General features: G+C 44.1%; 2 protein-coding genes, 1 non-coding gene and 1 pseudogene across 13 annotated transcripts; 2 read left to right on the top strand and 2 right to left on the bottom strand.

The window, feature by feature from the left end:
* Window positions 1-7,091: 7,091 nt before the first annotated feature.
* On the top strand, window positions 7,092-7,213 carry LOC127676574 (uncharacterized; annotated as a pseudogene).
* Window positions 7,214-27,841: 20,628 nt separating this feature from the next.
* Sfr1 (SWI5 dependent homologous recombination repair protein 1) lies at window positions 27,842-31,783 on the top strand. Of its 11 annotated transcripts, none has more exons than XM_052184090.1 (5): window positions 27,842-27,957; window positions 28,778-28,947; window positions 29,460-29,699; window positions 29,832-30,161; window positions 31,065-31,783. In XM_052184090.1, exons 1-5 carry the CDS (start codon window positions 27,945-27,947, stop codon window positions 31,257-31,259), a joined length of 948 nt encoding a protein of 315 aa, XP_052040050.1. In that variant the 5' UTR covers window positions 27,842-27,944; the 3' UTR covers window positions 31,260-31,783. The 11 variants fall into 11 exon arrangements, with proteins under 11 accessions (XP_052040050.1, XP_052040040.1, XP_052040012.1 ...); XM_052184080.1 differs by having other exon boundaries at window positions 29,814-30,161; XM_052184052.1 differs by having other exon boundaries at window positions 29,796-30,161.
* Window positions 31,784-33,751: 1,968 nt separating this feature from the next.
* Window positions 33,752-122,776, bottom strand: Cfap43 (cilia and flagella associated protein 43). The gene is made up of 38 exons (XM_052183964.1): window positions 122,550-122,776; window positions 121,084-121,337; window positions 117,430-117,526; window positions 113,211-113,378; window positions 110,459-110,609; window positions 105,660-105,819; window positions 102,633-102,700; window positions 100,605-100,736; window positions 97,974-98,090; window positions 92,402-92,482; window positions 90,748-90,896; window positions 86,754-86,857; window positions 84,006-84,146; window positions 82,746-82,921; window positions 80,647-80,796; window positions 77,365-77,495; window positions 75,439-75,589; window positions 72,659-72,742; window positions 71,065-71,142; window positions 67,268-67,393; window positions 65,414-65,518; window positions 64,340-64,456; window positions 60,187-60,417; window positions 57,414-57,620; window positions 55,675-55,764; window positions 55,367-55,447; window positions 54,470-54,595; window positions 51,341-51,460; window positions 48,742-48,849; window positions 47,586-47,672; window positions 46,828-46,916; window positions 44,016-44,229; window positions 42,694-42,806; window positions 41,436-41,595; window positions 36,249-36,413; window positions 34,757-34,837; window positions 34,158-34,311; window positions 33,752-34,009 (listed from the first exon to the last, which is right to left on the bottom strand). Exons 1-38 carry the CDS (start codon window positions 122,672-122,674, stop codon window positions 33,843-33,845), a joined length of 5,058 nt encoding a protein of 1,685 aa, XP_052039924.1. The 5' UTR covers window positions 122,675-122,776; the 3' UTR covers window positions 33,752-33,842.
* LOC127676617 (U6 spliceosomal RNA) lies at window positions 50,793-50,896 on the bottom strand. Its single transcript, XR_007976072.1, has one exon. It is a non-coding gene; the product is annotated as a U6 spliceosomal RNA (small nuclear RNA).
* Window positions 122,777-133,493: the final 10,717 nt, after the last annotated feature.

Here is a 133,493-nt window from a genome sequence, read left to right as displayed (position 1 = left end):
ACATGCTTGTGGGGGCATTTTCTTGATTAGTGATTGGTGTGGGAGGGCCCAGCCCACTGTAAGTGGTGACACCCCTGGGTGGTTTAAAAAATCAGGCTGAGCAAGCCACGGAGAAGAAAACCAGTAAAGCTCCTCTGTGGCCTCTGCTTCAGTTCCCTGCCTTCCTTGACTTCTCTCAGTGATCTGGGCATGTAAGCCAATTAACCCTTTCCTTTCCGCGTCTCTTATGATCACAGTGTTTATCACAGCAACAGAAAGAAACAGAGGTCAGATTACGTACAAACAAGCACCACCACCACACAGCTTTACCCCCCCCCCCCAAATCCATGCAGCTCACTAGATAAGGACTGGAGCAGCCAAACTATGCTTAGGAACTTGGGGGGGGGGGGGGCGCTGGGCACCATTCATTGCTTTGAAAGCTGTTGAGAGGGTTAGTTTTGTGCTGAGAGCTTTCTTTAGGACTTTATTGTAAACACTCTATGATTTTTTTTTCCTTTTCTTTCGTCTGTAAATGAGCAAAATCACCTTGGATGGCAGTAGATAGACCTTTTATCCCTGGCAGACCTGAGCAGGAAACTGTCAGCCGTATATCCTCTTTACTGCTAACTGGACTCACGGTTTACCCTCATTGTTGCCTGGCTAATTTGGACACTTTAGAGTCACTCTGTGAACACTCCTGATAGCTGTGGCTGAAGACATGATTCAGTCCCGACTACTCCAGACAGTCTACACTGGCTTTAGAAAGCAGTGTTCCAAGCTTGACAAGCTTTGACAGACTCTAGGTCACGGTGCCCATTTTCCCCTAAGCCAAACCGGGAGCACTTCGAGTAGTGGGCCACAAATGGCACACTATATCATTTGCATGAAAGACTGCTGGGATTGGTAGCAGCCCCACCCACTTCTGACTTTGTGACCAGGGCTGTTCTGTTTATTTTTCCAGTCAGCTGGGAGACCCTTTCTTCCTGCCCCATCATCTAGTGGTGCAGCATTCAGTCCACAAAAGCCTTCAAAAACGGGTTTTCTTGTCTATTTTTGATTTTTATCATAAGTAGAGAGGGCTGAGATGATAGAACGGTAGGAAACAGCTGAACAGTAGACATATAATGGCGGCAGCTCTGGTGGCAAGAGGGCAATTCCAGACAATGGCTGGAGCAAAGACGGCAGAGGGAGAGAAACTATGAGGGACAAAGGAGGCTGTGAGAGCTAAAGATTGGACTCATGAGACCAAGGTGCATGAGCTGAAACACTAGGACCAAGCACCCGACACGCAAGGCTCAGAGCTGTAATTAGCTGTGATGAGCTGTGGATTCCAGTGTCCGAAACTTGGAACTAGGGCACTAGCAGGGGGTGGGGCAGCCCCAGCGGGTGGGATCTTCTTGTCAGTTCTTTTTGAGGCAGCAGAGGGGGAAGAGCATTGGAGGAGGGTAAAACTTGGTCTTAGAAGATATTTAGGGTTGCTGTATAATAATAAGACATTTACTTATCTAAGTCTTAAGTTACTTACAATGCTATTGTAGCTGACCTGCCTTCTGTGTTCCTCTGAGGCCAGAGACTGCAGTCTCAGGCACTTAGCACCTCATCCTAAAACAGCAGGAGATTAAGCAAAGGATTAATTGCTAGAGCCTTTTCCCTTTTGTCCAGATGCCTCTTGCTTGTCAGGCTAGGGGTAAGTTTGGAGAAGTAAACTTCTATTGAACCAAGAGAAACGAATAACACTTGCAGAAAGAAAAACTTTTACTTAATCAAATATGCATAATCTCACATAAATTCATATATAGATTCATGCATGCTCATTTATACAATTCCATTCAAACCAGTTGGGCCCAGCTTGCATGCATTCTCACAATTACATACTTACACACACACATGCATTCTCACAATTACATACTTACACACACACACATGCATGCATTCTCACAATTACATACTTGCACACACATCCATACTTACATAAGCATATGGAGCAAAAGACCAAGCATAGGTTCAGAAAGAACTCACTCATTCTGGATTAAAAAGGGGGGGGGGAAGCTCCAATCTTTATTGCATAGAGAAAGAAAAAGCTTCTACCCTTTTAATGCTAAATGAAACCCACGTTTGTAAGAAAAAAGCTCTGTTCCTTTTAATAAGACTAAGCCTGCCTCGTCCTTACCGTGGGACCTGCTCTGTCCCATGGTGAGGAGAAGCCTGCCTGCTCCTCTGCTCTCTGCAGTGTCTTCTTTTTGCCTCTTTCCCTCTGCAGTCTGCACATTGCTCTCTTAGTTTTGATTTTTTTTTTTTTGGTATTACCTATAATTTCTAAGTTATTCCACTCTGCTTTCTCCTCTTAATCTTGTTCTCTCCTCCTGCTCTGAAGTCACTCTCAATGCCCTTTCTCCAAAAGCCATGCCTATTCTTCTAAGTTCTTCTTGAATTCAGTCCTGTGTAAAAGGTGTTCTGTCTAAAAACTCAGCTCAGTTCCCTCTCACAGTTTAGCTCTCCTCAGCTCAGTTCTGACTCTTTGCTCTGTCTTCAGTACTTAAACATCTTTCAGAATACATGATCACATGTTTAAAAGTTCATCAAAAGTTCACATGCAAAATCAAATTATAAATTAAAACAGACGTTCACAACAGAGAATGTTTACATGCATATCCATTAGGAGTAATTAGCTAAACATCCACAACCTATTTCAGCTCTACAGGTTCACTGAAGGTTTAAAACCATAACTAAGTTATTAGTTAAGTTTTGTATAGATAAACCTAGTCAATATTTTATCTTCTGTCTTAGCACCTATAATAAATTGTTAGTTCCCTTTTTATGACCTTTGGTTAATTGTTTTACAACCTCTTGGAGTGTGCTCTGAGTAGGAGAAAGTCTGGTTATTATCTAAAAGCAATTAATTGGTGACATTTGGGAGACTGATGGAGTCTTATTGAAGTTTTGACTATCAGAAAAGAACCTAGTAGCAGTCCCATTATAAAAGAGCTTAATCATCAAGGAAATAATTTTAGGAATTCTTATAGGATCATCATTAAGACTTAAGAAGTCATCTCTTTGTCTATATAGCATCACTTCAATACAGTACATCTTCATGGGTCTGCAGAGATCTGCTCCAAAGAGGTGTGTTATTACTCAGTGATTGTTACATATGTTTAATAATAACAGGAAAAGCATACCAATAGCAGGAATCTTTCCTAAAATGAATCCCTTACAGCCTTGCTTAATAAGGGTAAACCTGTCACAGATTATATAATAATCTGAACCAGGCCATTTTAGGATGATCACCTGCTAGTTCTTAGCTTGTCCTCTACATAGAGTAGATCTGACCACTTTCCTTTGTATATCCTCAAGACCTTCCCATACTCTTACATCCTGGCTTCTAACACTTTCCTTAAAGCCCCAGGGAAAATGATTTTAGTTTTATCTTTCCCTTTATTTTTGGTTATAGACATTACACATACTCTATCCAATACAAATTTCTCTCCTAAGGATGTCTGATTAGCATTTCCAACTTGTCCTGCCCACCTCCATGGAGCTCTTAATGACAGTCAGTCTCAACATGCTGAAGATGGGACCCGTGGCTTCTCTCCACTCCCATGAATGGTGCTCCTGCTATTCCTGCAGGACAGCTGCATTGAGCTTACTGCAAGAACTCTTGCTAGTGGAAGTAAGGGTAGGAGAAATGAAAGAGTATGAAGAGATATAGTAACATTAGGAAGGGTATGAAGAGATATAGTAACATTAGGAAGAGTATGAAGTGTTACAGTCACATTAGCCAGAATGGTGGTGGAGCACATCTTTAATCCCCAGTGCTAGGGAAGCAGGTGTTTGAGGCCAGCCTGGTCTACAGAGAGAGTTCCAGCACAGCCAGGGTCACATAAAGGCCACAAAATCAAGCTGGGGTGGAGCTGGGGAAGGTGGGAGTGAGGGGAGGGGAGTGACTAGGAGGGAACAAAGGGCATTTTAGGTTGGAATTCCCCAAACTGGAAGGGGCTGGGTAAATTCAAGAACCTTCCCAAAGGAGACCTAGGATACAGGTTCATCTTTTTTACTCCTTTCTGGTATTTTTCTTCAACTTCATCCAGTAGGTTAGGCTTCAGTAGGTATGATGGGACAAAGGACTTGAGGGCATGGTTCCTGCAGACAGGCATTAGGAGCTGAGTTAATGTCCGCTATGGAGTGTGAGTTTGTGTAATAGTTGTTACGAGAAGAAAGTGTGACCAGGTCCTTGTTTCTAACCTGTCAAGTTCTTTCCTTGGCTCTAGGGGTGGAACCCAGGGCCTCCTACAAATCAGGCAGATGCTGTACCACTGAGCTACACCTTGCCTCAGCCTCCTGCTTCAGATCATGATCAGAAGTAAAGACCTGGCTTTCCCACGGAGACCATCCCTCGTTTTGCCGCAGGAAGGTAAAGAAACAAGCTCCTGCTTGCTTTTTGGGTCCTGGAGGTTTTACAACTGTGTAACCGATTGTTATGTTTTCTTTAGGTGCTTGGTTGCCAACTCATTTAAAGTTTGATGCGCTAATCTCTTTGAATGATGACAGGTCAGAACTATAACCTCGAGACATTTTCAGGTAAAGGCAAGACATGGGCACTCCTTGATTTCGTTTGTGGGAAGTCTGTTCTAGCCCACAGGGAAACAGGTCCATCACTGTAAGGGAACTGGAAAAGCCATACTGACATCTGGTAGCTTTGAGGGGTGCTTAGAACTATGAACAGAACCTTTTTTTTTTTGAGACGTAATTTTAAGTACTTGTTTGTAAGTGGGGGTTAGAGAATGGCTCTGGTTTGTAAGCCAGCATAAGCAAGCACTGTGCCTAAAGCAGCTGTACTCGTTTGCCATGTATTGATTTACTCGCTAGCTTTCTGGGACGGCTGGATTTCTTTCTCTTTTTACAACTGGAGGTGGTTGATAAAACCCAACAGAAGAGGATGTTTCCAACTGGAATGTGTAGTCCTGAGGAACGGAGGTGCCCCTCTTCCTCCTCTGTCTCCTCCTTTTCCCATTTTTCCATATAAAACCGTAGAGTATTTGTAGAAATAATGTATTTACACAGTAGAAAACTCATTATGAGTTTTCTATAGATTTTAAATGTGATGAATATTGAAAACACAACTCTGTTGTCTACAGGCACAATGCTAGGAAATTGTACAATAATATAGGTTAGGGCTCAGTCTAACTCAGAGAGTTCTAGAAAGAAAACCCCTGAAGTTCATGGTCAAGCATCATTTTCATGTAAGAACAATCTATTTATCGTTTCCCCTTACTGATTCATTCATTCTAGGTATTTCATTCAATAGAAACCATTTCTTTCTAGGTATCCCAGGCTGGCTTTGAACTCACAAGCCCTCTTGCTCCTGCCTTCTAAGGGCTGGGATTACATGCATGTGCTACCACACTTGGCACTATATCCATTCTGAATAAAACAAATTGGAAACAGCATTCAGTAAATGGAATGAACACATGGTTTATTTTAATTCTAATTATTATTACTTTATTTAGGATTTTTTTTTTAGACCTCAGATCTCATTATATAGGCCAGGCTATACTCAAAATCACAGAGATCTGCCTGCTTCTGCCTCCTGACTGCTGGGATAAAAGGTATTCACTACTATGTCTAGTAGGGCTTCTTTTTAGATAGGGTCCCAATAGCATAAAAATTCTATAAATCCACAGATTTTGTTCCCATCATTTATTCATGTAGCTCTCATGACTTAAATGTATCAGACCAGGAACCTTTCAGAAAGAGAACAGATTTGACTTGGTCAGAGTGGGAGGTTTCCTCTTCTCTTAAGCCTGCAGGTAATGGCAAACTGTTGGGTAACTATATTTTCCAGAAAGAAGGGTCATTCTATATATTTTCTCTGATAAAATAAAACTTGTCATCTGATGGATGGAATCTTTAATAAGAACATAGATGGATGATACAGGAAAGAGAGAGAGAGAGAGAGAGAGAGAGAGAGAGAGAGAGAGAGAGAGAGAGAGAGACTCCCATGAGCTTCAGGAGGAAGAGTTGGAGAAAACAGAGTTAACATGTGTGAAGCATCCACTTCTGTATCCTGGAAGAACCATTGGAGAAAGTCCTTATCATTGTGATTACAGGTATAAAAACAGACACTGGACTGTTCAATGATTCTATTTTCTTAGTGTTCTAGATAATTTCCCCACAATTTTATTGCTTCAATAATTTTTGATAATGAGACTTCACCAAGCCTACTTGAACCTAATCTTTCTCAATGCTTTGATGTAATATAAAGTCAACAACCTTATCAAAAGCAGCTCAAAGCTGTTGTGATGGGTTTCCAATACACTGTGAACTGCACAACCACCAGGAGGCTATGTAGCTTCCATATGTTCAGTTTAAAATATTGACAAATTCATCTCATAACATCTTTGGACTTCTCTTTTCCACTTGTAGTAAGGATAGGGCCCAAAGTTGCTATGTTCAATAACTAGAAAATAAGCTGGTTACTCTCTTGTCAGTGCTTAGACTGAACATGTTGAACAAAGTTCACTCTTAAGGGCCAAAATGCAGTCTTAGAATTTCCCCTGTAGTCTGGCGCGTTTACCAGAAGGCATCCCGACTTGCTCTCTTTGGGCAGGAAAGAACAGCTGTGTACCTTTCCCGTCAGTATGTGACTCATCTCTGAGATGTCGTCCTCAGGAATGTGGTGGAAGGAGCCGTAGATCAACCCTCTATGCTGAGGTTCTATACTCAGGGCTCACGTAGGAAAGTGTGTTGAGCCTCGTGAGATGGTTGAGCCAGGAGCAGGAGCTGGCACGTCCTTGTCCTGAGCATGTGTTGATTCAGAACAAACACATGATTCACACAAGCCTGAAGGCCGGAGATGGGTCAGAATGGCCCGTGGCCAGTGTTCCCTCCAACATTCCCAAGGACATTAACACATCTTTCCAACTAGCAGAGACAAGTGGATGGTAGGCTAGCTCTGAAGTTTTAGGCCTGGAAACTAACATCTTAACTACTTGACCCTAAGTTTTTATATACCTGCTATTTCCTTTATACCATTAACTGATGGTATAAGCAGTTCACAGCATCCCCAGGAAACGCATAGTGATGGTAAAAAGATGATAAAGCCAATCAGTAATGCTCCTGCCCCTAGAAGGGTTGCAGGTGGCTACAGTGTCACACCTGCTTCAGTAGGTGGAGAAAGGCTATGTCTACACTCACTGTTCCTACCTATGAACATCTGAATGATTAACAGCCTAACATCCCCTGAAAACAGTGAGTCTGAGATGATCAGTAGTTCAGTACCAGGCAGGACAGGGTGGGCTGTCCGGATGGATAGCAAGCCAGAGACTAGAAGAACCCCACCTCAGACCTTTAGGCCCCAGGCAGGAGTGAACCTAAGATAGGTAGGAGTGAGCCTGAGACAGACAGCCGCCCTTGCATGATCATTCCTGAGATGGGCCCTGCCCAGAGTCATAACGCATGGGTGGGACACAGCACTCCCAAGACCACTCCTGAGATGACTCCAGACACTCAGGACTTTGGGCTCCACTAAGAGGAACAAGTAAGTGGTGGAGAAACGGAAGAGAAGGAGAAATGGAAGGCTGTGAGCACAATGAGACAGGCAGAACTGGAGACTGGAGGGCAGTGAGGAGCAGCCTGATGTGAGGAGCTGCTGATGCCGCCTGGAACCACATCTGGCTGCCTGGTCCTGCAGCAATGTGGGAGACCTGCCCCTACTTCTTGTCCCCCATGTGGTGGCTTGGATGAGGGTGCCCTCCTCCCCTTCCCCCTCCCCACCTTCAGACCTGGGATCATGACAGCAGGAGAGCTGTCCCCACCCCTCACCAGCTGCAGCACTCAGGAGAGCCTGCCCTGTACCTTGCCTGGGCAGCATAGTGGAGCTGACCCTGGTGGCAGAGGTTTAGATGAGCTGGCCCCAGGGGTGTGAGCAGGGGACAGCTGGCCCTGCCACTTGTCTGTCATGCGATGACATGGGCTAGGGAGAGATGTCTGCCCCTCTAACCCCTTGCCATCTATGGCAGGCAAGAGAGCTGGCCCAGGGTCATGGGAGTGGGAGAATTGGCCACTCACCAGCTGCAGCACTTGGGAGAGCGGGCCCTGCACCTCGCCTGGTTGCAGGAGTTGTTGGCGATCCAGCCCTGAGGGCATGAGATTGAGAGAGTCAGTGGACTGACCAGCTCAGATATCTCTCAGGTCCAGATCCCACCCCAACATCTACCCCATCATAAAATGCTGAATTCATGAAGGGCCAGTCCTATAGATCCCAAACTCCAGGATCTCCATGAGTCAGAGCAACAACAGGATTTCTGAGAGGATTCCCCGGGGGTGGGGCTGGGGTCCAGTATTGATAGAGTAGCAGAAGCCAGAGGCCTCATACTAGGCCAAGGAGTCATTACCATGAACATCTGCAAGCAAAGAAGTGTGAACAAAAGGGTGTAGTGTGGGTCACACTGTGACACACTACAGCTCCCACAATGAGATTTTTTTCTCTGTTCAGGGGTTGGGGGATATTGTAAGGGTGGTGGGAGATGAGTGGGATTGGGGTACACAATGTAAAATTCATATAGAACCAATTAAAAACAAAACAACCCCCGCATCAGTAACGGACGTGAATAACCACTATAGATGCTGCTGGATGGAGCTGAGGAATCAAGATGAACTTAGAGCCACCTGGCTGACTCTAGTGATGGCTGATGGATACCTATCATTATACACCTGCTAAAAGCCATAGACTGTGACAAGACTGGGTCCCATGGTAGTGGTTCCAACTTACATTCTCACCAGCAGGATAAGAGTGGCGGTCTGTTCTATATTCGCCATGCTAATACTGGTACGGCCGATCTTTCCCATTTTTGAGCCACAAAATGAGTGCACCCATATAAGAACTACTTATAGGAAGCACCAAACACTGCCTACATGCCAGAAACCACACTTCATAGGAACTTCTAACACCATACAATAGTTTTGTCTGTTTTAAAATTAATAAAAGAGAAATATTATCTGTTTTGTTTTGGGGGTGGGGAGGGTCTGGCTCCTTTTGTTGAACAGTGTACTAATGAAAGCCATCTGTGGGGCTTGTGTAACATATTTCCATTCCTTTGCACTTTCCCATTGTATAAATATATTAAAATTTATTTATTCTGTGTGGATAGCATCTGAGTTGTTTCAGATTGTGACAGTTATGAAAAATACAACTGTAAACATTCTTGTGCCTTTTTTTGAACATGTGCATAAAATTCCCACTGGCCGTGTGCCTAAAGCAACATTTTCTGGATAAGAGGGTACATGTGCACTTACTTTTAGAAAATAGTTCCAGATTTTACGTGATAAGTGTACTGATTTTCCTTCCCTTACCACCAATGGCTAATCTACATCCACACTAGCCCTGTGTGGGCTGTCTTTTGGTCTTTCTCACTTCTGCCCTTTAGCTGAGCATGTAGGCTTTTCCTCATTGTGGTTTTAATCAGAATTTCCCTGATTACTGATTATTCTATTTTTAATATTTATAGACCATTTACATATCTTTGTAGTGAAATATTTACTCAAAATTTTTGAGCATTTGAATTGGGATCATTTTTTCCTTATTTTATCAGTTACACACACACACACACACATACACACACACACATACATACATTAAATTTCATCTCTTACAATGTGGCATCCACTTTGACTTTATTAAATGCCTTTGATAAACACAATTTTTAATATAGCTGACCCACTCAATCTTTTATTAATCAATTTGTGTCTTATTTATTTCCATTTCTTAAGGTAATGAATATGTTTTCTTTTCTAAATTATCATTTAAAATAATACCAACCTTTTCTCATTTGCTTCTAAATCCTCATAGAATGCTCTCTCTCTCTCTCTCTCTCTCTCTCTCTCTCTCTCTCTCTCTCTGTGTGTGTGTGTGTGTGTGTGTGTGTATGTGTATGTGTATGTGTATTGGCTGTAGCAAGAGATCCACCATACAAGGCCTTGGGTTCAATCTCCAGCACAGAAACGAACTAACAGGTAAGTCTTTCTCCCATGTCTGTGGGCTACCCTCTCGTGACAGATGTCTTTCTCTGTGTGTGGATACTTCCAGGCTCTGATTCCCACAGGCCCATGCATTGTGCTTGTTCCAATTCTGCACTGCCCCCGGGGCCAAGTTATCTAGTGGGGTAGATCGACCTTTCTCTTCTTTTCCAAGACATCTTGGCTGCTACTTTATATTTTCAGTTAAACTTCAGAACCAGCCTCTTAATTATAATGATACACAAATGAGTAAACATGCTAGAACCTGCTGTAATTTTTTTTTTACACTGAAATTGCACAAAACCCACAGGTTAGCTAGAAGGAATTGACATCTTTAACATATAGAGTCTTCTAGTTCATGAGATATTTTTATTCTTGGAATAAAATATGGAATGTTTTATGATTGTATGTCATCTGTGTGCACAGGGGCTCTGCTAATCTCTGAATCTGTTCAGTTTTAGGATACCTGCTGCTGAGCACTTGTGAGCACTTTTTAATCCTCCATTTACTAAGGCCCAGGGTTTGGAATAGTGTTTCATGGTTTTATATATGTTATAGTTTATATGTTTTATAGTTTCACATGTCTTCATGTTTATGGATTATACGTTTGTCTGCTTTACAATGACTGTTTACACGGCCTACAGTTTACTTTGTCTGTATGTCGCCCTGGAGAAGGAACTCCAGTCTGGCCTCAAGCACTTGCCTCCGACACCTGAGCAGCTGGGGCTGTAGACATTGCATCCGGGTGATGTTTAACATGTTTGGCACTATTTGAAATAATATCCATTGAAACCTCATTTTCTGTTAGAAGTTTATGGGACTTCTTTTTACCATAGTGACTTAATATGTAATAAACGTTCTGTGTGTATGTTGAAAAATTTGTTTGGAGGTTCTTTTTGATATTTTATAATCTCATATCTTCTGTGAATGTCTTATCTTTCCTTTGGATCCTTATATATTATATTTATTTTTCCTCCCTCATTGCATCCCCTTGGGCCCTCAGTAGAATCCCAAACAGAAGGAACTGTAGTGAGCATACTTATTATTCTGAATTTTAATGATTTTTTGTGGCCCTGGGGATTGTTCTCAATGTTAAAGGAAAAAATTCAGTATCTCACCGCCATATTTATCATAAGTCTTAAAATTAAATCCTTTATTAGATAAAGGAGCTTCTTTAATCACTGATTTTCTTTCTAACATTATATATTATATCTTCTATTTTGTGTGAATGCCCTGTTACTGAGCTACACTCCGCTCCAGTGATTTTGTGTTTTGTGTGAGAAAGTATCTCAAATTTATCTGGTCTCCAGGTCACCATCTTCTTGTCTCAGCTTCCAGCATTCTAGAATTAAAGCTCTCTCTCTCTCTCTCTCTCTCTCTCTGTGTGTGTGTGTGTGTGTGTGTGTGTGTGTGTGTGTGTGTGATGCACACGTGCCAGGGCACAGGTGTAGAGGTCAGAGGCCAATAGCAGAGTCATTTCTCTCCTTCCACTTTTGAGTTCCAGAGGTCACACTCAGGGCATCAGCTTACATTCTCACGTAGCACCTGAGTGCCTTTACCCACTGAGATATACACTGGCCCTGGACCCTGCTTTTTATGTAGATGCTGGGGATATGAATATGGGTTTGCACAGCAAGCATGTGGAGCCAGTGCTTGTCACAACCATCTGTTTAGATGGTCATGTAAGTTTTAAATGTTTTATTTTGCTACTGTAATGCTCATTATATAAGAATTAACTAGGGGACTGGAGTGATGGTTCAATGGTTAAGAGCACTGGCTGCTCTTCCAACTTGGGATTAATTCCCAGCACCCACATGAGGGTTCACAACGGTCTTCCAGGGGATTGAATAGTATCATATGGACATACACGCAGGCAGAATACAATGCATATTTTTAAAAAACTACTTCTTTACTCCCAAAATAAACTCAGTTTGTTCAATTTTTATGCCTTTTTTTATCTTCTTTCTTTCTTTCTTTCTTTCTTTCTTTCTTTCTTTCTTTTTTCTTTCTTTCTTTAGTTTACTTAATAGGGAAAAAGGAATCTATTTAAGTCCTAGGTAGAGAAGCGCACAGGGAAAGGTTCTGTAGACTTAAGGCTTGGTTTCTGATGTGCTTACAATACTAAGAGTCAGTAGCTACAATAAGAAATAAGACCTTTCCAAGAAAAACTTCCAAAATAATTCTGAATTCTCCTTGCTTTTGAAAGTAAAACTAGGGGCTGGAGACATGGCTCAGCTGTTAATACTGCAGAGGACCCAGGTTTGATTCCCAGCAGCATATTGGGCAGCTCACAACTGTATGTAACTCCAGTTCCATGGGACCGAAGCCCTCTTCTGGACTCCATGGATATTGCACACACATGGTGCACATACAGGGAAGCAGGCACATGCACATGAACAAAAATAAACCAGAAATGGTAAAGTTAATTATCAAGCATTCTAAAAATAAATCCAACTATAATCAGAAGGTAGAGTTGCTATTCCAAATTTTTGTTAGCATATCAGTTTCACTTCCCAGTAATAACACCAGCAATTAAGACAAAAATAAGCAAAAAATGCAAACTAAATATATAATTATGATAGCTCCTTAAATGCAAAGCATTATTTACAAAACCTATGCTCAGCTCAAACCGATGTTTTTATCCAGGTGCTCAGTAGGATGAGATCATCCAGAAAAGCTGGACATGGGTCCCTAAAATAATGCTCTATTCTTCAAGACTTTCTATGTATCTGAATAATGAAATCCCTTAGTCCTTTTTCACACCTCTGAATAAGCAAGAAAAACACAAAGGTTGACACCAAAAAAGTAGCACCAAACTGTTATTTGATGAAGGTTGCCCAAGGCTGATCCACAGATGGGTGTGTGTGTTCCAGACTTGCCTGCTGATAGACAAGTAACTCTTAGAATTTCTTCGGAGAATTTCTGAGTTCAATAATTAATCAAGAATTAATGATTGTGGTTTCCAGAGCTTGAGCAGCTCCCTGCTCAGTTGCAAGAAGGTCATTGCTTGTTCCTGCTTCTCAGTGGCTGGCAGAGCACATAGCTACAGAAGACATCCTTCCTCTGAAGTTCCCATTTCTCCCTGTGCCTATTTTTTGGGGTACTTACATATAGGGTGAGGCCAGGTATCCTCTTAAACTTCATTTGTAAGTAAACTCCAAACAGTAGAACTACAGGCAACCGACATTTTGTTGTTTTAAAACTGTGCTTATGAGGAAGTACTTTTAAGGGACGAAAGCTTAGGAAAGGAACAACCTGGACTATCTGTGGACATTTAAACAGTCTTCTTTGGCGCTCCAAATTGGCAGACAATGGGTCCTGGCAACAGCAGGCCACACAGTTCCATAGTTGGTCAAGGTGCTGTGGATTTGAATTTTCCCTGCTCTAAAGATCTGGATTGAAGGTGTGTAGAAGAACATGAACTAAAGTCGTACCTCATTTTGCTTTACTGCAGCAGATGTGGGGTTTCTCTGTTCTAGTCTTCTCGGGTGTGAATTCAGTAAAGGGGCAGAGTTTCAGTAACAGTTTATCCAGAAAAGCAGCAGTTTAGTTGGAGAAGCTGAGTCACACACTCTCAAGAAATGGGGGTCCCAAGGCAGAGCTTCATGTCGGGGTCTACACTGTGTTTTACAGAAGTTTTAAGGACTACTTATGACATGGGTGACATGCTCATTAGGTAAGATGTCTCTTTTTCTGTCACAAATCATGGTGGACCAGATCTTCCTCTTATAGTATTTTCTGCTATGGTCTACACAAAAGGAGAGGGGGTATAAAAGCCACAATGTAGGCAATATTTATAGTGACTTCGGGAGTCCCAGAGTGAGGACGGAGACCCTTGGTGTATTAGTCAGGGTTCTCTAGAGTAACAACTTATACATAGAAAGATTTACTGGAATGTCTTACAGGCTCTGTTCCCACTAATTTAACAAAGGCAGGCTGTGAGTGGAGAGTCCACTAGGCTGGATATTTCAGCTGGTCTTCAGAATACTCTGAAATCTTGAAGAAGGCTCTAATGTAGTAGATCTCAACCTTCTTCATGCCGTGACCCTTCAATAAAGTTCCTCATGTTGTGGTGACCCCTGACCATAAAATTATTATCCTACCTCAAAGATCTAGATTAGATGTGGTCTCATTGACAACCAAGGATGGATAGCATGCTTTGTTAAGGAATGTGTGAGCAAATGCCCACGTGCCCTACTTTCTGATATAGTGGGAACAACCCAACTGCAATGTCAAGAATATTTAACCTCAAAAAGGTGTCTGCTAGGAGACACAGCTCCCACATGCAATGGTTAGTTTCCTTTCTTATCCCCATATATAGCTCCTTGTCCGTGGGCGGTCCATGGCAGTCCCTTCCTGGAATAGATGTTAAGAACCTTGCTTACCCATAATTTAGTCGCCTTGTTAGAGGAAGTAGGACGATCCATTAAAGGGAAATAGTGCCTGCACATGTTCTTCAGGGAGGCAGTGGGTGCCAGGCAGAGGCTGCCATGGGCAAGACTGTCTTTGTTCCTTTTCTCCTGTCCTTTGTATCACCTGGTCAGCTTAGCTTTTTCATCCCAGACCTCTCAATTCTCCTCTCTAGCATTCCTGACCTTGTCGTTCCAAGCATAATGGTGCCTTAATCCTAACATCACACTAGCAAGCCAAGCACAGCAGGTATTCAGAAAGTGTTTGTCGGGCCTGGCCATGTTTACATTGTTCTTCTCTATAGCCAAGGCTAGCTTTGAACTCTGGTTCTCCTGCTTCATCCTCCTGGGTTGCTGGGAATGAGGGGCAAGACAAATTCAGACAAATAAAATGGATAAACAGGATGAACAAACAAGGGAAGTTTTCAGAGAAGTTAAATGTGTACCTTATGTCATTCCTGAGAAGACTCTTGTCTCTTATCTTTTTTTAGATAGTGTTCTATTGGCATGGTATTTAGCAAAACTTGTATATTTTTCTAAGTTGATATTTAATTAACAAATAATATTTGTTAATTAAATATATTTAATTGACAAATTAATATTTGTCAATATCTAATTGACAAAATGGAGTGCAACAGGCCAGTAGGTACTTGTATACAACCTTGAATTTAAAATCGGTATTTTCTGTGTTCCACGAGACATAGACTTACACATGCCATACTGTCTGACTTGCTTACCTATGGCTGGAGTAACCGGTTGAGTTCTACCAACCTTACTTCATTCTATCTTTTGGCTACATGGACAACATATACTACCTCATAAGAGGAGTGGGCAAGAGGTGTGTGTATATTACTGTAATGGGGCCTCATCCCTTAGCAGTCCCCAACGCCTTAGCACAACTGACTCCATGATGAAAACAGTACCATTCAGGTTAGATCATAAAATTCAATATGCAGACAGTAACACTTGTCCAAATGAAAACAAAGACCTAATCTATCAAAGTACATAGTTCTGGGAAAGTCTCTAAATGCACTAACCTTGCTTTCTGGCTTCTGTACTTCTGCTTATGGCTAACTGTTCTTGTTAACTGAAGTTTTTTTTTATTAGATATATTCTTTATTTACATTTAAAGTGAGTTTCCCTTTCCTGGATCCCCCCCTCCCCGAAAGTCCCATAAGCCCTCTTCCCTCCCCCTGTTCCCCAATCTGCCCCTTCCCACTTCCCTGTCCTGGTATTCCCCTACACCGCTGCACTGAGCTTTTCCAGGACCGGGGGCCACTTCCTCCTTCTTCTAGGGCATCATTTGATATGTGCATTGTGTCTTGGGTATTCCAAGCTTATAGGATAATATCCATTTATCAGTGAGTGCATACCATGAGTGTTCTTTTGAGACTGGGTTACCTCACTTAGTTAGGATGATGTTCTCCAGTTCCATCCATTTGTCTAAGAATTTCATGAATTCATTGTTTCTAATGGCTGAATAGTACTCCGTTGTGTATATATACCACATTTTCTGTATCCATTCCTCCGTTGAGGGACATCTGGGTTCTTTCCAGCTTCTGGCTATTATAAATAGGGCTGCTATGAACATAGTGGAGCATGTATCCTTATTACATGCTGGGGAATCCTCTGGGTATATGGCCAGGAGTGGTATAGCGGGGTCTTCTGGAAGTATCATTCCCAGTTTTCTGAGGAACCACCAGACTGACTTCCAGAGTGGTAGTACCAGCTTGCAACCCCACCAGCAGTGGAGAAGTGTTCCTCTTTCTCCACATCCTCGCTAGCACCTGCTTTCTCCTGACTTTTTGATCTTAGACATTCTGACTGGTGTTAGGTGAAATCTAGGGTTGTTTTGATTTGCATTTCCCTGCTGACTAAGGATGTTGGACATTTCTTTAGGTGCTTCTCAGCCATTTGATATTCCTCAGGTGAAAATTCTTTGTTTAGCTCTGTACCCCATTTTTAAGGGGTATATTTGGCTCTTTGGAGTCTACCTTCTTGAGTTCTTTGTATATCTTGGATATAAGCCCTTTGTCGGATGTAGTGCTGGTAAAGATCTTTTCCCAGTTTGTTGGTTGCTGTTTTGTCCTTCTGACAATGTCCTTTGCCTTACAGAAACTTTTTAGTTTAATGAGGTCCCATTTGTCAATTCTTGATCTTAGAGCATAAGCTATTGGTGTTCTGTTGAGGAAATTTTCCCCTGTGCCCATGTCCTCAAGGGTCTTCCCCAGTTTCTTTTCTATTAGTTTCAGTGTGTCTGGTTTTATGTGGAGGTTCTTGATCCACTTGGACTTGAGCTTAGTACAAGGAGATAAAAATGGATCAGTTTGTATTCTTTTGCATGCTGATCTCCAGTTGAACCAGTGCCATTTGTTGAAGAGGCTATCTGTTTTCCACTAGATGGTTGTAGCTCTTTTATCAAAGATCAAGTGACCATATTCTGTGTGTTCATTACCGGATCTTCAATTCTATTCCATTGATCTACTTGCCTGCCACTGTACCAATACCATGCAGTTTTTAGCACAACTGCTCTGTAGTACTGCTTGAGGTTGGGGATACTGATTCCCCCAAAAGTTCTTTTACTGTTGAGAATAGTTTTAGCTATCCTGGGTTTTTTGTTATTCCAGTTGAACTTGATAATTGCTCTTTCTAAGTCTATGAAGAATTGAGTTGGGATTTTGATGGAGATTGCATTGAATCTGTAGATTGCTTTTGGCAAGATGGCCAGTTTTACTATATTAATCCTGCCAATCCAAGAGCAGGGAAGATTTTTTCCATCTTCTGAGGTCTTCTTCGATTTCTTCTTCAAAGACTTGAAGTTCCTGTTATACAGATCTTCCACTTGTTTGGTTAGAGTCACACCAAGATACTTTATATTGTTTGTGGCTATTGTGAAGGGTGTCATTTACCTAATTTCTTTCTCAGCCTGTTTATCCTTTGAGTATAGGAAGACTATTGATTTGCTTTAGTTAATTTTATAACCAGCCACCTTGCTGAAGTTGTTTATCAGCTGTAGGAGTTCTCTGGTAAGTTTTTTGGGTCACTTAAGTATACTATCATATCATCTGCAAATAGTGATAGTTTGACTTCTTCCTTTCCAACTTGTATCCCTTTGACCTCCTTGTGTTTTCTAACTGCTCTAGCTAGAACTTCAAGTACTATATTGAATAAATATGAAGAGAGAGGGAAGCCTTGTCTAGTCCCTGATTTTAGTGGGATTGCTTCAAGTTTCTCTCCATTTAGTTTGATGTTGGCTACTGGTTTGATGTATATTGCTTTTATTATGTTTAGGTATGGGCCTTGAATTCCTGTTCTTTCCAAGACCTTTAACATGAAAGGATGATGAATTTTGTCAAATGATTTTTTCAGCATCTAATGAAATGACCATGTTGTTTTTTTTCTTTCAGTTTGTTTATAGAGTGGATTACATTGATGGATTTCTGTATATTGAACCATCCCTCCATCCCTGGGATGAAGCCTACTTGATTGTGTGAATGATTGTTTTGATGTGTTCTTGGATTCAGTTGGCAAGAATTTTATTGAGTATTTTTGCATCGATATTCATAAGGGAAACTGGTCTAAGGTTCTCTTTTTTTTGTTGAATCTTTCTGTGGTTTTGGTATCAGCGAAATTGTGGCTTCATAGATTGAGTTGGATAATGTTCCTTCTGCTTCTATTTTGTGGAATAGTTTGAAGAGTATTGGCATTAGGTCTCCTTTGAATGTCTGATAGAATTCTGCACTAAAGCCATCTGGTCCCGTGCTATTTTTGGATGGGAGACTGTCAATGCCCACTTCTATTTCTTTAGGGGTTATAGGTCCGTTTAGATGGTCTATCTGATCCTGATTAAATTTTGGCAATTGGTATCTGCCTAGGAAATTGTCCATTTCCTCCAGATTTTCCAGTTTTGTTGAGTATAGGCTTTTGTAGTAGGATATGATAATTTTTTGGATTTCCTCAGTTTCTGTTGTTATATTACCCTTTTCATTTCTGATTTTGTTAATTTGGGTACTGTCTCTGTGCTCTCTGGTTAGTCTGGCTAAAGCTTTATCTATCTTGCTTATTTTCTCGAAGAACCAGCTCTTTAAAGGTTAGAAAATTTAATGGTGTAGGCAGGTCCCAGTTTATGGGGGTAGCTCAAAGTTCAACTGATTGGGACAAGGCCTTCTGTATAAACTGAAAGCCACTGTCACCCTCTCTGATAATGAGACATGATTAACCTTCAGATACCCAGCAAAAATTTGATGTCTTACCCTTGGCCAGAAGAATATGGGGCCAAATGGGTGACAAAGAGTAGAATTATTGCTGTCCTTCAGATCCCAACTCCAAAGACTGAGAGACAACTTGCAAGAGTTCCTAGGAGTGAGAGGACTTTGCTGCCTCTGAATACCAGTTTGTAGAAACAGAAAGTCTTCTATACACCATCTCAAAGAGGGGCACTAAGCCCTTAATTTGGACTGAGACTAAAAGGAGACATTTGAAGCGTTAAAGACCCAGCTCTGACTTCAGCTCCTGCCCTAGTATTTCCTGATGTACTAAACCTGTTTGTCCATAAAACAAAAGACAAAAGGGGTTTTAACCCAAACTTTGGGGCCATGCAATTTCCTGGTGATATACCTACCCAAAAGGCTGGACCCTGTAGCCACAGGATGACTCACCCATCTAGGAGCTGTGGCAGCTACTGTTGGTCTAACACAAAACAATAAACAAGGTTAACTCTGGGTCAAGATGATATACCCACAGCATCCCATGCCCTTGAGGCCCTCCTCTGAGAAACACCAAGACGCTGGCTGTCTACTGCCTGGGTGAGCCAGTACCAGGCCCTACTAATGGACCACCCTTGATGCTAGTTTGAGAAACCCACCACCATCAGCCACCAAGCCTGCCTGATGATGACCTCTTGCCTGATGCCAACCTGCAGGTGCTTATCCATGATGCCACAGATGAAAGATGAAACCAGGTGCATGGGAGCAGTCTTCTCTGGTGGATATCCCACCACATGATGATTGGAATATTGTCTCCCCACAGGTTCACTTGTTGAGTGCTTGCTTTCTAGGTGGTAGTTCTATTTTGGAGGCTCTGGAAAATTGGAGGTAGGATCCAGTTAGAGGATGGCCTCTGGGGCCATGCCTTTGATGGACATACTTGGACCCCTGCCCCTCACTTGCTCTCTGCTTCCTGTTTGACACAAAGCAAAGAATCCCTTTTGTCATACACTCTGCCAATCATGATAGCACAAGGATAAAGCAACCCTGGACTGAGCCCTTAGAAACTCTGAGCAAACAAAAACAAAAACAAATGGCTGCAAACCCCAGATCTTTTCTTTCTTAAGATTTCCATTTTTAGACATTAGGAGTGTGGCCAGAATGACAAGAGCTGACTGATGAGACTTAGTCTGAAGCTCCGGGCATGGAAGGATGATCTATGAAGAATGGTCTTCAATCTACCTGAAATCTTAGCACTCTGGGGGGTGTGGCAGGAAGATTAAGAGTTCCACAGCACTGGCAAGATGGTGCAGTGGTTAAGAGTGTGTATTGCTTTTGCAAAGGCCCCAGAATTCATGTGGGATGGTTCACACCTGCCTGCAACTCCAGCTCCAAGAGATTGGATGCCTTTTTTTGGCTTCCACAGGTTTTTGCAAACACATGGCACACATACAAATACATATACAAGCAAAAAAAATACATATTTTTAAAAGAAGAGATAATGACCAGCCTAGACTAGATAATGAAACCTTGTCTCAATGAAGACATAAGGAAAGGAGGGCATGAGAGAAAATGATTTCTACGCCAACACTCTCCAGGGTTGCTCTGACTGAATCTATGTGATACATACTGGTGTCTAATTTGTGAAATCCTTAACATATGTTTACTTCCCCCACCACTGGAGCCACTAGCATATCTTATGTGACATTACATGTCCTTGTTGGGACATTTTACCCATAACTATTTCTACGGAGGACACTAATGATGTATGCAATAGCAAATGAATCCAAACTGGAGCCATGGCAGCACAGATCTGGAGGGAGATGGGTTTCTGTTCAACATCTGTAAAAGAGAAGTAAGGGCAAGGATCTGCATTGTGTTTGCCAATGTGAACAACCATAGTTGGCCGGAGCTCAGACCCTCTTCCATGCTGAAGCCATCTTACCACTGGAAGGAAGCAAGAGCGGGCGATGCTGCAGACACAGAAAGCGTCATTTCTATTCACCAAAGTTTACACTCAACCCAAAACCTCCAAAGACTTCCTCTCAGGTCTCAAACTCACATCCCGTGATTATATCTATTTAGAAAAGATTTGGGCAACCTCCCCTCTCCCACTTGTGACCACAACCCATCCCATCCCCAGCTTACTGTATGCAGTGATGAAAATCAAAGCAGACAGAAGCTCAAAGGAGCGAGCGAGTGGCTTGACCACCGAACCCATCCAACATTCCCCTACTGTAAAGTGCGGCTTATCAAACTTACAAGGTGTAATCAGGCCGAAGCTGGTTATTATGGCATCCCACCACTCCAAAAAAAAAAAAAAAGCACACATATCTGTAGCGCCTGCTTGCCTGCTTATATCAGAATATTGATGTCCTATACTCCTTTATGTCCACTGATATAAAAAGGCCTTAAGGACAAGACTTCTCCAGAATTCTGTCATTGTACTCAAAATTAATAGGGTTTTGTCTGTTGTTTATATCTCAAAATCTAGTTTGAATCTGTAGAATAATTAATTTTATGGAATAAACAAGCCAGTAATCTCTTATGAAAAATAAGTATTCTGGAACCAGAGTTGTTTTTGTTTCATAACAAGAAACAGTTCCAACCCCCCCTCTCTTTCTCTCTCTCTCTCTCTCTCTCTCTCTCTCTCTCTCTCTCTCTCTCTCTCTCTCCCTGTCCCCCTCCCATGCAGTTCTTGGCAAAAGAATGTTTGAGCGTTCAAGAGGCCTTACTTCTTTTGGGAGCACGTGGTCCAGGGATGCTTGCCATATCAGCTTGAGCAATCGCTGATTGAAAGAGGCTGCATTTGTGAGGCCTGCTTTGGGAGCTGGCTCCCAACATGCCAACACTCAATCCCAGCTTCCTAACTACTCTCCTTAACTCACACAGTTCTTACCTGGGGTCTTTCAAACATGGAACATGCTGGGGTGTTCACTCATCAAAATCAGGCTATGAGGTACCAATTCGCTCTACCTCCTGTTTGATATCCTTGAACTTATTTTTCTGGAATAACTGTTCTTTATCTGTTCTGGGAAGCTTAATTGTATCATGAGAAAGGAAAAGAATATAAGATGGAGTCTTTTACATTATAAAAATAAGAAGTATTCACTGCAGACAGGGTGGTGTTGATTTTAAAATGAGTTGATTGATCCATTCTGAAAATTAGTTGATTGATCCATTCTGAAAATTAGTGCTTAAAAATAATGCCTGAAAAGAAACCGTTCCTATAGGGAGTTATTGGAATGACACAGGGTCAGCTTAATGTCTCTTCAAAACCTGTGGCAAATGGCTCTGAGGAAAATATGAACCAATGATGCTACTTTCCCCCTCTGCTTCCTCTCCCTTCCCCTCCTCCCCTTTCCTCCCTCTTCTTCTTTAAGAGAAGAGAGCATCTTGCCAAAGATTCAAATTCATTCCTTTCGGTGTAGTTTAATTACATAAACCTTATGCTAATTATTGTTGTACTGCAGATTTGGCAGCTTTACAAAAATCTCAAACGTGTGCACACAGGTTTGAAAACTCTGTTCCAATGGACCAGAGTTGGGCTAAGAAGGCATTTCAGAGGATGCCAATCCACAGGGAGGCTGGCTTTTTTTTTTTTTTAAACTCATGTGTAGCTTGTAATTTGTAGTTTCATAGGAATTTGTTTAACTAATGTGTGTATGTGATTAGCTGCCTGCTAATCTAAAGCCCAAATCTATATTCCTTAATATCTGGGGATGGGGACTGCTAAATGACAGATCAGAGGCTGAGAAATCCAAACTTCTAAAGTGCATGGTGTTGTTCCTGCACACTTGCCCTGTAGTCTCCTCACCTCTGGCCTTCAGCAGCCTGGATGCTGCATTTCCAACATCCAGCACTCATAGAACGGTGTAGATTGGCAAGTCCCAACAGAGCCAGGTGGAGATGTAGAGATGTCCATCTCTGAGTTTGTGTGGCTGGGCGTTGGGGAAGAGTTCTTTCAGTGGCCCGTTCCTTGATTTTTAAGAAGGGGCTGGAAGTGCCTGTAAGGAAAGGACACTTGACTTAGAGGAAGTGAGACCCTGGGGTTGCTTGAGAGACAATGTAACAGTAGCTAGAAGGGAAGCCATGAGCAAGAAGCAGAATTAGAAACTGAGTTTGAGGTTCGCATTGTTGAAGGCAAAGAATCATCTTTCTTAATCTTGTGCTAACAGAATCCCAATAGCTGGGCAAAGCTTGGAGGACCAGGTAGTGGTTCTACCTTATGCTTCTTTTCCATAAAGCTGTTAACTGAATTTTAGGAGCAGGGGGTGGGGGGAGCTACGACTACATTAGACATTCAACAGCGAAGATTGACTGGTTAGAATTGGAACATGGAATTTGGGGCAACCTGAATCCATGTTCCCAGGAAACTGTCACTCGCATTTGGGTCCAAAATAAGTATTTCTTATTCCCTGGGAGATGAGAACTATGTTTTGTGTCAACGATATTAATCTATGGCAAAGATGTATATTTTTACTATCAAAAAAATTAGGGGCTGGAGAGATGGCTCAGCGGGTAAGAGCACTGACTGCTCTTCCAAAGGTCATGAGTTCAAATCCCAGCATCCACATGGTGGCTCACAACCATCCATAAAGAGATCTGTGTACTTACATATAATAAATAAATAAATATTAAAAAAATTAATGGAGTCATACCAATTCTGGGCCATCATTAAGCGTGTGCGTTATTTACTGATAGCACCAGAACTGTAATGGGGCCAGAAAGGGAGTTAACAACATTGCTGACAAGTTGTAGGACGTGTTCACAGAGCAGGAAATAAGAACCAGGAGTAGACTCTAGGAAGCAGGAAGATGAATGAAGAGGTGAGTCTGCCCGAGCCCCGGCTGCAAATCCTTGAGCAAGAGGACTTGTCTTATAATCATCTTTAACCACACTGAAGTTTGAGAGAGCAGCTCCTGAGATAATTTCACAGTCTTGAAATTTGTTTGATGTGCTGGCAAACATGTCAGTTCAGTATGCTCCCCCTGCTTCTCATTACTGTTTCAGTCCTGAGGGTAGACATGTATTGGGGACTTTCTTAGTGGGCAGGGGAACCAGGAACTGGGAGGTAAGTGACCACTCTACCATGTTTCAGATCTTACTGCTGCTTGGCTCCCACTCTATCACACCTTGGCAAGTTTTGATGATATAGAGTACATATAGAGATCAAATATGTGAATTTAGGTTAACCAGATTTTTTTCCCCTCAGATGAATTCAGGGATGACATTTCTGAGTTAATAAAGGATCTGAGAAAGAAGTGGCCCTGAACAATACCTTTATTCTCTCCTCTCAAAGCCTCAGGCTCCTGCCACCACCCCCTTCTCATTCCACACAGTGCCCCCTCCTCCATCACCATATTACTCAACCCGAATCACTCCATTCCTTTCTGAGGGGGCAGCACGCAGGGCAACAGCAGTGAATCCCAGATACTTTTGCATCTCTAGTCTGTAATGGACTTGACAAACCGCCAGATCTAGTAGGAACTTCATGTGAAGGGATCTCATTAAGTTTTTGTTCCTTAATCTGCACCTTAGTTAGCAGAAGCTTTCCCAGGTGCCTTGTTTTGGAAAGGTTTCATCACAGTAATAATATTGAACCTTTTCATCATAATATCTCCTCACTCCAGGCACCCATCCTATTTAGTGAGGCAAATAACCAACACACACACACACACACACTGCACAGAGGTCACCCTATAGTATTTGATAATCTCTAAAAGTAGATTAATCACAGGGTTGGAGAGATGGCTAGGTGGTTAGGAACACTGAATGCTCTTCCAGAGGTTCTGAGTTCAATTCCAAGCAACCATGTGGTGGCTCACAACCATCTGTAATGGGATCTGATGCCCTCTTCTGGTGTGTCTGAAGACAGCTACAGTGTGCTCATAAACATAAAATAAATAAATCTTTTTAAAAAAGTAGATTAATCACACATTCTTGAATTTCCCCATGAGATCCTTAGGCAACAGAAAAAGAACCAGAAAGAACACAGAGTCAATTATTCTCAAAAGGAAACTTAAGAACTGACAAAGCAATAGAATGCCTCTATACCATGGAGAGGTCTGTGAGATGCCACCAGCAAGAGAAATCTAGCCAGAAGTTTTTTAAGGTATTTTTCCATTTACATACAGTAAGAAAATGTCATAGTAAATAGTTAAGAAAGCCTACTGAATTTTTTTTGTGCTGTACATCAACTTTATCATCTAGGTTTTATATAATTCTTCACCTAAATGGTTTATAATCATAGGTTTTCAAGTATTTATATCTTAAGGAAAAAAATCCTTTGGATACTAGCTATGTCTTCCTAGATAAAATTTTTGTCAATATAGAAAAGTCTATGAAATAAATTATCCTGAGTTCATGCTTAGATTTTAAAAAATGCTAATGCTGCAAGAAATCTACTGAACATTTCAATTGTGCTTAAAAATACCTTTATTGTTGCATGGGGAAAAAGAGAGAGGCAGGGAGGGGGGAAGAGAAAGACTATATAGTATTGTTTTCTTACACTTAAAAATGAATAATAAAACCAAAACCTCATAAAGATTTCTAGGCCCACATCATCATCCATCAACAGTAATCACAGTTCGAACAGAAGACACATTTTACCACTCCCTGGTGAATAATGATGGAGTCAAAGAAACTCAAAAACACAGAGAAAGTCTGACTTCGGATGGAATGAATTACTATTATCCCTGAATCCTAGGACAATCCTCCCATTGTTCTCTGTGGTAGGGGAAGGAGTCTTTGTTCTCTGGCCCATAAGGAAACACTTTATACTACTTGAAAATTTCATATGAAAGTAAAAATGTCCTATGTGACAAATACCAAACTCTTTGTAGGCAAATAGATTTCACTAAAGACATGAAAATATTTGTCTAAAGACACATGGAAACTGTAATGGTTACTTTTAGTCCCTGTCCCCAACCCCAGGGCTAAGGCTTGAACACGGGGTCTCATGAACGGCAGGTAAGCGTACTATCACAGAGCTGTGTCTCCATTTGCGTAGGGGCGATTTATACATATTCCAGATCTTTTGTACCAAACTGAGTATGGTAAAGTAAAATACAAACACATGAGAAGACCTTTGACACAGCACACAGAAGAGAGAACGGCCAACAGACACACATTTCTGAACTAACAGGTTTTCCTGAGAGCTAGTTCACATAAAAGCAAGTCAGAACATTTGCACAGCAAGGTGTTGCTTTCATTTATGGAGTCAGGAAAAGCACAGCTCTAAGATGAGGCCGTAATAACAAAAGAATTTGGGAGCAGCTGATTTTAGACTTATAAAAAACAACTCACCCTTCTGCCTCAAGGCATTCTGAATATGCAGTGCACCTTGTGCTTCAAGTGTCCCGGCAAGGAAGGCCGTCTTTTTTGTAATGAGATGAACTCATACAAAGGAAAAAAATGAGAAGAAATTATTGTACAGAGTATCTATGGACTGGTGAGTAACACTTGTACTAAAAAGTCATGCATTCTACTGCCCTCCCTTTAATCTCAGCACTCAGGAGACAGAGGCAGGAGAGGATCTCTGTGAACTCCAGACCAGTCTGGTCTACAAAGCAAGGTCCAGAACAATCAGGAAAGTTACAGAGGAATCTTGTCTTGAAAAACCATCAAAAGAAACAAAACAACCCCTCCCCCCAATGAATTCTGTTGTTGCTGTTCTAAAGTCTGTAAGGTTAATATATATATGTGTGTGTGTGTGTGTATATATATATATACATATATATACATATATATAAACATTTTGGAGTGGAACATTAGTTTATTAATGGTCATGTATTAAGGCTCAAAGTTTTCTGATATTTATGGCTTGTGGGGAATTTTAGATATCATAGAACTATTTTTAAAAATCCGTGCTTTCGGGAAAGGTATAGGATTGTGATAAATTGCTTTAAGTCAGGGTATGACAAATACTCTTGACTAAAGCTGTTAAATGTTTCTTTGGTATTTTGCATTATTCTAGCTGCCCCTCATAAATTATCATTTAATTTCCCTGTCTCTAGGAGGTAGATGTTGTTCTCATTTACCAAACCATCAAACTGAGGTACACGGCCACACTAAATACACTCCATAGCAAAAACAAAGACAAATAAAAAACCACGGTGCCAGGACTTGAGTAGAGGCAATTGCAACATTTGCAGATCTAATCACCTCACTAAGTTTTGTTCGGTTCTGTCTTTGTAAGTGACTGCTTTCTTTCAGGTTACTTTAGAGCCACCATTAGCACAAATTCAGAAAGAGAGTTGTCCCCTATTACAAACATCCCAGTGACTCACAAGTTACTCAGCTGACTTCTCTACACCCAGTGTTCCACCCAAGCTAGCTCACTTTGCTGTTGCATAGCAACAGAACATCCTGAACACCAGTAGGCGGTGCAGCCTCCCAGCGTCTAGCAAGGGGCCTCTCGGGGGCTCCACCCCCCAGTCTAGCAAGGGGCCTCTCGGGGGCTACCCCCAGTCTAGCAAGGGGCCTCCCGGGGGCCCCCAGGGTCTAGCAAGGGGCCTTCCAGGAGTCGAGCCAGGGTGTGGCAAGGGGCCTCCCAGGGCCCCCGCCCCCGGATCAAGCAAGGGGTTTAGTTCTCAAACATCCGATTTCCGATTTCTGGACCGACCCAGTCGGATGCCACTTCCTGTTCTGCGCCATAATACAGTTCCTTAGGTTATGTTTTCTCAGATTTAACCAAAACTTGTGAAGCCAAGCAGGGGTGGGCATAGACCGAAATAAAGGGGTGAGACAGCAAGGCAAGCTGGGGAATGCTCTCTACTGCACGTGCAGAGACTCTGGGAGCCGACCGGGCCCCTCAGCTTCCGGCCCTGCCACGTCTGAGGAAAAGCCTTTGCGGTGGGGAAAGCGGAGCCGGTCAGGGGGCGGGCGCGGGGGCGGCTCTCGGCGCTGTCGGGCGCGCTACCCAGATGATAGTCCCCACCCCCAGGGAAGCAGCTCGGGAAAGCGGCCGGCACAGCACCTCCCAAAGGAAGTAGCGAGCGGAAGCGCGCCCCCCTCAGGCCCGTCCAGAGGCCTAACTTTGTTTTTCCACGGACGCCACCCCAAGGCTGGCGGCCGCGCGCGCGCGCGTAACCGAGCCCTGGAGCGTGCCGGCTAGTCCTGCCAATCACGAGCCGCGCCCGCCTCCCGCCCCGCCCCGTGACTGAGGCGCGCGGCGCTCCGCGCACGCGCAGTGGGAGCTGTACCAAGCACATCCGCCCGCTACGGTCAGGCTAGCCAATCGCGCGTCTCTCCTCCGGTGGAGCTCCGCCCCCGGGGCGAGGTCAGCGTGCCGCGGGCGCTAAGCTGGTTGTGTGTACGCTGTTTCTGTGCTGTGAGCATGGCTGAGGAAGGTACTGAGCTTTCTCCCTGGGGCTGGCCTGAGCGTCAGGCCGGCGGGTGTCTGAATAGCTGATAGAGAAGCTCTTCCCGGCGTCGCGGGAGCTCGGCCTCCTGCTCTGTGGGGTAGTGGGCTTTCCGCGGAAGAGAGGAGGAGGAGGGAGACGGGGGTTGGGAAAGAGAAGAGCGCGGAAGGGAGCTGGGGAGCGCGCTTTCTGTGGAGAGGGAACGAGGGAGGGAGTGGAGGAGGGGGACGGGGTGGGCAAAGGGGAGCTGAGGGAGGCGCAGGGTGGGGGAGGGCTTTCTGTGATGGGGGGAGGGAGAAAGGGGGCAGGGAGTGGGCGGGACGGGGAAGGGGTGGGGCTTGGTGGAGAAGATAGGGAGGGGAGGAGAGGAGGGCGCAATCTTTGGCCCTAGTAAACCTAAAGGGGCAGATGCTTTTTTCTGATACCTCGGGACTCATTCTTGGTCCTAGGCACAAAGCTTTTAAGATTCAAGATTCGGACTGTATCGCTTTTGTTTCTGAAATTATAGCAAAAATTAAAATTCTTGACTAGGTATAGTGGGTTCTCCTCCCCGAAATGCAAATTTTTGGAGATGTTTTGAAGGAGAAAAATGAGTCAGTGAAATACTAGCCGGTTTATTTGTCGTGAAACAAAACTTGGTTACTCCCCATGTGGAGAAGTAAATAGATATGAGAAGAATTAGAATAAATTACAGCTACATAAAATTGGAAGAAATTGCTGGCTTTTTTTTGTTCAGTTCACTGAAGAAAATTTTATTGAGAAAAATTGAGATCTGTTTTGATTATCAGTTGTGTCTTTCCCTTTTTAGAAGGAAATCAGGAGGTCACTTCCAAGATGAAAAACTCGTCAGATTCATTGTCAACTTCACCTGGCGCTCCTCAGACCAGTGAGAATCCACCATCATCCCAGACTTCACCTGACACTCCTCAGACCAGTGAGACTCCACCATCACCCCATTCGAATAGTTCAGGAAAACAAGTATGAAAATCTTGTTGTCCTCTACCACTCCCCAGTCTGTTCTCTGTTTCAAAGTATTCAGATAGTGGCAGTTTTAAGGATACTGGAGTGTGAATCAATGTATAGCCCATTTCTTCTGCCAAGATTTTCTTCTTGAATCAGTTCAATTTATAAGGTTATTGAGGTGCTCCAAACCAAGGAAACTTGAATCTGTACAGTATTTCTTAAGGGGGGAGTCTTTAGTAGCAGGTCTTCTCCTTAGTTTATAGTTCTGAAGCATTTCTAGTATTGTCAGGCAAATACTAGCTGCCTATGATGGGTGAAGTGTGTCAGTCCTATTTTAATTAATCTTGCTAAAGTAGGACTAAAGGTAGCGTCTGGAAGTTAGAGACATTGGTGATGTTTGCTTGAGATTTGTGGAGACAGAAAGCCATCCATTGTACCTATATGTACAGAAGCATATAGCCTTTATTTCTAATAGGTTGATTTACTTCAAGAATGTAGTCTTAACATTTTTGATGTGTCTTTTTCAGCTTCTGAGTGGAACACCTAAAGAAAGACTAAAGAAAGCAAGATCTTCCTCTCTTTCTTTTTGTAGTGTGGTAAAACGTATTAAGATAGAGAATGAAGAAAATGATAAGACCCTTTCAGAACCAGGAGACTCTTCAAAAGAAAATTGTTCAAAGGTTCAAGAAAGCTTGAAAAACAAAGACGTTGAGCCTGAAAAAGACATTGAACCTGAGAAAGACATTGAGGTTGAAAAAGACATTGAGGTTGAAAAAGACATTGAAGTTGAAAAAGACATTGATGTTGAAAAAGACATTGAGGTTGAAAAAGACATTGAGGTTGAAAAAGACATAGACATTGAGGTTGAAAAAGACATTGAGGTTGAAAAAGACATTGAGGTTGAAAAAGACATCGAGGTTGAAAAAGACATCGAGCCTGAAAAAGACATCGAACCTGAAAAAAACATCAAGCTTGAAAAAGACATTGAGCCTGAAAAAGACAATGAGTCTGAAAAAGACAATGAGCCTGAAAAAGAGAGCTCAGAGAATAAAAATACATGTGAATCTAAGTCATCTGATACTGGATCACCTAGTGCCCCCCAAAAAGATTCTGAGACTAAGACGGCCAGACAAATTTTAAAGGAAGAAAAAACAAAATTGATTAGGCAGGTTCAAGAGAAGGAAGACCTTCTTCGGAGGTTAAAGTTAGTCAAGATGTATAGAATAAAGGTGAGAAGAATTTCGGAACCTTTGAATCATTTTTACATAAATTGTAATTTCAAATATTGGAAACAAATTTTAGTCTGATAAACAAGAAGCCAACTAACCAGAAACCTGAGTTACAAGAGCTTTGAAATAGAAGTAACTGGTTCAAATAAGGCAGATAAACCTCTTCAACACAAGGTAAAAAAGGCTTCGGCTTTTATTTAATACACAGGTGAAGCGTTTTTTGGCGCTAATTTCTAGCCAGTAGCAAGGTAAGTGTGAAGTGTTAGAAGATGATGCATTGGGAACAGAACTGGGATGACATTAGAACTGAAAAGAGACCACAGAATGCAGGGTGCTATACTTTAAGTGAAGATTATGTATCTGATAAAATGTTAGGCATTTTATTTGAGAAAACAGATTTTAGGTTTCAGCTCACACACGTTGAGTGAAATAGAACATGGATATCTGGAAGGAGGAGACATTATTTGTGTAGTTTTTACCCACGTAACACTTCGTTCAATCCTAAAACAAGTAAATGACAGAATATCTTATATGTGGTTTTGAATTTTTAGGACTTTTGAAAATGTAACTGATTCTAAATGTTGAAAATATTTTCAACTTTAAACCTGAATAATTTTACCTTTAAGAACAGTTTGTGGTTCACAGAAAAATTAGGAAATTACAACACAGTATCATATCTTTAAAAAAAATATAGTTATAATACAAAAAGTGTGTTGAGAATCTGTTTGTTCTTATATTTAATATGTAAATTTAATATTCCCTATGGTTAAGGTTTGTCCAGAGCTTGTACTGCCCTTTTTTGTCCTGTGTTACTGAACGATAGGTTGGACAGAAACTAATTAGCCACTTTGATGGTGTAAGTTAAAATACACTGCATCTGATTATTGACTTTTTCTGTTTCAGAATGACGTGAAGGAGTTAGAGGATTTAATAAAGAAGTGGAGGAAATGTGGCCAGCGGCTGCTGTGTGAGCTGCAGTCGATCATGTCCGAGGATGAGGACGAGAAACTGACCCTCACCGAGTTGATTGACTACTATGGGATAGATGAGAAAGTGTTGCACTATAATAGACAAGAAGAAGAATTTACAGGGGTTTGATACTTTTTTTCCAGGCTTTCCTCCCCTCCCCTTCTCTTCTTGGGGTGATGGGATTATACCCAGAGCCTCAAAAAATGTGCTCTGTTCCTGAGCTGTACACTTGGCCCCTTTACAGAATCTCTTTGAGAATGGCATTGAAAAGAAAAAAGTTTTAAAGGGAAAAAAAAATCTAAACTGTTATGGCTTAGTGGGAGAAATGTTGAACAGTTCGGAATATTCTGACACAAAATTATAAGACAAAGCTTAGTATTTTGGATATGTTCGCTTAAGAAAATATTTAAGTATAAAAAGTTAAAATTGTGTTAAAAAGGATGTTTGGATAGTTCTAGAAACCAGGCTTAATACATTGATTTTTGGGGGCAAAAGGTTTTATATTCAGTATTAAAAAGTAATCTGTTGGACATCTAAACCTCAGGGGGCAGACATGTAACCTGCCCTCCTGAGTTTATGGCCCTGTCCTCATCTGTTCAACATGTCTGCCTGCTAATCTAGCAACTAATTAAACTTACTTGTCTACAATTGTCTCCAGTTTGTTTTTATTTTCTTCATTTACTAAAATGAGCGTCTGTTTCCTGGGATGCTTCATACCCTTATTTCCTACATGAAGGTGTTCTTGGCCTGAAAGGTTCTTCACAGTTGCCTTTGTAGTTTTATTTGTGATGTAAATTGGAAGGGTCTGTTGAGTTCATAGCCTTCAGCCAGAACCCTATCTAAATAACTAGGATACCTGTCAGCTATATGTGAAGATGTGGCCTAGTTGCTGAGAATTTAGAAAGACCCCATGGGGAAAGCGTTTTGCTGTTGCTGTAGCTATTGTATGACCTTGGAAGACACAGGGCTGGCATTCTTGAGAATAGCAAATCCGAATAGACAGGCAGATAGAAAGCCTTGTTCTATCTGCTGATCATTCCTTAAGCTGTCAAGATTCCTGCTTTGGGAACTAGAAAAATTATTAGTTTCTAAATGGCCAGTATTCTAGAATCTCTCCGAAGAACTTTGTTTTTAGTTGAGTACACTCCTTCCCTTCTGATCTAAAAACTCTTGCTGTTGGATACAATAGGAGATTTAAACCTGTACAGACTCAACTACTGTATATGTGTATAAATTCCCTCTTGCTATCTGCATTTGAAAATCTGTTCTTCCTCTGCATAAGGCCATATTATGCTTGACCTAATTGTATCACTAGTTGGTAAACTGTAAAAAAAAAAAATTATGAATATAATTGCTGTTCAGCAGAAGCTGAGAGGAGTTGGTACCTTTGAAGGATGGTCCTGAGTGCAGGGCACAAGGGCCCTTCCAAAGCGCCTGTCAGACCACTAAACTGGAAGGGATATTTGGAAAGTCATTCTCCAAGTCTAGCTTATCCTTGCTTCAAAGCTGAGGAAGGAGCATCACCTAGAGTTTATACCATGCTAAGTCAAAAGTACCCGTATGTACCTCTTACCTTACTCACCCTCTTGATCCCATCTCTGCATTTCTCAAAAAGGCCTCGGACCATACAGGAAGTGTTATATGGCTTCTCTGCTGAATAGGCTAAACTGAGAATCATTCTAGTCGTGAGGAAGGAAGGGTTGGCTAAGAGATGTTGTTCCTGCTGTTTACACACAAGTTCTGAGCAATCATGAGAAAATTGGGTAACAGACCTTGAGAGTTTGTTCTAAATGGAATTTTTCCCTACTTTTTTCACATCTGTGATAGTTGGTAGTATTTTTTTTCCTTTTATTAGAAAAAGGTTTGTTTTTGTTTCCCCCTTACATTCTGATAATAGTTTTCCTTCCCTCTACTCCCAGTTCCTCTTTCCCCTCCCATTACGGATCCACCCTCTTTCTCATTAGAAAACTAAAACAGGCTTTTAGGGATAATAGTAAAATAAGATAAGAACTAACATTCTAGAATAGGGCAAAACAAATTATGTGTAGAGTTTTATTTTTTGAGGTAGGCTAGTGTAACCCAGACGGGCAGCCAAGTCTAATGATTGTGAAATTACAGGAATATGCTCCTAAACAAAAGATTTGATTACTCTCTTTTACCCATTCATGTATATGTTAGACATGTTAATGGTACAGTAAACTTTAGATTATAAATTGCAGAAAATTGGGACATTGACATCACATGGAGAAAGATGAGTGATCCTAAAGATGTCACTTGGAATGCAGACCACAGCTATGGGAGGGTGAATGAGGCTTCGTTTGCCAGCGAATTGTCTTACAGAATTAGCACATTTTACACGAGTAGAATGAACTATTTCAAGGGAATGAGCATTTGTTTGCTGAACCCTCTTAAGGTAAAAAAAATTGAGTTTTGTTACCATAGGGAAGGAAGAAAGACTGTTTCCAAAATAGAGTTTACAATCTTTGGTGTGTTCCTTGGCTGAAAACCACTGTTCTTTAATAAATACAAATGACACTATGATATTTCACTCATTTAATCATGTAGGACAGGTAACTATACTGAATAACCACCTAAACTTGTATTATTAAAAATGTGCAGCTAAGAGGTGATCTACTTAAGTTTTCTAATACGAGAGAAGTTTCTAAGTGATGTTAGTTTGGCATTGGTCTGCCTTCTGCTCCTGCTGGTGTTCTACATTGGGACAAGAGCAGGGAATGTTTTCATCCTCAGTCTCTCAACTTCAGCCTGCAGTATTGAAATCTGCTCAGCTTGCTGCTTGGAGATGTTCGTCAGCTTCTGCTGCTTCATCAGGTTGTCATAGCGTTCTTTGGCAATCTTCTCACAGGTCAGCTTAGACCCTAATCCAGAAATGGAGAACGGAAGTAGTTATGACCACCTCTTTCCATACAGAAGCAACACTTAAGTCCTGTACAAGGGGATGCTGGTAGCTATGACTACCAGGGAAACTGGTTAGAATCCCTTAATTGATTGAGAAAAAGAGCTCACCTATTACATTGCAAATGTCTTGTCTCTCTGAGACAGCCACCAGTTCTTCCCGTAGATTACAGCTTAGGGTGTAATTTGCTACATCTTTCTGATTGCTGTATTTTCCCAATTTCTTTAGTAGTTTTTTGCAGTTTTCTACATTCTTCTTATGATTCTGAAATTTTTGTTCCCACAAAACCCCAAAACAATGTTGAAAATAAATTTATAAAAACATTTGTACTTTTAAAATACTTTATTACCACTAAGATAAAACTACACACACACACACATGTCCCTTGTGTCTGTTGGATGGTCTGTCCATAGTAGATAGAATGTAAATCCAAAATGCCAGGAAAACAGTACTTGTGTGGGTCAGATTTACTGTGAAAACAAAGTCACATCAGCCCCCCAGAGATTATTCCCAATATCCAGAGAAACTCTGCAGTCTTATCACTGGCTACGGTTACAAAGTCACCATTTGGGGAACCTCTGGTTTTCATGAATATCAGTAAATTGTCAAGTTTTTGTTAGTTTCTGTCTGAGTTCATGACTGAAACATTACTTTGTCTACATGATTCACAACTGTTAGCTTTATAGCAATTGATATGTTTGAGACTGACCTTATCTATAACACCAATCGTTTGCTCCATTATGCCAATCTGAATGGCGACCACATTCTCATAGTTTGGTTCATTTAGGTACTGTAAAAAAAAAGGGGTGTGGGGGGGGAAGGCATCACAATACATGTAAGGATAAGTTTTTTTTTCTAATTTAGGTAACTAAACAGTTTTTGAAAATTAGTTTTTCATAGCAAATACCTATATGTTAAGATTAATTTGGCTTTTGTGCTATAATATTTACTTGTATTTACCTATCAATACTCTCATCTATCTATGTGCTAATCATTACAAATACTTAATTTTTTTCATTTGTTCAACTCACCAAACATAGTGTCTATGTGACCTAGCCTACAAGAAAAAGAGGACCAGCAGAAACCACTAGTTACCAAATGATACATTACGTGTTAGCAAAGGCAGTTTGTGAAGGGTTAGGGTTTCTCCAAACTAGAGAAATCAAGGAAGACTTCTTCATGGAGAAACTGGCATAAGTTAAATGTTGACAGACCAGGTAGATAGGATGGAGGAGGGCAGGGGACAAGGAACAGGAAGGGAAGAGATAGCAGGACTGGGAGGTTTTCCAGGTCGAAGAGCCCGGTGGACAAAAGCTAATCCATTTGAGCCCTTGGAGCTGATTCAGTTGAAACAGTGCTTGCCACATAAGCATGGGGTCTGAGCTCAGATTCCCAGGATTTCCACGCAAAGACTCGAACCCCGGCACTAGGTTTAGAGTGGGCTCACTAATCAGCCAGTCCAGCTGAAATATGAGGAAAAAACCTGAGAAAGATACCGGATGCAGGTCTTCCTGCGCGTGCGCGCACGCACACGCGCGCACACACACACACACACACACACACACACACAAACACCCTCTCCATCCCTCCCTCCATTTCATTTGAGAATACTAATAAATAAGAATTATAGCAGCATTTGGTTGTCTTACTTGCCCTACAGGTGAGTTGGAAGACACTGTCCACCCAGGGACTTTGTAGTTTCTTTGGTAGCTAAAAGTGCCATTTAAAATATTTGAGTATATGTTACTAGAATCAAGTAGGAATTCAGTGTGAGAGCAGTATACAAAACAATTAACTAAGTGGATTTTGAGAGGGAAAGGAGGGGAGAGTGGGCAGGGATCAGAATGAGAATGAATGAGGATATGAGAGACCCCAGGCCAAGAGGCTAATTGTAAGACAGTGTATCTTACTCTAAACCAGTGAAAATGGAGGACCGGCCAGACATCGGCAGAAACAGGAGACAAAGATGATAAATAGCTAAACTGGGAAAGACAGGTACAGGAAAGACACCAAAGCAGACTCAAAGTTTTAAGCCTGAGTGAGTGTCTAGAGAGATAGGAATAAGTAAGAAAAGAGTCATTGAATTAGCAAATTAAACTTCTGTAAGAAAAAGAACTTAGATGTGTTCACAGATCTGGCTTGGCACATAAACAGATGCACGCGCGCGCGCGCACACACATGCTGGGGCAGGGAAGACTTGCCTTCTGCCGATCTCGTGAGAAGAATAGCATCTGGATGTCCCAGGCCTTCTGGTTTAGGTCCTCCATCTCCATCTCCATTTTCTTGTGCTCCCACTCAATCTGATATATTCCTTTGTGGACCTCTTTACTTTCTATCATGCTAGCAACTTTCTTTTGACCCTGAGTCTAAAAAGGTAAATGAGTAGTCACACTCTGATTCGGCATACGAGACTGCAGAACATCTGACGCTGCTCTCTAAGACTCAGTCTGATAACCTGTATGCGTTTGGAAGCCTTCATGTCTTTGCAGCTGATCCTCTTGCATAAAGCATGTGTCTAACATGGCTGGGCATACCAGCATCTATCTTGTAGCTAATAGCGAAGAAAAATGTCAGCTATGACACTTAAACACCCTGCTGTTTTGTACTTCACTTGGAATAATGGTTATTCAATATTAGGTTATGCATTCATATCTTCAATATATTTATATACATTACATAATAACCTATATGAAATACAGAAATAAAGATAAATAACATTTAAATTAATTAAATATTAAACACATCAACTTTAATTATCAAATAAGATATTACTTATTCAGTTCACTTAAATAATTAATAGTACATGATCTCAATAAAATTAAGGAATGTTAATGCAGATAATATTTTATTTAAATAAAAATGGTCCTAAGATCAGTAATAGGAATTTACTGTGTCTCTAAAATGAATTTATAGCTCTGTTTGGCAGCCCCTGCCTGTGATTCTAGTTCTTCAGAGGATATGATAGCAAAGATTGCTTCAAGTGTGAGGCCAGCTTTGACCACGTAATGATCTCTGAGCCAGCCTGGGCTGTTCTGTCAGTCAATCAGTCAATCAATTTATGTAAGAATACTACCCATTGCCATTTTACATTCTTTCTTTTCTTTTTTCTCCTCTTTTCAAAATGTAGCTTTTTGAAGCTCATGCAACTAAGTAATGCCCCACTACGTTCTGCTTCTTTACTATTTTCATCCTTTTCTCAGAGCTTGGTCCCTCAACTCCTTGCATTTCTTCCATTTACCCATCCATGCTCACACATTTCAGCTGGCCACAATACTCTCTAAGGTATTATAGAGAGGTCACTACAATACTCTCTAAGTTTAAACTTCTCTCTGCTGGGGAGAGCATGTGACCCAGTCGAGTGAGGGTCAGATGCTTCGGTTTGCTGGGGGTTGGCACAGCCTGAGGGGTTGCTGCTGGCGTGTCGTGAGTGGAGGTCAGGGCTGCCGCTAAGCAGCCTACACAGGGCAGTCCCCACTGAAGACAATCAGACGTCAGTGTGCTAAGGTGGAGACCTGCTGTTTTAGAGCTATGTCTCCTTTTCCACCTTCCCCTCAGGCAGTGTTAGAGGATGTAATTATAGTCAGTGTCTTTACATCCCCGTGTCCTGTTATTTCACACTCGTGAGTGGTACCTCTTCCTTAACCCTCTACTTAGACCACTCCTAGCAGACAGTTGACACTGTGCACAAGTCCACGTGGAATCTCGTCTCTCGGGGTATCTAGGAGCCAGTGCACGAGTTTTCTCTCCTACTTTACCAGAAGCCCCTCCACCTCTTTCCCTGTTTCCTTCTGTGCTGGACCTTTCAGAGTTGGATTGGAGGTGCAAACCCAAACACCCCATTTTTGGTCTATCTAACTTCCTAGGTTGTCTCAACCAAACTCATGGGTTAAAATTACCCATAAGTAGATATCTATGTAATAATCTATATGCAGTTATTTGCATGTGATCTATAGAGAGGACTCAACTCTGAACTCTGTCAAGTTGGACATTCCATTGAAATGTTTTAAATACATCTTAAAGGTCAAACTCTTAACTCTCTAACTCCAGTCAAAGCTACAGTTTCTCAGTCTTTCCACCAACAGTTATTGATAATATAATCTGTTCATCTACTCATTATACAATTTTAACAATTTTAAGATTTTTCTGAGACAAGCTTTCGGTATGTAATCTAGGTTGGCACTGAACTTGTATTTTTCTGCCCTGGCCTCTGAGTTCCGGGGTTACAGGTATCATCAAACCTGAGTAAGCATGGTGTTTTCTGTGAAGCTCCACTACCTGCTTACCAAGAACACTCGAAGGTAGAAAGTTGGGGAGCCTACCTTGGTTGGCTAGTTTGGGAGCAAGGTTGGAACCAGCATTTAGGAAAAGCTAGCCTTTTCTTTTCTAGAGCTAAGGCCTTCATCTTTGAGAGAACAGCAAACCCTGGCTCAGAAGAAAGTTTTGGTAGGGAAAGGGGGGGAGAAACCAGAAGAGAAAAGCAGAGCAAAGCAAGCCATGCACTCCTAGAGAAAAGGTGAGGAGGAAAACACTGAAGTAAAAAAGAAAAGACCCCCTGCCTTGCAAGTCCTGTCAACCAAGAATTTAAGAACCTTATAGTTACAAAGGCCATGGTTCAGGACTAAGGCTAAGCTGGGAGGGTCCTGAGTCTGAGGCCAGCCAGGCAACACAGCGAGGCCTTTGCCAAAAACCTAAATGTAGAGTGGACTATTTTTAGATGAAGGACAAACTTTGAGGGGAACTGAGTGGATGGAGGAAGAGTAGTGGTAGTGGACCGGCTCCAAAGTCCTTTAAATCAAGGTAAGAGATAGCAGAAGAGACCCTAAGAAAAAGGAAGGGATAAAAATACCTTCGAGGACTCTGAATACATATGTAAATATCAAACCCAGGACTCTGAATACATATGTAAATATCAAACCCCTTCCCTGGTTCATAATTACTCCTTTTAAGAGAAAAAGACACAGAACCTTCTCCACGCATGAGTGTTAATGAGTACATACTATGGAAAGACAGAGCCGCACTTTAGAGGGGCAGAGCTTCCAATACTCCTGACGCTAAGTAGCCATTAATTCAAATATTCTTGCTATACAGTTAAGAAAAGAGAGGTTCGCAGCAATAATTTAACTTTATGTGCCAGGAAAAACAGCTAAAGTCAAAGCCAGCAGAAAGATAAAGTAAAACGTGTGTGTGTGTGTGTGTGTGTGTGAGAGAGAGAGAGAGAGAGAGAGAGAGAGAGAGAATAGAAAATAGGAAAACAAAGAAAATTCATGAAATAAAAAGTTGTTTATTTTCAAAGAAATCAGTAAGATTATCAAACTTTAGCTAGATTAAAGCCCTGGTGAGGTGGGGTGGGGGCAAGGACTATCATATCCAAAACCAGAATTGTAATTAGAGATACAACAAAACTATATAAATCTAGGAGATTATATACTAAGGGTTGAATAAACTAAGTGGTTTGAATATGTTTGGCCCAGGGAGTGGCATTATTTGAAGGTGTGGCCTTGAAATAGGTGTGTCACTGTGGGTGTGAGCTTTAAGACCCTCATCCTAGCTGCCTGGAAGTCAGTCTTCTTCTCCTAACAACCTTCAGATGAAGATGTAGAACTCTCAGCTCCTGCACCGTGCCTACGTAGCTGCTGCCACACTCCTGCCTTGATGATAATGGACTGAACCTCTGAACCTGTAAACTAGTCCTGATTAAATGTTGTCCTTATAAGAGTTGCCTTGGTCATGGTGACTGCTCACAGCAGTAAAATCCTAACTAAGACAGGAGTTGGTACCAGGGACGGGTTTGCTGTGATAGGCCTGACCATGCTTTTGTTTGGAAGAATGTGGATTTGGAGACTCTGGCAAGCTTTAAATGGGGTTTAGTGGGCCATCCTGGTAGGAATAAAGAAGACTTTGTTGCTGAGGGTGATTTGAAGTGTGCAAACCTAGTCCTAAGAGGTTTCAGTGGAGAAGAACTTCAGTATGTGGCCTAGAGACTGTTTTTGTAGTATTTTGGTGAAGAAAAAGACCCCCTCCCCCCCAGAGTCTGCCTGAGGCTAAGGTGAAGAGATGCAGATTAATTGCATTGGCAAAGGAAGTCTCAGAAACACCCATCATAGACTTTGTCCTCTAGTTAGGACTCATGAAGAGCATTTTAACAAGTGTAGCAAGCTGAGAAAGCAAAAATATAAACCATGTGGTTTGAGTATTAAAAGGGCACAAGGATGTGAAATGGAGCTGAATCCGGTGTTCAAGGATATTAAATTGAATTAAGGGAGTAGTGACCTTGGGGCAAGATCCTACCCAGCTAAATTTAGGTCGATGCTAGGTGGACCACACATTTAATCCCAGTGTTTAGGAGACAGGCATGCAGGTCTCTAAGTTCAAAGTCAGTCTACAGAGCAAGTTCCAGGATAGCCCAAACTTAGGCAGTCGAAGAAGTTGGAAAACAGAAAGGTGGTGATAATGTAATAGAACAAGGGGACCATGTTCCAGCCCCAGAAAGCAGCAGAAGGATTAAATGTTGTCCTTACAAGGGTTGCCTTGGCCATGGTGTCTGTTCACAGCAGTGAACCCTAATGAAGACAGTATATTAGACCTAATTTTTTTTTCGGTTTTTTGGATTTGGTTTTTTTCGAGACAGGGTTTCTCTGTATAGCCCTTGCTGTCCTGGAACTCACTCTGTAGACCAGGCTGGCCTCGAACTGAGACATCCGCCTGCCTCTGCCTCCTAGAGTGCTGGGATTACAGGAGTGAGCCACCACCGCCCGGCTAGACCTGATATTTAACCTTACAGTCCTGAACTTAGAATCATGTAGAGAGATTTTAAAAAACACATCTTGGGGTGAGTTATGGGCACATTTACTAAGTTCTATAGGTAATTTTAATGGCCTCTACTGAAAGAAAGCACTGATCAAGTACAGTCTTAGTCAAGGTTACGGTTGCAGTGATGAAACACCATGCCCAAAACAACCTGGGGAGAAAAGGGTTTATTTGGCCTACACTTCCACATTAGTGTTTATCATCAAAGGAAGTCAGAAAAGGAACTCAGACGGGGCAGGAACCTGCAGCAGAAGCTGGTCAGGGGCCATGGGGGCTGGGGGAGCTGATTACTAGTTGCTCCTCATGGCTTAATCAGACTGCTTTCTTATAGAACCCAAGAAGGGTTAGTCCCACCCACAATGGGTAGGGGCCTCCTCCATCAGTTGCTAATTAAGAAAATGCCCCACAGGTTTACTGAAAGCCTAGGCTTTATGAAGACATTTTTTCAATTGAGGTTCCCTCTCTCCTGTGACTCCAGCTTGTGTTAAATTGACATAAAATAACCAGTACACTTACCATAGAAACAGAGACAGGATAAAGCATTTTCTACAACAGGCAATATGTTCAAGAACTATAATTACCCGAATTACGGAATTCAAGTCTTCAATTATATTCTTATTGATGAGAATTGCATCAGAATATTCCAGAATCAACTGGAAATTCTCCAGTTCTACTTGTCCTTGTTTAAGAAGAATTTGCACTGTCAAATTCACCTGGAATCTCACTTTTTCTTCCTGTAATCTAAATGGAAAGAGACTTCAAAGGAGTGTCTGGGATATGTTTAGGTTCCCAACTTCACCTACTAGCTGAGAAATAAAATTCTGTTTGAAGGAAAGCACCCTGAGTGCCATGAAGAGTTGCCCCAAAGATGAAGCTTTTCTAGAAGACCCTCTCAGTGCCTGCCCCCCCTTCACTTGAGCTGCAATTTTACTTGAATTGTTGAAGCAACTGTATGGACAACATTACAGGCATAAACTCTTACTGTAAGTTAAAAAAAACATATGGTTTGTAGTGTAATGAGAAGAATTTTAAAATGAACTAGAAATACTTTAAATGGAAAATTCGACCTTACTGATTTTTGACAATATAACAATATCATATATATTTGCTACTTTTCAAATCTAGTGAATAATTCATATTCTCCCAACATCCTACATATGAAACTGATATCTGATGATGAATTTAGGAAGCTCACAGAAGTTTTTATCCATGTGGTTGTACATATAGCCTTTTGTTTTTGGGTTTTTGTTGTTGTTGTTGTTTTGAGACAGGGTTTCTCTGGGTAGCCCTGGCTGTCCTGGAACTCACTCTGTAGACCAGGCTGGCCTCCAACTCAGAAATCTGCCTGCCTCTGCCTCCCAGAGTGCTGGGATTACAGACGTGTGCCACCACCTCCCAGCTATATATAGCCTTTTGAAGCAAAGACTTTATACAAAGCACCTAGGCTGCATGATGAAAAACATACACCTGGTGGGTGTTTATGGAGAAATTATTTGGAAATCTGCTTCATCTTCGACTCAGTCTTGAGCTCAGCCGTCTCTATTGACAGAGACAGGTTCTTTGTATTATTATGTGGTAGGAGCATGTTTACACAAAACTAGATCCCCTGCCCCCAAAGTTTGCTTTTGTGTTAAGACAACACATGCCAAATTCTTTTGTGAAACAAGTCTTGTGTAACAAAGCACACAATATAAAAATAGAACATTTCAACACAGGGCCAGGACTGCAAAAGTCAGAGCCAGCAGTGGACCAGGAAGCTGGCTCCGCAAAGATGGCCGTACTTAGCTGAGCCCCGCGCATACTGAGACTGTGAATAGACAACCCTGAGACGCGAGTTACCGGACAAGCTCATGGAACACCCTCTCGATCTCATGTTGCACGGCGTCGTCATCTTCCATTCGCTTCCGGAGAAAAGTCGTCATTTCCAGGAGGCAGGCTGCCTTCTGCTTCACCTGGTAATCGCAACCGCGGCATGTCAGGGCATGTGGAGACTCGAAGCAGGCATTTGCTTTTTTGACCTTTTCTTGTACAAAATCTTAGCAAGCTTACTTTCCTCAAGACTAATAGAGCTTTAAATCTTTTCCTAACCCTGTTGAGTTATGTAAAACATGGTTGTCATAGTCCATGGATAATTTAAAGAGTGTCAAGTTGGCCTCTTGCTGAAAATCAAGTATGCAGTTGTCTGTCGTGTGTGTGTGTGTTTGTGTGATGTGCATGTATATATACCACTTTGAAATCTGTTCCTATCGATTTAGATGAAATTCTACACTCAAACACTCAATCAACATTTGCCAATCTAATGCCATATGCACCGACTTTAGGGAACTGGGAAGGGGGAGACAGAGGTGGTAGGGAGGCAGCAGGCCTCTCAACAGCTAAACAGGCTCTCAGACTTTTACCTTTGCCCCCTCCCTACCACCTCTTCCAGCAAAGGATGAAGCTCCTTCTGGCCAGCTAAGTATATAACCCTATGCGAAACAAGATCGCTTCTAACAGTGCTGTCCAGGAGGAAAGCGACGAGAGCCGCGTGGGCAGTTTAAATCTTGTTACCGTCACTTTATCAGAAGCGAGTGAAGCAGGTGGACTTAATTTTACTAATACTTTTTATTGAACACAGTGTCTCCAAGATATTATCCTGCTCAAGAGCAACATAAAAATTATTAACGAGGGGGGAAATCATTTGAAGTGTAAATAAAAAATATATCGAATAAAAAAAATTATTAACGAGACAGTTTTCACTTGTTTCATGGTAGGTCTTCCAAATCTGTGTGTGTGCTCCACTCTGAGGACATCCCAGTCCTGGTCACATCTATTTCCAGTGCACTAGTGGCCATCATTTTGAACCTTGAGAATTTATATCATCGCAAATAATATTACGTGACTTTTGTTATGTTAATATTGATATTACTGCTGGGCAGTGGTGGCACATGCCTTTGATCCCATCACCTGGGAGGTAAAGGCAGGCAGAGGCCAGCCTGGTCTACAGAGTGAGTTCCAGGACAGCCAAGGCTATCCAGAGAAATCCTGTCTCAAAAAAGAAAAAAACAAATATTGATATTACTGTTATCAAGTAAGAGAACCCTAGTCTTCCTGGATATACTGACGGGTGTGTTATTTCCTATTAGTACACTTAAAATACAATTTAAAACCAAGTTCTATACTTTGTATTCGTTTTCCACTTTTGCTCGTCTAGCTGTGCAGAAATGTTCCCAGACTGAAGGGTCCAAGCCTTCTGGCATGTTATTGATATTGTCCAACTCGTCCATGGATTTCATTAGCTGGGCAAAGTTTTCCCTATTTAACTTGGCAGATCCTGGTCGATCTCCATAAGGAACAAGACTGGTCACATCTGTCTGCGTTTTCTGTTTGTGAACCCTGGTATTAGCAAGAGAAGAGCATCAACCTTTAATATTCTCACAAATACCAAAAACCAAACCAACCAACCAACCAAAAAACCACTGTTACATAACAGACCATTAGCATAAGCCTGACACTGTATGGTAATTTCCTTCATCACCTGGTAAGTGGGTTACTCCAGGGACAAGCGTCCACTTTGTCTGTTCATACCCTAGGTCCCTAGACATGCCCCGGAATTATAGACATCTGTAGTTATTGTTGGCCCTGGCAGCTTTTCCTATGCTAGAAAACCATTTTTTTTCCTTGTGTATTGTAAGAAGGCAAGCAGACATCCAAGAGTAGTGTGAGTGTACCCTGGGTCTGTCTGGCATAGCTACTTCTGGTATCTTTTCTTCAGTGGGGCATGCCTGGACATATGTGGAATTGGAGAAGGGCCCTTTTTGTCTTCATTAATAAATTAGTTTAGTCTTCTGGGGCTGCAGCTGGGAAGTAGGCTACAAAGCTGTGCTGGGCACTCCCTGTGGAGATACTTGACAACGTAAAGCCAGTGACGGTTCCACCCATATCTCTAGACAAGATAGTCGGGTTCTGAGAGAAGCTACTGCCCAAGGCCAGCTCTGGGCTTGAGACACAGTGGAATTAGATTTCAAAGCAAATTCTGTTTGACCATAAGTGCTTCACCTTGGTTTATTATATAGCACACTCCTAGTCAGACCTAGGAGCCCATCATACTGCAACCCGCACACTGAAGAGTCTGAAGCAAGAAAATAACTGATTTCACTCTGATTTCACCTCTTATTGAGCTTCAGGCTAGCCCGTGCTACATAGTTAAGGCCCTGTCTCAAAAGATAGGACGTCAAATGAAAAGGTGCTCTTTTGAAAATAGGGAAACTGAGTTAGGGAGATGTCAGTACTGAACAGGATAAACACCGGTGCTCAGTCCTTAGCACCCATATGATAAAGCCTACTGTTGTGGGATAGGTTTGAGGCCCATCCCCTCACTGGATGTGCAAAGATGGGCAGATCCTGGGGCCTCTGGCTAGTCAGCCTAGGAAAATTGACAAGATCCAGGCTAGGGTGAGAATCTGTCTCAAAAACTAAAGGTGGAAAGGAACTGGGGAGTCACGTTGATGTCTGGCACACATACTCACACAGACACAGATACACACACACACATACACACACTCACTCACACATACATGCATTCACACACGTATACAGATATACACACCTATACATACATTCACACACTTACATACACACGCACTTACACATACACACACATACACATAAACACACTCACACATACCCTCACACATACACACACATACATATACACTCACTCACACATATACAAACACACATACATTCACACACTCACACCCATATACATACACACATATACATACACCCACTCATACACACACACATATATATATATACACACACTCATACACACATACACCCACTCATACACACACATATATATACACACTCATACACACATACACATACTCACACACACATACACAGGCTCACACTGACATATACATACACCCAATCACACAGAGTGGGGGGGTAAGGGCTGTGGAGAGAGAAACTAAGACATGAGACAAGTCCTGGGCTAACTTCCCAGCGTTTGTGGTAACCTGCCACAGGTGCGAGCATGGGTTTGTATCCCTCACACAAATCATTTCACTCCTGTGTGACAAACAGCATGATTCTGTATTGCATTTGTTTGAAAATGTGAATTTATTGTGTTAGAAATCATCAAATTATTCCAGTACTTCTCCCAGCTTAGAGATGTATTTCAGAACTCTAGATAATCACTATCCTTCTTTTGCATTGTTTATTTTAAATTTTATTGGAAAAATCACTCAAATAAAAACTTTGGTCTTGAGGATAGTCACATGAGAATTTTCTGAGGAAAAGCAATTTGTGGTCAAATACACAGAGGAAATGTTGTTTTGCTATTCCTGGAAATCCAAAAGCCACTAGAAAGTTTTTAGAGGCTGTGCAACAAAGATGCCACTTAGCTGTAGAAACCAGTATTTCCTCAGATGTGTTTAGTCTTGGAAGCCTGTCTCAAGGAGCTCCAATTTACACCACAAAGACAGAATTACGTTTGTTGGATTATGTCTTTGGAAAACATTTATGCTAGCTCTGATGTAAGACTTTTCATGCGTGAAATGAGAACACAGACACTTCACTCTTTGTAAAGAGCAGAAGACATCATTACATGCCATCCTTTATCCTAAGATACCAGTGAGATCTAGGAAAACACTAAATTATAATGCAGGTGGACACCTTCACCTCGGGCTGCCTGACTGATCATTTTTATCTGATGGAGAAAAGGTAAAAAATTATAACTATTTTACTTTTTGACATTTACTTGCTAATTGCTTTATTTTTATGTGTGTGCACACATGTCTGCATGCTGTGGCGCACAGTGAAGTTCAGAGGGCAGCTTGTGGGGGTTGGTTTTCTCCTTCCTCATGTGGTTCTGAGGGTACCACTCAGGCCACCAGGCTCTGCCCTGCTGAGCCATCTCTCTGGCCCTTTAAAAAGACCCTGCCCTCCCCACCCCTCAAATCTGATAGTATAAGGGAAACAGACCTTGGCCGGCGTTTAAAAAGTTTGTAGAGGACGTCCACATAGTGACCAGAAATGTCAGAAAATTCCTTTTTGAAGCTTCGATCCAGAATCTAAGAATAAACACATCACCTCCAGGATTGCAGAAACACATAGATATTTCTCAACTGGTTAACGTAATGTCTAAACTACAGATGGTACCACTGGGACTTTAAGGCATGGTTTTTGCAGTTATTGGAGAACAAAGTTATTGGAGATGCAAAGACTTCCCCTAAGATGTGTTCTTACAGAGCACACCAGTGTGTTAGAAGTGCTATTTTATATAATACAAGTTTTAAAAAGTCATCTAGAAGTGTCCCCCATAACATTTACTCAGGAAACATGCAGTTTTCGTTCCGTCCACCTTACCCTGTTCCTTCCCACCTCATTTTATCCCATTGTCTTTGTGTTATTCAGGCTATTGCTTCTGTTACAAAGTGCTGGCTTACTGTTAAGTTGATTTTATGGGCAACTCATGGGCTCTACAAGCCCAAATTTGAGAACCCTAAACATGATGACCTCTCTTAACTGATTTTTTTCCCCGTCAAGGAAAAGCTTAACCTAGGAAAAATTTAAAAATTCTTTCTAACCCAGAATGAAATTCATTCTTATGAATGTCTCCTATGGAAGGGGACAGAGGGAGAGCAACCCACGAGGACACTAACTTATGTCCTGGTCAGCCTCCCACACCGATCCCAAGCGCAATGACGGTGCATTGCCGAGCGGATGTGCCTGTGACTCACTTTGTCTTCCGCCACCAAGTTGTCATGGTGCTCCTTGAACACGTCCAGATCTTCTCTTGCTTTCTGGATGGCTTCGGAAGTCTTGGTCTACAGCAATGGCAGATAGTTAATCAGAACCGGAGAGTTCTCAAGTCAAACAAAGCGACAGGTGACTCTAAGAATAAGAAGAAACCTCACAGAATTCATCCAGTGACTCAGAAATGGCCTCCTCCTCCTCTGCTAAAGATGTCTAGTAGCCTACGGGATTGTTATATTTCAGATACATATTCAGATTGTTATATTTTAGATGTAGCTCAGGCTGGCCTTTAACTTGTGGTCCTCTTATAGCCCTGGATTATAAGCACGTCCTACATTGCCTGGTAAAAGCTCTTGGCATATGTTATAAACAGACTTTTTCTTCTTCTATTTTTTTTAAACAGGATCTCTCTATGTAGTCCTGGCTGTCCTGGAATTCACTATGTAGCTCAGGCTGGCCTCAGAGATCTACCTGACTGCCTTCTGAGGGCTGGGATTAAAGGTATGCACCACTACCCAGGCCATCTCAACAGACTCTTAAAGAGAGTACTTTTGTCGTTTATGATGCAGTAAATGTGTTGGTAATGTGCTTAATTAACACTGTTGACATAGGTTGACACCCACGGAAACATGTATTGATAATTAGCATTGATCGCCATTATCTCTTTAATAAATCTCATCTATGGCGTTGATACTGATTGTGAATATGAACATTTTTTATTCTAAGTTTACCATTTCCATGTTCAGCAACACTTGGGAATACCACATGGCCCAAAGAGGGTGATTTTCCCTGGAGAATGCCCAGCAAACAGCTTCAAAGATTGCATGACTTGATCAAAGTCTACGCCTGGTCCATGATTAATTGCTGTATTTTGAGGGGAGGAGGGGGTGTTTCCCTTTGTAGCCCTGGCTGTCCTGGAACTCACTCTGTAGACCAGGCCTTGAGAATGGCTGAACAGAAAACCTATGAGGTGACTTAGCCACATATTATTGTAATGGTCCCTACCCGCCTTTTCTCTAAAGCACTCCTCTTGTCTCCTGAGATTACTTGATTAGAGTGGAGTTGAAGACTCTCATCAGCTGCCCGAGTGGGACCTGTGTCTAAACATGGGGCACAGACGCCGGAGAGCCCTGCACTTACTTTCTCCTCCTGCTTCTTTGAAAGGTAGTTGTTCAGGAACTGTTCCCTGGAGCTGAGTTCTTCATCCAGCAGCAAAGAAAACACAATGTTGTTTATTTTCAGTTCCTCCTGTGGGGACAGGAGGAGGAGGAGCATTGAAGTTCTGCATCCCTAGCCAGGAGAGAAGAACTTCCTGTGGACGGGTATAAGATTTGACACTCATCAAGTGAGCTTAAGAGACAAGGATGCCTTAGATGAATGTCTTAAAGAAAAGCCCAATGGGGACTTCTACAACAGCATTTGGTTGTTTTTACCTCATTTCTCCTTTCACTGTGAGTGAAATACACACACGGGGGAATACTTAAAACAAGTGGATTATTTAATTTAATAATTTAATAATTAGCCCAGTGTACCTGTCATTACCACTCAGTTAAAAACAATCAATTTTGCCAGCGCAGAATCCAGGCATTATCAGATGCTCAGCCCCAGTAGTGGCCAGGGTTTTGGCTTCAACAATGCCCAGCTGCTGTGTTTCTGTCATTTTCTCTTAGCGGGAACCACTGGCAGAGTGGCATTGCTTGTCATTAACAATACTTGGTCACATCCTCATGTTCTCTTACGTCCCTTCTCTCCGTCACAATTCACCGGCAGCAATCGGCAGTCTGTAGACCGGCTCTGTGTCTCCCTAGCTGCTCACTCGTACTGCAGTTTGTAAGGGTCCCAAGTCCCTTTTGGTCCTTGAAAATTGGCCTCTGAATCCAGAGGCCTAGTCAGACCTTGGTTTGACCTTTTGACAAAACTGTGGGTGCCCCCGTTCCCTCTGGTTAGGGCACACATGATATTGGATTGTCTTTGGGGGAATATTTGTAGCTCTGGATGCTCAAAGCACAAGCCCAGTAAATCTACTGAGAGTTGCAAAATGGTCATTGTCTGTTCTCACTTTTTAAACAATTTACTAATTGAAACATCTTATAAAGGAATGTGCCTGCTTATAATTTTGCTGTCAGGGGTATAGCTTGTACAGGAAAAGTCATATTTGATACTAGATAGTTTATCAGTTTGGGGGCAATGCTCCTGCTGTCAGAATCTGAAGATGACAGGTGGTTGATGTTGACTGTTAAATTCAAAGACTATGGGATCACAGGAAGAGGGGCCTCTTATGGTTTGTATATGCCCGGCCCAGAGAGTGGCACTGTTAGAAGGTGTGGACTTATGGAGTAGATGTGTCACTGTGGTTGTGGGCTTTAAGACCCCCCTCCTAGCTGCCTGGAAGCCAGTATTCTGCTAGCAGCCTTCAGATGAAGATGTAGAACTCTCAGCTCCTCCTGCACCATGCCTGCCTGGATGCTGCCATGTTCCTGCCTTGATGATAATGGACTGAACCTCTGAACCTGCAAACCAGCCCCGATTAAATGTTGTCCTTATAAGAGTTGCCTTGGTCGTGGTGTCTGCTCACAGCAGTAAAACCCTAATGAAGACAGGACCTCTGGGCATGGCGTGGAGAATTTGTCTGGATTAATCTATCGGGGAAGACCCATCTTGATCGTGGTCAAGATCACTTACTGGGCAGGGGATCACAGACCATATAAAAGCATGGGCAGCACACACAGACATCCTTTGCCCTTCTGACTGCACAGCACGAGACCCGTGCTGAGGCCTGAAGTTCCCGGTACGATGGTCTAAAACTTAAAACTCTGAGCTACAATACGTTCCTTCTCCCAGGAGTTGCTTTTGTCAGAATATTTTACTGCAGCAACAGAAAGGGGAAGCAAGACCATGAGCTACTGGCATTTTCTTCTTAAAATGTCATCAACCTATGAATTTGGAAGAACTTGATGAGTCTCAACAGATTGCAATAATAATTATTAATATTGTTATTATGATCGTTGGTGCTGGAGCTGTTCACATGCAAAACAAGTGTTCTGCCCCAATCCTTTATTTTTGAATCTTAAATGTTGTCCCTTAGAGGAGAAGTAACAGTAGCTGCCGAGTCCCGTGGACATTGCCTAGTAGTCTGATCCTCTGTCCCATTATCTGTACGCCCAGATAGTCTAAGCATGCCTTTTTTTTTTTTTAATGTGGACCGCTTCACGAATTTGCATGTCATCCTTGCGCAGGGGCCATGCTAATCTTCTTATCGTTCCAATTTTAGTATGCGTGCTGCCGAAGCAAGCACTCTAATCATGTCTTTTTAAAAAAAAGCATAGCCCTTTATCGAAGCATTTTCTACATACCACATTTTCTGCCACGTCCAGTGTATAAGTTCATGCTCTGACGCATGCGCACAGCTAGGTAGCCGCTACCCCAGTCAAGTTTGGCGCATTCTGCCATTCCCAGGGAAAACCTTTCCACAGGTATTTCATATCCACGTCTCCCAGAAGCTCCCCTTTCCCTAAAGCAGCTACTTACCAGGGTGCTGGAGAAGTCAGTAGGAGAGAGCTAGCAGCACCAGGCTGGGAGGAACCAGGATGGTCCCACCGAGACCCTAGACCCATTGGGAATGCAGAGCCCCACACGGAAACAGCACCTGCAGCAGGAGTGCTGCTCAGCTTCCTGAGACGGACTGGTGTCCCACAGGCTACTTAAAGGGACAAGATACAGAAGCGAAACCTTCCTTTACCTGGTTGATGACCATCTCTGCCTTCACCCTCCTTTCAAAGAGTCTCTTCAGATGCTCATCAAAGTTCTGTGTGCTCTCTTGAATAGAATTTTGTAGTTTCTTCAGTTCTGCTTCTAAAGACTGAATGAGAGGTGATAATTAAATGCTTGTCACAATTAGCATTTGTGGTTTGCAGCACAGAAAAAGCGGGGTGAGGCAGGAAGGTACTACCTAGTCTCTCTCTCTCTCTCTCTCTCTCTCTCTCTCTCTCTCTCTCTCTCTCTCTCTCTCTGCTTTATTTTCTTGAGACCACTAAACCTGAAACTCTCCCCCTGGACTAGTCTGGCTGGCCAATCAGCTTTTGGGATCTTCCTGTTCCTTCCCCCCCTCCCCCTGCCCCAGCCCTGGGGTTACTGGCATGCACAACCATGCCTGGTTTTCTCCAAGTGAGATCTAAGGATTTGAACTCTGATCCTTTATACTGCTACAACAAGCACTCTGTAGTACACTGAGCAGCCTCCCTGGATGTTTGCTTTTAGAATTACATCCAAGGAAGATCGGTAGATCGCTAATCAGGCCGGTCTAATAAACAGGGCTGCAGAGAATCTTCCCAGAAAATTCTGACTACAGATAGTAATTAACAGAAAAACAATTTGGCCCTGAAAAAAATGTTGCTTCCCCTCCCTCCCATTTTTTTTAATATCTTGGAATTTTCTAATATCTATTATTTAAAAATATTTATGTGTGTGTGTATGTATGTATGAGTATACATGTATGGGCAGGTGTGCATGGAGGCCGGTGGATCCCTTGGATCTGGTTACAAGCGTTGTGCTTAGCCTGATACGGATGCTGGGATCTGAACTCCCACCCTCAGGATTGATCAGCAAGCACTCTTAACTGTGGAGCCTTCTCTCCAGCCCGCTGAACTTGATTTTACATTTCTGAAAAAGTAGACCAGTGTCCGACTTTAGGGAAGAAGATGATATGAAACGAAACAAGATTATCTGGGAGTAGATTCATTGTGAGAGCACCAGGTTGAGCAAACCCAGAAACCAACACGGAAAAGCTTAAAAACAAACAAACAAACACATCCAACTGAGGTTAAAGTTAGCCACCAAGGGTAAAACTACTGCATTTGGTGGGTTTTTTTTTTTGGTTGTTTTATTTTTTTGTTTGTTTGTTGTGTTTTGTTTTTGGGTTTTTTGGGTTTTTTTTTTGTTTTTTTGTTTTTGTTTTTGTTTTTGCTTTGTTTGCTTTATTCACCGCAGGAGAGCAGGTGCTGAGCGGGCAGAACCCCTGCTGGTTAACTTTCTGTCAACTAGAGTCTTCTGGGAAATGGGGATGAGCGGAGAAGTTGGCGCCATCACACTGACTAGCCTGTGGGGCGGTTCCTTGATTACTGACTGACATGGAGGACCCCCGCTGGCTGCGCATGGCGCCACCCTGGGGGAGTAGTCCTGGCTTATGTAGAAAGCAAGCAGAGAGCGCCAAGGAAAGCAAGTCGGAACGCGGTGTCCTTTCATGGCCTCTGTGTCAGCTTCTGCTTCCGGGCTCCTTCCCTTCATGAGGGACTACAAGCTGTAAGGTGAAACACTTCCTTTCCTCCCCGGGTTGCTGACAGTCGCGGCATTTCACCACAGCAAACAAAACCAAACCCCAGGACAAATGCTGAACTGAATCAAGGCTGGGGTTTCACTGGCGGATACGGTGGACAGCCATTAGGAAAGTGAGGCTGAAAGTAGGAAACCTATTATTTTTCTCTCTAAACATGGAGCGAACACAGCTTCTTGGCCACCACTTGTCCTGGTTTGATGTCTAGTGCGGTGGTAGACACCAGGATCAAAAGGGCCTTGGGGAAGAATGTAGTTTACAGGTCCTGATCACCGTCTGTCCCTGAGGGAAATCAGGTAGGATCTGAAACCGTAACAAGACGGGACCAAGGAGGGAGCTGCTCGCCTTCAGGCTCAGGGTCAGTTACCTCAGGGTCCATGGCCGAGGGTGGTACTAACCTCAGTGGGCTGAACCCTCCCACACTAATCAACAGTCAAGAAAATGTCCTCAGAAGCAGGCGGGTTTCTGAGTTCGAGGCCAGCCTGGTCTACAGAGTGAGTTCTAGGACAGCCAGGGCTACACAGAGAAACCCTATCTCGAAAAACTAAAAAACAACAAAACAACAACAACAGAAAACCCCATGGTGACCGGCCAATCTGATGGGAACATATCCTTTCCCACTTGACTCTGGTTTGTGCCAAGTTGACAAACGCTTCCTGGACCCCGCCCCTTCACTCCTCTGCCACCTCGACCCTACCTCTCCAAACCGTGACTTCTTCCAAGATTTGTTATTTGGGTTCTTTAGCCTTTTGGCTTTTTAAACTTAGTTAAAAACGCAAAGGAGAACACCAGTGAATAAAAGTACAAGCAAGTTAGCAACGGATTCAAGGAAGCTTCTGGAACGATAATGCCGTGATAAACCTGTAAGTTGCACCGTCTTGCCCTGCGTGGTAGTGTGATTTCATTTCCACCACAAAGAAATAAACATAATTCACCCTGTTATGTTTCATGAACTGTTTCTGGAGGGTCTTACTACACAGCTCAGACTTCCCAGATGCTCGCTGGAATTCCTGCTTCTGCCTTTCAGGAGTTGGGATCACGGGTATGCGCTACCATGCCTAATCACCACCAACGTCTACGTCTCACGTACAAGTGTAAGATATTTTAATGTGGGCATGCCGCTTCTTTGAGCTGGAAGAACATAAAACAGAACTATATCACAAAAACCTCAAGTACGAACTGAACTGTGTGTCACGTTGACTACATGTTTCTTCCCTCAAATCCTGAGATCGCAAACCCCGGTGATGTCTTGCATGTGCTGCAATAGGTTTTCCTTAAACGTGTGAAGAAGGAACAAATTATCAAATGAACTGTAACAACATGGAAAGTGTTGACATTAGTAAGAACTTAGAAAAAAAAACTGCTGTGTATTTCTTTTAAAAAACAAAATGTCCCCAGTCTTCAATTTTATCTCTGCTGACCTCTCTAAGTTCTCAAGAGAATTTAAGTCAACTCACCACTGCTAAGCTACGCGAGGGCATTGGGAAGAGGCCGGCCTAGAGCGTCTGGAGGAGCTGCATTAGCTTTCTGCCCTCCTACCTTTCTATACTTGTCTCTCTCTTCGTTTAGCTCCTTGACCTTTTTCTCGTACTCCTTGAATTGCTTCCTTTCATCTTCACTCCACAGAGCATCAGCTTTGGCCATGAACGCCGGCTGAGGGATCACCTGGAGATACAAGGAAACAACATGCTCTAGCACATAGCACCGATGTCACGGCCCAGTTAACACCAGCATGGAACAACCTGGACGCTCTGGCGGAATGCCGTGGGAAAGCCTTACTGCTAGGTTCCCATGACTCTGAGAAGGTGATGGCTTTAGGGTTGCCTGGACTCTGAAGTGACAGAATTGGATGTGTGTTGGTATCTTCTCAGCTAGAACGTCAGGAAGACCTGGAATGTCACATGCGCACAATTGAAGGTGAAGCGGATCACTTTCATTATGCTTGCTTGTTTGTGCCAATTTCCTCTTTTGTCATCTTCTTCTTGTTCTTCTCCTCATTCTTTTCGTCCTCTCCCTCCTTCTGTTCCTCCTTCTCTTCCTCTTCCTCCTCCTCTCCCTCCTCCTCTCCCTCCTCTTCCTTCTCCTCCCTCCTCCTCTTCTTTCTCCTCTCCCTCCTCTTCTTCCTCCTCTTCCTCCTCCTCTTCCTCCTCTTCCTCCTCCTCTCCCTCCTCTCCCTCTCCCTCTTCCTCCTCTTCCTTCTCCTCTTCTCCCTCCTCCTCTTCCTCCTCCCCTCCTCCTCTTCCTCCTCCCCTCCTCCTGGTGATAGTGAGTGCATGTGATAACGGAAGGCATCACTAGCCCACTGATGTATCTTTCTAGGTTACTGAATATCAGGGCTGTCGAATTTCTAAAACTGAGTTCCACAGGGAACAAAAAGGATTCAAGGAGCTCTTTCTGCCCCATTCCCTCTCCCACAAAGATGGCGAAACCACTCACCATCCTTAAGATGTCTTCCTTCTTGACTTCCAGAACGCCTCCCATCATGTCCATCAGGCCTCTCTGTCTTGCATCAGAGATCTGGAAGAGAACCGGGATCAGAGAAGGCGTTTGAGACAGAGCGCTCTGTCGTGTCAGGCCGCTGCCTGCTCTTAGAATGATTACATTTGGGGCTCGGGAAAGTGATGGGCGTATGGGGAGAGAACAGGACAGCAGCTGAGATCCAAGTGATCTCTGGACTGAGGCAGATGCATGGTATGTCTCCTCGAGTGAAAGGCTTTAGGCATTATTTGAGCAAAATCACATACCCGTGCTTGCTGCAATCGCTCCAAATCATAGGGTGTGACAAATTCTGATTTGGATTTTTGCCATGGAGCAATGTATTTTTTAAATGAAATCTGAAAGAGAGAGTAGAGTTTCCTGCTGAGTTTCTTTAAAAAAGAAAAATCAAGCCAAATTTTCCTTCCATATTCTGGGGGAAAGTTAAGTGGCATTGAAGGGGTTAAAGGGAACATTCCAGATTTCCAACTAGTTACTTAATGTGGGATGAAGATAAGGTCTACAGCGAGAGTGCTGGCAGAGTGGACCCTCGCTTATCTATTAACTCTCGAGTACTGTCTCCTCTAAAGGGGAAATTTTATTTAGATTAAGACAGAATGGTATGAAGCTCAAAGAAGTATCTCCTAACTCATACCTAAAAAACTAATTAAAAAAAAAAAAGGTCTTAGAGTTAAGACCCTGGGGTGCTCAAGGAACCATGAACCAGAATGTGTGGTTGCAACAGGGAAACCACTAGACGAGGAGGTGAGAGTAACAGTCCAGAAAGGCCTGTGGGCTTTATTCCCAGTGGTGGTGTGAATAGCCTATGCAGGCAGGGGCCAGGAAGAGCAGGGGCCTCATAGATTTCACAAAACAACCACTATCTGGAGTGTGGGATGGTTTTGAGCCAAGGTCAAGCAGAGCTGGGGTGTCATTAACATTACAAAAGTGTCTGCCATGACAGGGACCCCAGAGAGTGAGGCCTCATTGTCACTTTATTCCAGGACTCAGGACTCACAGCAATAGGTAAGAAAAAATGTCTTGGTTAACTGCAGAGTGCCCAGGGGAAGTGACTGCCCTCTGAAGCATGACAACGGACAGTGCTCAGGTCCTAACTCATGACAACGGACAGTGCTCAGGTCCTAACTCTTGTTCATAAGCTGAGAAACTGTGCACAAGATGTGCAGCCTCTCTGCACTTCACCCTCTCTAGTTGTGAAATGAGGACCAAACTTGGATGATCACAGATGCCTTCTGGTCCTTCTGGGACACTCAGAATGGTGCCTGGCATCTAACACAGATTACAATTGTTAGTTCATTACATTGTTGTTCATCTTTCGCCTCCTCCCCAAGTCAGTTGATTTCACACGACCAGGGTTTTTCCTTTGTGTATTTTCTCTGTGTTTTTAACTTTAAAAACATGGTATATAGTTCCTTCTAAGCACCTCAGCTTTATATCTTCTACTGCTTCTGTGGGACACCCTGAAGGCCATAGAGCCATCCTCTTTCCCTGGGTCCTATTGTGTGACAAATGCCCTAGAGAATTCCTAAATCTCCATCAATTTCATTAGCCTGTTGGTGTTCTACTTTTAGTACCCATTTGGGCCAAGAGGCTTCTTCTTGGGCAGACCTAGCGTTGAAACTAAGAGAGTCTCACTCAGGTGAGCGTTTCTCTTTAGCAGAAGAAAAATGCAAACTGAAAATTTCCACAGGAGGTTAAACTGCACAGACACACAAACTAATGCTGCAGACAGTCTCCTGGGCACCCCGAGACGGCCCAGCCTTGGGCTCCTGTTTGCTCTAGGTTTGGTGTTTACATCTCTGGATCTATGGGATTCATAAAAGAAACCTCCCTCTGGTTGAGGCTGTGTCACCTGTGTTTGTTACCTGAAACTTAGTGCTGCCTGATGCAGCTGCTTCCAATAGTACAGACAAGAGGATGGGCAAACTGGAGCTGGTAAGATCTCCTGAGGGATAAGATGGGAAGGGCTAAGACGGCTAGCCTGTACCTCATCATCTTCCACAACAAGGGCTCTTTCTGGTTTCTCATTGTCTTCAAACACTGGTTGCCAGACTGTTTCTTCCAATTCCAGGTCTGAAATAATTTCTGCAATTCTAACATTCTTTTCTTTTACACGTGCAATTTCAATCTCTTTTTGCTTATAGGCAGCTTCAAATTCACTATTGAAAGTCTTTTTTATATTGTAAATGATATCCTGAAATATTAATAGGTTATTGAAAACACATCGTCTCTTATGTCTTTATTTTTTTTATAAAAGTAACATAATCCCATATACACCTCTAAGATCATTCCAGAAATTATCATTTAGGAAGGTCAAACTCATCTTTCCAAACTGATGTTTACAGTGAGTCATTTCTATGTTTAAAAATCTACAGTGGTTTATAGTCAGGTTTGAATTAAGGCAGAAGCAAGATTTACACCTTAATGGTTTCCTTCCTAAAATGTGAGCTAAAATTCAATATGTAGGTCTGCTTGAAAGCTCATTGGATAATTCTCTTTACTTTTTTTTTTTTTGCATGTCTTTAAAAATCTACCCTAAACTATTTGTAAAGCAATGTACAAGATTTAGTATATCTTTCTTGGGAACCTGATGGAGGAGATATGGAGATAGGAAGCAATGGTGTTTAGAGAGCCTTACAGAGAGGGACCACTGGGCCCATCTGCTTCTTTATAGAGTTATGACATTCTCAATTAGAAGAAGAAACTGGAGTTAACTGACTAGGTCAGCCAATAGCTATGGTGGCAGAAGGATCAAGTGGATCACCCCAACTCAACTCAAGAGAGGCTACTGTGACTCAAACCCTTGTTTATGTTACAACCATGGTTCAGTCTATCAGTTTCTCCCATTAAAGAAGAAACCATGCCGGGCGGTGGTGGCGCACACCTGTAATCCCAGCACTCTGGGAGGCAGAGGCAGGCGGATTTCTGAGTTTGAGGCCAGCCTGGTCTACAGAGTGAGTTCCAGGATAGCCAGGGCTATACAGAGAAACCCTGTCTCGAAAAAACTAAATCCAAAAAAACAAAAACAAAAACAAAAAAAAAAATAAAGAAGAAACCATTAAAGTAGTCTGGAAATGATTTAACACCTAGCAGCAGAAGGTATTTTGGGCTCAGTTGGCTTCCTTATAGAAACAAGGCAAAAGAAGAGGGCCAGGGGTTGATCAAAGGTGACTGACAAAACAGTTCTGTGTGTAAATAAATAGCAGTCCCAAGGGGTTGGAGGAGGGGTCAGAGGAGAAAGAAGAGGAGAAAGCAGAGGAGGAGGAGGAAGAGGAGGAGGAGGAGGGGGGAGCAGGGCAAGGAGGAGGAAAGGATTGGAAGCTTAAGCAGAAATTTCTGGTTTCTTTGGAGACTCAGTTGTGTCATGTGATGTTTTCATGGAAGCTGTCTTATGAGAGGATGTTTTGCTGAGAACAGACAGGTGGTATTTTTCTGAAAGCTGCCTAGAAAAAGGTTATATGTTGTTTTGCTGGAGCAGACGCTTGAGAGGATATGTGATCTTTGGAAAGGGTATTAATATATCCATCAGACAGTGGACACTGCTGTGGCATTGGTTTGCCTTGCCACTCTTTGCTGGTGTTTGCTGAGGATGCTGCGGCATTGGTTCACCTTGCATTCTTCACTGACCACTGTTTGTGATCTGACTTCATAAAGAGAAATGCACCAATGAACTGCCCATGATATTCTGGAAGCTTCTGGCCGCTTCAGTAGACTCAGGCTGATGGGCAGAGCCTCGTCGTTTCTTCTGGATCGACCTGCCGTTGCTGATTCATTAGCAGTGTTTACGAGTGGATCAATCTACTGCTGCTGATTCGTGTGAACTAAACTGCTGATATCCTAACAACAAAAATTAGAAGTGCCCCAAAGAGTTATTTCAAAACAGGTCTACATCCCCCTCTGCCCTATTGACCTTTCCTTTCCACTACCTCTGGTGGGTGGTGGGCTAGAAGGGAGGTTAAAGCTTTTAAAAACCCTTATTAAAGTAAATTTTGAAAAATCTAACCCTACAGGAAACAAGTGCTGAGCAACATGGAAAGGTGAGCAGTAACTGAAGACAAGGCAGAAGGACCTGTGAGGACAGGGATAGCTAGTGGAATTTCAAACGACCTACTATCTTAGTTGTTGATTTAAAAAATATTCAAGAGCCTTCTCCATTTCAAGTGTTTTCTGAGACTGACTTGTTTGGCAGAAATCAAGGAGTGGCGGTTTATGGCCAAGGGGACCTCACACCTTATTTTGAGGCTATTCTACTTCTCTGAGTTAGGCAGACGGATGAGCAAGCACTTTCTGACTTTACAGATCCTGTGTGATATGCAGTGAACAGATCTTTAGTTAAAGCATTTCTTGGAGCTAACTAACGTTCTTTCCCGAATGTCGACTGTGTCAGTCAGGGAAAGCATTCACTAGAAAACTTGTTATCGGCAATCCCAGTTTGAATGGGTTGGAGTGATTTTTGCACACAAGCTCTATCTATCCTAGCTATCTATGTATTTCTCAAGGCACACAGAGATACAACTTGGTTATTGCTAGGGTGTTTGTTTGTTTCTTGGTTGGTTGGTTTCTTTTCAAGACAGGGTTTCACTATGTAACAGAGCCCTGGCTGTTGTCAAACTTGTTCTGCAGACCAGATTGGCCTGGGATTAAAGGTGTGTGCCACCATACCTGGCAGTTATTGCTAGGTTTTAATGTGAGCCTTTGGGAGTACCTTGTGGGGAATATCATAGACCTTTATTTTTTAATAAAAAAGGAAATTCACTCACTTTTAGCAATACAATTTGGTTGATTTTCTCCTCTCTGGAATGAAGTTCCAATTGGCTTGTCAACAAAGATGTGTCTGCCCCAAAATCAGTGCTCAAGCTACCAAGCAGGTAATTGGGCAGACTGGTACTTTTTACTACCTTTTCCTCATCCTCTTCTTCCTCATCCTCCTCTTCATGATGCTTTTTAACCAAAGTGGCTGCAGACTGGGCCTCAACAATTTCCTTCCGGAGCTTAAATATAGGGAAAGAGACGAAACAGAGGTTATGCAATTAGAATTCCACAAGGGACAATTTTCAGGTGATTTAATGGTTTCAACCATCATTTTAAGAGGTCAAATTGCCTTGCCAGCAGTTCAGCTCAGTGTGGTGGATGCTGAAGTGGCTGCTGAAGAGAAGAGATTAAAGTTTAGAAACTGATTCGCTGTAAATCAGGAGAATAAAAGCGACCCTTGCTAGTACACAGTATTTATGTTTTGGTGCCAGAATGATACCTGCTTGTAAATATTCTGAATCTCTCATGGTACTTAAACATGAAAAAAAATCTTCTCCTCACATTTTATCAAGGAACTTCTTCACATGGGATGAGAGAATATAATTTAAGTGTGCCTTTCGTCAGAAAAAGAGGGGTTCAAAGCTCCGGCCAAAACTAAGTTATGACAAAGAAACACTTTTTTTTTTTTTACTGCTTTTACAGAGACTGTTTTTTAAAAAGTCTGGATTGCTTTAAGAAGACCATAAATTCCATCAACATAGAATTAGTTTGATTTTGGGTCAATGACCATAAAGCATGGTCCCTAATGTGAGAGAAGACAAAGAAAAGCCTATGTAGATCATACAGCCTCTGAGCAGAATGTCAACAGCACCCTGGCTCCTTTTTAAAAATCATATTCTCATACTATATAGGATACAGGCTCCATTTTTTATTATTTGGATATAATATATATTTATGATGTGTCTGAGTTAGGCTTTTACTGCTGTGAACAAACCCCACGACCAAGGCAACTCTTAAAAAAATAAAAACATTTAATTGGGGCTAGCTTACAGGTTCAGAAATTCAGTCCATTATCATCAAGGCAGGAACATAGCATTTGTCTAGGCTGACATGGTACAGGAGGAGCTGAGAGTTCTACATCTTCATCTGATGGCTGCTAGGAGAAGACTGCTTCAAGGAAGCTAGGATGAGTCTTAAAGCCCACATCCACAGTGATACACCTACTCCAATAAGTCCACACCTACTCCAACAAGTCACACCTCCTAATGGTGCCACACTCTGGGCTAAGCATATACAAACCATTGCATTCCACTCCCTGACCCCCATAGACTTGTTCAAACACAAGAGCAAGCCAGGAAACCAGCTGGGCAAACTCCACACTCTGCATCTCCACGTCTGATGTTAAAGAGATCTTCAGATCTCCAACTCCTTTTTCATCTTTGTTGATTGCAACAAACTTCTTTCTCCTGGGCTGGTTCCACTCCCTGTTAGCAGTTTTCCTCAGCAGATATTCCACCATTATGGCATCTCCAACATCTTGGGGCCTCCAAGGCAACTTCAATATTAACAGTTTCAATGTCTGGGATCCACACATGATCTTCTGGGCTCCTCCAAAGGACTAGTGTCACTTCTCCAGCTCTGCCTCTGTAGCACTCTAAGCTCAGGTTGATACACTCCACTATTGCTGCTGTTCTTGGTGTTCATCCCATGGTACTGGCATTTCCAATACACTGGGGTCTTCTGCAGCAACTAGGCTTCACCAGTAACCTCTCATAGGCTCTCTTCATGATACCAAGCCTCAATTTCTTTTCTGACTCTTTCATTCCTGGGCCATCAATGGCAGTTCAGGCTGCACCTTCACCAATGACCTTCCCTGGCCTCTCACAATGAAAAGCCTCAGCTGCCCTCCATGAATCATTTATACCTTCAAAACCGGTACCACCTGGGTGATTCTTACACATTACCAAGTCCAGCTACAGCATGAAGTACAACCTTGGCTATCTCTGGAACACAGCTTCTTTGTGCTCTCAGAAAACACTTCCCAGAAGGTTTTACCTTAGTGATGCTGGTCTCTTCTTAATCACTACTAGTTTCTTAGCTCCAGCTAACCAGCATCAATTGTCCCAGTAGTTCCTTCTACTCTTTACTCAAAAGCCAGAGCCACATGGCCTCGGCTGCTGAGTTCTGCTGTTTGCTGAGGCTGGAACTTGGTCCTCCTTGTTCTGTTACATGATCACCAGCTTTCTGGTTTCCAACTCCTTCACTGCCTAAACTTGTCTGTCCTGGAACTTGCTTTGTAGATTAACCTTGAACTCAGAAATCTGCATAACTCTGTCTCCTGAATGCTGGGATTAAAGGTAAGTACCACCATGTCTGGACTTAAGTTTTTCTTTACCTAGAACCTGCTCTGCCCAAGGCTGACTTTGAACTCTTTTTGAGATCTGCTTGGTTTTGTCTCTTGGGATTAAAGATGTGTATTACCATGCCTGGATATAAAGTTAGCTGGGTGGGATCTTGCCCCCAAATTCCTTAAAATGTTATCTCCTAGAACATAGGATTCAGCTCAATTTCACTTCCTGGTGCCCCTTTCACACTTGAACCATATATTTTATATTTTTCCTTTTTAAGTTTACTATGCTTGTTCAAAATGCTCTTCGTGAGACTTAACCAGAGAACAAAGTCTCTGCCGGGCATTTCTGAGACTTCCTTTGTCAATGCAATTAATATAAATCGGTTTACCTTAGACTCAGACTCTTCAGACAAAGGCAAAAAGCAGCCACATTCCTCACCAAAATACCACAAAAACAGTCTCTAGGCCACATACGAAATTCTTCTCCACTGAAACATCTTGAGTCAGGTCTGCAAAGTTCAAATCACCTCCAGCAACAAAACCTTACATATTCCTACTCTGATAGTCCATTAAGTCCCACTTAAAGCATTCCACTGATTTCCAAAGTCTCAAAATTCATATTCCTCCAAACAAAAGCATGGTCAGGCCTATTATAGCAATACCCCACTCCTGGTACCAACTTCTGCTTTACTGCTGTAAACAGACACCATGACCAAGGCAACTCTTATAAGGACAACATTTAATTGGAGCTGGCTTACAGGCTTAGTGGTTCGGTACATTATCATCAAGGTGGGAACATGGTAATGTCTGGGCAGGCATAGTGCAGGAGGAGCTGAGAGTTCTACATCTTTATCTGAAGGCTGCTAGGAGAAGACTGCTTCCAGGCAGCTATGATGAGGGTCTTAAAGCCCATGTCCACAGTGACATGCCTACTCCAACAAGGTCACAAATCCTAATAGTTCCATTCCCTGGGCTAAGCATATACAAACCATCACATGAGGATATAGTATATAAATTATCCAGAAATATAAATGTACATTGTATGCAAAGTTAATATTAAATTTTATCTCAATACAAATCCACCTGCTGTCCTACTTAGGATTTCTAGTGCTGATACAGACAGCTACAGTTAGTTCTGTTTTGTTTTTAAGCCTCTCCAGCCCCAAGCCTTCTTTCTTCCTCAAAGAAGACTGAAATGCGTACTTTTAGGTGATGTAGCAGTTCGTGCAATGCTAACTTCATTCTCGTCAACACACACTAAAGGGCTAATTTGTGGGCTGGGTCTGGAAATTTACTTAATTCCTTTATTATTTATGTTTACAATAAAGAAGAATACACAACCCATTCAAACCCATGACCAACGCAACTTGGGAAGGAAAGGGTTCGTTTGGCTTACACTTCCACATCACTGTTCATCATTGAAGGATGCCAGAAAGGAACTCAAGCAGGTCAGGAACCTGAAGCCAAGCTGACACAGAGGCCATGGAGGTGCTGCTTACTGGCTTGTTCTTCATGGCTTGCTCAGCCTGCTTTCTTACTGAACTTTAGGCCGCCAGCCCAAATATATAGACCTCTAGGCACCACCCACAATGAGCTGGACCTTCACTTATCAATCACTAATTTTTTAAAACGCCATATGGCTGGATGTTATGAATGTATTTTCTCTATTGAGATTCCTTTCTTTCTCATGATTTTAGCTTGAGTCAAGTTGACATAAAACTAGCTAGCATAGGGACCCTTAATAAATTACATAATACACACACACACACAGAAACACACACACACATACACACACACATTTAAAGTGGTACCTTAAGACACTCTATCTCAATCTTCTTTTGCTGCTTAACTTTATTCAACTCCTGCAGCTCCTCTTCTGTGCGCTCCTTCATGGGGAAGTTGTCAACCACATAGGGTATGTGAAAACACTCGGGTGGAAATCAAGATGAAGGTTAATTTTCTACTATCCTTGTGACAATTCGGGGGAGCAGGGGGGATGTTTCCTATCACCACAATTAACCCCAAAGCTATTATGCAATGAGTTAAATTGACACCTTTGAAATAGAGTGAGGCAATGCTGTTCTTAAGAGCATAACTGTTGCCTAAAATAGCAAGCTGTTGTGAAGGGTTCTTTGTAGAGCAGTGATTATCAAGAGTGGTTCCCACATTCTGCCCCCCCCCCCAAAATACTGACCGTTTCTGTTGCTATTACATTAGTGTGGAGATGTTAATAAACAGAGGCCAAGGATGTTACAAAACATCCACCAGTACATGGGACAACCCTGACAACAAAGAATCCATATGGGCCACTCTTGCTATCCAAGCACATAAACTACAGGGGTGTGAACTTTGTCATCCAAGTGGGGACAGGTAGGGAGAGGCACATTTAAATGAGAGAAAAGGTGATATTAATCGCTCTTGAAGGGCATAAGTATAAACTTTGACAGTTGATTGCCCTGTGTGTACCCTAGATGAAGAGGTAGAAGAAAGGCGATCTAGATAGAACACATGAAGGTAAGAGGAGATATAAACGTAAACAGTGTTTTGTCTGCCTTTTATCTCTGTGGAACATGATTAAGAGCCTTTTGGGGTGGAAGGGACTGAGAGAAGGATGCAGGGGCGTCACAGAGGACAACCTGGGCTAAGAACAACCTGGAAATGCACTGGCTTCAAAGCACATGAGGCTTAGCAGGGGGAGGGGGGGAAGAATGAACCAAAGGAAGGGGGCGCACCTGGCAGGAGGTCACACACCTGGTGGACTTCTGTGAAGGGAGTAGCAAGGTTTTGTTCTGAGTGAATTTACTTTTGAAAAAGTTATGTGACCAAGCTTTCTTTGAGTATCTTCTTCGGCCAGGATGCTGTGCCCGGGGCTGTGTGTCCCTTACCTTTAGAGCCCGGCCCTTCACAGCCATGGAGTTCCAGCACTCCTCCTTGATGAGCTCAGTTAAGTAGCTCTTGGCTAGGTTGTGCATCTCCACATCCTTTCTTATCTTGGAGAAAGGGAAAAAAGATAAAAGTGAAAAATAGGACCACGTAAGGAAACAACACTATGGTCGGCCCCTGATTAGCCAGGGCTACCCATGGAGTGGGAGCGCTTTCACAGGATTCCCCTGCATTTTGAGCTGCCCTACGCTGTGATGGACTTGTGGGTCACACGGCCCTATTTTGCCAATGCTCCCTAAGGCTTGTGTTGAAACTTAAGATTCTCTGCCCTGAAGGCTGCTGGGTTAATACAAATGCCAGTAAAGGTGGTCAGATCAAGTCCATGTCCTAAAAGGGGCTGTGTGGATGGGTTCCACCTCTCAGGGTGAGGGGGACAGGATGGCTGGTCTAGACAGACTTGGGGCCAGTCAAGAGCCATGTCTTCCTGGGTTCTCTCTCTGTCTCTGTCTCTGTGTGCGTGTATGCGCGCGCGCGCGCGCGCACACACACACACACACACAACGCTAAAGGAGAGCCTCAAGTGTCCCTCCTCAGGATACCTTGCCTTTTGAGATGGTCTTTCCCTCTCTTGGACTCTCTAAGCAGGCTAGGTTGAATTTCAGGGTTGTTCTGCCTCAGCCTCCTCAGTGCTGATACAGACAGCTACAGTTAGTTCTATTTTGTTTTTAAGCCTCTCCAGCCCCAAGCCTTCCTTCTTCCTCAAAGAAGACTGAAATGCGTACTTTTAGGTGATGTAGCAGTTCGTGCAATGCTAACTTCATTCTTGTCAACACACACTGAAGGGCTAATTTGTGGGCTGGGTCTGGAAATTTTTACTTAATTCCTTTATTATTTATGTTTACAATAAAGAATACACACTCATCTAGAGAAACAGATTATTTACTTTTCAAAAATTTATAAACATATGTGTTACTTCCTTGGCTTTATCTGCTGATATCCCTTAATAGATGCGCAATTAAGTGTCCCTACTTAAGAGTCTGCCCTGGCCAGGCAGTGGTGGCGCACGCCTTTAATCCCAGCACTTGGGAGGCAGAGGCAGGTAGATTTCTGAGTTTAAGGCCAGCCTGGCTTGCAGAGTGAGTTCCAAGACAGCCAGGACTATACAGAGAAACCCTGTCTTGGGAGAAAAAAAAGTTTGCCCGAAAGTATGGTATGAAAGTGACCCACAACAGTCCTTAGTCCTTAGGGTCCTTTCCAGAAACTTCCTTGCATTTCACTTTGTTGGCAGGATTATTCCCAAACTAGCTAAGCAGAATAACTTTTTCACAGTCCTTTTAATTTATTTTGCTTTCTGATCAATTTACTTTTTCTTTCTCTTCTGATCCATTGAGTGGAGGACTCAGACATGTCCTTGGCATACCAGTTGTCAGAGCCTGCGGAGTTCCATCTCTGCCCTGAGACTCTTCCATCAACCCCCTTAGATTCGGTGCCCAGGACACTGTTCAGATAGTCAGGACTGGGCTTTATGTCTTCTCTGTTGTGGTACTCCCGTGGCTCAGGCTGACTGTAGTCCTGGGCTTTTTAGCATTGAGACCCCCTGACTGGGAGGTGCCACTTCTCCTCCTAGGGACTCATATTCTACCCCCAAATTTGCTAATAGCTAGCTGGGTTTATGCTGCTAGCGGTTGGTAATTCTCTTCAGGAGCACTAAAGCTAGGGCTGGTGTTTCTTCCAAAGAGGAGAGCTTTGGGAAGTACCGTGGGAGGCTTTCACAGTGTCATCGTTGTCGTGGGTTTGTTTCTTGTTTGGTCGCCTCTGTCACGCCTCCTTAGGGCTTCAGTGGGGCGTGTGCTTACCTTCGATAACTCCTCCTCGCATTCATCGTGAAGCCTTTCCAGCTCATCGGCGTCCAGGCAAAACTCCTGCTCCTCCAGTTTTGCGATGACGTCCACCTTTTCGTTTTCCTCCATCATCACGGCAATCTGAATTTTGAAATAAGAAAGGATGGTGACAGACAAAGACTTGAACGATAAAACGGGGGCTGTGTCTCTCTAAACACGCTCTGGGATAAAGAACTGGATCATGGGCTTGTTTGTGGTCATTGAAGTTTACAAATTAATACTTAGAAATTCATTTATCTAAAGATAAAACCAAGAATAACTTAACACTGTGTCAGAACAGATTCACCTAGAAAGTCTCTGGGCAAACGGGTCAGGGATTTTTTTGTGTTGAGGCTTGGTCTGTTGCTATGTATTGTAAAGCTAAATACTGGCCTCCAAGGTCTGGTTGCCTCTAAGGATGAGAGAGTACTTTGTACACCAAGTGATGCTATATGATCTTGCTCCTTAATTTAAATCTACTGGTTGAATAAAGATGCCAACAGCCTATAGCTGGGCAGAAGAGAAGTAGGCAGGCAGGGTTTGGTTCCTGGGCTTGGTGTCTGAAGAGAGACCATGAGGAGGAGGAGGAGGAGGAGAGAGAGAGAGAGAGAGAGAGAGAGAGAGAGAGAGAGAGAGAGAGAGAGAGAGAGAGAACACCATGTGGTAAACGATTGTGAGAATTAACCACGAGGCTGGCCACTCTGAATAAGAGCAACCCATAAGGAATATAGCAAGTTATAACTCAGGGTTATTGAAAGGAAAGTAGATATTAATAGTTTAGAAGGTAGATTCCTGCCTAGTTTGAAGTGCTTCAAGGGCTTATCATAAATATAAAGGTTCTATGCCTTTTGTCTGGGAACTGAATGACCAAAGTGGGGTAGAAACCGCTGCTTGAGGTTAAATATTTACTACATTTTTTTTTCTTCTGGAAATGCCTATAGAGAATTGTGTTGATCAGGGGTTAAAGTGGAAAGATTCGCAGTGAGAGTAGGTGCCACCATCCTCCAGGTTTGGGTCCTGAACGGGCAGATAAAACTTGTTGAAAATGGGCTTCTGAGCCAAAGAAAGAAAGAAAGACAGACAGACAGAAGGACAGAAAGACAGAAAGAAAAGAAAAAATGTAAACTAGCTGGTCCCCAGATCTGTGTACTAATTAGAATCCGTTCTCTCCTTCCATCAGGTGGGTCCTGGGGATCAAACTCAGGTCACTAAGCCCTTTTCATTGTGGACATAAATCATAGAGAAACTAAGAAACATTCATGGGTCTTATTTTCCTGGCTGCAGATGTGATGTAACCCGCAGCTTTCCCACTGCGTACCATGAGCCCAAACGAATCCCTCCTCCCTTAAGCGGGTTTCCTCAGGGTATTTTACCCGTAGCAACAGAAAAGCAACCAAGGCTCACAAATGGATCTTAAAATTCAAACAGCAGAGTAAATGTCTGCAAAATGTTTGTTTTGAAAGAAGAAGTGGAAAGGTAGATTTACTCTCAAGGCGTCAAAACACTCATGAAACTGTAATGACAAAGTAGCTTTGAGCTGACACAGGGGAACAGCAGTGAGTGGCTACCCTCAGGACAGGGAATGCAGAAACAGGTCGGCACTTGAAGAGGCACTCCAAATTCACTCAGAAAGGACTGTGTGCTCAAGTTAGAAGAACGTTGTGGGAAATGGGCTACGTATTTGAAAAACTAAGATTTGCCTTTTATATCATTCGTAAGAGTGAATTATACAGCAATTAAAGAATATTAGACAAGGGCATGTGAGACTTCGGAAGACTTTCAGTTTTTTTAGACAGCATCTCACTAAGTTGCCCAGGCAAGTCTAACTGTTAGGCTCTCCTACCCCCTCTGCCTCTAGAGTAGGCAGAACTTTAGGCGTGCACTTCATGCCCAGCTTTTGCAAGGCCCTTTAAAATCAGAGACAAATACAAAAGCTATGAAGGGAGATAATGCATCAAGCCATAATTTTGGAATATTGTATTTAAAAGGTATATTTTTAAAAAGAAAATGAAATAAGACAGAAAACTGTTGCTGTTGAATACACACCTATTATGTTTTGTTTACGTATTTGTGTGAAGGTATGTGGCAGGGATGCCACACCTCACGTATGGAGGTCATGGAAGACAGCTGTGGGAGCCCGTTCTCTCCTTCCACCATGTGGTTCTGACCTGGGAAACGCAGGTCATCAGGCGTGGTGGCAAGCACCTTTACCCAGTGAAACTTCTTGTTGGCCTGAATCATACGCTTTTGCAGAAGTATATAAACTATCAATTTTATGCAACACAACCAAATGATAAGAACTATCCCTAGGAGAATGAACTAGAGGAGGCCTTAAGAGAGCAGCGATGGGCCTGAGCTGGAGAGGAAGAAGCCCAGGTTGGAGTTGAAGAATAGACAGTCAGCTCCAGGAGGGAGGACGGACAGCTCCAGGGGGGAGGACAGACAGCTCCAGGAGGGAGGACGGACAGCTCCAGGAGGGAGGACGGACAGCTCCAGGAGGAAGGATGGACAGCTCCAGGAGGGAGGATGGACAGCTCCAGGGGGGAGGACAGACAGCTCCAGGAGGGAGGACAGACAGCTCCAGGAGGGAGGATGGGCAGACAACTCCAAGAGAGAGGATGGACAGACAGCTCCAGGAGGGAGGATGGACAGCTCCAGGAGGGAGGACAGACAGCTCCAGGAGGGAGAACGGACAGCTCCAGGAGGAAGGATGGACAGCTCCAGGAGGGAGGATGGACAGACAGCTCCAGGAGGGAGGATGGGCAGACAGCTCTAGGAGGAAGGTTATAAAGCCCAAACTGACCTCAAATACCTGACTTTGCCATACTCTGAGAGTCTAAGTAGATAACAGAGGCTCAAAAATGCAAAGGGGGAGTCACTGAATCCTAGAAAAACAGAGCTGTAGAAATGATTCTACAATCATAACGCAGCACGAGACTGAGCTCTGGAACTTTGTGTGGCTGCATTCTGAGGATGGAGTTCTCAGCTGTTACTGAGGATGGACTTCTTGGCTGCACTGCCTGGTTTCCTATCTCAACTTGATACAGACTAGAGTTATCACTGAGAAAGGAGCTTCAGTTGGGGAAGTGCCTCCATGAGATCCAGCTGTGGGGCATTTTCTCAACTAGTGAACAAGAGGGGAGGGCCCCTTGTGGGTAGTGCCATCCCTGGGTTGGTGGTCTTGGGTTCTATAAGAGAGCAGGCTGAGCAAGCCAGTAAGGAACATCCCTCCATGGCCTCTGCATCAGCTCCTGCTTCCTGACCTGCTTGAGTTCCAGTCCTGACTTCCTTTAGTGATGAACTGCAACATGGAAGTGTAAGCTCAATAAACCCTTTCCTCCCCAGCTTGCTTCTTGGTCCTGATGTTTGTGCAGGAATGGAAACACTAAGAAATCAGTGTAATGGTAGAGTTTAGGAGAAAGGGTAGAAAAGTTAAAACCATTATGCCAGGCGTTTGAGAGCCATGGAGTAGTGAGGCAGGACGGAGGCCGCCTTCGAACCAGAAACAACAACAACAACAACAAAAGTCAGTGTACAACTTTGATGAAAGTAAGTATTAAAATACAATTTAAGATGGGGTACTTGGGGAAAGTCAAGGGGAAACCCATGGTGTGTTTGACATCAGAGTGTGATATAGCTAAAGGCTGAGTCGTTAGAATGCCCTAGAAAGCCCTGGAGGTTAGGTCCTCACATTATGTGATACAAAATAAGGTGGAAATGTAATTTCTGACAGCAGGCCAGTGCGCTTCAGTGTGCGTGAGCACTGTACTTACAATTTTAGCAAGCTCCTTAATTCCTCTTTTGATCTCCTTTCTTCTAGGGGAAAAAATCCTCACCTCCTTTTTGATGGCCTGAAAGAGAACACATACCTCACTTAATAAGGAGAGGGAAGACAGTGGGGAAAAAATGGGGAGAACTTCGAGAGAGCGACGCACAGGTAGCACTCCTTTAAAATGGAAGTAGAATGCTTGCAAAGTCTGTAATATAAAATATACAGGGTTTGGGGGGGGGAAGCAGGGGGAAGGGCATGGCGCATCCAATAAAGGCTTGCCGCACATTTGTGAGCTGCAGAATTTGGATTTCGAGAAACACACACGAATGCTAGATAGGCACAAAGGCTACACCAGATAGGTACCGGCAGCCTGCCCGGCTTGGGAGGGCAGATTCCCAGCGCAGGCTGGCTAGCAACACTGACCATATCGATCAGCTCAGAGTTTGATGGAGAGAGTCTGCTTAGTTGATTAAGATGGAAGTGTGAAGGGGGTTACTCCTTCTGTCAACCTTGAGCCTTCATCACATGCAAGCACATATACACACACGAGCTGACACGCATATAAAAAACATGAATATACATGCAAGAAAAAATAAAAAAAAATCAAACCAACCTCGAAATTGTGTCTCTATGACACTCTGCTTAAATCTAAGGGTGTTTGCTAGGGACCGCTGAAACAACATACAACTGAGACCAATCATACAAGTTAGAAAAAAGTAGAGAAAAACGAAATACTGAGTAACTGATAAACCAAAACTAACCTAGCTTGAGTGAGACTAGATCCAGACATCACCTCCAGCCTGCTGCTCCTTCATGATGTTCTTAGCCCTTTTGTTCCCAACCTATCCCTTTAAGACAAATATCCTTCAAAACTCAAAAAATGCAGTCTCTCGGGTCCTTTTTGGCTTTGGCTTTCCTGATACTTTTGCTGGGTTTCAGATTAAGTATAGTTTCTTCCTTTTGTTTTGTTTTTGTTTTTTAAGATTTATTCATTATTATAAATTAGTACACTGTAGCTGTCTTCAGACACCCCAGAAGAGGGCATCAGATCTCAATACGGATGGTCGTGAGCCACCATGTGGTTGCTGAGATTTGAACTCGGGACCTTCAGAAGAGCAGTCAGTGTTCTTAACCACTGAGCCATCTCTCCAGCCCAAGTATAGGTTCTTAAGGCTTGTAGAACTGAGTCAAAAAAGGCTGGGTCTGGCTTAAGTGTGTATTTGCTTTTAGGAGAGTCACTTGTACACTGCAACTTGCTGCCAAGGAGTGTCTCATGTAACATGCTAACCTTCCCCTGGGATTCCATATAAACAGAATGTAGTTGACACATCACAGGTGTCAGTTCACACCCATCCCACACTTTCTAAACAGTCTTTGTAGACCAGGTATGGTGGCACATACTTTTAATTCCAGTGCTCAGGAGGCAGAGGAAGATGGATCTCTGAGTTCAAGGCCAGTCTGGTCTACAGAACAAGTGCCAGGACCACCAGGGCTACACAAAGAAAGCCTGTCTCAACAGAATTAATAATAGTAATGATGATGATGATGATGATGATGACGATGATAGTGATATTGATAATAATAATAGTAAATACCTCTTCCATTTTTTGTTGGATCCAGGGAATCGTCTTATGATCAATGTCTGCCTCCTCTTCTGATGAGTCAGAGCTCATCTTTATCTGAGAGAGATCAAACAGAGACAGGCAGTTCTTAAAAACTGTCAAATCCTTCTCTCTCTCTTCACTTCATGTCCTTTCATTTGTCCCAGTTAAAACAAAAAGATATTGTCAGGTGTTAGTCTTTTACCTACTTAGATAAATTCTTTAATCCTTCCATCTCTGCCAGCACAGACGTCAAGATGTTTTAAAGACCAATAATAGGGCATTAAACGAAGTAAGATCACTTCAACGTTGCTAAAACCTGACTGCTACTTGGCAAGGACCAAGAGAGTCACTCAGAGGGGAAAGGACGACACAGTTCCCACTGGGGCCGAGTCACCCTGCCTCTTTCCTGCTCTGTGGACCACGCGCTTCTGCCCATCAAAGTCCTCTCTACTTCTTTGGAGCTTACGATTTCTTCCTCCTGGGGCCTTGTTTTGTTTACAACCCTCACCTCATTTCCTTCTGCATCATGTTTCCCTCTTCTCCGGGTCTCACACCATAGCCAGATGCTCTACTATCTAGGAACACTGCTGCCAGCTGACTGCTACGCTCCCCTCATCCCCTGCATCTAGATCCTCTGTCCGGCGGTGGGACGCTCCTGGGTACCTCTGTGCTATGGTCCTGCTGCTGCCTTGCTGGCCACCCCTCTCTCTCTCCTCTGCTCCCCTGGACCCTCCCTTTGGCCCATCCCACCTGCTCCTCTTCTGCTTCTCACTGTTCGTGCATTGCCATGGCTTTCAATCCAATGCACATACCCTTGGCTCTCACATCAGTATCCCTGCGCTAGCCTCTTCTAAGAACTCAAGGTTCATCTCTCTCCCCCCCAGCCCCCCCCCCCGGGCCTGGGTTTTGTGGAATTGCTCCACAGACACTGTATAGACTTCTCAAGCAAAAACTGACTTTAGATCCTGTCTTTTTTTTTTTTTTTAATCACAGCTGCTGGCTCGTTGACGGTGCCATGCCATTCCTACTCAGGGCACTGTCTTCTACACAGGTGTTCAACCTTGAGCTGTTTCTCTTCATTTCCCTCTATGTCTACCCAATGGTGGATTCTCCTAGTCCAGTCTCTGATACCGACCCGGAACCCAGCACTGTCTCTGCCGCAGCACTCCCCCCCCACCCCCACCCCCGCCACACACACACACAGCCACTACCTCTCTAGGGACCTCCTGGTTCCCACCCTATGTCCTCCAGAAAACACTTTCCTCAAAGGGCTCCTTTCAGAGCTGTAACGAAAGCCTGGTTCAGTTAGTCCTCTGCTTTGATCGTCTCTTAATGTGTACACAAAAAACCCAGACTCTTCTCTTGGTTTGTAAGCTGTCTCTCTGGGCTTCTCTCCTACTGTGTCCCGGCTCACTTCACCTGCACAGGTCCTCTGCTGGTCCCCACACCCGCATGCTGAGCTCCCTGTTCCTCCATCCTGACTTCGCTGACCCGTCTGCTTCCCTAGGGGGACAATTGTCTTTTAAGTCTGATCTTAGCGACCAGAGAGGCTGGTCTGGCAACGCTGTTGTGTCGACCTCTCTAATTTCATGACCAGCATGTCTGGTTGATCACCAGGTTTGTCTGTTTGCTCATGGTCCCATCTCTCTGTCCTCCCTCCAGCAGTACCATCGGAAGGGAACACCAAAAAACAAAACATTTCCTCACATTCACGGTTTCACGGTTGTGTGTATCCTAGACAAGCACTTTGTAGGCACCCAGTAATTATTTGCTGAACCCCTTTCAACTCTGTCGCAATGAATGGTTTTTCTTTTGTGGTGGAACCATATATAAACATGTAATAGGCAGAGGCAGGCCAGTCTCTGAGTTTGAGGCCAGCATGTTACAAAAAGCAAGTTCCAGGTTAGCCAAGGCTATATAATGAGACTTTTCTCAAAAACAAAAACAAAACAAATAAAAACCAACCAAGTCATAATTGGCACTTAAAGTGTAAAAAAAAAAAAAAAAACCAAAACAAACAACGTGATTTTATTTAATTTTTAAAAAGTTATTCATTGAACAGCCAAGTAAGACCTGTTTTCTAGGCTGACACGTCCTAAATCATGAATATTATATGAAGGTAGAAAGAATGCTTCTACCTGCCACCAATATTTGTAGACAGAATATATTGGGTCTAGGTGGATGTGGCCCTGTCAATAAGGAATCTGATGGCCTATGGCTTAGGCAGGAAATAGGACGTAAGACACCTGGGAGGAAGAAAAAATTCGGGGATAGAGCCAAGTGCGGAAGATTCATTCGCCCAGAAAGCTGTGACAATATGAACGCATGGTACCTGAACACGGGTAACCAGCCACAAGGTAGAAATCAGATTAGCAATAAATGGGTCCATTTCAGATATGATATCTATTCAAAGACGAGCCTAGCTATGTGGCCAGAGTATTTGTAAATATATTTTGAGTCTGAGTCTTATATCTGGGCACATGGGCCTGGGAGGAAGTCCCACGCCAAATTTCTACAAATATTGATTTTTTAAAAAAGAAGTTTTCGAGCAAGTCCGGATCTTATACCATCATTTAAGTGAAATTTGAGATATAATGTTTGTGATCATTTTGAGAAAAGCTTAGTTTTCTATCGGATGTAGTTTATATTCTAGTTGAAAAAAAATCACTGGACATCTGGGTAAGAAAAAATAGCATTGCATAGGCGCTTAAAAACTATGGACGGGAAAACTTGCATGTTATTTATAGAGAGGGAGAAGGCGGGCTAGCTACTTGGGAATCGGCTGCGTCATCTTCTTGTGCGTTCTGGGAATCTCCTGGCGACACTAAGTATTCACTCTCTATTTCCATGGTCTTGGACAGATTGAGTACCAGCTGATGACAGTGCTCAAAGATCTCACTTGCTATGTTTGCTCCAAGCCGCCTAATGAGAGAGAGAGAGAGAGAGAGAGAGAGAGAGAGAGAGAGAGAGAGAGAGAGAGAGAGAGAGCATTCATCAGTGTTATTTCCAGGTAACTACACAAAGACTGGGGGGAGTTCTCCACAGTGCCCTTTAGTTACTGGGCCTCTCTTTCTCAGAAGAGGAGCCTTCATGGACTTTTAAGGCCTGGGTTCCTGCCCCTTTTCGGTGGTCCCTCCTTATCCTGTCGTGTACCCGTCACCCAGCATGGCCTTTGGCCGCCACACCAAAGAGCCACTGCTCCAGGCTCCCAGAATGCACCAGGCTTTGTCACATACATGATCTCAGTTGAACTGCCTCCATTAAGGCCTGCGAGCAAGTCTCTGGGGCATCCTCCTGACTGCTGACGTAAGACGGCCCGGCGCACAGTGAACGATGGTGGACCTGTGCTCCACACAAGCCAGGGGAGGCACGGCAGCTTCAAGCTCCTCCCTTGAGTTTCTGCCTTGGTTTCCCTCAATGGTGGACTACAAACCTGAAAGCTGAAATAAGCCTTCTCTTCTGGTCATGGCGCTTACCGGGACGGCAGACAAGCAAGCCAGGACAGTGCAGACCCGCTGAGGTAGGCAGGGGAAATGGCAGCCTGATGTGCGTTTCTACCAAGTCCACCAAACTTGAGGGAGAGCTGAGAACAGCACTTCTCGGCTGTCCAAATGCTATGACCCTTTAATACAGTCCCTCACATTGAGGTGACCCCAACCATAAAATCATTTGTGTTGCTACTTCACGACTGTAATTTTGCTACTGTTATGAATCATAATGTAAATATGTTATGTAGGACATCTGATATGCGACCCCAGAGGGGTCATGACCCACACGGGTTGAGGTAGAAGCATCATCGCATGCCTACAGTTGCAAGGCTCGAAAGTCCTGAAGCAAGGTTCCAAACACAACTTCGTTTCATGTGGGAGTTCAGGTAACTACTGATGGCTGGAAGCGTCTTTCCTTTTTAAACAGAGTTCCTGCACTTGTTTGTTGCTGCCTGAGACACTGTTTGTCCCCTCACTGGAAGGGCATGTTAGGACTTATGTATTAAGACAGGTCTCTATTTTACTCAAGGCTTTCATCTGTGTCATAGGCAAGGTCAGGCCATCTTGAAGTGAGTCTTTGAAATAAGCAGCTCCCCAGAGTGTTGGATACAGAAATCTCCAAGGTATGGAATGGTTCGCTGCGTTTTCCAAGGAAGGCTATGCTTTAAAATTATGGTTGCCAATGGGAGCTGAGTATCTGTGGCTTCCGTGAGACCGCATTTAAAGTCCAAGCTCTCTTTTGATGTCATGTTATTGACATGGGATGAGCCGACCTCCAGGGATAATTCCCTCTGAAGCACCCTTTCCCTTGCAGCCAACTAATCCAGAGGCCACACCCCAGCCACTCACACACATGACACACTCACACCCAGGGTGTTATTTCTTGGCCATTATCAGCCTCAGGGTCAAGTCCTAGACAACAAGTAGCCTACATGCCCCAGAACCTGACGGTCTAACCCATCGCTGCTTCTCACTGGATCCTTCTAGATTCTTCCTTTAGAAACGATGGCTCCTGCCATGTTCCTTCCTCAGAATCCTTATCCACCCTGTTGCCTCCCGAACGACTCCTAGACTCCTACGGCAAGCATGGTGTGGGCCCTCCTCTCAGATCTCTGTGCGTGACAGTCTATTGCTAGAGAGACTGGCCTTCTGAATTGAAAGCACCTTACACCATATCACGTCACTTTGCACGCTGTACACCATACTTACTTCCATCTGAGGTAGACAAGGGTGTTGTCATCTTTTCCATTCACCAGGATGTGCTGTCCGTCCATTGACATTTTCATGTTCTGGATCCCCCGCCCCTGGTGAGAATGACTCCGACATCGAACAAAGGTTTCCTCAATAGTTTTAGGGATAAAATGGAGAAATTATAAACGTAATTCTCCATTGCACGGTATGGTGCTTGTTTTTTGTTTTTGTTTTTCTAACATGGTCACGTGTACCTTTGCTTGCGAGGAATTTTTCCTCTGTACTTGTAGGGACATTAGTTGGTACAAAAGTAGCTTTGATAATACTCAGCACTTGAGACTTCTACTTCAAACCAGTATTGACTTGCTTTCCCACTACTTTACGGAATGTGGAAGGGATCAGAACCAGTGGCATAAAGCCACCAGACACCCTGTCAGTGTTCTTGCTGAAGGCTGTGGAGTTAGGGGAGGGATCTTGGGTTAGTAAAACTGGGGTGCCTCCAATGAATCAAGCCGGCTGTGTTTCCTGTAAAGTGGCAGAGTGTGTTAGGAAAAGGTGAGAAGAAACCTGGGGAAGGAAGATAACATGCCCTGGGGCGTGCTAATGAAACCAGTTAAGTAATCCACACAAACACATTACTGATGCCTGCAACAAAGGACAAGTTTAAGCTGAAAACCTACAGCTGTTACCCTGACACTCGAGCCTGACACCTTTCCACACAGGTTTTTGAGTAGACAAGGCATCCAAGTAGTTTAAAACAAACAAACAAACAAAAACAAAAAAACCCAAACTATCATAGAGTCTGGCAAGAAATCTCTTCTGACTCTGTGATTAGCATTTCCCCGAATGCTGTGACTATAATACCATCAAGAGCCTTTCAGAAAAATTTATGTAGCGGGGCAGTGGTGGAACACGCCTTTTACCAGCACTTAGGAGGCAGAGGCAGGCAGATTTCTGAGTTCGAGGCCAGCCTGGTCTACAGAGTGAGTTCCAGTTCAGCCAGGGCTACACAGAGAAACCTTGAAAACAAAACAAAACAAAAAACCAAAAGAAAAACAACAAAAGAAAGAAAGAAAGAAAAAAAAGAAAGAAAGGAAAGAAGGAAGAAAGAAGGAAGGAAGGAAGGAAGGAAGGAAGGAAGGAAGGAAGGAAGGAAAGAGAAAATTTTATGTAAATAGAACTTTCCCACATAAGCTGTAGGATATCATACGCATATACACTTACTTTAAACACCTCTGCTTTTCTATCAGATCTCTTGGGACGTTTTTCATATTGTTCTGTCTGCCTCTCCATGTTCTGTGTCATGGCTGCCTGATGATGGCCCATGTTTTACTCAAGTACTGATTTTGTACCATAATTCATTTATTTACCTAGACTTTTGTGCAGGAAACCTGGGATTTTCTTTTTCTTTTTTCTTATTTTCTTATATTCTTATTTTCTTATATTTTTATTTTCTTCTTTCTTTCTTTCTTTCTTTCTTTCTTTCTTTCTTTCTTTCTTTCTTTCTTTCTTTCTTTCTTTCTTTTTTGCCACTGTCTCATGGATAACTTTACTTGTGAGGTACCTTGCTTTGGGGTATTGCGTCACCAAGCTTCCAACAGTGCAGCAAGGTTTGCAATCATACACACACACACACACACACACACACACCACAAACAAACAAACAAACAAACAAACAAACAACACCCCTAGGCCTGGAGAGATGGCTCAGGGCATAAAGTGCTGACAGCTCAAGCCTCACAGCATGGCCCCAGAACCCAGGAGAGGCTAGAGGAAGCCATTTAAGGAGCTGGCTTCTGGAGATCCCAGCATGTGTCCACAAAGGCATCTCCAGAAGCTGTGGGCCTGCAGGCCTGGCTTTATTGACAGCAAGGGAAGCCTGTGCTCTGCAAGCTACATCCTCACTACAGTGTGTGTGTGTGTGTGTGTGTGGGGGGGGTGCGCTGCAACCCACAGGGAACATGAACACACACACACACACACACACTGAGAAGAGAAAAAAAAAAAAAAAACAGTCCCTAAGAGACTCAAGATTTTCCTCTGGAACTACATCGAGTTTGTCCAGATTTGCTTTCTTCTAAACGAGAAGGAAAGGAACTACTATGTGCCCAGCCAGAGATAACAGTATCAGTGGACGTGTGGGAAGTTGTCTCATGGGTGTGTGGAGGAGATGGGTAGAGGAGAGGGGTGGGGAACTGGGTAAGAATCACTGAGCTAATGAAGGCACACAATGGACTGTGCGGTACAGTCTCAAACCTAGAAAAGCATGCCTCACTTTCTACAGAAGAGAAACCAGTCTCAGTTTCTCAGAGGCCTGTGGGTTCTGGAACTCGGATGCTAGTGCCCGCAGACCCAGACAAGGGCGCTCTCTGCCCCTTCTGCTCCCTTGGCATTGCTGAAGGGCCGAGGGGGACAGCAGCGACAAGCCAAGGCCCTCCACACCAGCTGAGCATTGTTGCTGGGCACATCCTTCCCATGAGCCTCTAGGGGCCGGGGAGCAGTTTCCCTGACTTCACAGTAGAGCAAAGTTCAGAGCCCCTCCATGAGTTTCCAGGGAACAGCTTGCTGGTAAGTGGGGCAGGAGCCCATCTGCCGGCCCCGCCCTGTGTTCTGTGTGTGCAGGTCTCACTGCGCTGGCTGGGGTTCCCTTCTTTAGGGTAGCAAGCTCACTGGCAAGAATGTTAAAAATAAATATTAAAACTCTCAGTGAGTCTAGAAAAAGAAAAAGAAAACAAGAAACTGAGTCAATTTACTTGAGGGAAGAGCCGATTCCTTCTCCTTAGGGTTTGTTCCCACCTGAAATGCACAAACATGCCCCACACTGTGAAATTCATTCCTATTTCATTGTGAGCCCGTGTGGGTGTGAACACAGACGTGTAGGTGCTAGTGGAGCCCAGAGCATAGATGCCCTGAGACACAAGTTACAGGCAGTTGTGGGCCACACAGGCCAGGGGCTGGAGCCAAACCTGGGTCACCAGGAAGAGTTAAGCAGAGCCCTCTCTGGCTCCTACACCGTATGTTTTTATATAGTTAGAAAAATATTGATTTTTATTTTATGTGTATGCGTGTTTTGTCTGCGTGCATGTATGTGCACCACGCGTGGGCCTGGCGTCCATGGAAACACGAAGAGGGTGCCGGATCCTTGGGACTGGTGGTCAGCCTGGTGCGGATGCTCGAAACAGAACCTGAGTCTTCTGCAAGAGCAACAGATGCCCCAAGATGGCCACTAGGCCATCTCTCCAAGCCGCGCCCCCACCCCACCCCCTTTCTCCACTCAGATTTCCATTTTTGTTCATTTACCAGAGTGAACATATCTCGAATGCAGAGAATCCCACACTTGGCTATTGTCATAAGCCATAGTCCGTGGGAAGACATGTAGACCCTCCCGGCTCCGTACTGTTTGCTCTGCATTTTCTGGCTTGGCTTGAGGACGCAGATGCCAGTGTGCTCCTGCCGATCGAAGCAGAGGGGAGCGTAGTTAAAAAGGTGGGGCCAGCCGCAGCGTTGACTCTGTCGGTGTGTGTTACAGATGTGGTCAGGTTCAAATCTGGGGATTCTATCCTTGTGTGGGGCTGAGTAGGCACCTGTGCTTATACTGTCTATCAATCACTGTTACATCTTTACAAAAGCTCATTTTTACCAGCTAAGGAGCTTGCCCTCCCTCCCTCCCTCCCTCCCTCCCTTCCTTCCTTCCTTCCTTCCTTTCTTCCTCCCCTCCCTTCCTCTCCCCTCCCCTCTCCTCCTTCCTTTCCTTCCTTCTTCAAGTGCTGGGATCAAACCCAGGCTCCTATGCCTGACAAGCAAGTACTCATAACCCCCGGGTCTCCATCTCGGACCCAGGAATGGCTTCTTTACTTGTAATTCTGCCATTAAGGATCCAAGCCTATGCCGACAGTCTTGGTTTTCAGCCATCATTTTCATATACCATCATTCACACGTCAAAATAAAAGTTGCCCACCTCCTCACTGCCCCATGTCACCCCTTCTCCAAGCCTCAGACAGGACCTTCCTTCTGTGTGAAAGGTCCTTCTCGGCTCCAGCCAGTCCTGTCCCAGGGGGCGCATGCCATTTCCTGGCTCCAAATCTGACCCCTCCTTCAAAGACCAGTGTGAATCTTGCGTCTTCTATAACACTTTTTTAATATCCTGTTACCATGAACTGTCTCTTCTTTTTTTTTTTTTCTTCTTAATTTCTATGTCTAGCACCAGCTGTACAGAGAAAACACTAGGGAGAATGTCCCTTCCCCCATAGCATCTCAGCCCATCCTATTCGGGCTGCGACATTCCTGGCTGTCATCCTCCACCCTTCTGGTGTTATCTCCCCGTTGAGAACTATACAGCTGCTTTCACCTTGACAACCAAGGCTACCTCAGGGCAGTCTCATCTGGAGACCAGCAGAGACCTGCGAGACTGGAAGCAGGTGACCCGCTGAGAAGAACAACCAAGGAATTCGCAGCCATTGGGGGGGGGGGGGCAGGGTTGTTTTCTAAAAACTATATATATATTGGCTAAATAATAGTAAAGGCAGTCTCGATCGGCAAAATGTCGTCTTGACTCAATTCTCTTTTGTCCCCTTCCCGTTTATCCCCAGAATTCTCTTCCAGGTCTCCAGTTCACATGTGGCCGCGGGCGGCTACAGGAGAAGATGTGATTTAGAGAGGCCTGGGATAGAGTCTCCTCCTCCCAGGGATCTGAAGACAGGCAGCAGTGGACACTGAGCGTCCAAGGCACTGGGCTGCTGTGTGCAGCAGGAGGTGTCACGGGATGATAGGAGTGTGAAGAGAGACGAAGGAATGTGACAGAAGCAGAGTTTAATTGTTTCGTGCAATTTTACTTAGTGACAAGGTGTAAAGTTTCACAGGAAATGATCTACCTGTTAGCTCCTGGCATCTATGGAACAGATCTTTTTTTTTTTTTAAAGATTTACTTATTTGAAAAAAAAAAGATTTACTTATTTATTATATGGAAATACACTATAGCTGTATTCAGACACACCAGAAGAGGGCATCACATCTCTTTACAGTTGGTCGTGAGCTACCACGTGGTTACTGGGACTTGAACTCAGAACCTTTGGCAGAGCAGTCAGTGCTCATAACCGTTGAGCCATCTTCCCAGTCTGTATGGGACAGATCTGATGTTAGATATTTTTAAGGCGCTAAACAAATGCTATGTCACCTGCCTATTTATCTGACAAGAATGATGTGTGCGTGATATAAACGGGAGACCACTCAGTTGTATTCATGATGGAGCAAAGAGCGGTGTCAGTGGCTCTAAGTGAACACGATGCTGGTGCTACCGTTCCAGGGAAGCCATTTGCTGGCTGAGTTAACCTGCCAAGGCAGCCAAGAGGCTCTCCTCTCATTAATGCGGCCTCAGCCGTGATGGCCGGAGTCTGGCGTACCTTCACAGGCATCGTATAGCTGCAGATGTACGGCACCTGGCTGCAGAAGCCGTAGATTTTGCTGCCTGCAAAGCCCAGCACGGCAGAGGACAGAGTGTGTTCCACCTCATACAGGTACTTGTGGGTGAAGTCGTCTTTCAACCTTCCTCTTTCATCAGAAAAGTTTTCAGGAACCACTGGAATAGGGAAAGAGGAGAGCTCACAAGCACGCACCTGCAAGTTCATGCTGAAAATCACTACTACACACAGTTATGAAATGAGAAAAATGTAAACGTTTGATTAATAAGACTGAGGCTATTTGGTGTTTTAAAAAATGTGAATAACAATTTGCCTCAACCAGGGATACTTCATGCTGATAGTAAACTATATATCACAGTCTCCGGCTTCAAATTAGCTTAAAAATGAACATTAAAATAAGACAATAACAAGATTCTCTTTGTTTCTTCTTTCTTTCTTCCTTCTTTCCTTCCTTCCTTGCTTTGCTTTCTTTTTGGATAAAGATGTTACTGGCCTCAAACTTGCAACAATCTTTCTGCCTCAGCCTCTGAAGTGCTGAGATAGTGGATGAGGTCTTTCCACCCTCCTGTCCTCCCTCCTTCCCCTTCCCTCCCTTTCCCCCTCCCCCTCCCTTTCTTTTTTATTTGAGACAGGGTCTAAATAGGTACTCTGGTTGGTCTGGAATTTGCAATGTAGACCAGGCTGTCCTTGAATTCACAGAGATCTGCCTTCCCTGCCTCCAAAGGGAAGGGATTAAAATCGTAAAAGTACTTTGAGGTTTTTTGTTGTTGTTGTTTGTTTGTTTATTTTCTATGTTTGTAATTCTATATTTTCAAAGTTTATAACTAGATAAATTTGCCTTCTGAGACAAAAACAGTATCTGTTTTCTCTCAGCCTTTTAATGAACCCAGTAAGCTTGTTTTATAATTCTAGGTAACTACACTGTAAAGTGTCTGAATATAACTGAATATTTAAAACTTCAGAACAGAAACCACCACACAATGACAGATGAGCATCGCATGGCAGCTGATCTGGTTTATTTTCTCATATTTAAGCAAGCAAGCAAGCAAGGAAGGAAGGAAGCAAGCAAACAAACAAAGAAACATTCCCCAGTCCCGAGGGACACTTTACACATTTCACAGTCACAGAGTATCACTTTGTAAAGATGCACAGAGAACCACCACCTTACTGGGGAACCAGAAATGGACCAGAGCAACTCCTTGGGGCCAGGCAGAAGGGGCTGGGCTGCTCATCCCCCCTTACCTTGTGGTAACATGGCAGGCAAGGTAAAGTACTCCATCCTGCTTCTTCCCATTTCTGGAAGCGGGGACAATACCAGCACTTCGACCACGTCTGATTCCACGACAGACACCGTGGATATCTGCAGGATGTCCTTGCCCGTCTCTGAAAGTAAAAGGGGATTGACTGTACAAGGGAGTCACTGACTGAGTTTAAAGGATCCTGCATCATTCTAAGATAGAAGAGAAACTACTTTCCCCAAATCCCCAGCATGATCCTTTGTTAATATTGACTATCTTATGGTTTTATATTTTGGTTTTTGGTGTTTTGAGACAGGGTTGTATAGCCCTGGCTGTCCTGGAACTCACTCTGTAGACCAGGCTGGCCTCAAACTCAGAAATCTGCCTGCCTCTGCCTCCCAAAGTGCTGGGATTACAGGCGTGTGCCACCACCACCCGGCTTAATATTGACTATCTTAAACACACACACACACACACACACACACACACACACCAAGTTGTATTTTGGTGTGTCAAAATGGAGATACTTCTTCACTCAGTCTCCAGTAGCAAATTTTATGGACTGATTTTTACAGTGACCTGTAAGCAGGAGTTAAGGGACCTATCTGATAAACCAATAGAGGAGACTTCTGATTTTCCAGCCAGGTGGGTTTAGTTCTAACAGGGATGCCTTCCGGAGCCTGCCATCTTTGTTCCTTCCATCTGTACCCTGTGTGCTCATGCCCCGGCTCCCAACTGGCACAAGCCAGTTCCAGGGCTCTCACACTGGGTAACCTCAGACACTGATGTTCTTGGCATCCTGACATATGGAGTGGAAATGGTCCTGATGCTGAGTCTGACCCTTGGGGCATTCTGCTCACTGACTTGTGCTATGCCTCATTTACCTCACCCCCAACTCTGACCGGCACTGCCATTTCCTGCCTCCCTCTAAGGCACTCTGCAGCTTGGCTTCCATGTTCCTTAATAAGGGAGACGGGGACCATCTCTGAAAATGTCCTTGTCCCGGGCCTCACTATGCTCCCTCGTCCCTTTCCTGTTCCCTCCCATCATCTCCCTTCGTTTCCTAACTCTGGCGGGATGTAGGGCTCCCGTCTGTGACTTTGAACCCACTGAGACCACACACCTCCAATCACTGCTCTCTGGCTCCGTGCATCCTCTCTGACACCCTCTCTTCTTCCCACCAGAGGCCGGGACTTTCCTTCTACTCTTTGCCCTGAACAGCTGCCACTTAACCTCTTCCCGCTCGGTGTCCTCCTTGACCCACCAGTCTCTCAGGAAGCCTGCTAACTGCCCAGCATGCCCTAGGGCTGCCTGTCTGGACTCTCACCCCGTCTGTCTTCCTCAAGCTGTTTCTGGAAGGGATGATGCTAGCCCCTCACAACTTGGAACATCTGCCGTGTTCACTGTCTCATGCTCTGCTCGTGGTTTCAGGGAGAGGTGAGGAGCCCCAGCTTTTCTTCTCCCACCTGCGGGCCAGTGGTACCACCAATGATAGCTTATCCCTGACTAGCTTAAAGAGAAACAAGACCAGATTGTGGTTTTTATTAAATTTGGCTTTGACAATTACTGGGAGGTACCCCCTAATCTATGCTTGTTATTGCTGGCCTGACTACCTCCCCAGGGTGTACCCCAGATCCTTGCTGTGTGCTCAAGGTATCTCTCCTCTCAGGGAGGCTTCTCCTCTCTCTTTCTGCCTCTCTCTGAAAGGCACTGAAAAACCATCCCACCTCTAATCCCTCTAGTAATTGGCTGTGGCCATTTTTATTTAAGGAACGAGGTTTGCACAACAAAAGCTGGGTAAAGGTAACCAGGAGAACTCATTTATAGGCCTAGACCTTCTGGGACAGTACTTAGCATTACAATACATAGTTAAAAACTGGGATATTCAAGCAGCAGAGGCATCCTCTCTGGTTTCAGCCTTAGGCTCTACAGTACCAAGAGTCATCTGACTTACAGACTGGGTTGCTTTTTGGTCCCAGTGAGCAGTTAGGTCACTGTCTTGACAATATGGAAGCCCATGGCTCAGGAAGACAGAATGTTATGGTTATCTGCCAAAATCTTCCACTTAGGCCTTACATCAGACCTAAGAAATCTTGAGTTGTAGCACTGATGTGCTACACACCTCATCCTACACATGTGAAAATGTTCCCTTGGGATACAGTCTCTCTCCATCTTTGGCACCCTCAGCTGGGATACCTTCACCCATCCTTTCCCCTTCACTGGAAGGGGAAACTAGATTTGTTTCTACTAGCACTAAATTGTTTCCTTGACCATTCCATCCCCCACAAGGCCCATATTCAACATTTTGAACTTAGTAGGAACTTAACTTTTTTATATAAATAAATGAATAAATTTACAAATTCATTCTTGGGGAACACACACACATTTGGGACTAAAGCTATAGAGAAAAATTAATTATTAAACAGAGGTCAGAGGTAAAAAGCTTTTAAATTATTACAGTTATAAACCATCTGTTCCCTTCCCTTATAATATCAAAATGTTCAGAACTTTCACTAATTCAGTAGTTGATACAAGTTTTATTTTTTTATTTTTGCCATCAGTTACATATTAGACAACTCTAGTACTCTCAGTTTCTCTAAATAGAATATAGAAACTTAACTTTTACTTAAAATTTTCTTTTTCAGGAAAATACAACATACATAATTATTTTGATATAATTCCAATTTTTAACTTTCAATTATTGGGCATAAAGCGACCTAAATTTTAAACTCACAAACATCCTGTATCATACCAGTGTATCCAAAAATCTGAAATGATTTTGAGGGTCTGGAATCAATGACAAAGATGTTTCCTTCTTCTGTACCGACTAGCAGAAAGATTCCTCGCTGGTCGTAACTGGAAGAGAAGAAAGCCAAGGTGCCCAATAGGCTTCATTTCACCAGGTCGGTGGTGAGCGAGCTTGCTGGATGTACGACCACAGGAACACATTCAAAACCAGCCACTCTTAGAGCCGGTGTCATTTACTTATGGATTCACTTGTGTTGTGCTGCTGGGATGGAACTGGGTGTCCTGTGCGCACGAAGTCGGCCATCTACTGTTAGGCTAGGCCCCTGGTCCTATTGTTTGCCATTTTAAAATATTCTCTGACTTTATAAAAGTGGACATCTACATGTTGATGTAGTCATTCCCCTCTGAGCCAATGCTATCCCAAATTTAATTTACAAATACATAATCAAGAAGGCACAGGAGGGTTGGAGATGTTGCTCAGTGGCAGAGGCCTCACCTACCATATGTGAGACCCCGGGTTCAGTCTTAAGCCCTGAAACAAAACAAAACAAAGCCAACAGACAGCCAATCAAAAAACTCTCAGACCAACAGCCAGCCAATTGGAAAATGCCCAGGCCAACAGCAGCCAATCAAAAAACAAAAACAAAAAAACACTCAGGAAAGATAGGCAGATATTTCATTGTAAATTGGTAAGAGAAGGAGAAAGTTGTGTGGACTCTTTTCTTTTTCTTTGGTTCATTATCGTCGAATTCTTTTCTATTTTGAGAAACATGTAGAAGTGTTTCACTAAGTTTAAGAGTCCAGACATCTTAAAGATAACCTTTCCATCTTGTGGGCAAGGCTAAACTACATTCACGTTCCCAGGCCCAGAAAACAACTCCAATTCTGACTGGTGGGGGAAAAAAAGTAACAATAACTTGGCACAGATATTTATGATTTGCAAGCTTAAATATTCTAAATATTCTGGCTCGTTGTTGCAGCTCAGCTCCTGAGTCTGTTCTGTGGCCCTGATCGATCAGTAGGGGCTTGATTACAATAGACTTTTGTCATCTACATTGACCTGGTGTTTAAATTATGTTGGATTTAACAGTACCTTACAGTACCTTACAACGGCCGCACGGAAAAAGAGGAGGAACTTCGTGAAACACTTCTACATGTTTCTCAAAATAGAAAAGAATTCCACGATATGAACCAAAGGAAAAGAGTCTGGGAAGAGGCAGCCCACAGAAAGACACAGTATAGAGGAGCAGGGGACAAGGAGGAGTCACTCCCACTTACCCACTGTGCTGGAGGCCACAGAGATCAGCAGGGAAAGCTTAGATATCAGGAATAAATTGGTTTCATCTCCAAGGAGATACGATGTATATTCAACATCTGCCACATAATAAACTTAAACAACACACAATAGGCTTAAGGATAGAAATCACACAATCACCTAGATGAACACAGAAAAGGCTTTGGCAAAATGTATTGTCTCCTTTCAGTAAAAGTATCAAAATTGCAAGGAATTTCAGGAATATTTCTGTACTCAACAAAGACTACATATGACAAACCCGTAGGCCCAGTTCTATATGTTGGGGGAAAAGTCAGCATTTCTGCTAAAATATGGAGAGAGAAAAAAAGAGTTCCAACTCCCTCCACAGTATTTAACACTATGCCAAAGGTCTTGGGACAGTAAGACAAGGGAATGAAAGAGAAAGGAAAGGAGGAAATCAAAACATCTTCATTTGCAAGTCAAGTGATACTTAAAACATACTACAGACTTCACCGGAAAATCTTTGAGTAGGTAATACTTTTAGCTGAGTAGCAAGATAAAATTTACACACAAAATCCAGTAGCTTTTATGTGTACCAATAAAAATAGGCTAAAAAAAAAAAAAGAAATTTGGAAAAATATCCCATTCCCAAAAGATTAAAACAAATAAGCCAAAAATGTAACAATAAACCTAAACAGAGGTGAAAGACTCCAGCAAGGAAGACTTTACCCCCCTGGGAGAGATGTTGACACCAGAAAATGGAAAGGGTTTCAGTGTTCATGGATTGGCAGGACTAGTGTCCTGCAAAGTCCCTCCCAAAGCCCATACAAGCAGTAAGGCCTGATGAGAGACAGTCGCGTAAGCTGAGCTGCCCACAGGAGGCTCAGTCCAATCCCAGCAGCCTGAAGGGAACCGAGTCCAACTGAGATGCTTAGAAGAAACTGTCCCATCACGGCCCCGGAAGAGGCCGAGCCCAGCTGAGCCACCTGCAAAGTACACTCTGTAACATCGCTGAGGGTTTTTATTGGATTCGTTTTTTTGGTTTTGTTTGCTTTGTTTTGTTTTTCAAGACAGTCTTTCTCTGTGTACTCCTGGCTGTCCTGGAACTCACTCTGTAGACCAGGCTGGCCTTGAACTCAGAAATCTGCCTGTCTCTGCCTCCCAAGCGCTGGGATTAAAGGTGTGTGCCACCACTGCCAGGCTTTTTATTGGATTCTCGTGAGTGCTCCCGGTTTTCCACTTTAGTGAGCTGTCCCATACGTGGGCGGGCTTTGGTGGTGCAGTTGTCTTTGAATGGTTTCCCAAGAGTAACTCTCATTCATAATCCTGTAAGTGATTCTGCGGGCTAGGGTTCTGTTTGTTTGTTTGGTAAACTTGACACAAGCAGGGGGTCATCTGGGAACGGAGAACTTCAATTGAGAAAATGACAGCATCAGATTGGCCTGTGGCCAGGTCTGTGAGGGCATTTTCTTGATTAATGACTTATGTGTGAGCTGCGGTGGGGGACAAATCCACTGTGGGTGGTGCTACCCCTGGGCAGGTGGTCCTGGGTTGTCTAAGAGAGCAGGCTGGGCGAGCCTTTGATCAACAATGGTGGCCTGCCTGTGGGATAGTCATGTAGTAGTGACATAAAGCTTGTGGGGTAACCAATCAGTATCTGACGAGATTTAAGGCCCATTTCAGGAGATCAAAAAAGAGAGGATAATGAACCGTGAAAGCAGAAAATATATCTTATGAGGCAGCAAAAGGGGAATGAATGGGGAAACAGGAGCTTGGGAGTAGGGGGGGCGGGGGAGAGACAAGCTGAGCACCAGGAGGGAGTGGCAGGGAGGGGTAGGGAGGTGCAGGAGTGGGGTAGGGTGGGGTGGGGCGGGGCGGTGATGGTGGGCGAGAACAAAGCATAAAAATGGCCCTTGAAACTCATCGCTCTGTATAACAGCCTTCAAAATAGTACAAGTAACTTTGAGAATATTGCTTCAAGGATTTGAGACAATTTAAATGTCCACCAATGTACTATTTGAGAAAAATGATGAAATGTTGGTATATAATCAGATATTCTGCCACCCTCCAGGAAGGAGAACGAGGATCAACTCTAACGCCGATGTTGAACGTTCTCCAGTGGGGCTGGGGCGCTAGCTCAGTTGATAAGGTTCTATTCCCTCCAGCAGGAGAACCTGAGTTTGAGCACTGGAACCCGCCTGAAAAAAAAAATCCACAGTGGCGTGTGTACTGTGATCCCAGGGCTGGGGAGGTGGAGACGAGATCTCTGGCCCTCACTGGCCAACCCACTTAGCCCAATCGGTGAGTTCCCAGGCCCAGGGAGAGACGCGCCCCAAACAGAGGAAAACACCCCCAAACCAGGGTGGACGGCATCCTAGGGAACAGGCACACCCAAGCTTGACCTCTGGCTCCACATACTTCAGTGCACCCGCCCACAAGAGCACGCTCCAGCCTCCTCAGTATTTGAAGACCGAGTATGTGAACAAAATTACTGGTCATTTTGTTTGTGGATAAGAATGTCTTTGAAAGGGGACGTTGGAAATTGGTAATAGGCTGCTCCTGGGAGGGAACTGTGTGTGACGGACTGTCCCCCCCCCCCACCTGCCTTCTTATTTTTTTGAATGCTGAACTGAGTGAGTATTCCAAAGATGTGAAATGTGTAGAGCTGAAAAGCAAGTGCGTTTCACTTGCGCCCCCTACAGGCCGGCCTGACGATAGCGTGGCTAGCGTTGGTGATGCTTACGTCACTATCTTCACCGGTGATTGGGAGAGGAAGGCCTTGTGGATCACCTGAGGGGACTCCACATCCATGGTGTTCAGGAAGTACACGTGGCCATCCACCGTCCCCACGGCAGCTGACGGGGAAGACGGGCAGCATGCCAGAGATGTTGCCTGTTTAAGAATAAAACCCAGAGAATGAAAGCTGCTCAATATCCAAGAAACCTGCCGGGCTGGGCCTAAGGCTCAGGGCTACAGAGCTTGCTCTTCTTCCAGGCCTTCAATCGTATCCTCAGCCCATCTCCACCTACCTCAAATGCTTAGAATTTTTGAAAAGCCTGAACGGTTGTTTTGGTCCCTATTTCTGTACAGTGAGTCAACATCCCTGAATCCGACCAATCGCTTAAGCGATTGATTGGGGACGCATCCTCTCTAAGAGCTATCGTGAGCTAAGTCGCAGTAGCCAAGGGAGCCTTATGTCATCTGACAGGTGACGTCAAGCGAAGCTGTGGCAGTATGAGTATCTAGCCACGATGGTGTTGGCCTGGCCTCCGGGGCAGCACTGCCTCAAGGATTCACAGGGAAGCACTACAACAGAGGCAAGATGCCGGCCTCGGCATCGCTGGGTCTAACCAACGAGCATTTCCCTGTAGTGCAGTGGGATCCACCATAGAGAAAGACCCGTGTGTCTCCAAGCACAGGCTGGACCACAACCACGTATCAGGCTTGGTTGGGAGTCAGTGAGCGCTGGCCAAGACCTTCGGTCAGTGGCTGTATCTGGCCTTGTCCAAGAGGAACAGGTTAAGCCCTGGTTATACACCCCCCCTGGGGTTTTGTTACACACTTGCTTCTTGTTTTCAAAAGGAGACCTGATCTCTGATGGGTGTGTAATGGCCCTTTAGTTCCAAAAATTCTAATAGAAATTGATGTACACGCCTTTGTCATACAGATAATGTGGTGTCATAGTCTTGTGGCCTTTTAGACAAGACTTTATATCGCTACTTTTCAGGGAGGGGACTTGTAATTGCAACTGGTAATATTACATGGTACGGTACTTGCTTAGTATTGTGTCTTATATAATTGGTGTGAGTATTTAATGACTGAGAGTTTTAATTTGTAAGAGAGAAGGACTAGAATTTCCTTACCTCCTAGGATGCAAAGGAAATAGAAATCCAGCACTATTACTATTTAGGTTTTTACATTTCTTTTTACATTATTTTATGCATAATGTATTGTGGATTATGCAGAAGCAATGGCATATTGAGAAAGATGTTGTGGGTGTTTGTCAGCTAGCACGCAGATGCTGTCCTTCTATGAAAGCCTTGGATACCCCTGACCCAGTATTCCTAGGGCTCAGAGGGATGACTGCGACCCCTCTTTCAGGGATGAGCTTTTGCGGAGTAGCATTGACTGTGCTCTTATTCACAGGGATTGATCCATTAGGAGATACTCTTGGAGGCATCTGATATCTGATTCCCTTCTCTGGTACCCTGGTGTGAGCTTGGCACTGTGACGGGTGTGTGTGTGTGTGTGTGTGTGTGTAAGACTAAATCAGAGACTCTTAAACTCCCTCTGTATGTGAACCGACGCAGCAGGGAGGATTTCCAAAGATGTGGGCACTGAAAGGCGAGCCGAGGTAGAATAGATAGTTTAAGCATGGATTCATCAGGCACACTTACTTGAGTCTTCAGGAAAATCCTGCCTGTACAATTGCAGTCTTCTATTGATAAAACGGAAACTTCCCCGGAGCTTGTGAGCGTCTGTGGGAGGAATGGACAGTTAGACTGCTATGGGAGCGCGTGCCGATTGTCTAGTGTGTTCACCTGGCGGTCAGTTAAAAGATACCCTCTTTCCATAGGTTGTTAATCATTTATAAATTCAACACTGGCTCTTATTTTCTGCAGTATTACATTGTGGAAGGATTAATTGCGCTAGGGTTACAGGCACAGACTATCCTACTTGGGCTCTTTCTCTGTTTTTTTTTTTTAAAAACAATTATCTTCAGCACTTAGGAGGCAGAAGATGAGGATCACTGTGAGTTTGAAGCCAGCCTGGTCTATATGCTGAGTTCCCTACCAGTCAGGACTACAAAGTATAGATATATTCAGTGGGTAAAGGCACTTGATGCCAAGCCTGGTGACCTGAATTTGATCCAGGTACCCACATGGTAGATAAGGAGAACCAACTTCACCAAGTTAATGCCTCTCTCTCTCTCTCTCTCTCTCTCCTCTCTCTCACACACACACTAAATGCGTAATAAATAATAAAGATGTAAAAAATAGCCAGGCAGTGGTAGCACATGCCTTTAATCTTAGCATTTGGGAGTCAGAGACAGATCTTCTTGAGTTTAGGGCTAGCCTGTTCTATAGCAACAGTTCCAGACAGCGAGGGCTACACAGAGGATACCCTGTCTCAAAACAAAACAAAACAAACACAAAAAACAAACTAAAACAAAAAAACATCAAACAAACAAAAACAAAAGAACCTAACAACAAAACCCCAAATTAAACAACCAACCAAAAACTAAGAAATAAAATGAATTACCTTCAATAGGATTTAAATAACATAATAACTAGGTTAGGACCTGAAGCGAGGGTCTAGCCCTGCGGCTCAGTAGGTCAGAGCACCGACTGCCCTTCCGGAGGACTGCGGTGTGTTTCCCAGCGTTCACGGGCAGTTTACAATCCTCCGCACTCCAGTTCCAAGGAATTTGTTTCACTCTTTGACTTCTGCATGTACCAGGCATGTAGGTGTGTACAATCATACATGCAGGGAAAACAGCCCCCCACACACACACACAAATGAACACTCTGTCCTCACAGTCATACTTCAAAGAAAAAGCCCCTAGAAATTCAATGGGATTGTTGCCTAATGATAATGACGAAGCTGAGAAACAGGAAATTATATATTGCTATTTTAAAATCATTTTACTTTTAGAATATTTTTAGGACTATATTCGTTTTGAGCAGAAAGTGCAGTATCCTGACCCCTCCTCCCCTCCCCCCCTCCCACTTCACCTCCCCCAGATCTCCTCTGTTAGCCGCTTGCATCAGACCTGGACAGGGGCTACAGCGTCTAAGTCCACACTGACACAGTAACTGGCTGGAGTCTGTATTTTGCATCAGGGCTCCTTCCATCTTTCTGTTGCTCCTTCTGACAGATTTGATGAGTTTGTAATGACACGCATGCGCAGTTTCTCTGCCTTAAGGATCTCTTGTCCCCCACCCCCACCCCACCCCCCCATCCCCGCCAACCACAGATCTGTTTTACTGGCCCCATGGCTTTGCGTCCTCCGGAATGTCCTGTTAGATTCACACAGCACGCAGGCTTTTCCACCCTGGCTTAGCGCTATGTCCGTCCGCTATGTCCGAGTCTTGTGGTGGCCTGACAGCTTTATTTCTTTTTTTATTACCGAGTAAGGGCGCATTGTGCGACTGCGCCACAATGCTGCTGTAAACATTCACGTGCAGCTCACTTTTGGATGCCGTTATGTTTTCAGTCCATTTGGATAAATACTAAGGAATATAACCGCCAGAGCCTATGGTTGGTGCCTGTTTAGTTTTAAAAGAAGCCGACAACCATCTTCCAAATTGTCGGTACCTCTGTTCAATAAAAGAGCGCTTCAGCAGCCGCCGTCCTTGCCAGCACTTTAGATTTGAGACACTCTAATAGGCGGTGGCCTCTTGTTGCCACAGTCTCCCAAGGACAGATGTTTCCAGCATCTTTTCATATACTTATTTTCTGTCCGTGTGCCTTCTTTCTGTGGAGTCTGTTCATACTTTCCCCCCTTATTCACGAGCTCTCGAGATTGTACACTCTCTTATTCTTGAATCCCTCGTGCTTTCTGCAGATCTGGGTCCCCTGCCCTCTGTCAGTTACACCTGCTGCAGAGATGTCTTCTGTTCCTTCAGTCTGTGGTTTCCAACCCTTTTCCTTCTCTTAGTAGAGATGTGCCTAGGGCTTCCTACTCTGGACGGTGTTCACAGAGCAGACGTTCCAGTCAAATGCAACCCGCTGATTTATCCCTCTGCAGGCTGTATTTGGTACTGGAGTTAAAGAGTTTGCTGGATAGACTGCTCAGTGGTTAAGAGCACCGACTGCTCTTCTAAAAGTCCTGAGTTCAAATCCCAGTAACCACATGGTGGCTCACAACCATCCATAAGAGATCTGACACCCTCTTCTGGAGTGTATGAAGACAGCTACAGTGTACTTACATATAATAAATAAATCTTTTTAAAAAAGAAAGAGTTTGCCATCAAGCCCAAGGTTACTTGGATTTTATCATCATCTTTTAATAACTATATAATTTTATTTTTACATTTGTCTACAATTGGTTTTGATTTGGGGGGGGGGGCAATGTATACGATCTGCAACCAGGTTCAAAATATTTAGTTTCTATTTGTGTGTGTGTGCCTGAGTCTGCACCTGCCACGGTGGGCGCTGGTGTGGAAGTCACACGCACACAGGAATTGGGTGTTCCAGCACCGATTGATGAAGATAGTACTCTCACCAAATTGCCTTTGCTACTTTGTCACATGTCCGCTTCCTGTGTTAGGCACGGAGGTAGCACTTACCTAGAATCCCACCACTTTGGGGAAGGAATGAAGTCTGTAAGTTCAAGGCTAACCTAGGCAGCTCAGCAAGACCCTTTCTCAAAAGAAAGTTTAAAAGCCTAAAGGATCATTTGATTATATTCCTGTGGGTTTATCTTGGGCTCTGTTTCCTATTGCATTTATCTATCATTTTATTCTTTTGCCAACACCAGTCTTTATTATTGCAGCGTCTGGTCAACTGTATTGATTTCTCAGCACCTCTCTGATGCTTCTGTCAGTCGGATATTGGTTTTGCGTTGCCATGCAAATTCTATAATCATTTTTTTTTTTGCAAAAATAACATTGATATTTTGGCTGGACGTAGACTAAGTCTGTAACTCAGTTTCCGAAGAGGTGACATCTTATCAAAGCTGCCGCGTATTATCCGTGTCACTTAAACCTCCGGGTCCCTTTCCCAGTGGATGTTGACGCAGGTCTTGGAGGTCATGAGGGAGGAAGAGTGTATGGAAGATAACCTCAGTGCTGCAGAGCCTGGGGTCAGATTTAAACACGCCTGGGCTCTTTGTAAACTGAGATTACTTAAGAATTAAAACTGAAGGCTGGAGAGATGGCTCAGTGGTTAAGAGCTCTGACTGCTCTTCTAGAAGTCCTGAGTTCAATTCCCAGCAAACACATGGTAGCTCACAACCATCTATAATGGGACCTGACTCCTTCTCCCAGTGTGTCTGAATACAACAGCTACAGTATACTCATACACATAAAATAAATAATTCTTTTTTTAATTATTTATTTATTTATTTATTTTTGATTTCTCTAGACAAGGTTTCTCTGTGTAGCCCTGGCTGTCCTAGAACTCACTCTGTAGACCAGGCTGGCCTCAAACTCAGAAATCTGCCTGCCTTTGCATCCCAAATGCTGGGATTAAAGGCATGCGCCACCACCGCCCCGCTAAATAATTAAAAAAAAAAAAAAAAGAATTAAAGATGTCTCCAGGCAGTTGTAGCATTGCTAAGTCCTTTTTTTTCCCTAAGGGCCATGTAAAGGGGCCATCATCTATGACTTGGTCTATGGTTGGTTGGAAAAATGCAGTAAAGAACCCACCCTGGAGGTTAGCAGAAGTTTTTGGCTAACATTTAGCTAGGCAGCATTTAATATCAGCACTTGGAGGCAGAGGCAGACAGATGTCAGAGTTCAAGCCTTGTCTACAGAGAGAAACCTCAGCTTGAAAGAAAAGTGAACTATTTTGTGATTTAACATGTAATTGTGTCAATAAAAACTTTTTTGGTGAGGGGAGGAAAGAATAAAACATTTTAGTTCTTTCCCCGGGTTTTGTGGCTTTTCCCAGAGAACGCCTACCTCTCTTTCTTTAGATGTACACCTAGTTCATTTTACTGGTGTGACCATAAGCAGTATTGTGTTTTTAATTTCAAATTATAATTGCTCACTACTGGCAATGTAAGAAAACAATTCATCTTTGTGTGTTTAACCGTTTCTCCTACAGCTTTGAGGTGGACATCTAACACTAGGGGTGTTTGCTGATTCGATTGTTTGTGATTTATTTATTTATTTATTTAGTTGGTTTTTTTTTTTTTTTTTGGATTTGGTTCCCCCCCCCCCCCCCAGACAGGGTTTCTCTGTATAGCCCTGGAGACCAGGCTGGCCTCGAACTCAGAAATCCGCCTGCCTCTGCCTCCCAGGGTGCTGGGATTACAGGCGGGCGCCACCACCGCCCAGCTAGTGATTTATTTTTCTGATGGCAGTTTTGTCACTTGAGAACAGAGGCTATTTTGTTTCTTTCTGTTGTAATACTTTTTACAACAAAACAAAACCAAACCAAACAAAAATGAACAAACAAAAACAAACTTATTGTATGAGCTCAGCCTTCCAGTGTGATATTGATTAGGAATTAGGATTTTGTAGACATTCCATCTATGGTGAGCAGCTCTACTCTATGTTTGGATTATCATCATCATCATCATCATTATTATTATTATTATTTTGATTTTTCAAGACAGGGTTTTTCTATGTAGCTCTGGCTGTCCTGGAACTCTGTAGACCAGGTTGGCCTTGAACGCAGAAATTCTCCTGCCTCTGCCTCCCAAGTGCTGGGATTAAAGGCGTACTGCCCGGTGGAATATTTTTATTATAAGACGGTAACAGATGTTGCTGAGTTGTAATATGGATTACATTAGTTGACTGGTTCATGTGGGGTCAATGTTTCAGTATTGCATACCTGAAATAAATCACGCTGGGTTAAGGTGTGTAATTGTTCTTATGCATTGCTAGTATTTAATGGAGGGTGTGTGTCTGTGTCAGGGGAGACGCTGATTTGCAGTTTCCTTTTTTGGGTTTTGTCTAACTTAGCTCAGAGAAAAAGCACCAGAGAAAGAGCTGGGAAGGATTCCTTCTGCTTCTAAATTTAAAATGGTATTGTGAAAAATTGGTATTTTTTTTCTTAAATGTTTAGCAGAATTCACCAGATAGCCCATCTGGGCCTGGAGCTTCCATCGTTGGACTGTTATTATTAATCTAACCTCTGTGATACAGGCCTTTCAGAATATCTCTTTCATTGAAATGATTTTGAAAAACTTGGCTTTTCAAAGGTTGGCCTAAATCTATCCAGTTAGATATGGACAGGGATTTGAACCGTGAAACGCAGGCACTTTGATCCTATTGCGTCCGGGTACACGTCGCTTACCAGGAAGTGTTTGGTTCCAGGTGAGATAAAGCTGACGGCCTGGACTTTCCCATCACAGGCATCGAGGAGTTTATCCAGAGGCGACTCTGCACCAAATGTGTAGATATAAACAGACCCCTAAAGAGACCACAAAACAGAGGAAGGAAACAATCATTGCAAGTGCCGTTAAGTCAGCAAATACTTGTCTAATGACCATTGTGTGTAACACACTGTTTGTGACCAAGTGATGGGAAACCACAGACTTAGACAGGTCCTAGAGGACCTTAAAATATAGAAATCTTATCTATTAATTTAAGTGAGGGAAAGACTCGACCAATCAGCACATACAGCAAGAGACAAGCATGTAGGAGACAGCCAGGGGTGGGATACAGGACCTGTGCTGGGAAGGGTCGTTGAGAGCACCGTGGTTTGGGCTTTTACTCCAAATGAGAGGCCATCGTGGGCTCTGAGTGGTTGAGATAAACGCTAAGTTTGTTTCGGCCAATGTGCCAAACATACACTGTCCATTCCTTCATACATGTAGAGAAGCCTATTAAAATGTCCCGTGAATGCTGCAGCTCTCTTCTTCCTAGTCATTCCACCATGCATACGTGTATGTGTATATGTGTACATATATAATATGTATATGTGCATATGTGCACATGTTTATATGTATATATGTGTATATATGTACATATATATGTTATTAGGCATCTATATGTTTTACATGGTCACATTCTGGTAAATTTCATATTCTGTCATCTGAAGACAAAGGATTTTATTTCTGTATGATTTTTACCATAAGGATGTATTCCTCTAACATCTGTAGAGCACCACTAGATTCCTTCCCGTTCACGCCTGAATGATACACATGGTCACCCATTGCTGTCATCTCCTTAGACCTTGAGGCTTCAGATGGCTGTCACAGCAAATGACTTGCTTCTTTGAACTTTTTTATTTTTTTTCCCCGACCTTCTAGTTGAGATCTTTTCCCCGGTCCCTCCCAAAGTCCATTTCTAAGGAGTTTTCTCTGGTAACAGCTTGCTGCTGCTACACATCAGTGTTAAGAATGTCTGAACATGTATTCGGAGTGATTTTTTTCTGTCTTAACTCACGTCACTTCTTAGAGAGGCTCTGTCTGTTTTTCAAAGGGTTCTTAGACTTGGGAACTCTAAGCGGGGGTGCCAGGCGGCTTCCCTGGGACTTACTCTATCTCCTAAATCTGCAAACTCTTTGCTTAGTCAGTTCTGTGAGTTGGTAACCTCTGAATCCTTGCCTTGCCTCTGCCCACCTCTCTCCTCTCTAGGACTTCAGTCCGACATGCTAGGTTCTTTAGTGCGTGATTCACACCTCTCATCCTTCCTTCTGCCTTTTCTTCCACTCTGATTTTCTCGGCAGCATTCCCAATAACTTCTTCATCTATCTTCCATGTCAAGTATGTTCATTTAACTTTGTCACCATTTTAAAACGTCGGTGTTTTGCCTGCATACATGTATGTGCACTGCTTGAGTGGCTGGTGCCATTTTTATTTCATGTGCGTGAGTGTTTTGCCTACATATATGTCCATGTGCCACATGCACGCCTGATGTTTGTGGAGGACAGAAGAGAGATCTGACGACCGGGAACTGGGGTTACAGATGGTTGTGAGCTGCTGTGTGTGTGTGTCAGGAATCCACTGTGAGCCTTCTGGAAGAGCAACGGGTGCTCTTAATTATGAGCCCCCTCGCCAGCCCCCAGGTACGCTCACTTAGTGTGTGTGTGTGTGTGTGTGTTTTAGTAGTTTTGTTTGGCTGTTTTCTTTTTCTGTTAGGATACTTTCAAAAAATATTTTCTGCTTTGTAACAGATATTTTTAGTTTTCCCATTTATTTATAAAACAAAGTACCATTGTTTGGACTTTTGGTAATTACTAGAAACTTAAGTCTTTCCATATATAACACCAAAATATTTAGCTCTACTTGCAACCAGTCCAGTGTCCTTGCCTTAACAATAAAATGACTGCTAATTTTGACATCTGAGAGTCATTTTAGTAACCAGGGGTCTTTCTAACTATATAGCTCGGAGGGTCATTCATTTAATTATACATTGATTCTTCAGCCTTCTTTTTGTACAGAACTGCTCTCTGGGTGGGCTGAGTAGAACCAAACTGCAAAGGTAGATATCTGATTGGCCTGGCCAATCAGAGCTCAGACTTCTGACCAGACTGGCTGATGCAGGTAGATGGGTGACCAAGTTAATCCACCACATTTACTTCAGAACATTTTTATTTTATACTTGGTGACTTTCTTCCAAAGTTACCAATAGGCCAGAAATATAAGCAAGAGTAGTAGAAGGCTATAAATACCAGAAGGGAAAAGTGGCAAGGAAATAGAGGCCACAAAGGTGAAACAGAGCCAAGAGACACGGAAGGCATGCTCTCCGGTGGGGCATGGAGGGCCCTGGATTCAAGCTCACACTCTCCTCTGTTGGTGTGTATTTGTAGTCTGAGCATTTGTTCAAGGTGCTTTCCATGTGCAGCAGAGAGAGTACTAATGTGAAGAGAATCATTAAATACACACACACACACACACACACACACACACTTTTCCTTTTTTCCCATCATGCACTGCCGGTGTCTGAAGATCGTGCACCAAGAAATCGATATCTAATGTACCTTGTCTGTTTGAATCAGCAACATTTTGTAACTAGGGGAGAACACCAGATGTGTCACTGGCCCATCAAACTCAAGAAATGTCTTCACTTGGTACTTTGTTTCTTTGATGATGAACGAGTATATCACACCATCCTGAAGATGGAACACAGCGAGAGGGACACAAAGTCAGTGTTTGCCAAAATGTAGACCACTTTTGACATCAAATAAGTCCAGATTCCTGGACTGCTGCCTGGCTCTGTGTGAGAGCTGCATCTGCCTACATCTAGGACGCACTGTTACCTTTAACTCAGTCTGCTTTTTATCCTGTGCTTCATTATGCAGAAGACAGGACCAAGGAGTCAGGGTTTGTATGGCTTGAGTGTTAACTGCCCTCATTTATAAGAGCATTAGTGGGCTGGAGAGATGGCTCAGTGGTTAAGGGCACTGACTGCTCTTCCAGAGGTCCTGAGTTCAGTTCCCAGCAACCACATGGTGGCTCATGACCATCTGGAATGGGATCCGATGCCCTCTTCTGGTGTGTCTGAAGACAGCTACAGTGTACACATTATACATTAGATAAATAATATTTAAAAAATTAAAAGGGTATTAGTCCTCAGTGTACTTTTAAATCACTACTACGTACTTTTTAAAATCATCTATGTGAAACTAGAGTTGGGCTTTTTATTTATATTGCATTCTCTTCTCCAACCCCTGATACAGTGCTAGTGTTGTAGAAGTAGCTCAAATTCCTCTTGAGATTCATTTGATTAAGTCTATTTATCAGCATCCAGTTGGCCAGCCCATCTTTACTGACTCACGGCAGGTATTCTACAATAGTTAAGAGGCTCGGGGTGGGGGTGGTGGGGGTGGTGGGGGTGGGGGCGGGGAAGGCAGTCATCATTTGCTCTGTGGAACCCTACTGGAACTAAGCTAGGCATTTAAGAGATGCGACTTCACCTGGCAAGGTGCTGTCCCCAAGCTCCTGACCGTTCTCTATCCCTCACCAGCACAGATTCGGATCTCAAAGGTCAAGAATGCAGACTCAATGTAGGACATGAGCGGGGGCTGCTTTTCTCTTGAAAACTCCAGGAAGGAAAAATACAAGTGGAGGGTGAGCCTGGAGGCTCATGGTAGCTTCTGCTTGGCAGAACCACGTTCATCCTAATGCTGGAATCTTTCAGTCTGATGTCACTGCCTCTCTGGCCTCAGGGAGGCCACTGTCAGTGAGGCTGACAGACGATGCTGACAGTGAACTGGGGACAGCTTCACCTAGACCTGAGGTTTTGATGTAATGCTGTCACCAATCTTAACCTCGATGGCACGGATCACAACCACGTGGAGACACGTGGTCTGCCCCCATTTAGAACTTCCTGGAAACGTGTGTTTCAGAGGATAAAGGCGTAGTCCCAGGGGTGTGATGTCCCAGGCTCACTTTCCAGTGACTGCGAGTCACACAGTGACACACGAGACATGATACTTTCCCAGGTCTGGGGAGTGCATCAGATTTCTACCTGACAAAGCTGTGAGGGTTAGTCATACACTTTGCATGGCGCCTGGTACGACCTGCGGCTCACCCCAGCTGTTCAAGCAGATGGAGATGAATGGATGACACTGGATTTCACTATCGGCTCCCACAGACAAAAGACCCAAGCTCATTTCTGACAACCTAATTCGTTATTGTAGAAACGGGCACAGGGCTGCAGATACGTGCCTGTTTACACCCTGGGTAGGAGGGGCAGCAGCAAGTTTCCAAAGCCCACTTTTGTTCATTTTCAACAACACAGACACGATCGTTCATTATCTGTTTTTTTGTTTGTTTGTTTTTTAGTTTTGTTTTTTGCATGTAATGGAAAGTTTCCCTATTAAACTTTTTATCATAACTTTCAACAAGGAAACTTAAACTTCAATTGCTAATCTGAAAGAACCAGACGTGAAAGAAAATGGCTCATAAATATAACTGGCAGCGGGGAGTGGGGTGGAGGGGTGGGGGGGGTGCTGCTTTTCTTTTTTTTTATGAAGTGAGGGATTCTGAGGAATAGAATACGTTACAATTCCAGAAGCGAGGATGCCGTCCTTTTGGTACGCCAGTGTGAGCGGGTTGATAAGCTGGCCTCCATCTTTGGGGAAAGAACAAACAAGAGAAAGTAGGCGACCACGTAAAGAAAAAGCAGCAACGCAGGACACACGGAGCAGCAAGAGCTGGGCCTGGGATGAGTCACCTTAAAGAGAGGCCGGCTGCACCGGAGGTCTAGAGCACCGGGCGTGGACTCACGTTATGGACCTACGCAGAAACTGCACTTCTGTGTTCAGAGACCAGAAAGGGTTGGTGTCAAAGCTGTACTACCCCTGGGCTGGGTACTTAAGATGTATGCATTTTATAGACGTATATAATCTATATCATATGGCACATAAATCTTTATCAAATGAAGTGCAGTAGAAAAGTAATCCCACACGTCGTTTGCAATTACTAAGACATTGTCTTTGGGGAGGAAATAACAGAACCATTTTACCAGTTTGTGTAGGGAAATCCGGTAACTACACGGGCTCGGATGGTACCCATCGGAATGTTTGTCTGCTGCGCAGAACACATCTGATGTTGGCATCTGGGAAATACATCCTTTTCTTATGTCACTGCCCAGCAGTCCCCACTGCAGTACAGCTGCTACTGGAGTAGTGAGAGTCCAGGCCTGGAGGAGGTGCTGCTTGCACCTATTTCCAAGACCTCCCTTCCCAAACCGTGGCTAAATTAATCTGCACAATCATAATTCTGATAGATCTATATTCCCACTTAGATGTCTTTACACTCTCAGACCCCTGACTGAGGCTATTTGTCAACTTGTATTTAATAACATTAACGTCCCTAGAGGATGGAAATTATGTGACATTGTCCTTGTTATTATATAGGTTATCTCTGTTATTCCTTGGCCAGTCCCTTTCACATTATAATGGCACTTGAAAAATATGTATTTGTCTTCAGTAAGTGTGTGTGTGGGGGGGGGGGAGGGGGTGTAGTTCAGGCTGGTTTCAAACACATAATCCACCTGCCTCAGCCTCCTGAGAACTGTGATTACAGACTCCTGTGCCACCACACCCAACTGATAAATGCATACTTAAAAGCATTTATAATACACTGCAAAAAAAAAAAAAAGTATACAGAAAAGAAGTTGTGAATTGTGCTTAAGACAACGTGATTAAGCTCAGCTGTGGCCACTCGGTTCTGTAATGGGATTAAACAAAGTTAAACAATAAAGCGACCTCATCTGATGACCAAGAGAGAGGCTTGGAGTCATTGTGCTAGGACAGGGTGAGGCTCCTGCTGAGTCGCGGCTGGGTGTCCCAGTGTGGGCACCTAATGCATCTGAAGGTCGAGGTGGGGCTGGGCGAGGGTCCACACAGAAGGGGACAAGAAAGAAATGGACATTCCTCACAAAGGTAACCTTAGAAGGCAGCGAGGGAGCACAGGAACCATAGACAAGTTTTAACATGTTCAAGTGAAGGTCTTGACAGAATGAGTTGATAGAGGTTTGCTCTTGGAAAGCGTCCAGGTAACAGCACTGTGGATTCTCGGCTGAGGTAACAGCACTGTAGATTCTTGGCTGAGAGGAACAGGGCTGGAGGGCCAGCGGTAACATGGAAGAGTGTCGGGGAAAGCTTTGCCAAGGAAGTGAGAGCCTGAGATTGGGCGAGGGACTCCGTGAAAGATACTGAAGTTGTGAAGATCTGCAAGAGGGAGTGACGTGAGCCAGGCCCTGGGTGGGATGGGCAGGAAGAGAAGACAATGAGCCAAGTCTCTGAACCAACCACCAGGAAGAAACACAGCTCAGCAAAGACTCACTCTGGGGCTGATGGGAAATGACGGCAGAGGCAGGGGGTGGGACCTCAAGACAGAAGAGACCCTGAGTTGGACGGTACGCATGAGCAATTTGATGGTAGCCAGCTGCTTGCTTTGGACTGGATGTAGATTGTCGTCAGAAGGGGCTAGGTTTGCTGCAAAGTTCCACGTGTGAAAAGACGACCTGGGGAGTTTAGGGCGCAGGCTTGAGTAGCTGGCCCTGGAGAAGCCCCCTCTTCAGAGCCCATACTCGGGCGAGGGTGGGTTCCTGTGGTCCGGGCCTTACACTGGCCATGTCTGATGGAACAAGAATGGATACTGGATATAAGGGAGAGCTGATAAGCTCGTCCTTGAAATAAATGACATATAAGAGGCTTGCGGCATAGCACACTAAAAGAGGTAGCTGTCCCAGAAAGGTGTCTGGAAAGGGATGGGGACGGAAAGGGACATGATTAGTTGACTAAGCGGAACAGAGGAGGTTAGCGGAGCGGAGATCAGAACTTGGGAGTCGAAGGCTTTATTCCCGGGACTCTGGTGTCAGCCCCACAGCTCCCAGGAATCGGAGTCTGTTTGTTTTGAGATTGTGTGTGGTGGGAGGGGAGGGTACTTGTGCTACAGTTTGTATGTGGAAATCAGAGGACATCTTGCAGGAGAAGGTTTTCTCTCTCCACCCATGGGGATTAAGCCTGGATTGGTGTGGCTTGCTGGCATGCACCCCAACTTGCCGAGACATTTTACTGGCTCATGGAGATGAGGATGTTCTGTAAATCTCGCGTGTTGTGGAGCTACAGGTGTATCTTCTTGGGGTGTCCCAAGGATTTTATGACATGACTATATAAAGTGGTATCTTCGGGTATCCTAACACTAGAAGCAGATGAACTCTTAGTAAGCAGTGAGTATCCACAGGACTTGCTAATAGAGAATCAAACTTGAGGTGGCTCAGTAAAGAGCACTGACTGTTCTTCCAGAGGCCCTGAGTTCAAATCCCAGCAGCCACATAGTGATTCACAACCATCTGTAATGAGAGCTGATGCCCTCTTCTGGTGTGTCTGAAGATAGTTACAGTGTACTTATATATAATAAATAAATAATTCTTTAAGAAATAGAGAGAATCAAATTTAAGGAGGCCCCAGGATGTCTCTAAGAAAGGGGGAAATCAGGGACCCTCAAACCACCATATTGAAGGATATGCAAAGCTAACCCCACAGCTTACTTCAGGACTCTGAGGCAGAGCAGTTTCTTACCCGGTACTGGAAAGTCTTCCGCCTTCTGGAGCACGGTCACTTTCAAGGTCTCTGTGTTAATCATCAGAAGATGGCCCTCTTCACACCCAACGTACAGGTCGCTTGAGGGAGTCCAGCAGTGCATAGTTGGGTGAAGCAGAGGGTATATGTCATCTTTTGGCTTCAGGAGAGAAGAGCATCCATGTGTTAGGATAGCAATCATGGTCAAGGGCCACAGAAACACCCACCAAAAGAACCGTCACAAAGAAACCACAACGAGTGGCCAGCGTGAACGTGTAGGTCTTTCATTTTCAACACAGGAGTCAGATCTCTTTCCCCTTCACTCTGTTTTTTCCACTGTGAACAACTAAGGCTCTCCTGCTAATATATTTGATTAATACCCTATTAACTATTTCTTAGTGGCCACTTTCAGCATCTCGAGTCCTAAATTGGATACGAATAACCCCTCTTCAGGAAAGATTATCATTAGCATCCTTGGCTTCTGCTCTTTTTGCAAAGGTCCGCTTGGGGCCTCTGCTTAGCTGGCTTTCAAAGGCAAAGAGATGACCTTTAGCCTGACGCTGTGGCTCCTCTTCTTTGGTCCACGATCTTCCCATGCACCTTCAAGTTCATACAAGTGAAAGAATAGAAAATACAGCCTAACGCCAGCCTTTGAAGGAGTCCCAAACACTTCATATTTCAGAGCCTGCTCTTTGTGCTCTTTGTTAGAAACTAGGTAAAAGGTCACATTCCAGAGACCGCCCTTTGTTCAGAGTTAGACAAAAAGGCCTTGAATAGGTGATCCTGGCCCCACAAGGTAACTGGAAATGTCCTAAGCCTATCTCGCTTCTGTAAACTGCTTACACCATTACCCCTATCCAGGAGTTCACGCAGCTATAGACTCCAAGAAAATAGGAAACTAATTGGTCCACTGAGCGCGGGCTCTGATAATTTAAACTGATTGGCCTAAAAACTATGGAGTGGTACAAATCGATTGGCTCGCATTTCGTGGGCTCTCCATGCTAAGAAATGATTGGTTTGTGATTCGCGGGCTTTGTTGTAAACTTATAAAAGCTGTCGCAATTCGGCACTCAGGGTCCACAGTCCTCTACCGCTGTGCTGTGTATGGCTGTGGAACCCAGAATTCTGGAATAAAGAAATCCTCAAGTTATTGCATCGAGACCGTTTCTCGAGAGTGATTTGGGTGTCGCCTTCCGAGACATGGGGTGCTGGGGCTCCCTCGGTTTTTGGGGGTCTTACACAAGGAATCATAACCTAAGTAGAAATTGACTTTGGGCTCAAAAAAACAAGTTTGGGCCAAGTTTAAAACAAGTTTTTTTCCATAAGAGCCTAGGGGCGGGGGTGGGGGTGGGTTAGGGGGGAGTGTCTCTCAGGTTCCTTGGGCCACAAGGATTGAGTATACTTCTTGTTTTCTTTTGCATTGAGCAGTCATGGCTGTGGCTCCAGCGACCTCTCCCCTTCTTTGTTCCAATAATCTTCTGGCCAACATGGGAAGGAATCCAGAATCTTCCTAATTGCTTTAGTTAAAGATCCCCTAAGGGCCTTTTTAGCCCGGACACCCTCTTTATAGCTTCCCGCTTCGCCTGGAATCAAGGATAGGTCGATTCCATTCCGTTCTCCACCCACCGGACATTCCAGAGTAAGAATCCTCACAGAATATTTTAACTGATAACCACTTGACCTCTGGAAAATTCCAGGCAGATCTCAAGATCAATAGATGTTAGCCAATGGGTTTAAACTGCAACTTGACTGATAAAACCTGTGCCTCTGAAAAGTACATAAACTGCCTATAATGTCCCTTCGGGTCACCTCTCCTTCGTGGGCAGGACGGTCCCGACTCGTTGGCTCATTAAACCTCTTGCCTTTGCATCAATTGTTGCCTCTGTCTCCTTGAGAGGGGGGGTCTTCTCGAGCAAGGCTTTAAGGGTCTTAGAGTGTGACCTTTGAAAGCTTAAAAACCATTCTTAGACTTGGGCCACAAAAAGAGGCCATCATTTGTCCAGGCTCACACAGATGTGATATTGGTGATATTGACTCTTCTCCCAGGGCCCTTAGCACTTGTGTGGCTGAGTAAGGAGAGGCTGTCCCTTGTCAGCACAGCATCCGACTCTAGATCCTCTTCCTAGTAAGCCTTGAACAGACCACATAATCTCCCTGAAGCTCAAGGTGGCCTTGACCAATATGTCAGAAATGTTGCCTGTAGGGCTAGACTTTGAATTCAGGATACTAGAATTTGGCCTTCCTCCTCCCCCCATCTTCCTTTTCCTCTCTCCTTCATATCTCCCCCCTTCTCTTTTTCCTTCCTTTTGCAGTGCAGGGGGCTGCTGCATGCTAAACAAGCACTCCACTTCCAACCCTCACCCCTACCCCACTCCTCCTAAGTAGCTACTAAATTATACTTGTGTGGGTGCTTGCAAGTACATATATGTGCAGGTTATTCCAATGTGTGTATGTGCACCCGTGTATTCAGATGTGCACACGTGTGTGTGTATGCACATGTATGTATGGATGTGTGCACACATGTGTGTACCTATCTATGTATTGTGCTTCCTGTAGTTCTACAGGATTAAGAATTGTACCTTGTATTAGGACTCCTGCAGATTTACTGGAAGGAGGAGGCAAGGAAGGAGGGAGGGAGCGAGCTAAGAAGGGGGAAGAGAGAAAATGAGAGAAAGAGAGAGAGGGGGAAGAGGGAGAGGGAGTGCGAGGGAGAGGGGGAGAGTAGGATTCCAGGCAAATAACTGGCTGAGCGGTTTGTTTACTTTGCTGCCCCCTGGTGGTTATGAGGAGGTGGTGCACTTTCCAAGGTGCACTTTCCTTGGCTGAACCTGGGCTGAACACGAATTAATCACGTTTCCTTATTTACAGAAGTGAATTGCTGCGGTTCATTTAGAGGACATACTGTGAACACGGACCGCTTCTCTTGTTCTCCACAGACATTTTGTGATAATCCAGTCTTTCACGGTGAGTTACTTCACGCACTTTCATAGCGAGACGGCTTCATTTTCTACAGTGCCGTTTCACTCGGGCCCGTGCTCACTCTACGGAGTTCACGGCTCAGCTCCACAGGACATCATCAGAGCAGATTCCAGTGCTCCGGAGGACTGACGGTCCTCATCTTCATCCATCCCTGTGACTCCCTCCCTCCCTCCATCTCCCTCCTAACCACCATTCTGGGTCGCATTTACCATTTGGCCACTCCAGCCACACAGCTCAGTTCTCAGTCCCTCGAATGTGCCAAACTGTGTCACCAGGGCCTCTGGACATGCTGTCCCCTACACTTGAAGCATCCCTTTGTCTGCTTGTAATAGGAATGGCTCCTTGTGCTTCAAGTTTCAACAAGGAGGCTCACACCCTCCCTCCACCCCCCCCAGCGGTGTGATGAGTTAATGTCTCCCTTCGCTTTGCTGTTAGCCTGTTTCTCCTGAACATTCCTGCTTAGTCACCAAAGAGAGTCAGCTACCTGGAAGGAGCTTGGTGTAAAAGTGTAGAAAGAAGCAAGAAGCAAGCGGCAGGGACAGGGCAACAGGGGTGAGGGGTGGGGCAACAGGAGCGAGGGGCGGGGAACAGGAGTGAGGGGCGGGGCAACAGGGGTGAGGCTGTTGGCAACAACCACTCTGGAAATCAGTCTGGCGGTTCCTCCGAAAACTGGGCACCTCACTTCCAGAAGATCCTGCTATACCACTCCTGGGCATATACCCAGAGGATTCCCCACCATGTAATAAGGATACATGCTCTACTATGTTCATAGCAGCCCTATTTATAATTGCCAGATGCTGGAAAGAACCCAGGTATCCCTCAACAGAAGAGTGGATGCAAAAAAAGTGGTACATCTACACAATGGAGTACTATTCAGCCATTAGAAACAATGAATTCATGAAATTCTTAGGCAAATGGATGGAGCTAGAGAACATCATACTAAGTGAGGTAACCCAGACTCAAAAGGTGAATCATGGTATGCACTCACTAATAAGTGGATATTAACCTAGAAACCTGGAATACCCAAAACATAATCCACACATCAAATGAGGTACAAGAAGAAAGGAGGAGCGGCCCCTTGTTCTGGAAAGACTCAGTGAAGCAGTATTCAGCAAAACCAGAACGGGGAAGTGGGAAGGGGTGGGTGGGAGGACAGGGGGAGAGAAGGGGGCTTACGGGACTTTCGGGGAGTGGGGGGGCTAGAAAAGGGGAAATCATTTGAAATGTAAATAAAAAATATATCGAATTAAAAAAAAAAGAAAAATAAATCCCTCCACCACGTTCCACTGCCCTGCATTTGCTTGTGCTCAGAGAGATGAGGGCTTCTTGCAGCCTGCTCTTTCTCCTCCTACTGTTAGCAGCGTGTCTCTTCTCCACCCCTGTTCTCCCTCAGACACTGTCTGCTTACTCACCAGCCCCTCCCCTTTGCTCCCAGGTGCTACCCCTGAGATCCACACTAACATTTGTATCTCCCATCACTGCCACTTCTCTCCTGGTGGGGGAGGGAGGGGTTATGAGGGAGGGGGTCTACTAGCCAGCTCCCACCCCACATCTCTATTTGCCTCCGAGTCCTTTAATATCAGTCTGTCCAAAATCAGGGTCACACCAGCCTGCCACCATCTTCCTAAGTGTCCAGACCCAGGCATGTGGGTACCAGGTACCTGCCACAATCTCCCTAAGTATCCAAACCCATGTGTGAAGGGTCTTGGCTTTTCAGGCCGTGCAGTAACAAGCAGGATGGTCCTCCATCCCCGGCGGTCTTATAATCAAATGAAATCCCACTTTCAAGACACCTGCCTTGGAGGGAGCAAGATAATTACCCTGAATGTCTCTGCCTCTTCGCCCACCAGCCCAGCAATGGCTGACAGTGGCAATACAGGCCCATAAATGAGATCCTTTTGCAGAGAGGTGGGGAAAAGCACATCGGTTTCGTTTAAGACCGACCCGTCTTCTAGGGGCAGCTTTACCAACCTGCAGAGAGGGGACACATCAGAACAAATGGAGTCACAGAGAGTCCATCAAATAGGTGGAGGTTCTGTGTGTCAGCGGGAGATGGAGAGGAGGCGTCCTGCCAAAAAACACACACAAGGCGACAAGGGCCCAGCAACAGCTTTTAAAAGACATGCTGTAAAGTGACAAGTCACGTGCAGTTAAGAATTAAAGGCATGAGGATTCTTGAGAAGACCCAAAGTTAATGTGTGAAGCGGAAACTGTAAACTTAAACGCTGTGGGGAGGTCTGGGGTGGGCCGGAGCCAGCAGAAGTGTCCTCTTCTTGTAGAGGTGACAGGTAACACTCAGTTCCAGCCAAGAGAGTTTCAGACATTCAAGAGCTTCTGGTTCTAAAATATTATCTGGATATTTGTGAGAAACATCTCAAACTTTGGATGTTGGCAACTAAATCATATAAAAAATATTGTGAGCTGAAGAAAAAATAAACCACATATATAGTCTGAAAAAAAATCCCCATCTTCAAGTTTATAAAGGTGGGTTTGTGGGCTGGGGAGGCAGAAACGCTGAGATAGATATCTCGGGCAGCACCCAACCGAGAAGTGAGCAAGTCGGTGGTGGAGAGATGGAAAAGGAAGAGAAGCTGAGTGGGTTGTGTGCTGTGAAGAGAAGTGGAACTGAAGACATGGTGGCAGTGGGAACAGCCTGACATGACAGTCCCGAACCATGGCGGTGTCCAAGCCCCTGATGTCACTGAGAGCCAAGTCTAGGTTTGTGGTCCTTTCCGGTTGCTGCCGGGGTCTGGGTTGATGTCAGTGGTCCATACAATCACCAAAGGCTATGAGGATGTCCCAGATATGGAAGTGCAGCCTGAAGCCATATTGATGTAGCTCTACATCAGATGGTTCTGCCCCCCACCAGCCACCACACATCGGTGCCTGTGGTCACATGGGCTCAGGGGATTAGCCCCACCCCACCAAGGGAGAGCTGCCCCCTGGGGACAACCTCCAGGGCCACTTGTACCAACACTTGTAGGATAAAAGATGTGGGAAAGACAGAGGTGCAGAAAGGCGTATGGAGAGTGCTGTTGATAGAGATGTTTGATTTCTTCTCTAATCTTTATTATTTTATTTACTTGGGTGGGGCAAGGCTACAAGGGCAGAGGGTGGATATGGAAGGGCTGGGGAGCGAGTGGGAGTAGAGTCCATGTGGTGAGGCTCCCAAAGAGTCAATAAAAAGCATGTTTAAAAAAATATAAAAAGCCAGGCAGTGGTGGCGCACGCCTATAATCCCAGCACTCTGGGAGGCAGAGGCTGGCAGATTTCTGAGTTTGAGGCCAGCCTGGTCTACAGAGTGAGTTCCAGGACAGCCAGGGCTATACAGAGAAACCCTGTCTTGAAAAAAAAAAAAAAAACCAAAAAAAAACCCAACCAAACAAACAATATATAAAAATGTGAATTTTATGTGAATATATAAAAATGTGAATGTGAAAATATGTAAAAAAAAATTGGAGAATTCATGGCATTGAATCAGAGCTTGTGTTCTACGAAAAGGAAGGCAGTTTTGAAGAATAGTCTCATAAACAGGGTACACAGTCTACAGGCGAGGCTAAGTATGCTCAAGTCCTAAAAGTTCTCTCCTGTTTCTCTTGATTTGTTTGTCTTTGGAACAGTTAAAGCAACAATGTTCAGAAACATTCAGCAACAATGTTGCAGTGCACCTTTCAAAGAAAAGTTCTTTCAAAGGGAGAAAGTGTGGGTGTGATAAAGTAGGCGCCTGCTCTGATGAAGATTTGGTAGAGACATCACCCACTCTGTTTAGAGACAGTGTTGTAAACAGTGACTGGAAACAGAGCTGTCTACCTCTACATGCTTGTGAAAAAAATGTTCTTGGAGGAAAAAAATGTGCTAACCAGAACTCTTAGATGCTTCTGGTTTAAACAGGTTGCACTTTTTTTTCCTTTCTCATTTCTTTCTGGCTTTACATGTTATCTAAGGTGGGTTTTCAAAGGTTGCAATTTCAAGAGTATGTCTTTCCAACATCTCTTGGTCTTCAGTGAAAACGGTCAGCTCAGTGGCACTCTGGGGCTTCGAAATCTTTGCTACAGACGTCCATTATCAACTAGCACTATTTGCTCCAGAACTTCCCTTTGACACGTTTCTCTTTTAAACAGATAACTCCCATGATGTTGCTCTGTGCAAACCCTGGCTTGGGTGACAGTATGCTGTGCTGCCTGCTTCCTGGATCTAACAGATTCTTGTTTTACAGACTTTACTAGAGCAGCAAAGAAACAGGAGCAAAAGGTCGCTGGTGTCCTTTTTATACGGTAGTCACATTCAAAAACATTAACTTGGGCCAATCAAGATTTGCTAAATTAAACCTGTTAGAACAGCTCTCAGAGGACTTGGGGAGTCAAAGAGAAGCTGACACGTGAGCAACCACTCCGCGCCCATCACAGATGCAGATGCAGGAAACTGTTATGACTCGTAGTAGGCTGTATGTGTGTGTGTGGCTGCACCTGTGGATATATCACGAGAGGCCACTGAATTCACCAGCGTGGCCCACTGTTGGCTGCAGACACCAGCGGAGATCAGCACATGCTGTGGGATCCCAGAGGCTCCTACCTTATCCTGAAATGATGCTCCTGGTTGCTTCTTTCGATGGTCCACACGCTCACGGCACTGGAACTCGACAGACACATTTGGTGCCAGTTCATGGGGTTGAAGGACATCTGGCTTACATCCATTCCAGGATTCGATTTTTTGCACAAGATGATATTGGCTTCCCAGTTCCTCCGATGGGAATGGGCGATGGATGAAAACATAAGTTTTGTTTAATTGTAGGTCTGGAAAATATCTAATTTCCAGACAACTTGCATCAACCAGGACATAGGTTATGATATCCTATGACATAAACACCAAACTTTAAGTGACTATATTTAAATGAATCTCTCTAAGACACTAAATTTTAAGTGACTATATTTAAATGAATCTAAGGAATGAAAAAAAATATGTATGTATGTATTATATGTATGTATATATATGTATATGTATTGCTCTGTCGTACCGGGGTTATTTTGTCCTTCTTGTTTGATCTGAATTTAACACACTCAAACCCGGGGAATGGAAACATCATCACATTAGTGTCTAAATCTGAAAATGTTGTACCCGAGTACTGCGTGTTGATGTGGGTGTCCTGCATTCATAGACCATTTACTGACATCTTTATTTAAAAATTTTTTTCATTTAAAAATCTGCTACTTGATTTTCCCATTTGAGAAAATAGCCTCAAATCCTGCCAGCTAAGCTCTTTGCTGGAGGAATGGGGAGCATACACACACACACACACACACACACACACACACACACACACACACACACGTGCGCGATGAATGCTCTTTGACCTTGTGACCTTTGCACATGGCACTCTTCTGCTTGGCATCCTTGCCGTCTTAGACTGATCTCAACTTATTTTATACTTTAGGTAGTGCTACGGGTTAATGGGTGAGGCAAGCATTCATACATGTCCTAATCTTCAGACTATGACCTTATTTGGAAATAGGATTTTTTAAAAAAAAAACAATAGAGGTAATCAAGTCAAGCTGCAGTCATTAGGGTTGGCCCCTAATTTAAGATCATTGATGTCTTCCTAAAAGGAGAGCATTATGAAACAGACACGTGGGAAAATGCCACATGTGAATGAAGACAGGTGTCAGGGTGGTTCATCTTTGGGCCCAGGAACACCAGAAGTGACCACCAAGGCAGCCATGGGAAACGACCAGGCACAGAACAGACTGACTTACAGCCCTCAGAAGGGACCAAGCTCGCTCCCATCCAGAGCCTAGAATTCTGGGCTCTAGAATTTGAGGCAATGAATTCCTACTTCCTAAGTCACCTGCTTTGAGGTATTTGTTATGGTGATCTCAGAAAGCCAATACGAGGGTTATTCCTCCCTGAATCCTCCTCCACTCTTAGGTTAGGGGCCGTGATGGTTTGTATATGCTCGGCCCAGGGAGTGGCACTATTAGAAGGTGTGGCCCTGTTGGAGTAGGTGTGTCACTGTGGATGTGAGCTTTAAGACCCTCACCCTAGCTGCCTGGAAGCCAGTATTCTGTTAGCAGCCTCCAGATGAAGATGCAGAACTCTCAGCTCATCCTGCACCATGCCTGACTGGATGCTGCCATGTTCCTGCCTTGATGATATTGGACTGACCCTCTAGCTCTGTAAGCCAGCCCCAATTAAATGTTGTCCTTATTAGAGCAGCAGATGTGGCATCCCCTGCTACATGCTCCTGTATAGCCAAGATCCCTAGAGGCTGTGAAACATCTCAGTCGCTCCAGGCTTAAACTCTACCCAGCAATTTAACAAGCAACTTAGGAATAAAACAGTTCAAACTTGGAGAGAGAACATTGGTGCTGGCTGTTTCTAAGACAAGGTTGGGAAGCATCTTCCAACCAGCTTTCCCTGACAAAAGCAGACTCTGTCCCTTGCTTTGACCTGTGTTTGACACACAGGAAGAAATGAATCTTTGCTCTCCTTGTATATTGATTAACAGGCCCCAGTGATAAGGACAAGCATGCTCTATAGGGCGGAGTGTTTGTGAAACAACTGTGGCTGTATGTATGGCCTCGGAGAAGAGTTTGATCAAGTGCTTTGGCGTAGAGACTTAGAGACATAACTGTTCTTGTACTTCACCTACAAGTACTTAACTACCCCTCCTCTTTAGACCGGGCTCACAAACTGCTGTCCGTGGGTGTGTTGGTCCCTCCTCTCATTCATGTTCAGGTTCTTTGGGTCATGAAGACATCTGCCATAAGAGGATCCTCTTCCTTATAAAAAGAGACTCTGGATAGCTAACATGCAACTACATGTATACTTATCCCATGAGGAAGCATAGGATACTGTTGAGATACACAGCATTAGCAGATTTCCAAACCCTTGAAGATGCATCTAAGCACCAAAGTGCATGTACAGTACCTGAATATGAAATGTGTAGAAATGGCAAATGAACCCTGAGTGACAGGAACACGTCAGAGGCTGGCTGGTGTGATGGTGGGTTAAGAGCGTGTGTAGCCAGGAACCACAATGAGGTTTGGGAGGTACAAGGAAACTGTGGATAAGGGATGTATCTGTTGTCCTGATTATGATAATAGTGTCAAGGGTGCTTGTACCAACCAAAATTTAAGCTGTATACTTCACATATGAACAGTTCAGAATACATGAGTTATATCTTGGTAAAGCAGTGTGTGTGTGTGTGTGTGTGTGAGAGAGAGAGAGAGAGAGAGAGAGAGAAAGAGGAGAATGAGGAGGAAGGAGAGAAGGAGGAGGAGGAGGAGGAGGAGGAGGAGGAGGAATAATGAAACTCAGTGCATCAAGCATGATTGGAAAACATTTTACCAGTGAACTACATCATGAGTCTTCAGTAGAGTGCTCCCTTCTTCCTCTTTCTCTTCCTCCTCCTCCCTCCTCCTTTCTCTTCTTCTCTTTTCCTTCCCTAGGGTTTTATACTTTAGAGCAGGTATCCAGGTTGGCCCAAAACGTCATCTCCAAGGCTAGACTTGAAGTCACCACAATCTTCCTATCTCAGCCTCTCAGGTACTGGGATTATAGGTGCAAACCGCCCTACTGAGCGTTTGATGGCTCAGCAGTTAAGAACACTGAATGTGCCTTCAGAAGATCTGTATTTGATCCTCAGAACCCACAGGCAGACAAAATACCCACTCAAATAAAATAGTAAAGTAAAAAAAAAAAAGTGGTACGTAAGTCGTAAGCGAAACTTGGCTCTCTGAACCAGGAATCTTAGATTTTTGTGTAGAAAAGGTGGTATTCAAAAATTGGCCTCAACCACCCCAGGAACATCTAGCACTTCCCACTGAAAAAACAAATCCCACCTACCTAGAGAGGTTTATGCCAAAGCTGGCAGAGAATGCACCCACAAAGTTGGCCACATGAAAGGGCCCAGCACAGACACAAATGTGTCTAACCCATAGGTTTCTCTGCCCAGCTGGCCAGTGTGGCCAATGTAGAATGTTCCAGCCCAAGAATACTGTTTGTACTGGCTAGTTTTGTGTGCCAACTTGACACCGGCTGGAGTTATCACAGAGAAAGGAGCTTCAGTTGGGGAAGTGCCTCCATGAGATCCAGCTGTGGGGCATTTTCTCAATTAGTGATCAAGTGGGGAGGGCCCCTTATGGGTGGTACCACCTTTGGGCTGGTGCTCTTGGGTTCTATAAGAGAGCAGGCTGAGCAAGCCAGGGGAAGCAAGCCAGTAAGAAACATCCCTCCATGGCCTCAGCATCAGCTCCTGCTTCCTGACCTGCTTGAGTTCCAGTCCTGACTTCCTTTAGTGATGCACTGCAATGTGGAAGTGTAAGCTCAATAAACCCTTTCCTCCCCAACTTGCTTCTTGGTCATGTTGTTTGTGCAGGAATAGAAACCCTGACTAAGACACTGTTCTAGGGCCGGCCACGAACCGCTGACTTCAAACTGAGCTGGAACAGAGTCCATCCTACTTTCAACACAGAAAGAAAGCATGCCTAATAACTCAAGAAGAACCGATTGCTTTGGGGAGAGATGAAACTTGATGGAAACACCGCTCATGCCACTAAGTAGGGAAAGGTTGTAATTCAGCTGCTGCAGTTTCTGTCCTGACACATTTCATAGCTGAGCGTAAAGATGTTATTAAATCACACAACCGGGATAATCATCCTTCCTATCTTCCCTTGTTTGGTGTTTTTCCATGCGGATCCCCTTTGGTAAAATCCATAGGGGGACGATGCAGGTGAAATCAGGGGGCAGGGGTGGTGGGGCGGGGAAGAGGGCACTTCAGGGTGCTGGGGCTTACCAGAGAGCCAGCTCAAACTCTGGGAGAGATGAATAACTGGCCAGGTAGGTGCCACAGTAACTGAAGCAAAGTAGAGTGTAGTCCAGGAGGATGTCCCCTAAAAGACAAAATCCAGGACTCGACTGTCACATCCAGATGAGCGCACAGCCTCACAGACTGCTTCTCTTTCCTGGCGATTGGCACACACCTCTAAAGTACTTTCCCAGGAGGTAGTCGATCCCCTGGCCCTTGTCTGAGAGGTGTTTTCGTCTTGTTTTGTTACAAACAGGATCTTCCCATGTAGTTGAGGTTAGCTTTAAACACATGGTCCCCTGCCTCCGCCTCGAAGTGCTAAGCTAGGATTCTAGCCTTCCTCCACTCACACCCATTCCTAGTAAGATGATTAGGTCACAGTCTTTAGACTCTGGTGCAGAACTGAGCAAAGTACCCTAGTGTCCCAGCCTAATTTGGAATGAATGGTCTATAGATATGAGACAATGGGATTACAACAGTTACTCAAACGCCAAGTGTCTTCTTGGGAGGTTCTAATAATTCTAGCTAATATCCTTATCAATAAGGATTTATAAATCCTTAGGCCATATCTGGCCCTCAACTCAGTTTTTTTTCCAGTTCTTAGAACAACTTTCTGTATACACTTTAAAAGCCTTGGCAATGAGATGTTTACGAGGTGGGTCTTGCGGAGGCCGAATGAGGGACAGAGCTGATTTCTCCTTGATCTGCTCCTTCGTGTGGGTGCACAGCCTAAGCTCAGCCTTGGCATTTGAGCTTGTGGGCTTGCTCGGAGTCTTTTAATGACTGTTTCTGTTCCTACACATCTCACTGTGTGTGTTAGACTGTGTGCCACATGTGTGTGCATGCCTGCAGAGACCAGAGTGTTATCTCCTTCAGCTAGAGTCATTCATGGCTGTGGACTTGTGGGTGCTGGGATCCACTGGTCCTCTGCAGGAGCTGCTGTGCTCCTAACTGCGGAGCCATCTCTTCAGCCCTGCACTTTTTATGTTAGAGTGACCAGAGCATACCACTAAAATGTGACTTTGTCATTGAATTTATTTAGCATGAGCTAACAAAGAAAACAATATATATTTATTGATAATGTGATGCAAAATAAGTAAATAAATACATTTTCTGTGGGATGAGACCTTAATACAGCTATTTTATATCCTTCAGACACTTTCCTCATTGTCAACATTAATATTAAGTTCTAATTGTTATATAGTTATAAATTCAAAATTTTAAATATATGATTTTTGAACAGAGTTTTTAAAAGTCTAGAGAGAAAAAGTATATCTATCTATCTATCTATCTCTGACATCAAGTTTGGTAAATTTCTTTCTGATCTTTTTTATCTTTCAGATAGAACCTCATGGAGCCCAGGCTGGCCTTGGATTCACTAGATAGCTCAGGATAGCCTTGACTCCAAATCCTCCTGCCTCTTCCTCCCCAGTGCTGGGCTTACAGGCATATACTTCTATGCTCAGTCTTTTTCTTCTGTGTGTTTACATGTAAAATACATACAAATATACTTTCTGTATATATAACTTTGTCATTTATAGTTGTAATAAGTGTTGATTGAATATCATATGTAATATGCCTCATTTAAAAAATACAGTTTAGATCATACAAAGTACTCTATCCTATTGGTTTCTTGTTTACATTACATGATGCATTTTATCATGTTCCTAATATTTTTCAAGCATTTGATTTATGATGTTTGCAATAATAACCCTTTATGGGTTTTTCAACATACCAGTTAGGGGTTTGGGCTACTTTGTCTTTACAGTGATGAAACTCCTTTTAATGATTTTGAACATGGACCTATAAACACTACATTTCCTTCACACTGACTTCTGCTTGTCACAGTGGTCCAGATGGGCTCTATCAGTTCATCAGCTTGCCAGGTCCCATTGCCAGCAAGGGAGAGGCTATCAGTGTCTGCACAGCTGCAAACACACTGTGAGCCTGACTGGGAGGAATAGCCCCTGGGTTGAAACCATGCTACAAACGATCATCTACAAGCATCCTTGGTGCTCTGGTGCTTGCATTTGTGTGGGCGTGTGAGCATGTGCTTGCTGGAGACACCCACGTGGAGTCGCTTTCTCTCCTTCCAGTTTTGCATGGAGACACCCATGTGGAGTCGCTTTCTCTCCTTCCAGTTTTGCATGGAGACACCCACGTGGAGTCGCTTTCTCTCCTTCCAGTTTTGCATGGAGACACCCACGTGGAGTCGCTTTCTCTCCTTCCAGTTTTGCATGGGTTCTGGGATTTGAACTCCCGGCAAGAGCTTTTATCTGCCCAGCCATCTTGCCGGCCCTAAGCTTTTCAAAAGCAAATATTGTCAGACAGCTTTAATAGAATCGACCACTTATGTTTTGTCATCAGTCTGGGAAAGTCCTTTGCCATTCATTCCTATAAGATTGTAATCCTTTAAGGTTCTTAAGTGCTGTGAGGACATTTGATTATATTTTGTAATTTATTTTCCTCATTCTAGTTGCATGCTTTGTGCTCGCATGCGCATGTGCACGAGCGCGCGTGCCTGAATGTGTGTGTGATCTGGTGTGTTTTAGTTAGGGGTGGTCATAGAATCTGGATCCTCCTTCCTCATCTTCCAAAGTCTGGATTACAGGTGTGTGTAATCAACCCCCATGCTCAGATTCAGGTTGTATTAAATGGGGGCAGGGATCATTAGCTAGAGGCTCCTGAGGTGTATATAGCTACTCAATCCATGAAAATCAGTTTTATTTGTGAATGATTCAACAGTAATAAAAATAATAATCATGGATGTGTGTGTGTGTGTGTGTGTGTGTGCCCATGTGCCCGCTCCTCTAGTATCAACACAAAGTAAACATTAGAAGCTATGTTTAGCTCCATTTGTGGTTAAAAACAGAGAGGTTCAGACTTGCCTTTAGTTATTCAACTATCAGTTTGTGTAACAATTCCAATTCCAAAAATCGCCAGAAAAGAAGAAGAAACATTGTTGCAGAAGAGGCCAGTTCTCTAACCCTTGTGTTTCTCACCGTTTAAAACGCACATCAATCACCTGAGAAATCTTGTTCAAACTAAGGTGTTGGTTTGTTAGGTCTGGGCTGGGAGTCAGTTTGTGTGTATTCTGAGGGAGTGGTTGTTTCTTTTGAACTTGCCCAGGCTGGTTTCCAGCTCACAGGCTCAAGTGAGCCCCCCCTTTAAGCTTCTAACTTCCTGGGTCCACAGGCATGTGCCACCACAATGGGATGATTCTGCCCTTTTAGCTAGTTTCTGAGGCAATGCCAGTGCTGACAGGAAGCACACCACAGCTAAGACAGAAGGCTGTGGTATCCTGGGGTTAATAAACCTTTAGTGGTCAGCTTGTCTGCTTCTGTTTGAAAACAGCCTTTCACAATACAAAACACCTTCATTGACAAGAACTATATTTCTTCACATAAAAATTTTGTTCTGCAGCCAGGTGTGGTGGTGCACATCTTTAATCCCAGCACTCAAGAAGCAGAGGCAGGTGCATCTCTGAGTTCAAGGCCAGCTTTGTCTACAAAGTGAGTTCCAGGACACCCAGGGCTATACTGAGAAACACTATCTTGAAAAACAAACAAAACAAAACTCCTCCAGTTCCGGGGAGGGGGATGAGGGGGGGAGGGTACGTAAGGGGGAGGGTGTCCCAGATACCTTTTAACTTGGTTCTTCTGGTCAGTGAAGGAAAGCTGTATATGTAGATGACAGGTTTAAGTCTGCGGTCAGAGAACGCCACAACTTCACCAGGAACGTTAGTTGCCACGACGCCCACAATCCCATTGATACACTGGAGTACAGTCTTCTTCTTGGTTTCGAGGTTAATGAATATTACATAGTTCCCAGAAGGGTAGCAGATGGTTTGGTCATTGACAAAATGGACGTTCTGACTAGGGAATCCTTGCACCCATCTTTGAGAAAAGACAGAGCACCATCAGTATAATCCGTGCTTGCTTCCCTTTCCACGCAGTGACTAGAAAGCCATCCCAATCTTTGAAACACGTGGGCTCCATCTTTAACTCCCTTTCTGCTCTCTTAACTCACGTGCTCACTGTGAGACCAGTATGAGTCAATGGACTATAGAAATTTAAAGAGCGATAGATAGGTAGGTCTCTGGCCAGTGAGATGGCTCACTAGCTAAAAAGGAACTTGTAGAAACCAATGTATCCAGGGTTCATTTGACTTTTTTTCTTTAAACTAAGGTCAAAATCAATTTTAAAAAATCAACTAAACATAAAAAGACCCTTTGAGTAGGACAGCACACTATGTAGTCCTAAACCATATGACTTGCTTATTGTTTACACGCATGAAGAATACTTGACTGTTTTAGACCTAGAAACACACATAAACACAGGGGACAATGGAATGTGAAACCCACGGGGACAAAGGAGTTAGAACGTAAGAGGTGCATTTTAGGCGAGGATTGTGTGGTGTGTATATGATGGAAGGAAAGTCTGAGAGAAGGAAAATTCCATTTTATTTAAATATTAAAGATATATTTGAGAGTGGAGGAAAGACAGCAAAGGACACTGTTTTCGGAGTCTGACTCCCCCCACCCCCACCCCCACCCCGATGAAATGGAAGTGCACTAACAGTGACAGAGGACACTGAATTGCAAGCCATCCTCCAGCACGTGGAGGGACAGAAAAGTCTCCTTATAGCTCTTCCCGCTGTCTAGGGCCCAGCAACTCTGCACGCGAATCCGGCGTGAGAGGGAAGGAGTTAGAAGGGAGAGAAGACACTTGGCCGGTGGGGATTGCCCAAGAGGATGCTGATGAAGAGGAGGGCTGAGTGGGCTTCCGGAGCTCTGGGGCTGGGCACCAGAGTAGGAAGAGGAAGAAGAAACAGCAGGTGGGGGGGCAGAAACACCAGGCAAACAAGTGAGGATAACAGAGTCACGGTGAGGTGGGAAACTGAGGGCCAGTCGGTCAGGAGACCGAGGGGTCGAACAGAAGAGGCTGCACAGGGCAGTGTGTGTGTGTGTGTGTGTGTGTGTGTGTGTGTGTGTGTGTGTTAGGGGGTTGGGCGGGGGGAGGTGGAGAAGCAGAGCGAGTCTGCTTGGCGGGTCCGAGGACTGCGGGTCCGGGCAGGGTCCCCCCTCCTCCAGCCCCGCGATGCCGCACCTCACCGACAGGGAGGCTCCGGAGTAGTGGGCGGAGGCAGAGGCAGTGGCAGTGGCAGAGGCAGTGGCAGTGGCAGTGGCAGAGGTAGTGGTAGTGACTTCGTCGCGCTCCCGGCCTTGCGACATGCCGACTCAGCCTACTCGGGGCTGCGGCCGTTACTCCGTGGCCCTGCCGGGTCGGGCTGAGAAGCCCGCGAAGACGCCACTGTTTACGCCTGTATCCGGGAGACCGGGAACCCCGTGCCCATTGGCTGGCGTGCTTCGCCTATGGGCGAGCGGCAAGCGAAGCCAAGCGATGGGACCCTTGGCTGCGGATGCTAGAGTGGCTCCGCTTCGGCAAATAGTTTCAGTATTAATATATGTCAAGACAGTTATTAATTTTGCATGCTGCCCTGCCATGCTGCTTCTAGCTACACGCCAGAAATATTTCATGTATTTCCCTGCACGGGTTGAGCCTGCTCGGAACCCAGTGGGCAGAAAGCCAAGTCAGAATCCAAAGGGTTAAGGGCACAATGGCTGAATTCAGGTGTCTCCTCTGTTAGCTCAAGGAGGCCGACTGCAGTGTTCTGGTGGCTGAGAGGCTGATAGGCCATCTCTCTTCTCCTCTCTCCTTGCCTCTCTTCTGTCTAATCCTTTTCTTCCCTGGGTTTCTCCCTCCTTTCTCCAGTTCCTTCCTTCCCACCTAGCCAAGAAAATAATATGTTGGGTTCCCCATACCCTCCCCCACCAAGTGCTCATGGCCGAGCCCCTACTTCTCTGCCTCCACTACCCTCTTTTTTTTTTTTTTTTTTTTGAGACAGGGTTTCTCTGTGTAGTTCTGGCTGTCCTGGAACAAACTCTGTAGAGGAGGCTGGCCTCGAACTCAGAAATCCGCCTGCCTCTGCCTCCCAAGTGCTGGTATTAAAGGCGTGGGCCACCACCGCCTGGCCTCTACTACCCTCTTAACTCCCTTTCCCATGTCCTGAATAAACTCTATTCTATACTAAAAGAAGATAAAAAAGGAGGAGAAAGAGGAGGAGGAAGGGAGAGAGGGAGGAAGAAGAGAAGAAGAAGAGGAGGAGGAGGAGGAGGAGGAGGAGAAGAAGAAGAGGAGGAGGAGGAGGAGGAGGAGGAGGAGGAGAAGAAGAAGAAGAAGGAAAGAAGGAAAGAAGGAAAGAAGGAAAGAAGGAAAGAAGGAAAGAAATATGCTGGGAATGGCTGGGCGTGGTCTAGGGAATGTTCACACCATAGCTGTAACTGTTACAGTGGTGGGATGGGGTTTTCTTGACAGGAAAGGTATCCTGGCCATTGAGAACCAAGGAATACCACCTTGTCACACCTTACAACAAACGAACCCAAGAGATGTATTGAGAGGGGAAAACCCAGGAGGATGGATACACTGCATGGTCTAGAAGCAGCAGTAAACTGAACAGAAGGTAGACTTTAGATAGCATTTCTTGGGTGCTGCGCTTTCCAGGGTCGCCTGGGATTGGTGGGATTTTTTTTTTCCTGATCTTAGGGCAAGCTCAGAGATTGGTGGGATTCTTTTTCTTGGCCTTGGTCTTGGGGTCAAGTCAGGGTCACAGTGTTCATTCCCTTGCCCTTCTTCCTTACAATAATAAACTATGAGTGTGTTCACGTAGGTTGAAGAAAGGAGGTTTTTAAAGAGAGAGAGAGAGGAACAAAAGGAAGAGTATATCAAACATTTGAAGCAATAATCCACGGTATCAGTGTTTAATAACAAGAATGGTGTTGAGGTAGAACAGAAAGATGAGAAAGGAAAGCCCCTAACCAGAGTCTGGCAGCTGAGAATCAAACATTCCGAATGTAGGATAAAACCCATCAATTCTGGAACAGGAAACCCCACCAATCCCTGAGCTCGTTCAAGCTCAGGAATTGAAATCTCACCAATCACCACCCTGGAAATCTCCATCCTGGAAAACTCTGCGCCTCAAGAAATCTTACATAAGCCTTGCCTTCTGCTCAAATCGTTTGAGCTAGAGCAGCCACGGTCGGTGGTATTTATTTACCTCCCAATTAATCTCTTTTTGTGTTCTGTGACTTTGTGGTACTCCTTGGCTCCGGCTTGCCAAACTCTCAGAGCAGAGCTGTAATGCTTTTGGCAGGGTAGAGCTTTGGCTGGGGAAACGTCCGCTGCCTGAGCCGAGCTCTAACATTTTCATTAGAGCAGAAGTGCGACACTTTCACTGGGGAAATCATCCTCCACTGCCCAGGAGCAGAACTGTTACACTCCCATTGGGAAAACCTTCCCCTGTAGCAGCTGGAGCAGAGCTGTAACATGTTTGAAACTGAAGCCTTTCACTTCAGAGCTGCAACATTTACACCAATAATTAAGCAAATTAGCATTTGCTTGAGGTTTTATCCCTTTCCAAGCAGTGCACCTGAAGTTTTCCAGGTCTCTCATCAGAATTTCCCTTCACCGTACGAAGACTTGTCTCAAACCCCTTGTATAATCTCAGTGGCTCCTGGTCATACCTCATCATGTTAACTCCATTTAGGGAACCTCCTATAATCTCTCTCTCTTTCTCTTTCTCCCCCATCTCATGTGTGTGTGTGCTCCTTGGGAGCAGAGGAGTGTCCAAACTCAGGGAAAGATCAGGATCCAGGGCTTATATGCACACACATACACACACACACACACACACACACACACACACACACACACACACACACAGGCAGTCTTTTAAGATGTAACTTGAGAGCTGCCTAAACTGTATATAAGGTTAATGCTAAGACACTCAACTGGAACGCTCTTGAGAATCCCACGCCCACACTAGTCTGTTTTATTCTTTCCCCTAGGAATCTTTCTTTCTCGTAAGCACTGTATTTAAAAAAAAAAAAAATCTATGATAAGCCGGGCAGTGGTGGCGCATGCCTGTAATCCCAGCACTCTGGGAGGCAGAAGCAGGTGGATTTCTGAGTTCGAGGCCAGCCTGGTCTACAGAGTGAGTTCCAGGACAGCCAGGGCTATACAGAGAAACCCTGTCTTGAGAAAAACAAGAACAAAAAAACAAAAACAACAACAACAATAAAACTATGATAAAAGTGTGTTTTAATAAACTCTTCTTTGAGAAGACCACACCCACACTCTGGGTGTGTGCCTTGTTCGTTCCTTGAATTCTTTCATTCTTTTGTTTTTTTGAGAAATGTGTAGTCCTGGTTAATCTTTTGTCAGTAGTCCAGGTTGGCCTCAGACTTAGAGAGATTGGCCTGCTTCTGCTTTCTAATGCTTCGACTTCAGGTATCTGCTGCCACACTGGGCTTTTTCTTAACAAACTCTGAATCTGCTTCCTATTGGCTTGTCCTGTAAGCCCAGTGTATGCACGTATGTATGTGCGTCTGTGTGTACATGTCCATGTCTGTAGTGTGTGTGTGCGTGCATGTGCGTGCGTGTGTGTGTGTGTGTGTGTGTGTGCATGTAAGCCCTGGATCCTGATCTTTCCCTGAGTTTGGACACTCCTCTGCTCCCAAGGATGAACTTCTCAAGCTAATTTCAGAGGCAGTGTGGAGGTGAGGCACTATACTTCTCTCCCTGACTCCGCAGACAACGTCAGTGAGTGAGTTACTTCAGAAACACAAATGACCACATTTGTGCCTTTCCGTGTTAGAATTTATTTTAGAACAATGAGCTCACAAGTTACATCAATTCCACTGGCTTTAATTAATCAACTACTTGGCCATTGGCAATAACAGTAGAATTTCATTCTAATTACTATTATGAGCTCTCAAGTTACAGTATATATGTATATGTATATATATATACATATATATACATATATATGCACACACAATATATGTTATAGAATATGTGTGTTATGGAATGACTAAGAAAAAGTTAGAGAGGCTAAAGATCTCAAAGGGGTCTCATGTGGGCCTGTGTCCCTGAGGCAGAGGCCTGGCTGGGTGCGAGAGTTCTGTTAGAGGGAAAAGGGGAGAGCAGGGGTTGGGGGAGTTGCTTCCACTACCGCAGCTGTCTTCACCTCTGTCTTCACAGTGCCACCATCTTGGTTACCCACATCGACCTGCGCTGAGGCAGGTCTGGCTGGGCCTACAAAAGGCCGCCTAGCCAGAGAGGAGTGCAGCAGAGCTGCTGCTGGTGTTTCGGGAGAGCAGACCTCTTCCCAAGTGTTACAGCTCTTATGACAGAAGTTCTCAGACAATGGAGTAGTTCTTAGCCACACACCTATCCTGTGCACGGTAGGGGGGGGTGGGGGAGAGTGGGGGGTGGGGGTGAGTGGGGGGCTGGGGGTTGGGGTGCTGTGTTGGCTGTAACTGACACAGGAGCCGGGGGGCTCAGGGGGGATTATCGAACTCCTTCCTGGTCCTGTGCTTGACCAGGACCAGGCTACCTGTGCACAGCTCGCCTCCCAACAGTCTCACTGAAGGCGAGAGCGGAACTGGTGTAGAGGCAAACAGAGTCACTGCAGCAAAGTTTAAAAAGTTACCAACAGAGGAACCCAGGCACTGACCTGTTCTGACACAGGGCTTTGGACAGCACAGAGAGCCAAGCAAAACTCATTAGGTTTCAACAAATGGCATCTTGAGTGGACCGGGTCAGGAAGGGGATACAGAGCTGAGATCCCACGGACAGAGCTGGAAGTTCCTTGCTGCTGTGGAAGTTCCTTGCTGCCAATCCTATGGTGATCTGATGCCTCCTAACCCAACGATGAGTGCCCATCTTTTACATGATCCAAGAGACGGACCAGTCATTGCTTAGGTTTATCTGATGTGGTTTGGACATACCCATGTGTCCATTTATCCCTGATTTAATTTGTTCCATTTATAGATGGTAATAGTTGGTGTGAATAATTTATCAGTCTGTGTCTCACGGTCGATATTTCACAGACAAGAAAAAGACAGTAATTCAGTCTCAGAATTGGAATTATTTTATAATACGGAGTCATTCAGGACAAAGCACAGCCTGTGAGCAACTGTTCTGTGCAATATGGAGTAACTTAGAGCAGGCTGAAACCTGGCAGTCACGGTCTGAGGTTTGACAGACAAGAGCTGGACTCCTGTGGGAGTAGCTTCTGTATGAGGTCACAGCAGCCTCTACACGAGGTTGTAATCTACAGTTACTACAGTAGCTGTTATCAAGTAAGCATGCGCACAAGACCCTCCTGGCCTGGTGTACTGTCTTTGCTTAAACGTGCATTAATCGATACAAGTCTCTCCATTTTTGACTCTAATGTTTTCTTCACTTTTCTTTTATACTGCCTTTTCTCCTTGATTTCCTTCAAAAGCATTTGAACACCTCCCATACATTCAGGCACTGGCTGAGTCACTTGGCACAAAATGCAAAATTTCTTCCTTGGTAGAATCCAGAGGAGTCAGGTTAAGATCTACTCTGTTGTATAAATAGGGACTTTTGACAGAGAACTTGTCTGAGTCTCCTGCTGCTGACATCACCAGGACATAGAGTGACCTATGATTGGAGAAGAATGTTTTATTGATGAACAGCTTGGGTGATGGTGGGTCAGACTAACGTAGCAATGATTAAACCTCTGCACACGTGGCCTTTTGGACTGGACTGGGGTGGTGGGCCCTACTCACTGCAGAAAGGTGAACTGCATCTCTGACAGGAGCACTTCCATTGTGGTGAATAGCCAAAGATGTCTATAGATAGTCATGGGAAAGGGCAAACAAAACAATGTAAAACAAAACAAAACAAAACAAAAACCCTCTTTAGGGTTTCATTGCTGTGAAGAGGCACTATAACCAATACAACTCTTATAAAGGACAATATTTAATTTGGGCTGGCTTACAGGTTCAGAGAGAACCATTATCAACATGGTGGGAAGGATGACAGTGTCCAGCCAGCTATGGTGCTGGAAAAGGAGCTGAGTTCTATATATTGATCTGAAGACATACAGAAGGAGACGCTCTTCCACATGCAACCGGGAGTGGACAAAAGCCCACCCAGACAGCAACAGACTTCCTCCAACAAGGCCACACCCACTCCAACAAGGCCACACCCACTCCAACAAGGCTACACCCACTCCATCAAGGCCTCCTAATCATCCCACTTCCCATGGGCCAAGCATATTCAAACACCACACTCTCCTAGTCGAGAAAATATGGAGTCAGAGTATTTAAAATGTCAGTATGCTGCATAAATACCCTGGACTTCTGGTTTTCTTTGAGCCTTGTAATAGGCTGATGGATGGCAGACACTGAGATACTCCAGACTGGAGGAGGAAAAAGTACATATTTGCTCTGACAGGCAATATAGCAATTTCACTCTATACTGTAGTCTTGAACAAAGCATTTTCAGATGATCAGCCAGACTACAGGCAGAGCTAAGCAGTGCCTACTCAGTGGTTGCAATGGAACAGACATAATGTGAAGACATCAGGACTTTTCTCTCATTCTCAGTGCCCGCCAGGTAGCTGTGCGTGCTCTAGGAAAGTGTCAGTGATTTGAGCAAAAGCTTTCGAGTTTCTGCAGAGTAACCAGGGCAACCATTACAGCACACATCAAAAGTGTTATTTTAAAGCAAGCCTGGAGAGAATCTAATAATGTATTGCTTAGTGGCATGACCTCAAAAGCAGTGGATTTTGAGTCAGTCCCAAAGGAATGCGGTGATTCTGCTCTGACAAAGTGTCTGGCTTTGGAGTTGATTCTGGACAATGGCTGAGGAAGTTTCAGGGGATGGGTTCCTTGCTAACACTTCCTGTTCTTTGTTTACCGTTTGTGTAGCCAACTGAACCCCCACTGGCTTCACCTTGGTTTAGTCAGTAGGAGCACATAGGGTATCAACGTTCTGGCCTGGGTACCTACTCTACTATCTTGTGATAGTGCTGCTATTGACAGCAAGAGTTTAGTGGGTAACCAGTCAAAACCTCAGAGGTTTGGTTCTTTTCTTTTTCTTTTTTTCCCTCTTACTGGGCTCCCTATTTATCCCAATTTGTCTTAAGGTCTCATAAAAGCTTAAGGACAGTCATGCCTATCAATACCTTCTCTCTCTCTATTTCTTAATCATCAGATCTGACTTTCTGCGGATGCTTCGTCTTCTTGGGTCTTTCATGTTTCTGAGTTTCTCTGGACTAGAGAAGAGTTCTTCCCTAAACAGGCGAATGCTCTGTGGCTTTCCTACCATTGAGTTGAGAATAAGCACCATGGTGTACTGACAAAAGCTTGGGTCAACAGAACGAAAGTACACGGATAGAGTAGCGACTGTATCAGCCTTCAGATGATCTCCTCGGATCCTGGGATTTAGAGAATTGGGCTCTCCAACTCTGAGCTCAAGGTACTTCCCTCTGACTCACAGTAGGTTGTGATAACTGAGAAGACCAATAACATTATCTCTACAGTTCCTGTGGCATTTTTTTTTTCCAGATGATGTTTCCCTGGATGCATTCATGGTGCTTTTGTGAAGATTAGACGAAACCGTGCAAAAAGAACCTTTAGCAACGTGGGGATTTGGAGCAGGAGGGTTGTAAAATCAAGGCCAGCCTTGGTTACACGGCAGGAGTCTGTCTCAAACAAATCAAAGTGGACTTGTACATAAAACGTTTAATACGGATGTGTGGCCCCGTTTCATAATCAGTTCAAATGGAAAGCAGAAATTTGGCAGGTGGAGCTTCTGTTTGTTCTTAGTCTTCAAATAAGCAGAGTTTTCTTAAAAGATGCAAGAACATTAGGAGGGGGGCAGTGAGGAAGGAGACCATCTTGAATTAAATCTAAGGTGAACTGGAGGGGGAACCATTTGTCAATTTCATTATGACAGAATCGGAGAGCCTTTTCTTTGCACTTATTGAAATCACTTTTTTAAAAAAAAAATTTATTGGATATGTTCTTTATTTACATTTCAAATGTTATCCTCTTTCCCAGTTTCCCTCCCTCCCAGATAGCCCCTATCCCATCCTCCCTCCCTCTACTTCTATGAGGGTGTTCCTCTACCCACCCCCTCCCATCTCCCAGGCCTCAATTCCCCTACACTGGGGCATCTATTGACCCTTCGAAGGACCAAGGACTTCTCCTCCCATTGATGCGGGACAAGGCCCTCCTCTGCAACATATGCAGCTGGAGTCCTTGGTTGACGGCTTAGTCCCTGGGAGCTCTGGGGGGAGGGGGGTCTGGGTGGTTGATATTGTTGTTCTTCCTATGGGGTTGCAAACCCTTTCAGCTCCTTTAGTCCTTTCTCTAACTCCTCCATTGGGGACGCAGCGCTCAGTCCAGTGGTTGGCTGTGAGCATCTGCTTCTGTATTTGTAAGGCTCTGGCAGGGCCCTCAGCCAAACTTTTCGTAATCCAACTTATTTAGGAGTAGATTTTTATCCTGTTTTACTCTGCCGAGCCTAAAAAAGGAAATGGCGCATGGCAACCTGCCGGTTTCGAACCCAGCTCTTCTGAATTCCATTTCAAATCTTGCCTGCAGTCTTCAGGATCTGTCACCCCTGAGCCCTACCCGCTGTGCCGATAAAAACTTAGTTTAAGGACACAGCAAAAGTGCTGTTTTACTCTCTGGGGATTTAACTCCAAGGCATAGGCATTCATCCTAGACATTCAAACAGGAGTGGGGGCCACCCAGCCTACAGCAATTTTAAGATATATCCCTGGTTTGGGAAGTTTTAAGCTGTGAAGAAATGTGACTCTTAGAACAGATACGATACTGTAGCGGTTTTAGTTGGAAAAATTAGCTCTGCCCTTTTTAATTTTGAATAAGTCACTTGACCTCTGACCTCTCAGTTTCTCATCCATGGAATGGCACAATTGAGACTGCACTCAATTAGGAATGAAGACCTTTCACAGTGGACAGTGGACAGGATTATCTCTTACATACTGATCTTCGACATTTTCATTTAATGATGCATTTGAAGATGTTTTTATAGTTGCATATATAGTTCTACTTCATCTTTTAGACATAAGCTTTTCTATTTTTTAAAGATAAGGCTTTTCTTTGTAACCCTGACTATCTTGGAATTAGCTCTGTAGATCAGGCTGGCCTTGAACTCAGGGAGATCCTCCGCCTGCCTCTGCTTCCTAAGTGCTGGAATTAAGTGTGTGCCACCACCCCTCTGCTGACAGTTGCCTTTTAGCAGTAGAAGGTTTGTATTCTTTTTTTTACCCCATGAGCCAACACTTTTGTGTATCCATTACTTGCCTGTGAAGTACTCTTTGGTAACGTCCTTGGCCTGCGATTCTCTGCTGTAACCCTCAGCCACTACCCAGCTGCGACCAACCATTTTACATGGCTTTCCCTCTCCGCCAGGCTGACGGGGGCGGGGGGGGGGTTACCCATTCCCCTAGTTTCCTGTTGCCATTAACCTTAATTAAGTTGATTTGGTGCTCAGCATAAATGCCTGCACCAGCTTGGATGCAAGCATGCAGATGGGCAGATGGGCGTGGCGCTTATCTATGGCTTTGGCAGCTTTAGCTGGGCCTCCATGGATGATGTTGGTCCTCTGCACCTCTTGGGGGCATCCATCACACTTCTAGCAGCAATGCTTTCCTCAGACGTGGTGGTAGGTCATGGGCCTCAGTAATGGCAGGGAAAGGTGCCAGTGTCTTAGATGGGCTCAGTGTGCACCTCTATCCCAACACTCTGGGAGGCAGAGACAGGTGGATCTCTGTGAGGTGGTGCCCGGGCTGGGCTAGGAAGTGAGTTCTAGTATAGACAGGACTATGTAGAGAGACGCTGTCTCAAAAAGAAAACGAAAAAGAAATCACGTTCTTATTTTTTTCTGAACTACATAGTAAAATATTGCACAGGAAGTTCCCTTGTTTCTCCACTTCCCCCCTCCACACATACACACTTCATCCTGTGTCACAGCAGGTCCGTTGGCTAGAAGCCATCTTCCAGCTGAACAAAAAGTGGCCAAAACCCTTGACTCATCCCTTGGACAACACAAACTGGCCCTCCCCCATTCCTTTCCTTCTTGTTGCAGGGACTCACTCTCCTAAAAGCTGTTGTCTTAGTCAGGGTTTCTATTCCTGCACGAACATCACGACCAAGAAGCAAGTTGGCGAGGAAAGGGTTTATTCAGCTTATAGCTTCCACACTGCTGTTCATTACCAAAGGAAGTCAGGACTGGAACTCAAGCAGGTCAGGAGCAGGAGCTGATGCAGAGGCCATGGAGGGATGTTTCTTACTGGCTTGCTTCTCCTGGCTTGCTCAGCCTGCTCTCTTATAGAACCCAAGACCACCAGCCCAGGGATGGCACCACCCACAAGGGGCCCTCCCCCACTTGATCACTAATTGAGAAAACGCCCCACAGCTGGATCTCATGGAGGCATTTGAAGCTTTTTCTCTGTGATAACTCCAGCCTGTGTTGAGTTGACACACAGAACCAGCCAGTAGAGCTGTTGATAGTTTTTCTTGGTTTTTTAGCTCTGCCGCATACGCGTGTGCTGCAGTTGCCAATGCCTTTCACTCTGGACATCTGAAAGGCAATGTGCAGTCACAGCATGTTTACTATTGCCCTTCCTTTATGACCAGTTATGCTTCCAGATGTATTTGAGTTGATACCTAGGTCTGAAGTCTACGAACGTCTATTAGTTGTCCATTATATGAATAAACCCAACTAAGTCATTTTCCTCTTCATTTAACTTAAGCCCCTTTATTTATGCACGATTTGTCCCTGAGTGGCTTTAAAAAAAAGATTTATTTATTTATTTTATGTATATGAGTACCCTGTAGCTGTACAGATGGTTGTGAGCCTTCATGTGGTTGCTGAGAATTGAATTTAGGACCTCTGCTTGCTCCGGTCAGCCCCACTCACTCCAGTTAACCTTGCTCACTCCAGCCCAAAGATTTATTTATTACTATAAATATGTACACTATAGCTGTCTTCAGACACACCAGAAGAGGGTATCAGATCTCATTACAGATGGTTGTGAGCCACGATGTGGTTGCTGGGATTTGAACTCAGGACCTCTGGAAGAGCAGTCAGTGCTCTTAACAGCTGAGCCATCATCTATATGTGTGTGTGCATGTATTTATA

This window comes from Apodemus sylvaticus, chromosome 1 (assembly GCF_947179515.1).
Source record: "Apodemus sylvaticus chromosome 1, mApoSyl1.1, whole genome shotgun sequence".
NCBI classification, from domain to species: domain Eukaryota; kingdom Metazoa; phylum Chordata; class Mammalia; order Rodentia; family Muridae; genus Apodemus; species Apodemus sylvaticus.
The sequence above is the reverse complement of the archived record's forward strand: the minus strand, read 5'-3'. Positions and strand labels throughout refer to the sequence as shown.

Coding starts and splice junctions, on each gene's coding strand:
- Sfr1 (XM_052184001.1), top strand. Junction 28,948..29,459: donor CGAATAGTTCAGGAAAACAA/GTATGAAAATCT, acceptor TGTCTTTTTCAG/CTTCTGAGTGGAACACCTAA. Junction 30,162..31,064: donor TCAAGATGTATAGAATAAAG/GTGAGAAGAATT, acceptor TTTCTGTTTCAG/AATGACGTGAAGGAGTTAGA.
- Cfap43 (XM_052183964.1), bottom strand. CDS start 122,674: ATGTCGCAAGGCCGGGAGCGCGACGAAGTCACTACCACTACCTCTGCC. Junction 113,379..117,429: donor GAGTTTGAGCTGGCTCTCTG/GTAAGCCCCAGC, acceptor TTCCCATCGGAG/GAACTGGGAAGCCAATATCA. Junction 77,496..80,646: donor TTCGAGATATGTTCACTCTG/GTAAATGAACAA, acceptor AAAACTATTGAG/GAAACCTTTGTTCGATGTCG.